Source organism: Schistocerca piceifrons, chromosome 1 (genome assembly GCF_021461385.2).
Source record: "Schistocerca piceifrons isolate TAMUIC-IGC-003096 chromosome 1, iqSchPice1.1, whole genome shotgun sequence".
Lineage (NCBI taxonomy): Eukaryota > Metazoa > Arthropoda > Insecta > Orthoptera > Acrididae > Schistocerca > Schistocerca piceifrons.
Window position 1 is genome coordinate 672751983 of NC_060138.1, and position 143031 is coordinate 672895013.

Here is a 143031-nt window from a genome sequence, read left to right on the forward strand (position 1 = left end):
CTGAGCACATATTTGAATGATGTGCAGCGGTAGTTGAATTTAGTGAAACTAAACTTGTAATTGTTGTTGTTTATAGGTCCCCTAACTCTAACTTCAGAGCATTTCTGCTCAAGCTAGAGATGGTTCTTGATTCACTTTGTAGGAAGTACCAGAAACTAGTTATATGTGGTGACTTCACTATATTTTTTGTATATGATGGTGCAAGAAAAAGGATGCTGGTAGATCGCTTAAATTCATATGATCTGATGCAAACTGTGTTTTTTTCCAACTAGGGTGCAGAGGAACAGTAGCACAGCCATAGACAATATTTTTATTCATTCTTCATTACTAGATGGGCATTCTGTTAGTAAAAGCGTGAATGGCCTTTCAGACCATGATGCACGAATTTTAACACTAAAAGGCTTTTGTACTCAAACCAATGTCATATTTAATTACAAACTACACTCCTGGAAATGGAAAAAAGAACACATTAACACCGCTGTGTCAGACCAACCATACTTGCTCCGGACACTGCGAGAGGGCTGTACAAGTAATGATCACACGCACGGCACAGCGGACACACCAGGAACCGCGGTGTTGGCCGTCGAATGGCGCTAGCTGCGCAGCATTTGTGCACCGCCGCCGTCAGTGTCAGCCAGTTTGCCGTGGCATACGGAGCTCCATCGCAGTCTTTAACACTGGTAGCATGCCGCGACAGCGTGGACGTGAACCGTATGTGCAGTTGACGGACTTTGAGCGAGGGCGTATAGTGGGCATGCGGGAGGCCGGGTGGACGTACCGCCGAATTGCTCAACACGTGGGGCGTGAGGTCTCCACAGTACATCGATGTTGTCGCCAGTGGTCGGCGGAAGGTGCACGTGCCCGTCGACCTGGGACCGGACCGCAGCGACGCACGGATGCACGCCAAGACCGTAGGATCCTACGCAGTGCCGTAGGGGACCGCGCCGCCACTTCCCAGCAAATTAGGGACACTGTTGCTCCTGGGGTATCGGCGAGGACCATTGCAACCGTCTCCATGAAGCTGGGCTACGGTCCCGCACACCGTTAGGCCGTCTTCCGCTCACGCCCCAGCATCGTGCAGCCCGCCTCCAGTGGTGTCGCGACAGGCGTGAATGGAGGAACGAATGGAGACGTGTCGTCTTCAGCGATGAGAGTCGCTTCTGCCTTGGTGCCAATGATGGTCGTATGCGTGTTTGGCGCCGTGCAGGTGAGCGCCACAATCAGGACTGCATACGACCGAGGCACACAGGGCCAACACCCGGCATCATGGTGTGGGGAGCGATCTCCTACACTGGCCGTACACCACTGGTGATCGTCGAGGGGACACTGAATAGTGCACGGTACATCCAAACCGTCATCGAACCCATCGTTCTACCATTCCTAGACCGGCAAGGGAACTTGCTGTTCCAACAGGACAATGCACGTCCGCATGTATCCCGTGCCATCCAACGTGCTCTAGAAGGTGTAAGTCAACTACCCTGGCCAGCAAGATCTCCGGATCTGTCCCCCATTGAGCATGTTTGGGACTGGATGAAGCGTCGTCTCACGCGGTCTGCACGTCCAGCACGAACGCTGGTCCAACTGAGGCGCCAGGTGGAAATGGCATGGCAAGCCGTTCCACAGGACTACATCCAGCATCTCTACGATCGTCTCCATGGGTGAATAGCAGCCTGCATTGCTGCGAAAGGTGGATATACACTGTACTAGTGCCGACATTGTGCATGCTCTGTTGCCTGTGTCTATGTGCCTGTGGTTCTGTCAGTGTGATCATGTGATGTATCTGACCCCAGGAATGTGTCAATAAAGTTTCCCCTTCCTGGGACAATGAATTCACGGTGTTCTTATTTCAATTTCCTGGAGTGTATGTAGGAAAGTTAATCCAACAGCAATAGAGAGATTTTTAAACCTTGTCAAGGAACAAGAGTGGTAGGATGTTTATAGTGCCGATAACATAGATGATAAATGCAATGCTTTCCTTAACACATTTCTCATGCTCTTTGAGAGTTGCATTCCATTAGAACATTCTAAACGGGGTACTAGCAGTAATAGGCGGCCCAGGTGGCTGACTAGTGGGATAAGGATATCATGTAGAACAAAGCGGGTATTATATCAGAATGTTAGAAGTAATCACAATCAAGCTACAGTAGCCCATTACAAACAATATTGTAAGGTGCTTAAAAATGTTATCAGGGAGGCAAAGAGTGTGTGGTATGCCAATAGAATAGCTAATTCACAGGATAAAATTAAAACCATATGGTCAGTTGTGAATGAAGTGTCTGGTCAGCAGCACAAGGTCGACGATATAAAGTCAGTTCGCAGTAAAAATATTTCTGTTATTGATAAATCAGATATATGTACAGTATTTAACAATCTTTTCTGAGCATTGTTGGTGAATTAAATAAAAATTTTGTTTCTACAGAAAACCATATAACTTTCTTGGCAAATGCCTTTACGAGATTGATGTCTGAAATACTCCTCTGTGATACAGACAAGAGGAAGATTGGGTCAATAATTAAATCACTGAAGACTAAGGACTCTCATGGTCATGATGGAGTGTTTAGCGGAATATTGAAGTACTGTGCTGCGCATGTTAGCCCTGTATTTAGCCATATTTGTAATTTTTCCTTTAGGAATGGTCAGTTTCCTGAGCGATTAAAGTACTCAGTAGTAAAGCCACTTTATAAAAAGGGAGAAAGGGATAACGCAGATAATTTTAGACCTATTTCTATGCCATCAGTGTTTGCAAAAGTTATTGAAAAGGCTATGTATGTAAGGATAATTGATCATTTTATATTACATGATTTGCTATCAAATGCACAGTTCGGCTTTAGAAGTCGTTTAACAACTGAAAATGCTATATTCTCTTTTCTCTGTGAGGTACTGGATGGATTAAACAAAAGGTTTCGAACACTTGGCATATTTTTTTATTTAACTGAGGCATTTGATTGTGTTGATCACAAAATATTGCTCCAGAAGTTGGACGATCACGGAATACGGGAAGTAGCTCACAGTTGGCTCACCTCTTACTTTTGCAACAGACAGCAAAATGTCATTATTCACAATGTTAATAGTGGCTGTGATGTGGGATCTGAATGGGGTACAGTGAAATGGGGGGTGCCCCAAGGATCAGTGTTGGGGCCACTCCTGTTCCTTATTTGTTGTTGTGGTCTTCAGTCCTGAGACTGGTTTGATGCAGCTCTCCATGCTACTCTATCCTGTGCTAGCTTCTTCATCTCCCAGTACCTACTGCAACCTACATCCTTCTGAATCTGCTTAGTTTATTCATCTCCTGGCCTCTCTCTACGATTTTTATCCTCCACGCTGCCCTCCAATGCTAAATTTGTGATCCCCTGATGCCTCAGAGCATGTCCTACCAACTGGTCCCTTCTTCTCGTCACGTTTTACCACAAACTCCTCCCCAATTCTATTCAATACCTCCTCATTAGTTATGTGATCTACCCATCTAATCGTCCACATTTCGAAAGCTTCTATTCTCTTCTTGTCCAGACTATTTATCTTCCATGTTTCACTTCCATACATGGCTACACTCCATACAAATACTTCCAGAAACGACTTCCTGACACTTAAATCTACACTCGATGTCAACAAATTTCTCTTCTTCAGAAACGCTTTCCTTGCCATTGTCAGTCTACATTTTATATCTTCTCTACTTCGGCCATCATCAGTTATTTTGCTCCCCAAATAGTAAAACTCCTTTACTTCTTTAAGTGTCTCATTTCCTAATCTAATTCCCTCAGCATCACCCGACTTAATTCGATTACATTCCATTATACTTGTTTTGCTTTTGTTGATGTTCATCTTATATCCTCCTTTCAAGACATTGTCGATTCCGTTCAACTGCTCTTCCAAGTCTTTTGCTGTCTCTGACAGAATTACAATGTCATCGGCGAACCTCAAAGTTTTTATTTCTTCTCCATGGATTTTAATACCTATTCCGAATTTTTCTTTTGTTTCCTTTACTGCTTGCTCAATATACAGATTGAATAACACCGGGGAGAGGCTAAAACCCTGTCTCAATCCCTTCCCAACCACTGCTTCCCTTTCATGCCCCTCGACTCTTGTAACTGCCGTCTGGTTTCTGTACAAATTGTAAATAGCCTTTCGCTCCCTGTATCTTACCCCTGCCACCTTTAGAATTTGAAAGAGAATATTCCAGTCAACATTGTCAACAGCTTTCTCTAAGTCTACAAATGTTAGAAATGTAGGTTTGCCTTTCCTTAATCTTTCTTCTAAGATAAGTCTTAAGGTCAGTATTGCCTCACGTGTTCCAACATTTCTACAGAATCCAAACTGATCTTCCCCGAGGACGGATTCTACCAGTTTCTCCATTCGTCTGTAAAGAATTCGCGTTAGCATTTTGCAGCTGTGACTTATTAAACTGATAGTTCGGTAATTTGCACATCTGTCAACACCTGCTTTTTTGGGATTGGAATTACTATATTCTTCTTGAAGTCTGAGGGTATTTCGCCTGTCTCATACATCTTGCTCACCAGATGGTAGAGTTTTGTCAGGACTGGCTCTCCCAAGGCCGTCCGTAGTTCTAATGGTATGTTGTCTACTCCTGGGGCCTTGTTTCGACTCAGGTCTTTCAGTGCTCTGTCAAACTCTTCACGCAGTATCGTATCTCCCATTTCATCTTCAGCTACCTCCTCTTCCATTTCCATAATATTGTCCTCAAGCACATCGCCCTTGTATAGACCCTCTATATACTCCTTCCACCTTTCTGCTTTCCCTTCTTTGCTTAGAACTGGGTTTCCGTCTGAGCTCTTGATATTCATGCAAGTGGCTCTCTTTTCTCCAAAGGTTTCTTTAATTTTCCTGTAGGCAGTATCTATCTTGCCCCTAGTGAGATAAGCCTCTACATCCTTACATCTGTCCGCTAGCCATCCCTGCTTAGCCATTTTGCACTTCCTGTCCATCTTATTTTTGAGACGTTTGTATTCCTTTTTGCCTGCTTCTTTTACTGCATTTTTATATTTTCTCCTTTCACCAATTAAATTCAATGTTTCTTCTGTTACCCAAGGATTTCTACCAGCCCTCGTCTTTTTACCTACTTGATCCTCTGCTGCCGTCACTACTTCATCCTTCAGAGCTACCCATTCTTCTTCTACTGTATTTCTTTCCCCCATTCCTGTCAATCGTTCCCTTATGCTCTCCCTGAAACTCTCTACAACCTATGGTTTAGTCAGTTTATCCAGGTCCCATCTCCTCAAATTCCCACCTTTATGCAGTTTCCTCAGTTTTAATCTACAGTTCATAACCAATAGATTGTGGTCAGAGACCACATCTGCCCCCGGAAATGTCTTACAGTTTAAAACTTGGTTCCTAAATCTCTGTCTTACCATTATATAATCTATCTGATATCTTCTAGTATCTCCAGGATTCTTCCATGTATACAACATTCTATCATGATTCTTGAACCATGTGTTAGCTATGATTAAGTTATGCTCTGTGCAAAGTTCTACCAGACGGCTTCCTCTTTCATTTCTTTCTCCCAATACATATTCACCTACTATGTTTCCTTCTCTCCCTTTTCCTACTCTCGAATTCCAGTCACCCATGACTATTAAATTTTCATCTCCATTCACTACCTGAATAATTTCTTTTATCTCATCATACATTTCATCAATTTCTTCATCATCTGCAGAGCTACTTGGCATATAGACTTGTACTACTGTAGTAAGTGTGGGCTTCGTATCTATCTTGGCCACAATAATGCGTTCACTATGCTGTTTGTAGTAGCGTACCCGCACTCTTATTTTTTTATTCGTTATTAAACCTACTCCTGCATTACTCCTATTTGATTTTGTATTTATAACCCTGTATTCACCTGACCAAAAGTCTTGTTCCTCCTGCCACCGAACTTCACTATTCCCACTATATCTAACTTTAACCTATCCATTTCCCTTTTTAAATTTTCTAACCTACCAGCCCGATTAAAGGATCTGACATTCCACGCTCCGATCCGTAGAACGCTAGTTTTCTTTCTCCTGATAACGACGTCCTCTTGAGTAGTCCCCGCCCGGAGATCCGAATGGGGGACTATTTTACCTCCGGAATATTTTACCCAAGAGGACGCCATCATCATTTAACCATACAGTAAAGCTGCATGCCCTCGAGATAAATGACGGCTGTAGTTTCCCCTTGCTTTCAGCCGTTCGCAGTACCAGCACAGCAAGGCCGTTTTGATTAGTGTTACAAGACCAGATCAGTCAATCATCCAGACTGTTGCCCCTGCAACTACTGAAAAGGCTGCTGCCCCTCTTCAGGAACCACATATTTGTCTGGCCTCTCAACAGATACCCCTCCGTTGTGGTTGCACCTATGGTACGGCTATCTGTATCGCTGAGGCACGCAAGCCTCCCCACCAACGGCAAGGTCCATGGTTCATGGGGGGGTTCATTTTTTATATAAATGATATGCCCTCTAGTATTACGGGTAACTAAAATATTTCTGTTTGCTGATGACACTATCTTGGTAGTAAAGGATGTTGTGTGCAACATTGGCTCGGTTTCGAATAGTGCAGTACATGACCGCAGTTCATGGCTTGTAGAAAATAAACTAACTCTAAATCACAGTAAGACTCAGTTTTTACATTTTCTAACACACAATTCAACAAAACCTGAATTTTTATTTCACAGAATGGGCATATGATTAGCGAAACTGAACAGTTCTAATTTCTAAGTGTCCAGATAGATAGTAAGCTGTAGTGGAAAGCCCACGTTCAGTATCTGGTTCAAAGACTTAATACTGCCATTTTTACTATTCGAACGGTATCGGAAGTGAGTGATCGTTCGACACGAAAATTAGTGTACTTTGCTTATGTTCATTCGCTATTGTCGTATGGTATTACATTTTGGGGTAACTCTTCCCATTCTAAAATGATATTGTTGGCTCAGAAACGGACGGTTCGGGCAATAAGTGGCGTTCGTTCACGAACCTCTTTTCGACCTCGTGAATAGGCCTCTCAATACGTATATTCCTTATTGTCGTTTCTTGTTACCAATACTAGTTTATTCCAAAGAAAAAGCAGCTTTCACTCGGTTAATACTCGGCAGAAATCAAACCTGCATTTGGATCGGACTTCTTTAACTCTCGCGCAAAATGGTGTGCAGTATACTGCTGCATCCATTTTCAATACGCCGCCACTCGAATTCAAAAATCTTAGCAGTAATCCACGCGCTTTCAAATCTAAACTGAAGAGATTCCTCATGGACCACTCCTTCTATTCTGTCGAGGAGTTCCTTGAAAAATTAAGCTGATTTTTATTGTACTGCTGATAGCGTTTACTTAAACCTATGGACTGACTTTTTTAAGGTTCATGAACATTTACTTTTATCTGTTATTACGTTTATGTTGTAATTTCATGTACTGACACGTTCCATGACCTTGGAGATTTGCTCCTCAATTTGTTCCTATGGAACTTGACGAGTATATAAAATAAATAAATCTTCCCAAACAACGACGAAATGTTTATGGATGACAATGCGCCAGTCCCATGGCCATAATTGTTCGCTTTTGGTTTGAACAACATTCTGGACAATTCGAACTAATCGTCTGGCCACCCAGATCACTCGACATGAATCCCATCGAAAATTTATGAAACATAATCGAGAGGTCAGTTCATGCACAAAATCCTGAACCGGCAACACTTTCGCAAACAAGGACGGCTATAGAAGCAAAATGGCTCAATATTTTGCAGGGGACTTCCAATGACTTGTTGAGTCCATGTCACGTCAAGCTGCGCGAAAGGAGGTCCGACATGACGTTAGGAAGTATCCTACGACTTTTGCCACTTTAGTTTACGGTAGTCTGATTTCTGTACAAGTTGTAAAACGCCTTGTGTCACCTGTATGTTATCCGTGTTAGCTTCAGAATTTTCAAGAGTGCATTCCAGTACACTATCAAAAGCTCTCTCTACATCTAGAAACGCTATAAAAGCAGGTTTACATTTTCTTCAACCTCTTTCCTAAGATTAGTCGTAGGGCCAGTATCGCCTCGCGTGTTGCTATGTTTCTCCGGCATCCAAACTGATCTTCCCCGAGGTCGACTTCTACAAATCTGTCGAATTTATCCCATCAAGAACAATGTGTTGAATTATTCCGGAAGGAAAACTTGAAACTAATCACGAATCTGGTCCGGTATTCTACAAGCTCGTACTTTATCACTAATCTACAGTGTGGAAGTGTGTCGAAGTCCTTCCGGAAGTGCCGGCCGTAGTGGCCGAGCGGTTCTAGGCGCTACAGTCTGGAACCGCGCAACCGTTAAGGTCGCAGGTTCAAATCCTGCCTCGGGCATGGATGTGTGTGATGTCCTTAGTTTAGTTAGGTTTAAGTAATTCTAAATTCTAGGGGACAGATGACCTCAGTAGTTAAGTCCCATAGTGCTCAGAGCCATATGAACCTTCCGGAAGTCAAGAACTGCGTCATCAACATAGATCTCGTGAACGAACTGATCGAGTTTAATTTTACAAGAAGTCTGCGTAATGATCTCATCTTCACTTTTATCAATTTTATGGTGGAAATTTTCGTTCTCCACATCCATCATAATAGTTGAGTATAACACGTTCCATAATTTTACAACAGACTGACGTCAGCGATATAGCTTATAATTATGTGCAGCCGTCTAACGATTGTTCTTGAAAATGGGAATGGCCTGGTTTTTTCCCCCTATTGTTTGGCACTCTTCGTTGCAGCAGCGACCTACGATAAACTAGTGTTAAAAGGGATGCAGGTTCTTCCTCATCGTCGGTGTAGAATGTCATAGCCGTCCCATTCGTTCCAGATCCCTTTCCACTGAAAAGAAATTTTAGTTGGTTTTCTATTCCGCATTCGCCTGTCTCAGTATCTGCCATTATGGCGTATGTGTAAATATAACCTCTGAGCTGTACAACAGAATTCAACAACAAAACTGTCACAGAGAACTGCCGGTCTTGCAAAAACAGCAGCCAATCTCCCGTAAAGCGCTGTCCAACAAGCGCAACTAGTATTCTACTAAGGTTTCAAACGTATCACTTTATCCTCCAGGAGAGAGTGGTTGTATAACAGGTGTACAGTAAGAAAATGTCCCGATCGTACTGAAACCTGCGCAGCGCAATGAAAGTAAAAAAAAGAAGAAATTCTTGCGTCACTTGCTCTGCTTTGGTTACGTTGCAAACTAGTTTCCGCGTGCAGTGACGCTTGTAAACCGTAGGTAGAACCAGTTGCACTAGACGGTGAATGCACACTGTGTCTCTCTGCCCTTCGTTATGGCTTCCCCGCTCCCTCCTTCACTCATTCTTTTCTCTCTCTCTCTCTCTCTCTCTCTCTCTCCCTCCCTCCCTCTCTTTCTCTGCGCGCTAACGAGCAATGCTTTTAACACACACATTTATTGCAGTCGTATGAGTGTGCCGAGTTATTGCAGCACCCACTTTTCGCAGTGCACTTTGTAAGACATACTAGACACATTCGCATGATTATGCCGCCGCCGCAGGAGTAACTGAAACTGTATATTCCTGAATTGACTCAACCTTGTGATCATTCCCTTATCGTTTCAGTACCTGAGAAAAACAGTTACTGGAGATGTGTCTGTTTTCCAAAACATAAAATACGACCGTCTTTTGCCACTTATGATTAGACTGGATATATAATAAAATTTAAAGAAAGTATCCGGCAAAACAATATTTTATACTGCGTTTAATGGCACTAGACCTGACGCTCAAAGATTCATATGCTGAAAGCGGAAAGAATTTTCCGATTATAAAGTTTTGCGTCCCAATGGGTGGCACCCCTACCTATATGCCGCTCAAAAATCAGCATTAAACTTCTCCAGAATGCCCTATAATGCAACGCTAGACTGACAAACGACTAGATTAGAGATAGAAGCCATTTATGAGGTTTCGTTCTTTAGCCGAGCGGTCTAAGGCGCTGCAATCATGGACTGTGCGGCTTGTCCCGGCGGAGGTTCGAGTCCTCCCTCGGGCATGGGTGTGTGTGTTTGTCCTTAGGATAATTTAGGTTAAGTAGTGTGTAAGCTCAGGGACTGATGACCTTAGCAGTTAAGCCCCATAAGATTTCACACCCATTTGAACATTTTTGTTTCGTTCTTGTCACTTTGGTCAGTACGAGGAATTGTTTATCGCGGCGAATGGCCGTAATGTCGATGGATGTCTGAATGTATATACTTGTGTTTATTATTTATTTATTCATTATAGACCAATTTCTCGAACTGACAGTTTAATGAAGTGACTCGATACAACTGTCAGGGATTTGAACAACCGTATGTTGGTTGTCAGCTGTACAAATTTATTATTTATTTTCTACCTTATTTCGGTCGTAGCGACCATCTTCACAGGAAGAAGAAAAGCTGTACGTTAGATGCATACGCAATCCATCAAAGTCATAAAATGTTTTCAGCACCACATATAACATGTCATAGTTTCGATACTGCACAAAATTGACTCACTATTATTAAACAGAATGCTGAGTGTTTAATTGTAGTGAACTCACTATTATTAAACAGAGTGCTGACTGTTTAATTATAGTGAACTCAATTTTGTGAAGTATCGAAAGCATGACATGTTATATGTGGTCCTGAAAACATTTTATGACTCTAATGGTTTTCAATTTACATACGAACTGGGGAAGGATGTGATCAACCGTGCCGCCATCGCCAGGTGCGCTGACGAACTGAGCTCCTGAGGGCGCGTGGCCAACTAATATCCCCTGCCCCCACGAGCCGCTCCGTCGGCGGTCCGCGCCCGCGGCCATTGCGACTCCTCGGGCAGGCCACTCTCGCCTGTGGTCACGAATTTGTGTATGAGGTACTTCGAGCAGGAAGCCCTGGCGTCATCCAAATGGAATGCTTTTTCAGTTACGTAAGTCTCATCCAAATGAAATGTTTTCCCGTTATTTAGATGACGCGTTCGTCATCTGACCGCATGGAATGGACAAACTCCTTGACTTCCTTACACATTTGAACTCCAGAGAACTCAACATCAGATTCACTATAGAGACCGAAGCAGAAGCTGATGGCACCCTGGGCCACAGTGTGTGTCGAAATAAAACAAACACCGACCTGTATTTGCATGCAGAGAGCTCCCACCACTCTTCGCAGGGGAATGGGATAGTAAAAAACACTAATAAACAGGGCGCGCGCCATTTCAGACCCAGAGAGTCTGCCCCAGAAGCTGGAACACCTCAGAACTGTACTTCGAAAAAACAGGCACCCAGTACGGCAAATTAGGTGCGCTCTCAGCCTCACCACGACACAGTCTATGGAGACAGAAGAAGCCACGGAGGAAGAAGTAGCCACTGCCTTTACACCGTACACTGCCGCACTATCGGAAAAAATAGGAGGCATATTGAAGAAGCGCTGAGAAAAACCGTCTTTTGTCCACCCAATATAACACGAGCATTGTAGGAAAGTGTCAACCATGACCCCGGTTTCTGGAATACGGCGTATACCAGATTTCGTGTCCATGTGGGAAGGCATACAGGGTGGCCCATTGATAGTGACCGGGCCAAATATCTCACGAATTAAGCATCAAACGAAAAAGCTACAAAGAACGAATCTCGTCTAGCTTAAAGGGGGGAAACCAGATGGCGCTATGGTTGGCCCGCTAGATGGCGCTACGGTGGATCAAACGGATATCAACTGCATTTTTTAAAAATAGGTTCAAAATCGCTCGGAGCACTATGGGACCTAACATCTGTGGTCATCAGTCCCCTAGAACTTAGAACTGCTTAAACCTAACTAACCTAAGGACATCACACACATCCATGCCCGAGGCAGGATTCGAACCTGCGACCGTAGCAGTCGCGCGGTTCCGGACTGAGCGCCTAGAACCGCATGACCACCGCGGTCGGCTTAGAAATAGGAACCTCCATTTTATATTACATATTCGTGTAGTACGTAAAGAAATATGATTGTTTTAGTTGGACCACTTTTTTCGCTTTGTGATAGATGGCGCTGTAATAGTCACATACGTGTAAGTACGTGGTGTAACGTAACATTCCGCCATTGCGGACGGTATTTGCTTCGTGATACATTACCCGTATTAAAATGGAGCGTTTACCAATTGCGGTAAAGGTCGATATCGTGTTGATGTATGGCTATTAAGATCAGAATGCCCAACGGGCGTGTGCTATGTATGCTGCTCGGTATCCTGGATGATATCATCCAAGTGTCCGGACCCTTCGCCGGATAGGTTATTTAAGGAAACAGGAAGTGTTCAGCCACATGTGAAACGTCAGCCACGACCTGCAACAAATGATGATGCCCAAGTAGGTGTTTTAGCTGCTGGCACGGCCTATCCGCACATCAGTAGCAGACAATTTGCGCGAGAATCGGGAATCTCAAAAACGTTGGTGTTGAGAATGCTATATCAACATCGATTGCACCCGTACCATATTTCTATGCACCAGGAATTGCATGGCGACGACTCTGAACGTCGTGTGCAGTTCTGCCACTGTGCACAAGAGAAATTACGGGACGATGACAGATTTTCTTGCACGCTTTCTATTTAGCGGCGAAGCGTCATTCACCAACAGCGGTAGCGTAAACCGGCATAATATGCACTACTGGGCAACGGAAAATCCACGATGGCTGCGATAAGTGAAACATCAGCGACCTTTGCGGGTTAATGTATGGTGCGGCATTATGGGAGGAAGGATAATTGGCCCCCATTTATCGATGTCAATCTAAATGGTGCAATGTATACTGATTTCCTACGTAATGTTCTCCCGATGTTACTACAAGATGTTTCACTGCATGACAGAACGGCGATGCACTTCCAACATGATGGATGTCCGGCACATAGCTCGCGTGCGGTTGAAGCGGTACTGAATAGCATATTTCATGACAAGTGGATTGGTAGTCGAAGCACCATACAATGGCCCGCACGTTCACCGGATCTGACGTTCTCGGATTTCTTTCTGTGGGGAATGTTGAGGGATATTTGCTATCGTGACCCACCGGCGACGCCTGACAACATGCGTCAGTACATTGTCAATGCACGTGCGAACATTAAGGAAGGCGAACTACTCGCTGTTGAGAGGAATGTTGCTGCACATATTGCCAAATGCATTGAGGTTGACGGACATAATTTTGAGCATTTATTGCATTAATGAAGTATTTACAGGTAATCACGCTGTAACAGCATGCTTTCTCAGAAATGATAAGTTCACAAAGGTACATGTATCACATTGGAACAACCGAAATAAAATGTTCAAACGTACCTACGTTCTGTATTTTAATTTAAGAAATCTACCTGTTACCAACTGTTCGTCTAAAATTGTGAGCCGTATGTTTGTGACTATTACAGTGCCATCTATCACAAAGCGAAAAAAGTGGTCCAACTAAAACACTCATATTTCTTTACGTACTACACGAATATGTAATAAGAAATGGGGGTTCCTATACAAGTTTCGTCTTCGTAGTTTTTTCGTTTGACTTTTATTTCGTGAGATATTTGGCCCGGTCACGATCAGTGGACCACCCTGTATATTGGACAGACGTGCGCACCGTCGAAGATCGTTGCCGATAACAACCGAAGTTGCGCTATAATCTGAGCAAGGCTTGGCAACCAGCACTGAGTTTAATTAAGAAGACTGTCGGCAAACAAATCGATCTAGCGACCATGGCGGACAGAGAACTTACACCAACGTCAGCACAGACGCCGACAGGCCCCGGACCGCGGGCGGAGCTGCTCGTCGGGGCAGGGAATATTAGTCAGCCACGAGCCCTCATGAGCTCAGTTCGTCGGCGCACGTAACGATGTGAGATGTTTGATCGCCGAAATATTGCGCCAGTTCGACATGATGAACGGGTAGTACACCAGTATACTGTTTGATTAAACTTTACTTTCGATTTCTAGACTGTCGTGTCCGTCATTGGGCACTTTGAATATGCCAACGTATCTCTGAACCTGGGAGCGACCTGCGCGCTTTGCGAATTTGATCTTTTATATAAGGGGCGATCAGAAAGTTCCAGTTTGATGGCGTTGCTGCAGCGTATGTACCACGTAGTGCGACTCCGATGAGAGTATATAAGCAGCGACAATGGGCATTCGTGTCTTTCCGACGCGCGTGCGGTAAATGAGGAAACATGAACTATGGCCACGTAATTACCAAACGCGTCCAAACAGGACCAACGTGCCATTATTCTTTTCTTGGCCACCGAAGTACAAACACCGCTACACACCCGTCGGAGAAAGAAGAATGTGTATGGAGCAGCATGTCTGTCGAAAACCATCGTTGTTGAATAGTACACAAAGGGATGCTGCTCCTTCGTGGAAACGCACGTCCCCAACATGCCATTGTCCTAACGCAGAAGTTACGCCAACTCAAGAGGGGACACTCGAAATCCCGCCTTATAGTCCTTTCCTATCACCATCCGATCTCTTAAAAAGGGCACTGAAGGGACGACGATTCCTGTCACACGAGGATATGGTGTAGGCAGTTACTAACCTCTTCACGCAGCAGGACACGATGTTTTATCAAACGGGTGTCTTCAAACCAGTGCTTCAGTGGTGTGATTGCCTCAGTGTTCACGACGATTTTGCCTGATTAGCGTACCGATTCTACCAAAATGAGATTTTCACTCTGCACTGGAGTGTGCGCTGATATGAAACTTCCTGGCAGATTAAAACTGTATGCCGGACCGAGACTCGAACTAGGGAGCAAGTGCTCTACTCGCGAAAGGCAAAGGTCCCGAGTTCGAGTCTCGGTCCGGCATACCGTTTTAATCTGCCAGGAAGTTTCATATCAGCGCACACTCTGCTAGAGTGAAAATCTCATTCTGGAAATATCCCCGAGGCAGTGGCTAAGCCGCAATATCCTTTTTTTCCGCAAGGTTCGCAAGAGAGTTTCTGTGAAGTTGGGAAGGTAGGAAACGAGGTACTGGCAGAAGTAAAGCTGTGAGGACTGGGCGTGGGTCGTGCTTGGGTAGCTCAGATAGTAGAGCACTTGCCCGTGAAAGGCAAAGGTCCCAAGTTCGAGTCTCGGTCCGGCACACAGATTTAATCTGCTAGGAAGTTTCATATCGATTCTAGACTGAACGGCGTTCGAACGGAAACTTTTTGACCACACCTTACACAATTTCCCGGAACAGATCACCATTGATACCATCCCACAGAATGCTCCAGGCGGTACTTTTGCTCGACCTGAATCTTGAACAATTCTTCGTGGGAGGCACTTCATTGCAGAAAGGATCTCTGCACATGTGTCGTCTCTAACATATCTTTCGACTTACATGTTTTGATAATGATTTGGTTGCATCAAGTGACTATCGTGAATCCTTGCTTTCAATAGTGGAGAAATATGTCTTTATCGGCGTGGACAATATTGATTTTGTTTAAATTGCAGTTCCATTCACCTTTGGGGGCGGGCTGTGAATACCTACTTCCGCTTTTCAACTATAACTATATACTTTACTGAGCAGACGTTAGAATATAAGGGAAGTAACAAATGATAATTCTTTAAAGAAGCGTTTGTTATAATGTGTGAATTGGTTCATAAATTTATCTGATAGTCGTTGATTTTGCGATCTGCAAGCGCCGATGAAGAGCTAATGTGTATTCGACGATCCTGATCGCTCTCTGCATAAGCCTACTCTGCTACTCACTATTTTTGGCGACATGCTTCTAATACCACACCAAATGCTTCTTCGTCTGAAAAAGGCAGCACTGAATGAGTAAAATGCGCACATTAATAACCGCGACAGAAATCTTTGACGAAGAAACTGTAACAAGATACTGCTGTAGCAGTGCAAGTTACAATATCTGTTGTTAACATTTCCCTATCGCCTCGCTTGAGCTGCCGTGAGTTGACTTTGTATTGTACGAGGATGATTTGAAAAGTTCTCGGAATCACCACGAGAGGTCAGGGTTAGTGCAACGAGTTGTTCACGTGATATTCATTGGACTGTTGCCTGTAAACACGTGCCACGTCAGTGCTCTTGGAAGAGAGGTGTAGCGGTGACGTGGCTCTGTTGTAGTGATTTGCGAAGATGAAAAAAATCGAGATTCGAGCAGTGATTAAGTACTTCGTAAGGGAACTATGTCAGTGGAAGTTGAAAAAAAAAGTAGAGTTTTCTTGTTTGGGAAAGCAGTGTCATTAATGAATATCTTCATAGTCAGCTCCAAGCATTCACCTCGGGACACAAAGATATTGAGCATCTTTGGTCGGAATTTAAAGGTATTGTCCACCATGTGCTAGAGAAGTATGTGCCTAGCAAAAGTATAGGGGAGGGAAAGGATCCACCTTGGTACAACAAACATATTAGGAAGTTGCTGAGAAAGCAGAGAATTTTGCGCAGTCGTTTTAAACGTAGTCACTGCCACGCTGACAAACAGAAATTATGCGAAATGAAATCAGTTGGCAGAAGGATAATGACAGACTCTTTTAACGAATTTGAAAGCAATATTTTATCTGCAGATTCTAAAAATAACCCCGAAAAACTTTGGTCGTACGTAAAACCTATGACCGCTACAAATAGTTCAATACCTTCTCTTGCTGACAGTTCAGATAATGTAACTGATGATGATAAACAGAAGGCCGAAATTCTACACCTAGCTATCAAAAAGTAGTTTACCATAGAGGACTGCAGCACCTTTCCCCCTTTCAATTATCGAACAAACGAAACGATGGCTGACATAGTGTTTAGTGTATCTGGGATTGTAAAACAGTTAAAATTCTTAGCCACCAGAAAGGCATCTGACCCAGACGGTATCCCCGTAAGATTTTATGTTGATTATGCTACAAATATAACACCATTCTTATCCGTCATCTATCAGAGATCATTGGCACGGGGAAAAGTTCCACGGGACTGGAAGAACGTACAGGTCATAGCAATCTATAAAAAGGGTAGAAAATCGGATGCACATAATTACCGCCCAATTTCACTGACATCTATTTGTTGTAGAATCATGGAACATACACTACTGGCCATTACAATTGCTACTCCAAGAAGAAATGCAGATGATAAACGGGTATTCATTGGACAAATATATTATTCTAGAACTGACATTTCATTACATTTTCACGCAATTTGGGTGTATACATCCTGAGAAGTCAGTACCCAGAACACCCACCTCTGGCAGTAATAACGGCCTTGATACGCCTGGGCATTGAGTCAAACAGAGCTTGGATGGCGTGTACAGGTATAGCTGCCCATGCAGCTTCAACACGATAGCACAGTTCATCAAGAGTAGTGACTGGCGTATTGTGACGAGCCAGTCGCTCGGCCACCATTCACCAGACGTTTTCAATTGGTGAGAGATCTGGAGAATGTGCTGGCCAGGGAAGCAGTCGAACATTTTCTGTACCCAGAAAGGCCCGTACAGGACCTGTAACATGCGGTCGTACATTATCCTGCTGAAATTAAGGGTTTCGCAGGGATCGAATGAAGGGTAGAGCCGCGGGTCAGAACACATCTGAAATGTAACGTCCACTGTTCAAAGTGCCGTCAATGCGAACAAGAGGTGACCGAGACGTGTAACCAATGCTACCCCATACCATCACGCCGGGTGAAACGCCAGTATGGCGATGACGAATACACGCTTCCCATGTGCGTTCACCGCGATGTCACCAAACACGGATGCGACCATCATGATGCTATAAACAGAACCTGGATTCATCCGAAAAAATGACGTTTTGCCATTCGTGCACCCAGGTTCGTCGTTGATTATACCATCGCAGGCGCTCCTGTCTGTGATGCAGCGTCAAGGGTAACCGCAGCCATGGGCTCCGAGCTGATAGTCCATGCAGCTGCAAACGTTGTCGAACTGTTCGTGCAGATGGTTGTTTTCTTGCAAACGTCCCCATATGTTGACTCAGGGATCGAGACGTGGCTGCACGATCCTTTACAGCCACGCGGATAAGATGCCTGTCATCTCGACTGCTTGTGATACGAGGCCGTTGGGATCCAGCACGCGTTCCGTATTGCCCTCCTGAACCCACCGATTCCATATTCTGTTAACAGTCATTGGATCTAGACCAACGCGAGCAGCAATGTCGCGATACGATAAACCGCAGTCGCGATAGGCTACAATCCGACCTTTATCAAAGTCGGAGACGTGATGGTACGCATTTGTTCTCCTTACACGAGGCATCACATCAACGTTCCACCAGGCAATGCCGGTCAACTGCTGTTTGTGTATGAGAAATCGGTTGGAAACTTTCCTCATGTCAGCACGTTGTAGGTGTCACCACCGGCGCCAACCTTGTGTGAATGCTCTGAAAAGCTAATCATTTGCATATCACAGTATCTTCTTCCTGTCGGTTAAATTTCGCTTTTACAAACGAACCTTCATCCGGCAATAGCAAATAGAAGCAAAAAGCTTCATTCGACCAGTTGCCACCACTTGTGACTGGTTGTCATGAGTCGCTCCAGTCACCGCACGATGTCGCAGTAACCGACGAGTATCACCGTGTATCCCAGAACTTAGATATTGTCACTGACAGGAGTTAGGTTTACACCAATGATCAGAACTTTAAGATCAGTGACACGCCTTCTAATCATCACCACCCTAAATCTGAGTATTTGTGCATATTCTTTTAACAAATGATTATTATTTGCTACTTATTGTATTGCCAACATTGTATTTGTTGTAGTTCTAATGTGCCCTGCGACGAGAAAGCTGCTTTACACAAGTACAATATCTCAACACAGCAACTGCTTCCTGTGATAGGGTGTCTCTTCTTTGTACCTTAACGTTGGGCGCCAAGGTCATTTGGTGAATACAAAAGTTTTCTCCATTTCCCTACAGTTTCCTACCAGTGTATAAGGGGTAGTCGAATGAAAACGAGATAGATGAGAAAAAGTAAGTAAACTATTTACTATTTCAAAAAGCAATTGCTAGAACTGTTAAACATTTATCCCACTGTGAGAAATGGCGATCAATGCCTTCAATGAAAAATGTTTGCGGGTGTCTACGGAACCATGATTGTACCCAGGCATGCACCTCTTCGTCCGAAGCAAATCGACGGCCACGAATGCCTTTCTTCAGGGCTCCAAAAGTATGGAAATCGCATGGGAAGAGGTAGAGTTTGCATGGAGGATGTGTAAAGGGTTCATAACGAAACTTCCGCAGCGTAGTCGACACTGTCTTGGCAGAATGTGACCGGGCATTATCCCAACAGAATGATTCCTTCCGTTAAAATTACTGAGCGTTTGGACTTGGTGCGCATCAATTTTTGCAAACTGTCCACGTACCGCTGTGAGTGAACACCTGACTCCGTGTTCCAGAAAGTCAATGGGCAGCGGGCGCTTGCAATCAAACGAAAAAGTCATCACGACTTTCCCAGAGATGGCATGCTACGCTGCACAAGTTTCGCTGGAGAGCCCCTAAAAATCTTCCATACAGTCCCGATCTACACTACTGGCCATTAAAATTGCTACACCACAGAGAAGATTTGCTACAGACGCGAAATTTAACCGACAGGAAAAAGATGCTGTGATATGCAAATGATTAGCTTTTCACAGCATTCACACAAGGTTGGCGCCAGTGGTGAAACATACAACGTGCTGACATGAGGAAAGCTTCCAACCGATTTCTCATACACAAACCTGCCTGGTGAAACGTTGTGAAGCCTCGTGTAAGGAGGAGAAATGCGTACCATTACGTTTCCGACTTTGATAAAGGTCGGATTGTAGCCTATCGCGATTGCGATTTATCGTATCCCGACATTGCTGCTCGCGTTGGTCGAGATCCAATGACTGTTAGCAGAATATGGAATCGCTGGGTTCAGGAGGGTAATACCGAACGCCGTGCTGGATCCCAACGGCCTCGTATCACTAGCAGTCGAGATGACAGGCATCTTGTCCGCATGGCTGCAACGGATCGTGCAGCCACGTCTCGATCCCTGACTCAACAGATAGGGACGTTTGCAAGACAACAACCATCTGCACGAACAGTTCGACGACGTTTGCAGCAGCATGGCCTATCAGCTCGGAGACCATGGCTCAACCACAGATAGGAGCGCCTGCGATGGTATACTCAACGAACCTGGGTGCACGAATGGCAAAACTTCATTTTTTCGGATGAATCCAGGTTCTGTTTATAGCATCATGGTGGTCGCATCCGTGTTTGGCGACATCGCGTTGAACGCACGTTGGAAGCGTGTATTCGTCATCGCCATACTGGCGTTTTATCTGGCGTGATGGTATGGGGTGCCATTGGTTACACGTCTCGGTCACCTCTTGTTCGCATTGACGGCACTTTGAACAGTGGACGTTACATTTCAGATGTGTTGCGACCTGTGCCTCTACCCTTCATTCGATCCCTGCGAAACCCTACATTTCAGCAGGATAATGCACGACCGCATGTTGCAGTTCCTATACGGGCATATCTGGATACAGAAAGTGCTCGACTGCAGCCCTGGCCAGCACATTCTCCAGATCTCTCACCAATTGAAAACGTCTTATCCATGGTGGCCGAGCAACTGGCTCGTCACAATACGCCAGTCACTACTCTTGATAAACTGTGGTATCGTGTTGAAGCTGCATGGGCAGCTGTACCTGTACACGCCATTCAAGCTCTGTTTGACTCAGTGCCCAGGCGTATCAAGACCGTTATTATGGCCAGAGGTGGTTGTTCTGGGTACTGATTTCTCAGGATCTATGCACCCAAATTGCGTGAAAATGTAATCACATGTCAGTTCTACTATAATATATTTGTCCAACGAATACCCGTTTATCATCTGCATTTCTTCTTGGTGTAGCAATTTTAATGGCCGGTAGTGTATTCCCATGAAACTTCCAAATTTCTGTAGCGATAAAGAAAGAAATTCGTGGCCATCGATTTGTTCGGAAGAGGAAGCGCACGCCTGGAAACAACCATTGTTCCTTAGGCAACTGTAAACTTTTTTTCCGTGAAGACATTGACCGTCTTGTAATGTATTAACAGCGGTTAAGTAAGAAATAATAGAGTAAGAAATAATAAACAGTTTACTTATCTTTCTGTCTCGTTTTCATTTGAATGTCCCTTAAACACTGCTTCGAAGCTGCCAGAAGTGGAGAAGTGTTGCCAAGATGTTTAAAAACCCGAGGCTGCAGTCAGTGTGTGTTATCCACCAGATTGCCTTACAGCGGTGAGTCATGGGCTCTTAATAGGAAAGCCGCACAAGAACTCAGAGTTGCTTCGCGACTGTGAAGATACGTATGTTGGAAATTAAACAACTAGAAGACACAGGAATGAAAGTAAATTATTGGAAAACAAGAGCGGGAAAAGTAATTATGTCTGCAATAAAAATGAAATCGACTTGAGCATGACTTGTAACCAGGCGAATGGCGGTGAATTGATATGAAAGTTCTTTGGTTGTTGCCAAGAATCGTGAAATTACAGATTCGACGGTCTGTTGAGAACTGAGTAGGTAACATTACAAAACGTGGAGGAGCAACGTATGGACAGATGAAGACACTAACACTTGGAGAAGCCTGGAGTAGGCCTTTAGTCAGCAGTGTTAGTCATGAGGCTGATGAAGTTAAAAAATAAAACAAAAGAAATCTGATCTACATGAGTTATTGCTTGCCGCGAACCAATATATACATAAAAAATGTAATCAATATGTAGAACACTAAGAAAATTTACGTGCGAAACCATAAATGAAAGACTGAAACACAGTCTTGAAAAAAGAAGTTCTTCGTATGTCCGACTTCAAAGATGTTCCAGACGTCCAAAATAAATGTGTAACTCTAATGAAGATCAACTAGCGTCAGTATGGAGTGCCATTATCAGGACCACAATATGCCACTGACAGTAGTGAGTGATGCGTTTACTGATGCAGTCTGTGAGCTCCTCTGGGATTTAACGCGTCTTCATGCACAGCTATAATATTAAAGTGGTGGTGGCCTGAAGCAGTTGAGAGCTTCCTTCCCAAGCTGAGCTCAAGTCACGAAATCGAGCTGGCGATTCCAATCGGTTTTTGTTGTTGAACGTGCCGTGCGAAGAGCTCTGTGACATTGAACGTCGTCTCGTTGAATAAAATCGTGACCTGTAGCACCGGTGTCAGCACGCACAAGAGTACCAATTGTATCGTCTCTGTCAGACTTCCAGCTGTCAGTTAGAGGTTATAACCACTGCATCTCCCCTCGGACAAATCATTCACTACGACGAGTAACACAGAAAAAAACTTATAATTCAGTTATTAAAAAGTAATAAGAGCAACGCGGAAGTGAACTGAAAATAAAACTTTATTGACTGACTGTCAGCTTGTGACAATATACAAATCTTGCAAAAATAATGATTTCGTGAGAGATTAAAAAACTCCACAATAATAAAAGTAGGCCTACTGAAGAACGAGACTGAAACTTACTGCCAAGCTCACTCACAAAACCGTACAAATTATGTAACAATAGTAGTGGCTCACGTATGTGCATTGTTAGCTCATGTAAGGCCGTCTGTGAATTGCTCAGGAAATACTATAAAGCCGGCCGGTGTGGCCGTGCGGTTCTAGGCGCTTCAGTCTGGAACCGTGTGACCGCTACGGTCGCAGGTTCGAATCCTGCCTCGGGCATGGATGTGTGTGATGTCCTTAGGTTAGTTAGGTTTAAGTAGTTCTAAGTTCTAGGGGACTGATGACCACAGATGTTAAGTCCTATAGTGCTCAGAGCCATTTGAACAATTTTGAAATACTATAAAAATTTGTTCCTGGTTTGATTGAAAATTTACGTACATTCATGAGTCACATCAAGGGATTAATGAACGTTGCAAAGAAGCCATTCCAATCACTTTTGTAATAGCTGTCACCACATATTTGTCGTCCATACGATAGTTCGTATGGGCGATGGGGGGGGGGGGGGGGGGGGGGAGCAGACTTTAGGGTAAGGTGTATTTTTAATATTCTGGATGCTGTATAGATAGTTGTAAATAGCCGCAAGAAAATTCCAGCTCCGACCCCGATAAAACCCTACGAAATACCGACTTTAAATCATTTTCTTGAAAGAAAAACAGTTGCCTACACTAAATTTTTTCGTTTCCCTTTTAATATTCTCGTAAAATCTGCTAGTTGTTCTCGTAACTCACTAGTTGAATTTCACTCCGAAAATCACTACAAAGCTTTTGGTAGCCAAAATTTGAAGAGCCACTCCACAAACAGTTAAGTGTTACATCATAAGTTCTGACTGCGGTCTTTCGATCAGTTTTTTTCTTGCCTGTTCACTTGCTTTGCCTCTGGCATCTCGTCTCTCACCAAAGCTGGAGTTAATGTTCCGTTGGTAGCTATTATTGGATGCAAACAAAAGCTAAATGGACTCAACAAATTCTATTAAGGGAAAAGACCACGAAACACGTCCTTCCAATGCCGGATACAAATGTATTGCATTAATGCTTTCGGAACTGCTGTACTTACTCCTAGCTGGTTACAAGTCATCTTCGCCAACGTAAGAACAGAATTTCCTGTAATAATTTCACTCATTACAAACTGTCTTTACTAAAACATGTTTCACAGAAATGACAGTTTTGCATAAAGTATTTAAAAAATTTCGCAATTATAAATCAATAATACAAATAGTATTAATTTTTAATGAAAAATTGAATCTTTAAAATATATCGCTTAAATACAGACATTTCTTCATTCCTAGGTGGCTCTGTGTGTCTGCTCAAAGTAGCTTACGCTCGGCTTAAAAAAAAGCGGTTCTATAATATAGACACTAAAACAATATAATGACTTTAATAACAATGTTAAGTTTGAGATACCACTCCACAACGACACCTACTCGACGATGATGCGTTCTCGGACCTGCAGCAAGGCCAGATCGTATTCGGGAGGAGAGTCGGTCCTGTTCCTTAGAGACTAGCAGCGAATGTCGGTCGTCTGTGCGCGTCGACACTCTTCGCCGTCTCAACTAATCCGTCTACATGTCGAGGACACAAACTCGGGGACAGAGGACAAAAATCTAGACACCTCACCACATGCATCACAGTTGGAGGTGCCTCCACCCTGCAATTACTTTGTAGGAAATCAAAATTATTTGTCGACGTCATCCATCATAGTTGACTCTCTCAGCTGACATGTTCCCTCTCCTCTCACAGCCCAACGTACCACTTACCTTCAAACATGATGCTGCGTACGGGTGCCGTTAACATGAGTCCATCGCCACTTGTTTACATTTAGCAGTGTTCTGCAGTGGTGCCTTGGTAACAATGTTATTAATCTTTGTGTCAACTGTTTCATTTTTTCCCACGTTATATTGGTCTTGTGATCCTCTAAATTATGAAAAATAACTATGCGTAACAGATTATGAGAAGTCAGATTATGAGTGACTCCCGTAGTTTTTAGTTTGTCCATCATTTGTCAGAAACGTTACACTACTTTCTAATTACTTTCAATGTTATAGAGATTACTATTACCTCACGTATGAGGGAAATAAATGAGTAAATCTGCGTATAGCGTGCAGATATATTTACAGCATCAAAGAAGGAAAAAAGCACTTGTATTAAAGTAGTCTCTCACGCGAAATTCCGTCCGGGGCGACTTATGTTACAGTTTGCTACCGTCAGTTGCGTGCACGTAGGCCACACTAGATCGATCACAAGGAAATTAGGAGAAAGCGGCAGTAACTTTGCTGTCTGGTACTGCTTCCGCGACAAGGACGGGGGACGTGGAAGGACGATATCTCGTGCTCTCCTACTTCAACTTCTGCTGGAGTGCGCAAGTTACAAAAACTCACTTTCAATATGCGGTTCGTGAATCCGAAACTGCCGGTACTTTTGAAACAATTTTTACTTTTAGAAAATTTTCCACGTCCAGGGAGCTCTTTTATTTACAAACACATGCTCTACGGCGATATGTTAACCAGTAAGGCCAAATGAGATATTGAATTTAATTGAAATATTGAAGTTATCTGACGAAATGAGAAAATAAAAAAAGCGTAATAAATGAAGCAGGCGGACGGGAATGCAGACGTCTAGAACATGAGATTGGCAGAAAGTGCAAAATGGCTAAGCAGGAATGGCTAGAGAACAAATGTAAGGCTGTAGAAGCATTAGTGACTAGGAGAAAGATAGGTACCGCCTACAGGAAGGTTAAAGAGACGTCTAGAGAAAAAGGCTGAAACAATATGAATATCAAGAGCTTGGACGGCAAGCAGAGAAGGGAAAGGAGCAAGGTCGAAGAAATATATACAAGGGCACTACAAGGTAAATGAACTTCTAGACAATATTATAAAAGAGGAAGAGGAAGTAGATGAAAATGAAGATGAGTTGTCTGCACGCAATCGCATACAAGCATTACATCAATACTGCATGTATTTGGTTTTTGCACAATGTACTCGGGGTAGATTTCGGCAGCTTCAGCACCAGCAGTGTAAGAAATCTTCATGCTGTCTCCTCCTACTTCCTAACTTTCATCATTACTTTTCTGCACACTTTTCATTATTTCTCCATGTGTTAATTTGATCTATCTCACAGTTTTCTTCATTCAGCTACTTAGAAACATACTCATCATCAATTTCTCCTTCTCCTAAAATATGCAGCATTGTTTAATATTGTAATTAAGTAACAACATTTTTACATATGATACTTCACTGTGGTGCATGTCATTTCTGCTTGACCGTCTAGAGGCTGGATGTGGGCCGGATTACTGAGAGGGCAGACTCTGAGGGCCGGCTTAGAGAGACTTTAGCGTACTTCCAGCAAAGACTTCCAACCTTTTAAATTTCTATGCGATGTTGGCAAATTTGTCTTTTTAGAAATGCTTTTCTTGCTATTATCAGTGTGCACTTTATATCTTCTACTTCGGCCATTGTCACTCATTTTTCTATCCAAATGACAAAATTCATCCACTGCTTTTAGTATTGCATTTCCTAGGGTAATTCCCTCAACATCGCTTGGTTTAATTCGACTACATTACAGTACCTTTTTTTTACCTTCAACTTCTTTATGCACGTTACAAATTCTTTATAAGACACTATCCATTTCGTACACTGCTCTTCCAAGCCCTTTACCGTCTCATACAAAATTATAATGCCATCAACAAAACTCAAAGTCTTTATTTTTGCTCACTGAACTTTAATTTCCTATTCAAATTTCTCCTTGATTTCCTTTGTCTACTGCTCGATGTACAGAGTTAATAACATTGGGGATAGGCTACAAGGCTGTCTCACCCCCTTCTCAAATACTGCTTCCCTTTCATGTTCTTGGGCTTTGTAGAAATTGAACATAATCTTTCGCTTTCTATATTTTCTCTCTGCTTCCTTCAGAATTTCAAAGAAAATATTCCAGTCAACGCCGTCCAAAAATTTCTCTAATCTACAAATTCTATGCGTAGGTTTGGATTTTTCAACCTATCTTCTAAGGTAAGTCATGGGATCACTATTGCCTCGCGTGTTCCTGTATTTCTCCGCGACTCAAACTGATCTTACCCAAGGTCTGGTTCTACCAGACTTTCAACATTCAGTAAATAATTCGTTTCAGTATTTTTCAACCATGACTTACTAATTTGGTTGGAATATTCAATTCTGTAAGCATCTTCCTTCCTTATATTTGTAACTACGTGGTGCCTTCTCTCTCCGAAGATTACTCTTTCCCATTTTTTACTTTGACCTAATCGAAGAGGAACTAGCTCCACAATAATGTCTGATTTTATTCAAAAAGTGAGACTTGCGTTATATCTCTGCAGAATGTAAATCACAAAACACAGAAATAGCCATCTGCAATATCTGTTACGACCAAGCAGAGGAGATACCGACCGAGAGCTCTAACCCAAACAACTGACGTCAAATGTGAGCAGAAAAGAACTGCAAGTAATCTAGACTCTGATCACCGACAAAAAATATTGTTCTTGGCTGCAAGCAAACGTACTGAAACTCCAATCAAGAAGCGCAGAATTTATGAACAGAAAATCAACAACTTGCAGTATCCTTAAACAGGTAGCTTGTTAGGGAGTATAAAAGCTGTTTATTCTCTTTTATTGGAGGGACATTATAAGTAATAAAACAAGGGAACACAGCAGGAACACAGCAGGAACTTCCCACTTGGTATACCAAACGCACCTTAACAAACTGGGGTTTGGTACCTGTCTGTAACGGTGTTTCCTCGACTAGTCAGGTTCTTCGCGCCAAAAATGGTGGTGAAGCGCCTCATTTCGATTGGATGGCCAAAATTTTGGAGCGAAAGCAAATGTCGTTCTCACGCTGGCAAGGCGGTGCAGCAGCGTCGCGGTGTTTGGTGTTCACGCAGAAAACGCAAAAATGTCAAACTCAAAAACAATGTGTGTGAAATCTTACGGGACTTAACTGCTAAGGTCAGCAGTCCCTAAGCTTACACACTACTTAACCTAAATTGTCCTAAGGACAAACACACACACACACACACACACATGCCCGAGGGAGGATTCGAACCTCCGCCGGGACCAGCCACACAGTCCGTGACTGCAGCGCCTCAGACCGCTCGGTGTCATACTCAGTTATTCCCTGGGGAGAGTTGTTGCAGCACGGCACCCACTGGCTGTAGCCAGGCCAGGATGCCGGCTCTGTCCACACTAGCATGAAGCAGGTAACAGCATTACATCCGCAGAAACCTCCTGTCTCCCCGGGGAGGTGCTCCTGTCATAATGAGCTTCATTGACTGTCTTCTGCCGACAATAGGACCCTGGTACCAAACCGGTAGTGCACCGTCCCAGCAAGAATAACGCAATTTTTTTCTCCCAAGCACACAGGTCCAATAAGCACAAAATATCATGAAATAGTGGCAGAGAATGGAACAATCGTATAGCGTATGTGACAGTAATATCACGCAATAATGGGAAACTTGTATGTAGTGAAGCTTGTTCACCAAGGAGTTGCTAAAAAGAGTCCATGCAGATCACAGACGCTATCTTTCCTGAAGATCACAGCATACATAGTATATAACCAGCTGTTTTGTGGTAAATACTGAGTGATATAAACAACAGAGTATCTGTGGGAAGAGGTAGTTCTCAATTTTTCATGCGTGTTATCGCAGTAATTACTGAAGATTCTGCATCCTGAAAATGCGCAGTACGTATGCTATCATGGCGATTAACTGAAATTCCTCAGCTTAACTTTATTCACCTCAGAGTTCTGTTAACTATGACAATTAAGAGCAATTGTCAAAAGAAGGTATAAAAGTTGTAGCACAGTAATTTCTCTAATTACACTTTAAAATTTCATATTGAGAGAAGCAAACCATTAGAAAGTATGCACGATTTAATGTCTAATACGTAACGTACACTACTGGCCATTGAAATTGCTACACCAAGAAGAAATGCAGATGATAAACGGGTATTCATTGAACAAATATATTATACTAGAACTAACATGTGATTACATTTTCACGCAATTTGGGTGCATAGATCCTGAGAAATCAGTACCCAGAACACCCACCTCTGGCCGTAATAACGGCCTTGATACGCCTGGGCATTGAGCCAAACAGAGCTCGGATGGCGTGTACAGGTACAGCTGCCCATGCAGCTTCAACACGATACCATAGTTCATCAAGAGTAGTGACTGGCGTATTGTGACGAGCCAGTTGCTCGGCCACCATTGAACAGACGTTTTCAAGTGGTGAGAGATCTGGAGAATGTGCTGGTCAGGGAAGCAGTCGAACATTTTCTGTATCCAGAAAGGCCCGTACAAGACCTGTAACATGTGGTCGTGCATTATCCTGCTGAAATGTAGGGTTTCGCAGGGATCGAATGATGGGTAGAGTCACGGGTCGTAACACATCTGAAATGTAACGTCCACTGTTCAAAGTGCTGTCAAAGCGAACAAGAGGTGACCGAGACGTGTAACCAATGGCACCCCATACCATCACGCCTTGTGATACGCCAGTATGGCGATGATGAATACACACTTACAATGTGCGTTCACCGCGATGTTGTCAAACACGGATGCGACCATCATGATGCTGTAAACAGAACCTGGATTCATCCGAAAAAATGACGTTTTGCCGTTCGTGCACCCAGGTTCGTCATTGAGTACACCATCGCAGGAGCTCCTGTCTGTGATGCAGCGTCAAGGGTAACCGCAGCCATAGTCTCCGAGCTGATAGGCCATGCTGCTGCAAATGTCGTCGAACTGTTCGTGCAGATGGTTGTTGTCTTGCGAAAGTCCCCATCTGTTGACTCAGGGATCGAGACGTGGCTGTACGATCCGTTATAGCCATGCGGATAAGATGCCTGTCATCTCGACTGCTAATGATACGAGGCCGTTTGGATCCAGCACGGCGTTCCGTATTGCCCTCCTGAACCCACCGATTCCATATTCTGCTGACAGTCATTGGATCTCGACCAACGCGAGCAGCAATGTCGCGATACGATAAACCGCAATCGCGATAGGCTACAATCCGACCTTTATCAAAGTCGGAAACGTGATGGTACCCATTTCTCCTCCTTACACGAGGCATCACAACAACGTTTCACCAGGCAACGCCGGTGAACTGCTGTTTGTGTATGAGAAATCGGTTGGAAACTTTCCTCATGTCAGCACGTTGTAGGTGTCGCCACCGGCACCAACCTTGTGTGAATGAACTGAAAAGCTAATCATTTACATATCACAGCATCTTCTTCCTGTCGGTTAAATTTCGCGTATGCAGCACGTCATCTTCGTGGTGTAGCAATTTTAATGGCCATTAGTGTATATTGTTGGAAGCCGAAGGGAAATAAAGTGTTTTATATTAGGATGTTTCCATAATGCAAGTCATTTAAACACGGTACGCTTACACTGCTGCGGACTATATGAGAACTAGAATAGAAGAAAATTTTAGCTTTTGAGGCGTAGTGTTACAGAATAATACTGACAATTAGGTGGACTGATCACATAAGGAATGTGAAAGTTCTACACGGCTTTGACGAAGAATGGAATATTTGGATAACACTGACCAGAACATAGGCTAGGACGACTGCCATGTAAAGACATCATGAAATAACTTCTATGGTAATAGAGGGAGCTGTAGACGGCAAATGAATAAAAAAAGAGAAAAAAGTTTGGAATATACCTAACAAGAAGTATAACGGATAATGTTGACAAAGCACAATAGCAACAGAAAATGCAGGAAACAAGATCACAGTTTAGGGTTCTATCGCTGATTATGTCATTAGAAATAGCGTGTAAGGTTAGACTGGACAGAGGTAGGACAGACAATCAGTTGTTTCGTTCTCAAAGAAATCGTTGCGTGATGTGTCAGGAAAACCATGTCAAACTTAAGTGTGGATGGGTATTAGAGGCCATCCCGTCCCAAGGTGGGTGAGCGATCTGGAGAACGTGCTGGCCACTGCAACAATTGAACACACTCTGTATCAAAGCAGGTCAGGACAGCAAAGACAGCATTGGGCCTTGCATTATCTTGTTGAAAGATAACGTCAGGGAGACCTCGAATATGGGGAGCATTCACCGGCCTCAATACGGCAGATACGCAACTCCTGCTGCCCATAATAGCGGTTTCGAACAGACAGGACAATCTTTAGACGGCTGTTCACGTTTATATTAGCTGTGCGCTTTTTCTAACATTTAATGTAAGCAACAACAAAGGTAACAGTGAACAACCGTCTGCAGCTGAACCTGTCGGTAATGGATGACCTTCTCACATTGAACGCGATACAATCTTCTCGTAAACAACCAATATTCAAACGCTATTTGTGAATGAGAAACCCGCTGCGTAATCTTCTTTACATAGAGAATGTTGGTGGCTTTGCTGTTATCAGTTTAGTGTGGTTGCACTGAAATGCCGATCATTTGCATGTCCAAACATGTGGAACACACCACGCTATTTGCTGCATACCATCTTCACGGTGTTGCAGTTGTAATTGTCAGCAGTATATGTCACCCTTTCAGTATCTTTTGCCATGTAATAGAGATGACAAGTGCCTCTCTTCAATTAAGTAAAGAAAGTAAATAACTTCCTGGTCAGTCCTGTGCTAGTACTACTTAATACGGTTTTCCGAAATTCCTAAATTCCTTCGTCCAAGAACACGAAATAAATACACTCTACGCAAAAAAAGACGCACCACGAAGGACGATTTACTCAAGAGAAAGAGCTTTAGAAATTGAGTAATTCAATAACTTGTTGGTCCACCTCTCACCCTTATCCAAGCAGTTATTCCACTTAGCACGGAGTGACAGAGTTGTTGGATGTCCTCCTGATGGGTATTGTGCCAAATTCTGTCCAATTGGCGCGTTAGATCGTCAAAATCCCGAGTTTTTTGGAGGTCCCTGCCCATAATGCTCCAAACTTTCTCAACTGGGGAGGGATCCCGTGATCTTGCAAGCCAAGGCAGGGTTTCACAAGAACGAAGACAGGCAGTAGAAACTTCCACTGTGTGCGGGCGGCCATTATCTTGCTGAAATGTTAAGGCCAGGATCGCTTGCAATGAAGGACAACAAAACGGGGCATAGAATATCGTCGACGTACCGCCGTGCTGTAAGGGTGCCTCGGTTGACAACCAAAGGGGTCTTGCTATGAAGGGGACGGCATCCTAGACCGTCACCCGCCATCGGTATTCCATTCCTGTCTGGGGCATCTCCAGACACGTGTTCGCTGTTCATCGGGGCTCAGTTCGAAGTGAGCCTCATCACTGAAAACAATTCTACTCCAATTATTGAGAGTCCAGACCGAAGACGTGTTTGTAGACGCCTCACGTAGCGATGGGTTACCAACCTGACCATCGCCCGCTATACTGTCTGATAATCAGGAGTGATGATCTGAAGCGCCATTTCTTTTCAGAGCACGACCCCTGTGGTTGTCATCCGCGGCACCCTTACAGCACAGCGGTACGTCGACGACATCCTACGCCCCGTTATGGTTGAAATGGCTCTGAGCACTATGCGACTTAACTTCTGACGTCATCAGTCGCCTAGAACTTAGAACTAATTAAACCTAACTAACCTAAGGACATCACACACATCCATGCCCGTGGCAGGATTCGAACCTGCGGTCGCTCGGTTCCAGACTGTAGCGCCTAGAACCGCTCGGCCACTCCGGCCGGCCGCCCAGTTATGTTGCCCTTCGTGGCCAGCTACCCTGGGCTTAAATTTCAGCTATATAATGCCCGCTCACGCACGGCGAGAGTTTCTGCTGCTTGTCTTCGTGCTTGCCATGCCATACGTTGGCCAGCAAAGTCGCCGGATCCCACATCAGTTGCGAACGCTTGGAGCATTATGGGCAGGGCCCTCCAACCAGCTCAGGATTTTGATGATTTAAAGCTCCAGTTGGACAGAATTTGGTATGATATGCGTCAGAACTACATCCAAAAACTCTGTCAATCATTGACAAGCCAGATAACTGGTTGCGTAAGAGCCAGAGGCGGACGCGTTATTGAGTTGCCCAATTTGTGAAGCTGTTTCTCTTCAATAAATCATCCAGTTCTTCTAAAATTGTAATTATTCATTTGCCTGTACATGTACAGCTCATCTACCAGTTTCCGTCCCATTCAGAAATTTCTCGTGATGCTTCGGTTCCTTTTTTTCGTTTTTTGTTTCTTTTTTTAATGTACTCAAGCATTCGAATCAAGAACTGCTGCCAACATGAGCAAATCAGAAATAGATATCCTCGGCGTAGCGAAGCAGTTCAAATCACTTAATAAAGGCAAGTCTCCCAGTCCAGATGGTATACAAATTAGATTCCTCCCAGAGTATGCTGATATAATAGCTCCAGACCTAGCAATCATACACAACCGCTTGAGCAACGAAAGATTGGTAGCTAAATACTGGAAAGTGGCATAGGCCCTACCAATACTCAAGAAAGGAAACAGGAGTAATCCGCTGGATTGCAGACTCATATCAGTGACCTAGATTTGCAATAGTATTCTGGAAAATACAACATGTTCGAACATTATGAATTATCTCGAAGAAAACGATTTATTGAGAAGTAATCAGCACGAATTCAGAAAATATCGTTCCTCTGCGACACAACTAGCACTTCATTCTCATGATGTAATTAGTGTTATCGACAGGTGACCTCAACTTGATTCATACTTCTATATTTCCAAAAGGCTATTGATATCGTTCCTCACAAGTGGCTTATAATTAAATTGCTTGGCTGTGGACTATCGTCACGGTTATGCGACTGGGTGCGTTATTTCCTTTCAGAAAGGTCACTGTTCGTAGTAATTAACAGAAACGCATCGAATAAAACGGAAGTGATTATCTGGCGTTCCACAAGGAAGTGTTATAGACGCTCTGGTGTTGCTACTGTATGTAAACTATTTAGGAGACAGAGCAACCCTCTTAGATTGTTTGCAGATGATACTGTCATTTATCGCCTAATAAAGCAATCAGAAGATCAAAACCAATTGCAAAATGATTTAGACAAGACATCCGTATGATGCGAAAAGAGGACATTGACTCTAAATAGTGAAAAGTATGAGGTCATACACATTAGCTGTAAAATTAATCAAAAATATCGGGTACACAATAAATCATACTAGTCTAAAGGCTGTCTGTTCAACGAAATACCTCTGCATTACAAGCAACTTAAATTGGAACGATCACATAGATAATGTTTTTGGGAAGGCAAACCAAAGTCTGCGTTTCATTTAGTGGAAGATCCACTAAAGAGACTGCCTACACTATGTCTGTCTGTCCTCTGCTAGAGTATTACTGTGCAGTATGGGATCCTTATCAGATACGATCGACGGAGGACATCGAAAACTTTCGAAGAAATGCAGCTCATTTCGTATTGTCAAGAATATGACACGCGAATTTGCTGTGGTAATCCTTAAAACAAATGCGAGATCTTTTCACGAAATTTAAATCTCCAATTTTCTGCTCCGAATGCAAAAATATTTTGCTGTCACCCACCTGCCTAGGGATCAATGACCACCGTAATAAAATAAGAGAAATCAAAACTTTCAGAACTCGCATGGAAGATTTAAGTGTTCGTTTTTCATGTGCGCTGCTTGCGAGTGGGACGGTAGAGAAACAGTGTGAAAGTGTTTCTATGAACCCTCTGTCAGGCACTTAAGCGTGAATTGTAGAGTACTCATGTAGATGCAGATGTAGGTGTTCAAATGGCTCTGAGCACTATGGGACTTAACTTCTGAGGTCATCAGTCCCCTAGAACTTAGAACTACTTAAACCTAACTTAACCTAAGGACATCACACACATCCATGCCCGAGGCAGGATTCGAACCTGCGACAGTAGCGGTCGCGCGGTTCCAGACTGTAACGCCCAGAACCGCTCGGCCATCCCGGCCGGCAGATGTAGATGTACTTCTTTCCTTCACTCCGCACAAAATTGTTTGTTCCACATTGAACATTTGGAAAACAAGTAGCAATCTGACAAGCTGCTTAACATTAAAGTGCGGTAGTGCCTTTAGATGAAGGGAATTCCGTTTACACTGAAGTGACAGATCTCATGGAACAGCGATATGCACATTTACAAATGGCGGTAGTATCGTGTACACAAGGTGTAAGAGGTCAGTGCATTGGCGGAGCTGTCATTTGTACTCAGGTGATCCATGTGAAAAGGATTCCGGCGTCATTATGGTAACGCAACGGGAATTAACACACTATGAACGCCGAATGCTAGTTGTAGCAAGACGCATGGGACATTCCATTTCTGAAATCGTTTGAGAATTCAACATTCAGAGATCCACGGTGTCAAGAGTGTGCCGATAATACCATATTTCAGACATTACGTCTCACCACGGACAACGCAGTGACTGACGGTCTTCACGTAACGACCGACAGCAGCGGTGTTTGTGTAGAGTTGTCAGCGCTAACACTGCGTGAAATAACCACAAAAATTAATGTGGAACGTACGACGAACGTATCCGTTAGACAGGGAAGCAAAATTTGCCCTTAACAGGCTGTGGCAGCAGATGACCGATGCGAGCGCCTTTACTAATAGCACGACATCGCCTGCAGCATCTCTCCTGGACTCGTAGCCATATCGATTAAACCCTAGACGACTGGGAAATCGTGGCCTGGTCAAGTGAGTCCCAGTTTCACTTGGTAAGAGCTGATGGTAGCGTTCGAGTGTGGCTCTGACCCCACGAAGCCATGGACGCAAGATGTTAATAAGGCACTGCGCAAGCTGGTAGTGGCCCCATAATGCTGTGGGCTGTTGAATGGATTCGATCTTCTGGTCCAAGTGAACTGGTCGTGGAGGAAATGGTTATCTTCAGCTTCTTTGAGACCATTTGTAGCCATTCATGGACTTCATGTTTCCAAACACCGATGTCATGTCACCAGCTGACAGGTGTTTGAGATTTGTTTGGAGAACACTCTGGACAGTTCGAGCGAATTATTTGGCCATCCAGATCGCCCAACATGAATCCCATCGAACATTTATGGGATATAATCGAGAGATCTGTTCGTGCCAAACGTTCTGCACCGGCAACACTTTCGCAAAGATGGACGGCTATAGAGGCAGCATGGCTCAATATTTCTGCAGGGGAAATCCAATGACTCGTCGAGTCCATGCCATGGGGAGTTCCTGCACTAAGCTGGGCGAAAGGAGGTACGACACGATATTAGAAGGCATCTTATGATCTGTGTCACCTCATTTATGCGAATTGAAATTCGGCAGCCAGTCGCGCATTTCCAGAATCGATATAAAAAGGGTTTACACGACCAGCTAGTGCCATAATGGGGAAATCGGTCAACAGAAAACCTGATTTGGGGACGCGTGTAAACACAGTGACAGACAACACACACACTCGCGCGCGCGCTCGCTGCTGTAGCAGGTGGTTTTGAAACGTGGTCCGGCCTGTCTGCCGCTCTCACGCATATGCCAGCGTCCCCCTCCACAGAGGTCTGTTGCGCGAATTCTGTGGGCGAGGCACAGCGTCCGGAGGCTCCCGCAGCTGCGGCGCGGAGCCGGACAGCGCGATGGCCAGGATCCCGGCGGGACAGATGGGCGGCCTCGATTACACAAACGCCACGCAACCAGCGTGACACGCGCAGAGTGAAAGTGCGGACCGCACGCACTCACGCACTGCACTACTCCGGCGACGATAAAAGGGAAGAGCCGGTGCCCACTGCTGCCTGCCGATAGACGCACGTAGAAAGCCTGCCTCTTAGGACGGCACGCGCCTGCACCGGGGTTGAATGAAGGAAAGGAGGAACGAACAGTAGTGGTTTCCGTGCTGTCCATTTCAAGACTGGTCGATAGGTCAGCTGAATAAGGATGGGATCGCGGGTCGGCATTGGCCTTGTTTAAACAGCCAGCCGACATTCTAGAAAAATATAACTTGGGAAAATTTCAGATGTCTTAAATCGAAGAGGGTGTGCGACGATTTGAAGCCCGCTCCTGCCGATTGCGAGTGCAGTGATCCCAACAGTGAACCACCTCGCTCGGTCGCGTAAGTTTCCAGTCATGGATGAATACGTCTTGATGCAGATACGTTGGAATACTGTTCTGAACATCTCAGGGAACCATTACTTTTGTCAACATTAGGTATCGTTTCTCCGCCTTTATGAACAAGTAATTAGTTTTAACACTACTCAGGGTGTATCACGATGTTAATAGTGAAAACTGACAAGAGTGAAACAATACGAAAACGGAAGCAACAACCTTCCAGTATAAAAGGATCCACATGCAATCCGAAATGACACAATCCGAAATGTGTGGTTACGGGTCACCACTGATTTGATTCCAGTATGAAATATTCCCCCACTTTAGCAAAAATCTATTTGAAATACAAACTACATAGTCTCCATCTGACGGAGCTCAAATTTCATCTATAGTCCACGTTAACTTCAGCACGTTACCATACCCTCTAAGTTGTTAAAAAAAGGTTGCCCATGTGTCATCCCCGCATTTACATACAATACAGCCTTGTCTCTCCAGTTAAAAATTCTTTCAACAAACCCAGATCGCCGGCCGAGGTGGCCGAGCGGTTCAGGCGCTACAGTCTGGAACCGCGCGACCGCTGCGGTCGCAGGTTCGAATCCTGCCTCGGGCATGGATGTGTGTGATGTCCTTAGGTTAGTTAGGTTTAAGTAGTTCTAAGTTCTAGGCGACTGATAACCTTAGAAGTTAAGTCCCATAGTGCTCAGAGCCAAATCCAGATCACATTGGAAATCCAGACAAGACTGTACACTTAGCTGCTGAAGTTCTTCAACCATACCAATGGGAGTGCTGCCCATTTTACTTGTTAGATGGCTGTAGACTTAAAAAGCCAGAGTACTGACGAGTGAGTTCAGGTGTTGGAGTCCAAGGTAAAGGCTCTGCTCGATCTATCCATCTTGGTCCTTACTGCCGCGTTAGATATCGTCTTACACCACCAGCGAAATGTTTCGGTGTCCCATCTTGTACACACCACATTCCCCAACCATAGATAATGGGTGAAATTAGAGCCCAGTTACATGGGGAATTAACTGAAAAGTTTACACGTCAAATACAGTTGTGCAGAGTAGGACAATACTCCATACTGAAGTCAATTGTGGCTCGTAAGCACACATTTGCATTTGCAGGGCAAGGGGTGGGGGGGGGGGGGCGAGTGGGGAAATATGGGAACTCCACAAACCATTCATTTTACGATGCCTAATACGGTGTAGGGAAAAATGACATACGAGACAGTTTCCAGTCCTCTCGGTATAGATAAATACAGGTCCTGAGGTCCTGTATGGGTTCAAAGGGAATCTCAGATCATTCTTCCTACAACATAAGGCAGGTTCAGGTGACAATGATGGAAATGGATAGCGATCAGCACTCTTCTCTCCAAAGTAGACCATAAAAGACTCAATATTAATGAGATCAGGTGACTTTGGTGGGCAGGGGAGATGCAGCATTTCATCCTCGTGTTTACAAAACATGTGCCTGACGAGGTGAGCTGTGTGAGCAGGAGTCCTGTCGTCTTTGAATGCAGCAAACACAGAGAACAAACACTTCGCCATGGGGTGAATCTGATCAGCGGAAATGGTCACTTAATCCTACGCAGTGATACGATCTTGCAGGGTAACCATAGCACCAGTGGTATACCGCTGTATGACTGCCCAAATCGTCATCGAATCCCAGCGATGTTTCACTCCTGGGACGTGCAATCTGCCAAAAGTTGGAAAGAGTGTGAAACAAGACTCATTCGACCAAATGCATTTCTTCCATTCCTCCATAGACCACGTTCCACGGCTTCGGCGCCACTGTTTGCTGCTACAGGCATTGACAGGGTTCGCAAGTGCGACATTCGCTCTGTAGTGACTTTTACAGCTGTCGTCGTCTTATTTTTCTTCACAGTCCTCTTCAATGATCGGCTGTAATGATCATGCACCACACATTTTCGTTCGTGTTGGGACTTCACGGATGATGTTTTCCAGCTTTCTCTGTAAGCGGTATATACTACTGACCATTAAAAGTGCTACACCACGAAGATGACGTGCTACAGACGCGAAATTTAACCGACAGGAAGAAGATGCTGTTATATGCAAATGATTAGCTTTTCAGAGCATTCACACACACCTACCACGTGCTGACATGAGGAAAGTTTCCAACCGATTTCTCATACACAAACAGCAGTTCACCGGCGTTGCCTGGTGAAACGTTGTTGTGATGCCTCGTGTAAGGAGGAGAAATGCGTACCATCACGTTTCCGACTTTGATCAAGGTCAGATTGTAGCCTATCGCGATTGCGGTTTATCGTATCGCGACATTGCTGCTCGCGATGGTCGAGATCCAATGACTGTTTGCAGAATATGGAATCGTTGGGTTCAGAAGGGTAATACGGAACGCTGTGCTGGATCCCAACGGCCTCGTATCACTAGCAGACGATGTGACAGGCATCTTATCCGCATGGCCGTAACGGATCGTGCAACCACGTCTCTATGCCTGAGTTAACAGATGGGGACTTTAGCAAGACAACAACCATCTGCACGAACAGTTCGACGACGTTTGCAGCGGCATGGACCTTCAGCATGGACCTTCAGCTGCGGTCACCCTTAACGCTGCATCACAGACAGGAGCTCCTGCGATGGTGTACTCAACGACGAACCTGGGTGCACGAATGGCAAAACGTTATTTTTTCGTATGAATCCAGGTTCCGTTTACAGCATCTCGATGGTCGCATCCGTGTTTGCCGACATCGCGGTGAACGCACATGGGAAGCGTGTATTCGTCATCGCCATACTGGCGTATCACCCGGCGTGATGGTATGGGGTGCCATTGGTTACACGTCTCGGTCACCTCTTGTTCGCATTGACGGCACTTTGAACAGTGGCCGTTACATTCCAGATGTGTTACGACCCGTGGCTCTACCCTTCATTGGTAATACGGGACGCTGTGCTGGATCCCAACGGCCTCGTATCCTGATGAACTGTGGTATCGTGTTGAAGCTGCGTGCGCAGCTGTACCTGTACACGCCATCCAAGCTCTGTTTGACTCAATGCCCAGGCGTATCAAGGCCGTTATTACGGCCAGAGGTGGTTGTTCTGGGTACTGATTTCTCAGGATCTATGCACCCAAATTGCGTGAAAATGTAATCTCATGTCAGTTCTAGCATAATTTATTTGTCCAATGAATACCCGTTTATCATCTGCATTTCTTCTTGGTGTAGCAATTTTAATGACCAGTAGTGTATATCTTCGATGCAGTTACTCTTGAGACACCAAAAACTTCAGCTACCTTGGTTACGGAAACACCCACACAATTTTCCCACGTTCAAATGCACTGAGTTCCGACATAATGCGCTCACAACTACACAGAACACTGTTCTGACCGCTACTGAGACTTGCAACGTATTGTCAGCAGTTCACGCCGGCCGCTGTGACCGAGCGATTCTAGTCGCTTCAATCTGGAACCGCGCGACCGCTATGGTCGGAGGTTCGAATCTTGCCTCGTGTATGGATGTGTGTGATGTCCTTAGGTTAGTTAGGTTTAAGTAGTTCTAAGTCTAGGGGACTGATGACCTTAGATGTTAAGTCCCATAATGCTTAGAACCATTTGAACCATTTGAACAGCAGTGCACCAGTGCCGTTCGTGGTCAAACGCAACAGCGCCACCTGCAGGCTTGGGTAGCATCTGCATTTATGTTGAAGCACGCCTTACACAATTTTTCTATCCCGAAATATGTTAGCAACCGTATAGTTTCTCTGGGTCTTAACAGTGCAACATTTCGATAAACTTGATGTATTTTTGCGTATATTATTTAACGTCTCATTTGTCTTTAATATAATACACACAACATTAAATATACATGATAAATACATTACAGGCAAATGATACACTAAACCCTCTAAAGATGTGACGTACAAAGGGGCAATAAAACAGATTAGTAAAAAAAATGATTAATGGCGCTATGCAGTTTACAGAATACGAACCACGTACTGAACATCAAAACAATGAGCCCTTAAGAGCCTTACTGGAATGGCTAAAAAGAGTAGCCTATTGTTCTGTCAACATTTTGGTTCAAATTCAAATGGCTCTGAGCACTATGGGACTTAACATCTCAGGTCATCAGTCCCCTAGAACTTAGAACTACTTAAACCTAACTAACCTAAGGACATCACACACATCCATGGCCGAGGCAGGATTCGAACCTGCGACCGTAGCGGTCGCGCGGTTCCAGACTGAAGCGCTTAGAACCGCTCGGTCACCAGCGGTCGCCTCAACATTTTGAATGAGTTAGTAAATAATATAAATACCAACACAGATCCCCAAGTTAACTGAGTCTCAGTAAGATCATCGGCCTGCAGTAATCCGAATGGACCCACAAGAGAATTGTCCAGCTGGTGGGATTGGGATGTCATCTGTGCTTCAGCAGATACCAGTATCTACATGACTATCTTCCTAGTTCTTGACAGCATTGGTGTGCAGACTGACGCTGGACCAACGCACCAAACGGTAAATTTCTAACAGCTCAGCGGCCAGAAAACGAGTTAGAACCGTTGATGATTTCAGAGTGTCAGATAAGACTGGTCAAAACAGATTGCTGAAGGCGCGGTTACGAACAAGATTATCGCTCGCTGGACTACTTTTCACTGTGTAGTCAGTCACAGATGGAGACCCTGCTTCAGGTAGGAACAGTACAAAAGTTTATTCAGTGCTGACAATAACTTGTGTGTAGATATCGGTGATGAGTGGTGCGAGATCGACTTCGACCATTCAAATATAAGTTAAACATAATAGAGGCAAAGAATTTCATTTATTGATAAGGCTCACTTTTGTTCAAAAATGGCTCTGAGCACTATGGGACTTAACATCTGTGGTCATCAGTCCCCTAGAACTTAGAACTACTTAAACCTAACTAACCTAAGGACATCACACACATCCATGCCCGAGGCAGGATTCGAACCTGCGACCGTAGCAGTCGCGTGGTTCCGGACTGAGCACCTAGAACCGCTAGACCACCGCGGCCGGCTCTCACTTTTGTAATGCCTTATTGGAACATCTTAGTAAGCTAGCTTTTGCTTCAACTTACAGTGTTGTTCACATAGCTAGTTGGGTAATTTTTCAGTATGTTTACCTTTCCTTGCACCCTGAAACAAGCGCTGTCTCTAACAAGACGTGTGGGAGCCATAGGGAACAGAGAATTCTTATTTCAGAACGGCTTTGCAGAATACAAGCAGCTGCAGGTGCAGGCACGCCAAAGTACTGTTCTACATCTTACCGAGCGAGGTGGCGCAGTGGCACCACACTGGACTCGCATCCACGACGACGACGGTTCAAATCCACTTCCGGCCACACGGATGTCGATTATCCTTGATTTCTCTACGTCGCTCCAGGCTAAAGCCGGGATGGTTCCTTTGGAAAGACGGGCGGCCGATTTTTTTATCACCTCCTTTCATAAACCTCTAATGACCTCACTGACAACGGGACGTTAAACTCTTATCTTCCTTTCTTCCTCTATACCGTAGTATGACACACACTTGTGTTTCTCCATATTGCCCATATAGCAGCAATATTCTTTCAATGACAGTAGGAAATTTTGCTCTGAGTGGGAAGTATTCTTCAGGCTGGGTTTACTTCGACAATTTCCCTAGGAGTAGTGATAGGGAACGCATTATCGTAACCAAGTTAGATACAAAGCCAACACCCACTACAGTAGCCGATTAGCTCCACTGATGATGAGAATTGAGAGAATGATGAGATAAAAGAAACTATTCAAATTGTTAGAGAGGAAGAAAATTTAATCGTTACTGGTGACTGGAAAATAGTAGGAGAACATGGACTGAGGAAAAAGGAACGAGAAATGATGCCGCCTCGTACAATTTTGCACAGAGAGCAATTTAATCATTGCTAATACTTGGTTTAAGAATAAGAAAGGGTGGCTGTATAGGTAGAAGAGACCTGGAGACCCGGTAGGTTTAAGATATGTTACATAATAGTACGACAGAGTTACCGAAATCAGATTTCAAACTGCAAAACATTTCCAGTGGCGGATGTGGACTACCATAATAATTTATTTGTTATGAACTGCAAATTAAAACTGACGTAATTGCAAAAAATATGAAATTAAGGAGATCGGAAAAGGATAAATTGAAAAACCACCGGTAGTGGAGAGTTGTAAAGAGGGCTGAAACAGAGGACGGAGACGATCGGGTGTCTTTGAGCGATGAAATAGTGAAAGCTCCAGAAGATCACACAGCCAAATACTAGGCTGAGTAGCAATCCTTGATAAGTAAGCAAAGAAGGAAAAGTTGAAAGACGTAAGGAATATGGAGAGGGTCTACTGAAGGAAACAAGCTTGAAGACAATATTACACTAATAGAAGAGGATACAGATGAAGATGACATAAAAAATATGATGAGGTAAGAATTTACAGAACACTGGAAGACGTAAGTTGAAACGAGGCATTAGTACACGACACTCCCTCAGAATTATTATTGAGACCTTTGCGAGAGCCAATTATGATAAAACTATTCCACCTAGTGTGCAAGATGTCTGAGACTAGCGAAATACTCTCGGACTTCAAGAAGAATGTTGTAATCTCAATTCCAGGGAAAGTAGGTGCTGGCACTTTAATAAGTCATAGTTCCAAAATAGTGAGACAAATCATTTACAGAAAAAAGAAAAAGATGAATAAAGCTGACCTCGGTGAGAATCAATTTGGATTCCCGAGAAATGTAACAAGATGTGAGGTAGATATTGACTCTATGACTTATCTTAAAAGATAGGTTAAAAAAAGGCAAACCTACTTTTATAGCATTTGTAGACTTAGAAAAAGCTTTTAACGATGTTAACTGGAATAGTCTCTTCGAAATTCTGAAGATAGTGGGGGTAAAGTACAGGGAGCGAAAGGCGTGCATAGAAACCAGGCGGCATGAAAGAGAAGCATTCGTTGAGAAAGGAGCTAGATAAGGTTTTAGCCTATCCCCATGTTAAGCGAACTGTACATTGAGCAAGCAGTAAAAGAAACCAAGGACATATTTGCGGAGAGAGTTGAAGTCCAGTAAGGAGAAATATAACTTTGAGTTTTGCTGATGACACAGTAATTCTGTCAGAGACAGCAAAAGGCTTGGAAGTTCAGTTGAACGGAAAAGAGTAATGGAATGGAGTCAAATTAAATTAGGTGATGCTGAAAAAATTTTATTAGGAAATGAGACGCTGAAGGTTGTAGACACGTTTTGCGATTTGGTGGGCAAAAATCTGACAATAGACGAAGTAGAGGATATGAAATGCAAACTGGCAATTTAAAAAAGAGGGAGAGAAAATTAGCCATGTGCTACAACGTCTCGGATGACAAGCAAAGAGGTCTTGCTATGAAAAAAAAAAAAAAAAATAGCATCCCAGACCACCACTCTGGGCTGTCGGGCCGATAGGAGGCGACAGTCAGGTTGCTATCCCACCACAGGGGGCAACAGTCATCTTCGTATCCCACCACTATCTGGGGCGTCTCCAGACACTTCTTCGCTGGTCATTGGGGTTCAGTTCGAAGTGGGACTCATCACTGAATACAGTTCTACCCCAGTCTGAGAGACTCCAGGCCGGAGGCGTGTCTGGATAGACCCCGGACAGAGGTGGAAAACCAATCCGACTGTCGCCCGCCATACGGCTCGACAACCAGTATTGATGGCCTGGAGTGCTGTTTCGTTTCATTTCATTTCATAGCCAGACCCCTTTGGTTGTCATCCGCCGCACCGTTACAGCACGGCGGTATGTCGACGGTATTCTACTCCCCCTTTTGTTACTTTTTGTGGCAAGCCATCCTAGACTTACATTTCAGCAAGACAATGTCCGCTGGCGCACGCTGAAAGATCTATTGATTGTCTAAGGCTACGGCCACACTTGCGTTTTTTGAAGCTGGACGCTCAGCGTCAAAAGACGCCACAGTTACAGACAGGCTGGAGAAGGCCGGTAGTGGCCACACACAGTGTCTTTTGCTGCCAACGTCCGATGGGAAGGCGCATCCTCAAGGTCAGACGCCAGTCGGATGGGCCTGCGGGGTGGAGGGGGGGCATTCCCTGCGTCCAAAGACGCTTCTCACATTGCGTTCCCATGTGAACTTAGTAGTAACTTTGCAGTGTGTCAACACAAAGTAGTGTGTGTAGTCAAGTGTTTCATTACAGTTTTTTCGATGTGTGAGATGGAAACGACTTTCAAAATGCGGATTATAAAAACAGACAAAAAAGAATAGACAGTTGGCTAGCTGTGACATCTAATGCTGTTGATGAAGGTTGGGACAACATGGACAAAGAAACAAAAGAAGTCTTAGGTAAGTGTAGTAAAAACATTTAATTTGGGTAGTATAAAAGATCAAAAATACAATAAAATATTTAAATTTTATAAAAGACATCTGGTGAATTACATTTGTTATATTAAGTAAGTACAACAAGTCACCATATATGCGCTTTATTGTAGAATATTAGAGGTGTCTTGTTATGCCAGAACTTTTTCACTCAGCGATGTTTGCATATCGATTTTGCCAGGGTACCGAACCTGCGGTAGAACAGAAATATTCAGCAAACTGATCTCTTGTGTGTGTGTTCCTTTCACGGTCCCTCTTGTCCCCTCGGCCGGAATGCTGTCCAAAGGATATGATGATGTGTCTTCAAAGTTGTACCCATCGTTTTCCAACACAGAGTTGTGCAGTACACAAGTAGCTTTAACAATGATGCCAACCAAATAGATATTGACGTCAATCGGACGGTGGAATATACGCCATTTATTGGCTAAAATACCCAATGTACATTCCATTTACCGCCTGGCAGTCGATAAACGGTAGTTAAAAATTCTTTTAATGTTAGTCATGTCCTTACCGGGGTCTGGTCTCAGGTTTCCACACAGACCAGATGTATCGTTTGGTAATTAAATTGTTAGAATAGAGTTTCTTGCCAAAATTAGTACTTTTCAGGATGTTTGAATCACCCTCGTGTCCAAAGGCCCCAACGTCTGTATATCTGAAGTAGTAATTTGCATCAGCTACTGCCATTAAAACTACTGAGAAATATTTCTTATAGTTAAAGTGTTCACTACTCCATCCCCATGGATTGATCACGCTAATATGATTACCATCAATACATCCCATGCAATGTGGAAAATTGGCTTTTTTTTTTTTTTAAACTGTAAACTAATATTCAACCGATCTTCAGCAGTTAATTGTTTCATGTATTGGCCTTACATTGTTACCCAGATTGCTGAGCATGTCTCACGAATAATCTTTGAAATTTTTGAACGTCCAAGTAGAAACTGGACGTGTAGAGATCTGATGGAATTGCCAGTTGCTAGATACCTACAATGAAACATTGATAATGGGTTAAAAGTAAAACCAATATTTATATTAAGTGTTTTTTTTATTTTTTTAGGGAAGGATGTCAAAAAAGTGGAAGAGCATTAAGGATTGCTACTACAAAAATGTGAAAATGCACGAAGGAAAAGTGGCGATTCATTAAAATCCAGGAAACATTACATTTATCACAAACAGTGGTCATTTCTCCAATCTTTATGTGTAGAATGAGAGTGAGTATTCCATATTTATAATGTTCGTGCATTTTTAAGTTCCAGACCGAGCAATGCATGGCCACAAATTCTAAAATTTTACTATGGACAATTACAGTTTTCTCTTTTAACCACGGGACATCTGGGAATATGACTGTCGATCTAACAGAAAGTACGCAAAACGCTGGAAACAACACTGCACAACAAGAAGCAAGCACAACACCGGAAATACAACATACTACATCCAAGCCCCTTGCATAGCGCAAAGGGAGAAATAAAGTCCTTTTCCGAAGAAACGAAAACAGGATGAGTTTGAAAAAAAAGTTGTTGGGCGTTTTGGAAACGAGTTTGCAACAATCACATCCAAAGGAACCTAGAACTAATGATCCATATTAAATGTTCTTACTTTCGCAAATGCCCCTTATTAAGAACTTTAGCCCAGCTTACAAGATGGATTTTCAATTGAAATATTGGTTCAGTCCTACACACATGCACAGCCGTCCAGAATTACATCTGAAAGTGACCAACAATCATCTCAGACCATAAGCAGCTCACCTACAATGATCTTCGAGGAAAAATCAGAAGATTCAATCCTGTCCTTTTATGCATTGTAAACAAATAATACAATAAGTAATAAAACTTCACTTACCTCAAAGAGTAATGATAGTTTTTCTTCAGCCCTTATACAATCACGTAGTCGAGTGTTTCTTCCAGCAATAGGATTCGACACATGAGACAGAGTTTCGTATGACTTAATATACATCCTGTAGTACTCAAAAAAACTTTTCAGGGTTTTCTTTAAGTTTGTTGTGTAGCACATTGAATGTTCCACTCTCTGATCTGTCCTCAATTATTTGATGAGTCCAAAAACGTCTTTTTTGTCTACGTCGTCTCCGTCGAATCAGTAACAATGCAGCACATATTATTAGTGCAGATTGTTTACTTAATACATTCATTTCTCAATGCTGCGATGTCACCCAGGCATGGCTTGAAACGCTACTGAGCCATATATGGCTACATTCACGTCTTTGGTCGCTAGGACGCGTTGCGCTGAAAGAAGCTATATACACGGTCGATTGTGGCCACAACTAGGCGACTTTTGAAGCTGCTTCTTTAAACGCTGAGCGTCCAGCTTCAAAAAACGCAAGTGTAGCCGAAGCCTTCGTATTTGCCACACCCTACCTTGGCCAGTAATGTCGCCGGATCTCTCCCCAACTGAGAACGTTTGGAGCATTATGGGCGGAGCCCGACAACCAGCTAGGGATTTTGTCGATCTAACGCGCCAATTGGACAGATTTTGGCACGATATCCCTCAGGAGAGCATCCAACAACTCTTTCAATCAATGTCAAGCCAAATAAATGCTTACACAAGGGCCAGAGGTGGGCCAACGCATTATTGATTTGTTCAATTTTTGAAGCTCTTTCTCTTGAATAAGTAATCGAGTTCGATTCCTTCTGAAGCATTTTCAACCGTTCCGCGCTCAAGCAAGTTGTACCGAGTTCCGTTGCATTGGATGTGTCTCGTTCACAATTCATAGAGTGATTATTATGTACTCTTTCAAATGGTTAAAATGGCTCTGAGCACTATGCGACTTAACTTCTGAGTTCATCAGTCGCCTAGAACTTAGAACTAATTAAACCTAACTAACCTAAGGACATTACACACATCCATGCCCGAGGCAGGATTCGAACCTGCGACCGTAGCGGTCGCTCGGTTCCAGACCGTAGCGCCTAGAACTGCACGGCCACTCCAGCCGGCTGTACTCTTTCGAATAGTCCTGTTCTCGCTTACTATAAAAATGCGGTAGAGTGTAGCAAGGTTAACTATAGTAACTTTACATTCAGGTGTGTGTGTGGGGGGGAGGGGGGGGGGCGGAAGCGGGGGGGGGGGGGGGGTCACCCGGTGGGTTTGTCGTCATCAATGAGTAAATTACTACTTTCCCCTCTTATGGGAACATTTTTTCTTTAAGAGACGAAACTAACAATGTGATAATTTACAAATGATACAGCACAGCAATCAGTTGTCCTTTTTTTGCAGAGAGTTGAAAGAACTGTGACAGACGCCTGAACAACAGGGAACGGACATGCATTGCTACTACGTAGTCACTAACCGAAATCTAGATTTGCCAAATAAAACCTGCAAAAATGGCCGACTGATTAATGTTTTCCATCATTTATATATCGTATCACAGTCGCTGCGTGCACCCACGTTCCTAATGGAAGGTAACCTAATGTCCTAGTTGTTATTAACCAGTATGCTTCAGAACAGCTGTAAAAAACGTGAAAAATATGTGGAGAAAGGACATCCAGTAAATAAAGCATCAATTCACAGATTACATCAAGTGCAGTTAATTCTCTTAAAGTGATGTGTAATAGATTTCCAGCCTTTTCCAATCATCAAATAGCTCAAACTCGTTATTATCTGCAAAACAAACACAGTTTCTGTAGGCACGGATAAAGTATATACCACATGCTGGAAAACTAACTGTAGCTCAGAATGGCCTGGTATTAATAACAACATCGCTCACTGAAGATGCTACAACGAGATGAAACTCCACTTATTACATCCTTCACCGTTTAGAATAACTGCTGGATGCTGTGAACACAACTGTAGCAGTTATAAATGAAGACTTTATAATTTTTTGGGTGCTTCACTTTTTTGTCCGTGTGTATCATCACATACACAACACTAAAACATATAAATAGTCTTTGAATTTTAAAAATAACTAAACCATATATAGAGAATGTACTTTCCGAGCTTCAGTATTCGCATAATCCTTGACAATTTCACCCTAATTTCAATTTAGTTTACAGGAGGGCCCAGTTAAACAAGTGAGTCTGAAGCGCACAGAAGTCTGTCACTCAAGTAAAATGAATCTGTTGCTCATGTTTATATGTGTTGCCCATGTTTATATGTAGCATAAAATTAGTATTACAGTAGCTTCGAATGCAACCATCCAATCCCTAGGTAGGGACACCTCTGTGTTTCATAGGTGTCTTCAAGAAAACAGAAAATGAAATTTCCCTTGTGTGGTCTAGTGTAAACCACTTTGTCTTACTGCATTTGTATATAGCACGTGGAAAAAGGAAATACGTTCTCGTGGTCTGTAAGTGAGACGCGTGATGGAAGTAACAGAATTGTTACTGTCAGATGAGAGCACATGTTCTGCGTTTCCAACTGACATTCTGCTGACGTAGTATCAACAGATGCCTCACAGTGTACGTATTAAATGGTGCGGCAAATGGAAACTTACTCCAAAGTTGAATTATGTGGGACAGTGCAATTCCTGTGGGCAGAAAGTCACAATTGCACACAGATTCACCATGAAATTCTGGTGATACATGCACCAAATGTAATGTTGTGTCCACCCGTGGTGAAATGGTGCCAATCATTTGACCAAGGCCACACAAAGTCCAGGCAATCATAGATCTGATTTGCAGCAATCGCACATTTTCCAGGAATGAGAACATTCCCACAGCTATTCTCAAATAGTTACACGATAAAGGAGAGGATTTCTATCTTCGAGGTACTGAAAGACTGGTAGAACGTTTCGACTGTTTTTTTAAAGAGACTTGGTGATCGTGTTGAAAACCAGTGTCATGTATTGATGTCAGTTCGAGTACAGCATTCAATAAGAGCTACCTGGCCTGCCAAAATAATATGTAACTTACTTTTTGAATTCCTCCTACATTATTCGAAGTGTCAGGATATACTTTTCCAGAGACAACTGTGGCTTCAGCCTAGTGGGAATTGTCTCCCCCTGTCCACCTCGTTGATAAAATAAATTCATATTATCTATGTTCAGTTTGGTACAAAATACTCTATAGATGAACTATAAGAACACATGATTTTGGGTAATGTGTCAAAAGGGATCAAGAAAAAAGTCTTGTGACAAACGTCAAAACCAATGTATCAACAACATAGTTTGAAAGATTGACACACTGTGAGACTCCAGCACAGCTTGTCAAAATTGTTGCCATTGATTTGTGAAGAGAACCGACTAGACATTTATCATCCACATTTTTACAATACATTTCAAGCAAATAATTTACACAAATATTACTTTATTTACATTTATATTACAGTAGGTGACAACATGCTGCTCTTTTTCAGGAACGTTTTTTCCTCCTAAGGCCAGTCACACCATAGAAACACCTGAAGGGTACATGTGCAACTTTTCACCTATTTACACACCAATGATGCTGTTAAGATGATCAAGAAACTAATTCATCACTTGCCTGCCACATGGTCTGCCTATCCACTGTGTCGATCATCATACGCCTGTAGTGTGGGAACAAGGCAGACAGGTGTGGGATGAACTTCTGGACCACACTCACACCATCCATTAAAGCATTGTAACCACTATGGAAGTAGAGGATAATGGATGATTGGTAGAGGGCAAACATATCTGTACCAGCTAGTAATGAGCTGTCACATCCAGCACAGAGGTGGACAGTGTTAACCATCCTGGTACATAAGGTGCACATCCCCTGTGACAAAAGAAAGCCTGCCAGCTCACAACAACACACAAAGGAGGCATTATGAAAAAATGGGTAGTGAGGTACAGATTAGAAGGGTGTTCAAGAAAAGAAAAACTGGGAAGAGGAGGAAGGAGGCAAGAGACTCACTTTCCTTCCTTACTTGGAGCCACTCTTAGCCAAAATTTCGAGGCTGCTCAGAAAATGCAACATCAAAACTGACTTTCATCCACTGCCTAAGATGAGTAACTTTCCTTGATGTGCCCATCAATACAAGGGGCAAATGCAACACTGTTAATTCAAAACACTGCAAGGAACACATTATGTATGTATGACTAGGACACAGCAAAATCAGCAGTGGCAGAGCCTAGTGTAGATGAAGATTGCTCTTTTGATTTTGAGAACACCAAGTTGAAATGCCAAGCAACCAGCTATTAGGACAGCATTATCAAAGAATCCACTGAACTAAGGTTCTGTGAGAATTTTGTCAATAGGTACTTAGTTTGGCATCTAACTGAGAGCCCTGATCTAAGGCTTTTAGGATGTCATTTGAAAAAGTGAAAGTTGGGATATGTTCTAAGATTCTACAATGCATAGAGGTTAACAAAGTCACCCATAGTTCTGTGGATCTCTTTATGTTACCCTTCTTGTAAAACAATGCTGACTTGTGCTCCAAATATTGGCCACAACATTTTGTTTGGGGACCTATGGAAGATTATGGTTAAAAGAGGAGAGAATTAAATCACAGGTTGTGTGACAAACTGGAGCAATACTGCAGAGTCCTCCTTTTTATAGGAACATTTGAAAATGTTCAGCCTTTCTCTATTTGCTTCACTACCATCAATTTCAGTTCCTGTGTCATCCATGAATGTCTGGATACTAACATTAATGTCATGGATGGCCTTTACATATGACCAGAAGGTCTTCACATTTTGTGACAGGTTTCTTGATAAAATTCTACTACGGTAGTCGTGCAAGGCCTGACGCATTTTCCTGTTAGCCCACTATCATTCTTTTGTCACTGCTCTTAACTCTGGCCCTGTCAGTGGTTTATACTTATTGAGCAGTAGTTGCTGCTTCTTTAGAGGTTTCTTTAAGGAGATTTTATACCTTGGAGCATCCACACCATCAGTAACTGTTCTACTGGGTACATATCTATCCAATGCTCGGTCACGCATTCTTCACAACCTGAGCAACAGTCCCTCTACATGTTAATACCTACAGTTAAAAGTTTTGTTTTTCCTTCAGATGTGACATTACAGCCTCTATCAATGCTACTGAACATGTAAATCTTTGTAGTTGTTTTAGCTGCCATTTGCACATCAGAAACCGTTGTTGCCACTGCTTAGTTATGAACACATACTAGTTCAATATGGGCAGCCCAAATAAGAACAGTATGTACAGCCATCTGATATTTCCATAATCAATGGGCTTCCAAGGAGTTTCCATGAAAGACATTTAATATTGTTTTCTAGATCTCTTGTCACACCTATTTCCTTTTTTGAGGCATCAGACTTCTGAACAGTTTGATATGGCACACAATGAATTCCTCCCGTATGCCAGCCTCTTCAACTTATTAAGCACTCACACCCTACATCCTCAATTATTTGTTATATTCTAGTCTTTGCCTTCTCCTAGACTGTAGCCCTCTACATCTGCCTCTAGTATGTTGCCAAGAGAGTTATCCCCCTTATGTCTTAACATGTCCTATCAGCTTGTCAGTGTTTTCTTTATCGTCTTTTCTTCACCGGTTCTGTGGAGAACCTACTCATTCCTTATTAGTTCACCTAAATACCAATGTCCTTCTACAATACCACATCTTGAATGCTTCAGATCTTTTCCAATTTTCCCACAGTCCATGATTCACTATCATACAATGCTGTGCTACAAACATACATTTTCAGATTTCTTCCTCAGATTAAGGCTGAAGTTCAGTCCTGCATAGAAAACTTCTTTTGGTAAGGATGCCCTCTTTTGCCTATGCTAATCTGCTTTTTATAGCCTCCTTGCACCACCTGTCATGCATTATTTTGCTTCCAAGTTAGCTTCATCTGATATTAAATTTATTGCTCATCTCATTTCTACTAATCTTCATTACTTTTGTCTTCTTTTGGTTTACTCTTTATCCACATCTTGTACTCAGACTTTTCATTCCAATCAACAGATCCTGTAATGACAATATATCAGTGAATATTACTGTTGATATCCTTTCACCATGAATTTTACTTCTGCTCTTGAGTATTTTATTTCTGTCAATGCTCTTTCAATGTATATATTCAACAGTAGGGGCAAAAGGCTACAACCCTGTCTTACACTTTTTAATCTGAGCGTGTCGTTCTAGGCCCTCCCTTCTTTTTACGTATTCTTGGTTCTTGTGCATATTGTACATTATATGTCTTTCTCTGTAGCTAACTTCTATTTGTCCCAAAATTTTTAACACCTTGCATCATTTTATATTGTTGAAAATCTTTTCCAGTCTGAAAATTCTGTGTGTCTATTTTTCTTAATTCTTGCTTCTATTATCAATTGTAACTTTAGAACTGACACTCTGTGTGCCTACTTTTCTGAAACCCAAACTGATCATCTAACAGTCCTTTACTTTCTTTTCAATTCTTCTGAATATTACTTTTACCTACAACTTGAAGGCATGAACTGTTCATTTGATTACGCAATAGTTCTTGAACTTATCCACTCTTACTACAATCGCGATTGTGTGGATGATATTCTTCAGAGTCTGACAGTACGTCTCCAGACTCATAGATTCTACCCGTCAACTTGAATAGTCACTTGGTTACCATGCCTTCCACCCTCCCAATTACTTTAGAAATTCTGAAGGAACATTACCTATTCCTATTGCCTTATTTGATCACAAGACTTCCAAAGTGCTACTAAACTGTTAACTCTATTACTTGAACTCCTACGTATCCTACGCATGCAACCATTTCATCTTAGCATCCATGCACTTACTGTTTATTTCTTTCCTAACTGACTTATGGTTCTGTATTCATGAACATTTCTGCACTCCCTTTTTCCAACAATCAGTTGATGTGTTTCTTCTATTACCTATGGTGTTTTCACAGTTACCTTCCTTGTACATATATTTGACTATCCAACTTCCGTTACTGCTGTTTTTAGAGCTGTGAATTCCTCTTCAACTCAACTGCCTACTGTGGTAGTCATTATCACAGTATCCATAGCCCCCGATGACTTAAAATGCAGCTCACAATTCCTCAGTGTTTCTGTATCCCACTGCTTTGCAAATTCTAAAGGTCTGTACCAAAATGATGCTGAAAAACATCACAACTAAGCAGAAAGACAATCAAAGAAACTTGTGCATTGATCATCTTGACAGGAAAGCCAATGACCATGAATTGTTCAGCCTTGTGACCACACATCGAGAACCATGGATTTTTTCGAACGAACCTCAGACAAAGCACCAAAGTGAGGAGTGGCACACTGAGACATCTTCTCAACCAAGAAAAGCTCAAATGAGTAAATCAAAACATTGCCGATTTGCTTTTATGACAGGAGGGGTATCACACATATAGAATTTGTTCCTCTAGGACAAACTTCAAGATGTCCTTGAAAAGCTCATGAAAAGAATCAATTGAGTGAGACCGGATATTGCAGATAAGTGGATGCTGTATCATGAAAAAATGTCACATGGTCACTTCTACCACAGAATTTTTTTACCTCAAAAGGCATTTTGATTGTTGCACAGTCCCTCTATTCACCCAATCCGAGTAGTCGTGACTTTTTTTCTTTTCCTGAAACTGAAAAATGTCATGTTGGGGCTCCAGAAAATATTCAAAGCAATGTGGGTGACATTTTAAAGGTCCTACCAGTTGAAGGCTTTCAGCACTCCTACTGAGACTGGGAACAACAATTATGCTAGTGTACAGCTGCCAAAGGGAACTACTTTGAAGGGGACCAAACTGTTTGAATAATAATAATAATAATAATAATAATAATAATAAAACTTTTGATAGATAAAAAAAATCAGTCTCAATACTTTTCTCACACATCTCGTACTTACGAGCTAACAGAAAGCTACGAATGTGTTTGATGGATTGTACAGGATGTCACGAGAAACAAATTGAGAACAGCACTCCTGGTCTGGAAACAAATTCAGTGACTGGATGAGTGTCACAGTTACATGGACCCATGGTATAAACCTGGCCGCCTCTTCAGCAGCAAATGCGAATTTGTAGCCCGGTGGACAAGTGGAATTTCTTGCTAGGGGTCAAACAGTGTTCAGAGCATTAAATGGTGTTGAACATGCTCGCACCTCTGACAATGCTGTAGAGCCCACTAAGCCCAATGTCAAAACTTAAGTCTGCTACTGAAAAGGTAACCATATAATTTTGACCCTCAACAGTTTCATTTTAAGACTTTTTGGAAATGGGTTGTTCAATATACACTCTACAATTCCTCAAAGTCTGTCAGTATAATTTTGTTACAACGTCTATATGTAAATTATGATGTCTTTCTAGTTTGTTTTGCCACTCTTGCACCAGGATCCTATATGAAGTTCCTTTTAGACTTTATTCTAGCCTTGTTCTTAGACAGAAAGGAATTCATATATATATATATATATATATCTCTCTCTCTCTCTCTCTCTCTCTATCTCTCTCTCTCTCTCTCTCTCTCTCTCTCTCTCTCTCTCTCTCTCTCTGTGTGTGTGTGTGTGTGTGTGTGTGTGTGTGTGTGTGTGTGTGTGTGTGTGTATTTCGTTGAAGTTTGATACTTGATCCTTTTTTTATGGCTGGTGCCTGTAAAGACAAAATACATATAACAACTGGTAAAAAATGCTGCATACTTCCAAAAAATGTTGAATAATTATGAAGAGAGAATAGAGAATTACTTGTGCATTAGCATTTAAGGAGTCAGGTCTCCTTGCAATATTTTCTTAAACAACTCTGCAATGATGTCTTCTATGTTTCTGTTGATATAACAAGCATAAATAAGTTCTTCACTATTTTTTTGCTTTACTACTTTAAGGTAGGCAGTTTCTTTACAGTGAGGGGTAAATTGTAAGAACTAGACAAAGCTCTTGAGAAAATGAATGCAGGAAACCAAAAAGCTTAAAAATATAAATAATTTCATTATTAACAAACACACAATACTTACATAAAAACAATAATTGTTAATACAATAATTATCAAAATTACAGTTTTTATTGTTGGTCTAAACACGAACACAAAAATCATAAAATTTATTTGTATTTCCTGAAACAATACTTGTTCCATTTCTTAAAGGGAAACATGGTAGTATGTTAACTAAATGCATTACAAAGATATTTCCTTCCTGGAGGAATGCCAACTATAAGATTGTTTTTAGGAGTACATGTTTCTGGTATCAACTTTCCTATGTGTGCAGTATAGCCATGTTCTTTGGCATAAAGACAACGGTCAGTATCTATAACATACATGCACATATGTCCCTGAACTGTCTTAGCATTTTCAGATCCATGTGTCTGGTCTGCACAATGGCCTAATACTAAATAATCATGAACATTCAAGCTTGAATTGCGAAATTCTTTACTACGAGGATAACACAAGACATGATTATCTTGGACACCTCCATAACAACACGGACAACATACAAATGCAGCCTTCTGAGTAATACAGCACTGAATTACTAAATCTGTTGCTACACCACATGCATGCAGAGATACACCAATATCAAATGATGCATCAAAGTAATCTAGATTTGTTTGACAAAGGTCAATATTTGACAATCCTAAGAGAGAGACTTTTTCCCAGGCACGATTCAAAGACTCCTCCTTATTTTCTAACAGGACTATGCGGCAACGTGGAAGCATATAAGCAAGTATTATACCCAAATGTCCAGTGCCTGAACAGAAATCAACTATAGTGAATCCAGGTTTTGCAATTTTTAAAACGGCTTTAGCTAAATTTTCCAACTGCTGTTTCTTCCTCAGCATTCTTGATGGTGGGATATTGCCACCTTCAGGCAGTGATCTGTATGGGAGGCATGACCAGTCAAATGGTACTTCATTTCCAAATGGCATCTGTGCTTTACGAGGGAATATTCCCAACTGTGAAACTATTCTCAATGACTCTTCAACTTCCGTTTGATGTGTAAATATCCTGCTCTTTGGTTTGTAACGTTTAGGATCACTTTTGTAAAGGCTGTATTCTTCCACCTGAGGAAGAACGTAACTGATATACGAGTAATCAGACACTCTACTTGTAATGTCTTTAATAACAGAGAGCGCTTCTCTCACACCATTCTGCAGCAGCATATTCTCATACCATTTTATCATTAAGGGAATGTGCTGCTTAAGATAAACCACATTAAGTGCTTGAAATAAAATGTGGATGCATGGCAGCAACATGATGTCTGCAAGTGTCATGTTTGGTCCTTCTGAAAATGTGTGTTCAATCACATTCGCCAGGTTACACTTAAGTGCATCATTTTTTTGCTTCCCAATATTGTGAATACGAACAGGTTGGCTCATGTGAATCTCAAAACGTGCCAAATCAAGAGGAAGCATTACTTCTCCTGACTGCAGTTTGGACCTAAGAATATGCTTAACAGTACCAACCATATCCACTTCACAGAAGCGTGTCCAAAGTGAAGACTCAGCTGAAGCTACAAGGCAGCCCTGACGAAAACCTAATAGCTGTTGTGCTCCAGAACTGGCAGGGCACATCTTAACAAGTTGGCGCAAAACACTGCATAGACCTGCTACACAAATTCTGCCAGAAACAGTTAGTATGAGTGGTAAGCGACACAGCTTAGAGGTAGGTGGAGGCTCACTGACTACACAATACTGTAATTTCGATATGTCAATGAGGAGCAGTTCATGATCATTAGTCTTCTTCACTATAAATGCCACTGACACTTCATTGTGCAACTGCAGGTAATCCACAGCAAACAGGCATACAGCTGTTTCCAGTGGTGCTAGCACATTAGCTGAACTTCCGGGCTCCTCTGCTACTTCTACATACAGTCCATCCATTTCTGTGAAAATAAAATAAAATAAAAATTTACATAGTTCTGAAATTTATGAACATACCTGCTATTGGTATTAGTTTCCAGAAATAAAGAACAGGAAATTTCATAGATTAAAAAAATGATTTAATGTTATTTACATCTGGATAAATTTTACTCTAAGCAAAAATGTTTTATTTTAAAAATGATAGTGAAGTAGAGCAGCACATATTTTACAATTAAACAGCCTAATCTGCAGCCTTTCTACAGTCTTGCTATAATTTTTTATGATATTAGAAATGTTGTTTACAAAACTTCTTAATTATACTTCCATGAGTAAAGATGTTCTCAACTGGAAATTATTCAAATTAACAAATCATTGCCAGAGGTGGAAGAAGTGAAAACCAACAGAAAATGTACTAGTACCAACTGAGGATTAATCTCATAACATACTACCAAGTTCTCTCTCCCTCTCCCTCGATGTAAACTTAAACTTATGAGTATACATGGCAACATAAGAAGAAACCTCTGAAAAAATAAAACCTTGCTTGTCATTACTTATGTCCGTCTCAGTGCTAGAGTGCATCCAGTCCTGCATTTGTATCCTTGCTGTTATGTTTTGAGTTGATGTGGTTGTCAGTAAATATTACCTATTCTATGTGCAGCTTTGGATATATGACAGCAAAATGCGCACTTTCAGCATCTGTCCTGTATTGTTGTTTAAGCAGCGCTTCTAAAAGTGCGTGGCTATAGTGATCCTGCGTTTGAAACTCAGTTTAGCAGATCAGAAAGTGGAGCAGAATGTGATGTTATTTCCATGCAAACTGGTGGTGATGACTGTTCATCAGCTGACACAGTTTGAGATGTGCCCACTAGTGGTATAAAATAAATCACAGCTATAAACATTTGAAGCTATTCTGAAATTCATGGTATGACTTCACATCTATAAAGAAAGTAAAAAAATCAGTCAAAGCCCAGTGCACAAGTATATTTACAATTTTATTTATGGTCACCTTAAAATATTTGTATCTCGTTATTGTAAGCTTTAAGGACTTTTGTTGTCTAGAACGTATTTTGCTAGCTACAGATCCACACATACTGGTATAATAATTCATTTCTTTAAATAAAATGTTACTTTTCTACAGCACTACTCACATCAAAATGACTGTGGAAAGTCTATCAGGGTATATACATGGACAAGAGAGAGAGGGGGAAAAAAAATAATTAAATGACAACATAGTTTCCTTGGAAGCTGTATACATATCAATTCTTCACGTGCTTGCGGTTTTATACACTGGCGTAGAACTTCCTGACATTTTAGCAAATGAAATCCAGCAACAAACGACTCATTTTGGAAATGTCTTTGATGCGCAGCATAATGTACACTTCATATTTTTGCATTATGAAAGTATAAATACAAATTCCACTAAATACAGCACGGTAGCTTCTGAAGTGCAGAAATTGAGATTATGATGTGCTTCAGTCAGCCAGCCGTAGCTCATGTCACGTGATTTCACCTGCCAATGACAGCATATATGATATTCAGAGCAAGAACATGTGATGTAGTTGGCCAATAGCAACATTACTGTTAAGTAGTTTGAACACATAAAAAGAAAAAGTTAATGTTTTAAATGAAATATACGAGGGTTGGAACTTTAATAGTGGCAACTATTGATTTACAGCTCGTAAATAGACACGTGTTTCAATGTTTTACTGATCTTCAAAGTAGTCACCAGCATTGTGTATAACCCACTGCCAGTGATGTGGAAGTCATTGGATACTCTTAGCAGTGCCAGTTATGTTTTCAGTTTAAGCAGCGCGGTCTATTGCCCGACGATTTTGTAGCAGTTCTGAAGCGAATGCCGTGAAGCGTTTCCTTCAGTTTAGAAATTGAGTTGAACTTACGAGGGTTTAAGCACTTTGCAGTCCCATCAGTTAAACAAATCAGTAACAGCTTGCACTGCACATGCTTGAGCACTGTCCTGTAAAATGATGGTCAGGTCCTGCAGAAAGTGTCATCACCTCTGTCTCTAAGCTGGTCATAGGTTTTGTTCCAAATATGAACAGCATAGAGACAGAAGTGACAAGGCTTTCTGCAGGACCTGACCATCATTTTATAGGACAATGCTCAAGCATGTACAGTGCAAGCTGTTACTGATTTGTTTAACTGATGGGACTGCAAAGTGCTTAAACCCTCGTAAGTTCAACTCAATTTCTAAACTGAAGGAAACACTTCACGGCATTCGCTTCAGAACTGCTACAAATTCACTGGGCAATAGACCGTGTCGCTTGAACTGTCAATACAACTGGCACTGCTAAGAGTATCCTACAACTTCCACATCGCCGGCAGTGGGTTATACACAATGCTGGTGACTACTCTGAAGGTCAGTAAAATTTTGAAACACGTATCTATTTTGTACGAGCTGTAAATAATAGCTGCCACTATTAAAGTTCCAACCCTCGTATATAACAGTGTAGCTACAAGAAAGGCTAATATATATTTTCCCTTTAAATATGTGAAACACAAATGTGCAAGTAAAATTTTGAATAATGAAAAAAATGGCTGGTCTTCTGGATAGGAAATTCTTCTATGTGGCTGGTCCTCAAAGTGTTAAGTTTTGAATAAGAGTCAAACGCTCCGTGATTTGAGATCATTGCACATTCTCACATGTAACGTAATTAATTTTACTTAAAACAAAACTTACTTTGAAAGTACCGCTTCTAGAACCATCATTTGCAATATTTTCCTGCAACTTGTTAAGAGCCCAACATACAAGCGACAGCAGTCATCCCTTAAATGCGATATCGCCTATAATCACTCACTTGCCTTGATATTCCACACGAGCAATTTGCCAAGCATTTTCAATCAGTATTATGAACGCCACTGTATCATGAAGTACTGCTATGGAAAATGAAGTGCTATGTTTAATAGCAGTTGCAGCTGATTTCCATATCCCCATTAATACTTCTCAAAGATAAATATTAAATAAATAAACATTATAATTTATTAAACTTGTTTTGAAACACTTTGTCCTCTTAACATTACAGTAGGTACATATGTCACTCTGTTTACAAGTTAGAAACTTTAATAATGCGTGTAATTATTTCATAAAATAAATTAGAATCGTGAAAGGGAGCCCACTATATCATATCTGTGAACTTCTCACCAATTCTATTTCTATAGTATAAGCTTTACAATGCTAATTTTTGCAAAATTAGAGGGTGTATTTTGTGTTACTTCTTAATGTAAATGGTAACATCGGCTTCCACTTCACTTCCTAGAGCAGTTCGTGGCCCACAGGTAACTTTAAATTCCAACATAAATTCCTTACTCAATGTGTGCAAAGTGAAACGAAACAAATCCGCACAACCATGCTTCATAAACAGATAAATGAGTCACTGCAATATTGCCACGTACCACTGCTAACCAGCCAGGTAGAAATAGCGCATACATGAATTGATCCATCAGCTTGCCTGGGATTTTCACCTGACCAGCTATCAGCAACTTATTGGTGTGATTTGCCCACTTACACGCAATCTACGAATCGATTCGTCACCCATGCAATGGACTGTTGCAAAAGGGTTGCTTGTGTGTGGGGCCCTTCACAAATGTAAATAGTTGTGACATCAAAAAAAAGTTTATTGTTGCAAAGTTTGCATAGTCTTTGTCCTAAAGTCTTCGATGCATTTTGCTGTCAGCAAACACTTGTGTGTGCACTGTGTTTTGTTGTTGTAAACTGCACATTTTCTTTGCAACCAAAGTTTTATTTTCATGTTAATTCTATTGTTTGTATTTTATAGCTGCAGTAGTGGGCAAAAGCAAAATTCTTTGTTAAAGTATTAGTTCTTACCAGTCAAAATTACAAAAATTTATCCCAAAACTAAAACAATGAAAAATTCCTGTGGTTTTCCCAGATGAAAAAATTTGCGTATTTACCCTGGTTCCCTCAGGGCATATACACCCTGCTCTAAGTTTACATTTGGTATGGTATAAACGTTTCATCTGTATTCCAATGCACATTTCCAACCAGCAGCTGAGTCTGGTTCATATTCTATGAAAAATCTCTGTCCTTAATTGTCATCAAAGCAGCACCGATGCATTCAATGCTCTACTAGTATTCGTACATGTGGAAGTTCACAAACAATCTCTCTGGCATATCCCCAAATGAAAAAATCTCTGAAATCAGATCACCTTGGATGATATGTAAACAAAGCTAATTCATGCATCTAACTTAACCAAATCTGTTTTTACATGTAAGTCCCCCAAAGTTAAAATTGTTTTATTTTTTTCTATAAATGCCTGGTGTGTAACAAAGTGATTTTCAAAACCATTTTAGAAAGTAAACCACTCTCGACTTGACAAAAATTGATATTTTACTGCCTGCTGCAGGTTCTTTTCATTTCAAAATTGAGAACAAAACAATATTTCCTGTGAATCTTAATGGTAGCCCAATTCATTCATTTCACACTTGATAGAACCACCAGAATAAAAAGCCTCCATACATCTGGAAAAAGAAGATTGAGTGTTTATGGAAAAAGTTCAAGGCAATCGTAAAATGCGTTTTAGACAGGTACGTGCCGAGTAAAACTGTGAGGGACGGGAAAAACCCACCGTGGTACAACAACAAAGTTAGGAAACTACTGCGAAAGCAAAGAGAGCTCCACTCCAAGTTTAAACGCAGCCAAAACCTCTCAGACAAACTGAAGCTAAACGATGTCAAAGTTAGCATAAGGAGGACTATGCGTGAAGCGTTCATTGAATTCGAAAGTAAAATTCTATGTACCGACTTGACAGAAAATCCTAGGAAGTTCTGGTCTTACGTTAAATCAGTAAGTGGCTCGAAACAGCATATCCAGACACTACGCGATGATGATGGCATTGAAACAGAGGATGACACGCGTAAAGCTGAAATACTAAACACCTTTTTCCAAAGCTGTTTCACAGAGGAAGACCGCACTGCAGTTCCTTCTCTAAATCCTCGCACACACGAAAAAATGGCTGACATCGAAATAAGTGTCCAAGGAATAGAAAAGCAACTGGAATCACTCAATAGAGGAAAGTCCACTGGACCTGACGGGATACCAGTTCGATTCTACACAGAGTGCGCGAAGGAACTTGCCCCCCTTCTAACAGCCGTGTACCGCAAGTCTCTAGAGGAACGGAGGGTTCCAAATGATTGGAAAAGAGCACAGATAGTCCCAGTCTTCAAGAAGGGTCGTCGAGCAGATGCGCAAAACTATAGACCTATATCTCTTACGTCGATCTCTTGTAGAATTTTAGAACATGTTTTTTGCTCGCGTATCATGTCATTTCTGGAAACCCAGAATCTACTATGTAGGAATCAACATGGATTCCGGAAACAGCGATCGTGTGAGACCCAACTCGCCTTATTTGTTCATGAGACCCAGAAAATATTAGATACAGGCTCCCAAGTAGATGCTATTTTTCTTGACTTCCGGAAGGCGTTCGATACAGTTCCGCACTGTCGCCTGATAAACAAAGTAAGAGCCTACGGAATATCAGACCAGCTGTGTGGCTGGATTGAAGAGTTTTTAGCAAACAGAACACAGCATGTTGTTATCAATGGAGAGACGTCTACAGACGTTAAAGTAACCTCTGGCGTCCCACAGGGGAGTGTTATGGGACCATTGCTTTTCACAATATATATAAATGACTTAGTAGATAGTGTCGGAAGTTCCATGCGGCTTTTCGCGGATGATGCTGTAGTATACAGAGAAATTGCTGCATTAGAAAATTGTAGCGAAATACAGGAAGATCTGCAGCGGATAGGCACTTGGTGCAGGGAGTGGCAACTGACCCTTAACATAGACAAATGTAATGTATTGCGAATACATAGAAAGAAGGATCCTTTATTGTATGATTATATGATAGCGGAACAAACACTGGTAGCAGTTACTTCTGTAAAATATCTGGGAGTATGCGTGCGGAACGATTTGAAGTGGAATGATCATATAAAATTAATTGTTGGTAAGGCGGGTGCCAGGTTGAGATTCATTGGGAGAGTCCTTAGAAAATGTAGTCCATCAACAAAGGAGGTGGCTTACAAAACACTCGTTCGACCTATACTTGAGTATTGCTCATCAGTGTGGGATCCGTACCAGGTCGGGTTGACGGAGGAGATAGAGAAGATCCAAAGAAGAGCGGCGCGTTTCGTCACTGGGTTATTTGGTAACCGTGATAGCGTTACGGAGATGTTTAATAAACTCAAGTGGCAGACTCTGCAAGAGAGGCGCTCTGCATCGCGGTGTAGCTTGCTCGCCAGGTTTCGAGAGGGTGCATTTCTGGATGAGGTATCGAATATATTGCTTCCCCCTACTTATACTTCCCGAGGAGATCACGAATGTAAAATTAGAGAGATTAGAGCGCGCACGGAGGCTTTCAGACAGTCGTTCTTCCCGCGAACCATACGCGGCTGGAACAGGAAAGGGAGGTAATGACAGTGGCACGTAAAGTGCCCTCCGCCACACACCGTTGGGTGGCTTGCGGATTATCAATGTAGATGTAGATGTAGGTAGATGCAAATCAGCAAACTATAATTCGACACTGCAAATATTTGATGGAGTACAATTCTTTGAAACACCTTTCATGCAAAGAATTCTTCCAAAAACAATATACTACACAGCTGGATGGGGGTTATTCACCAGCCCCATGTGGAGAACTACTTCAATGTACTGGAAGCACTCAGCAAAATGGCTATTAGGAATGTTGTTAAAATATTCAGACATAAAAGAGGTTCAAACAGTCTCACTTTTGTCCACCCAAGCATACAGAATGTAAATCTGTTAACTGACGTTTAAAACCAAATTTCAGGAATGTGAGGGTGAATGGTCACAAACAAAAATTTATGACCCAGCCATCCAGATAATTCATTATGAACTCTGTCCTATAATTTCTGTAGGGAGCTGGACATCTCATAACATTTAAAAATCTGAACCTCAGTCACCTCCACACCATCCAAGTGGGCAGTTAAACAAGTTATTCCGTCTTTCATGAATATAAAATGTAATCAGTTAAAATTTGGATCGGTAAAATTTGTATTCTGTAATTATTATACACTGGAGCATCGTACTGCAGGTGCGGGAAGCCATTGATCATTACTATGCCGTATCTGCACTTAACGGCCAGAACATTTTGACCATCTACATAATAGCTGACATGTCCAGCTTTGGCACAGATAACAGTGGTGACACGTCATGGCATGGAAGAAATGAAGCCTTGGTAAGTCACAGGAGGAAGCCGGCACAAGATCTGCACACACAAGACACCTAATACCCATAAATTCCGGGGGAGCGGGTGATGAGCTCTGGCACCACATTCAATCAAATCCCAGATGTGTCTGATCGGGTAGCTGAGTCGTCAGCGTGGCAGAATGTCAATCCTAAGGGCCCGGGTTCGATTCCAGGCTGGGTCGGAGATTTTCTCCGCTCAGGGACTGGGTGTTGTTTTGTCCTAATCATCATCATTTCATCCCCATCAACGTGCAAGTCGCCGAAGTGGCGTCAAATCTAAAGACTTGCACCAGGCGAACGGTCTACCCGACGGGAGGCCCTAGCCACATGACATTATTATTATTACCTTTAGGAAACAAGGTCATCATGAAGGGATGTACAAGGTCTGCAATCTGTGTACAGTACTCGTTAACCAATTCTTTCCATGCTTACTAGTGTTATAGGAATGGATAATGTGCTTTTGGGTCTTCTTGATCTTTAGTTTATTTTTTACTTTGTTTTCAAAACATTCTGAAAACGTTGAAGAGGACTTTATTTTTTTTTTTTCATGTGAGTGTTCTCCCACAAGAAAGACAAAATATCTGGCAGCAAAATGGTACTACAGTTTTACATAATGTGGACAAAGAAAAAGCGTACATTGTACATTATTATGTTGCAAATGTTTGTTTAATTAAACTGTTTCAACAGTGTGAAGTCAACTCTATTGGAGGAGAAAGAGTTCTGATGTTATTTGACACTAAGAGAGCACAAGAATACACAAAGAATAAAGTAAACAGGCATATGTACTGCCTTCTAAATATTGTTCAATGTGTTTGTAAGTAAATATTTTCTCAATCAAATAAAAGTTGATGTTTTGAAGTGTTTGGACAACTCTTTTGCCATTCTTTCTGTTCTCAGCTGTATGAAGAATTTATCACAAGACCTTTGTGAAAAATATCCACTAGGAAAATTGTTAATGAACTAGTATTATTGCTAGATCCTTAATTCTATTATTCTGGTCTTACATTTTGTAAGGATGTCTACCTTTTAACCAAACTTTCACTACTTATGTGCCAAACTGTACAACACTCAGAACTCCTATTCAATTTTCACAACAAAGCATAAACAAAAGAGCACACTTGTCAAATGAATGAATGTTGGAGATTGATTGAACTTAACTATTAGTCAAAATTTTTGAGGTGTTGACAATTTATGATAGATATGTTTTCTGAATTTATGTACTACACATTTCAATTCAAAGACTGTTATCATTTACATTATGCCAATAACAGAAAGTTACAAAAACAAAATCAATTTAACTTCGTTAATTTGCAGTTACTGAATTTAAAAATGACATTGAAATTCAAATATTAGTCCTTTTTTTGCAGCAATTATGTATAACTACAATTTTCTGATAAATATTGGACTCCACATCTAAGCAGCTTGCCAGTAATGTCTGAGTGTGTCTAATATCATCGCACAACAAGGTACATGCTCTGCATGCGTTTAGAACATGATCAGTAGTGTTGTTGTGTTAAATTACATCTTTTGTTTTAAAAAAGGGCTTTAGTCTAGTGTTCTGGCCTTAAGATAGGCGACCAGGGCAAAAAATGTACACTACATGTATGCTGTACTACAAATTAATCCAACCTCAATGTGTAGATGTCATTGTGATGGATGCCATTTGGCCGGCTGATGACACTTACTGACCACACTAATGAATTACTTATATCCACAAAGGAATACCTATAAAGAAGAACAAGACTTGTATATCCTAATATACACACTGTCACCCACCTTGCACCTCATTACAAAGAATGTCCAATCTGAATCTTCAGAAAAGGTTCTTCTCAGCCCTAATAAATGCTAAACAGAAAATTTAGTCCTCCTACAGTCATAAATGACAAAAGGGGAGCTCAATTACCTCATCAGGCAGCTGATAATTTTTCATGTATTTTCATGTTTTCTCGTATGATACATACAACACGAACCACACTCTCAAAAATGAGAGCCAATCAAGAAATTTAAGCTTCAATTTCAGATTATGTGACTCAAAAAATTACAGAAATCATATTCTATTCAGCATTCCAAAATTCTAAAACAGTAATTTGTTGTTAGCTTACACCTCTCACACAATACATAGCTTGCTGCCTTTGAAGTGTTTACAACTAGCAGAGTACGTACCAAATTAATCTGTCTATTCAAACTCCACTTGCCAATTGCCTTTGAATTCGGCGTAGCATTCGATGATCTAGTATTTTCTGCCTTACATACACAACAGTTGTAGAGACAAATCCAGTAGCAAATGCCAATCCTTCAAATATCCAGAAGTTTCTTTCCTCAAGCCAAGTTACCTTGTCACAACTGAAACAAGATTCCAGGAAAAATACAAAACAATTAGCACAAATCATAAAAGTAAACACTGTTTAACTTCTCATGGCTGGGGTTCAAATCATGTAGAATTTTTTAAAGAACATCATAGTTCACCAATGACTGTATAAATTAATTTCAATATCAGCCTTAAGGTCAAAACTGCAACTATGAAATAAATACCTCCTGCAGTCAACAGTGAATATAACAAGTGCACCTGTAGTATAGGAGCAGTGTAGTCAAATGTCAAAGTTAATAGTCAACTGAAGTGGGCAAATAGTTTGGTGACACTACTAAAGTTACTAATGCTACTAGAATACTAACGCATGAAGTTCAACAAATAAACACAAAAGGTTTCTGGGTATAGTGACATGCCCCATCACACAATAACAATATTTCTCGATTTTCAAAAAGCATTTGACTCAGTGTCACACCTACGCTTATTATCAAAAGTTCGATCACATGGGGTACCAAGTGAAATTTGTAACTGCAATGAGGGCTTTTTGATAGGGAGGATGCAACAGTTTATTTTGCATGGAGAGTCATCGTCAGATGTAGAAATAACTTCAGATGTGCCCCAGGGAAATGTGTTTGAACCCTTGAAGTTCATGTTGTTTATTAAAGACCTTGCAGACAAATATAATAGTAACCTCACACTTTTTGCAGATGCTGCAGTTATTTATAACAAACTACTATCTGAAAGAAGCTGCATAAATATTCAGTCAGATCCTGATAAGATTTCAAAGAGGTACAAAGATTGGCAACTTGTTTTAAATATCCAGAAATGTAAAATAGTGCTCTTCATGAAAATCCTACGACTATAATATCAATGAGTCATTGCTGAAACCTGCAAACTCATACAAATACCTGGGTGTGACACTTTTTAGGGATATGAAATGGAACGATCACATAGGCTCAGTCATGGGTAAAGCAGGTAGTGGATTTTCGTTTCTTGGTAGAATACTGGGGAAGAGCAATGAGCCTACAAAGTAGACTGCTTATAAATGACTTGTGCAACCAGTTCTAGAATACTGCTCAAGTGTGTAGGGCCCCAACCAAATACGACCAACAGGGAATATTGAACATATACCGAAAAGGGCAGCATCAATGGTCACAGGTCAGTGTGATCAGGGGGACAGAGTTAATGAGATAGTGAAGAAACTGAACTGGCAAACTGTTGAAGACAAACATAAACTATCACGAGAAAGTCTATTAGCGAATTTTTAAGAACCAGCTTCAAATGATCATTCTACAAAAATACTACAATCTCCTAAGTATTGCTCACATGTGGATTGTAAGGATAACATTACAATAATTACTGCTTGCATAGAGGCATTCAAAAAATGCTCCACACGGTAATGGAACAGGCAGAAACCCTAATAACTGGTACAGTGGGATGTACCCTTTGCCACGTACATCACAGTAGTTTGCAGAGTATAGACGCAGATGTAGAACAGTCACTGAATAAAACAAACATTTTGACCACAGCTGCGTGGTGTTCCTCTCAGTCTGGTCGTAATTTCGTTGCCCGGAGGCCATTATATTTCTTCATGACTCTTCCATTGAGCACATTACATTGCAGGGGATGTAGAAGCACAAGATTTTGAGCGGTCATTTAAAAATTAAAACATCCTAAAAACATGAACAGAGAGGGGATTGCTTTAGCTTGCACCATCCTGGCTGACACCCATCAGAACCCAACCAGGTGCATAAGCAACTTGAGACATGAGTTTTACCAAGAAAAAACAGCAATTGCACAACCTATTTCTCGCATGAGGAAAATGTTTATCTACAAACCATTTGGTGATGACTGCCAGTTGTGGCATCTACTGTATGGGCAAAAACACTATAACCCACTCTCTCCGTCAAAACAGTAACAATTTCATGCTCCGTGCACAGTGGACAATGTGGATGGGACAAGATGTTTGAAACCTTGTGTTCAGGCTTGTAAGCATAGGTCAAGGTCTAAAACTTAACATGACAGAATTATTTCCATATAGATTAACTATCTTATTACAAAACTTCTTGCTGAACTGAAATGCTAATGCATTTCAGAAATAAACACAAATATCAAAAGCAAATATTCAAAAACTACTCCCAAGCTCAGACGATGTTCTGAATACAACTTACCTTCTAATGACATTTGAGCCAGAGTTTGTGCACCTTAAAACTTCCTTATAATGTGTAGGCAGGCATGCAGCTATCATCCTGCTGCGTATTTCAAATGCTGAAATGCACAATACACATCCATTTCACAGTTAATTGACTTCCTTAATTAAAAATTACACTGTTGCATAAGTTATAATAGTTAAAACACTATGACGAATTCTAACACTTCACTTCAGCCTGACAACATTAAGAAAATATCACAAGAAATTATGTACAAGCAAGGAAGAGTCATGTATTATCAACGAATACATAAATTGTGAATGTCTAAAATGTTCATTTCAGTTGTGGGCTAGTTTTTGGTTTACAAGAGGACTGTTAGGTTATTGTCTGACAATAGCGTCTTCAAGATAAAAACCAGTATTCATTGATAAATATGAAATTGTTACGGCAAGAAGAGAGAAGAAACCACCAAATCTGTTATCATGTGATTGGAGATGACTGGTTATAGATGTCCAAATGTCTAATCCACTCTATACTGTTACTTTTAAAATAATTTAAATTTTAATGCAGTAATATCAGTTCTTAATGCTATCATGTTAATTCAGTATCTGCCTAAAAAAGTTTACATTACTACAAACAAGCATTACACACATTAAATTTACATAAAATGTGAAGTTGATGAAATAAAATCTGTGAATTGTCCTTAACTGTTATTTAATTTCCATGGTAGAAGTATGCTTATAATTCACTGAAGAGTTCAGTTATCCTCATGGTTGCAGGTTTAGAAGAAAAAGGGAAAGAGACCATCCTTTGCTGAGGTCCTACTTAAATTTATGTAAAAAACGTAAGCTGTAGTAAGCTGTAAACTTTTTTCTTTCATTATTTTGTTGGGAGTCTCGGCAACAAAACTTTCAAAAAGGTTTGACTTTAAGTGTAAAATTTGTTTTGGAAGTCGAAAAGTGCTCTCTTTTGCAAATACTGGATGAATGAAGTTCATGTATTTGTGTGCCATCGGATACACTGCCTCAAGACAACACACGACTGCTAACTGTAATATTTGACTTACTATGTTACGCTTTTAACATAAGATTATTCCTCTCGATGAGTAGATTATGACAGATTTTAAATTTGGTCAATAATCATGTGAAATACAGAAAATTGAAATTTTGTTGCCCTTGCACTGCAACTGGTATCTTACTCTGAGACAGCATTTTAGTAACATAGATATGAATTCCACATTTTCTCTAATGACTAAACAATATAAAAATCCACATGAAAATTTTATATCTCCAAGTTCTCTCCAGCCAAATATGTTGAACCAAAATCAATTTTTACACCCTTACATAATTATAAAAAATTTAACTGTTGCAACAATGCCTGTTACACAGCATGGTAACTGCAGAGATTGGTTGGTTGGTCTAAAAGAGGGGGAAAGGGACCAAACTGCTAGGTCATCAGTCCCTTGTTCCGAATAAAACAATGCCACAAGGGTGAGAATAAAACAAGCAAGACTGACAGCACAAAACAGAGGGAAAGAAAAAACCACAAGAACAACGGAAGGGTAACAAACACTTACATGGACAAAAGGGGAGAAGAAAAACACATAAACGCAACAGGTAGAAAGAGATTAAAATGATAAAACAGATTACCATAGCTGGCTCACCATGAAAATAAAAAGGAGAAGCCAGCTACTCTGCAACACATTAAAACCTCCACCCTAAAAACACTAGGGTGGAGGACACAGAGGGACAAAGGACATGCGCTAAAACTTAGGTCAAATGACAAAACCCACCCTCACAAATAAAACATAAAACTAAATCAGCTGATGAGGTGTTGTCAGATACAATTAGCGGCAATGAGTCCGGTAACCAAAGATTTTGTCGCAGGGCAGTCAAAACGGGACAGTGCACCAGAATATTGGCCACAGTCAACCGAGCGCCACATCGACACTGAGGCACGTCTTCACGGCACAGGACGTAGCCATGGGTCGACCAAGCATGGCCGACGCAGAGCTGGCAGAGACCCTGTAAGACGCCCGCATAGAGGACTGCCACACATTCGTAGCCTCCTTAACGGCATGCAGTTTGTTGTGTGTACTGAAACTATGCTATTCCATCTCCCAAATCCGAAAACCTGGCAGTGTAAAAACGAATGCAGATCAGTTATTGGAATGCAAATCTCCATAAGTGGTTTCCGTGTAGCCTGTTGGGACAGCCTGTCACCAAGTTCGCTGCCTGGGATTCCGGCATTTCCCGGGATCCACACAAACACCACTGAACTACCGGACCGTTCCAGGGCATAGATGGACTCCTGGATGCTCACTACCAAAGGATGACGAGGGTAGCATTGGTCAATAGCTTGTAGGCTGCTCAAGGAGTCAGTACGCAGAAGAAACGACTGCCCAGAGCATGAATGGATGTGCTCAAGATCGCGAGATTAGCCACCAGCTCTGCAGTGAAAACACTGCAGCCATTGGGCAAGGAATGCTGTTCAATATGTCCTCCATGGACATATGCAAAGCCGATGTGACCATCAGCCATCGAGGCATCAGTGTAAACCACTTAATGGCCTCAGTACATTTCAATAATTGAGAGGAAGTGACGACGGAGAGCCGCGGGGTGTATTGAGCCCTTTGGACCATGTGAGGGATCCAGGCGAAGCTGCAGCCTAGGTGTACACCATGGAGGTGTATGAGAATGAACCTCGAGTTTAGGTAGTAAACGCAAGCACTCCAGTTCAGACAGAAGAGATTGGACGTGACCTGCAATTGGAAGCCCTGACCTGGGCCGCCGATGTGGGAGACGAACCACCGTGGGTGGGAAAAGGAGACGGTAATTCAGATGCGCAGGAGAACTACGAACATGTGCAACATAACTGGGGAGCAGTTGTGCACGCCTGACCTGCAGTGGAGGGACTCCAGCCTCTGCCAGGACGCTGGTCACCGGACTCATCCTAAAAGCTCAAGTAACTAGTCGAATGTCACAGTGGTGAACCGGGTCGAGTAAACGCAGCACTGAGGGTAACGCAGAACCATAAACCAGACTCCCATATTCAAGGTGTGAATGAACAAGGGCTCTGTATAGCTGCAGCAGTGTAGAGTGATCTGCACCCCAGTTGGTTGAAAACAAGTCCTAAGAATCGATATGTCTCCACTACAGTGCGGGGAACATCAACGAGATAAAGTTCTGGTTCCGGATTAATGGTACGATGCCAATAGAAGCGCATAACACACGACTCTGCGGCCGAAAACTGGAAGCTGTAGGCTAGAGCCCATGACTGCACCTTGTGGATGGCTCCCTGTAGGTGCCGCTCAGCAACACCAGTACTGGTGGAGCAGTACAAAATGCAGAAGTCATTTTCATACAGAGAGGGTGAGACAGACAGCTCTACAGCTGCTGCTAGACCATTAATGGCCACTAAAAATAGAGATACACTCAATACAGAGCCCTGCAGGAACCCATTCTCCTGGATATGGAGGGAACTATGGGAGGCACCAACTTGGACACGGAAAGTACAAAGTGACAGGAAATTCTGGATACAAATCAGGAGCTGGCCTCAGAAACTCCACTCGTATAATGTGGCAAGGATATGATGCCGCCAGGTGGTATCATATGCTTTACGTAAATCAAAAAAGGCAGCAACAAGGTGTTGGCATCTGGAAAAGGCTGTTCGGATGGCAGACTCGAGGGACACAAGATTATCAGTGGTAGAGCGACCCAGGTGTAAACCGCCTTGGCATGGAGCCAGTAGGTCACATGACTCCAGGACCCAGCCCAACCACCATCACACCATATGTTCCACCAGCTTACAAAGAAAGTTGGTGAGGCTGATGGGCCGATAGCTATCCACACAATCAGTTTTTGCCAGGTTTGAGCACTGGTATGATGGTGTGCTCCCGCCAGTGGGATGGAAAGGAGCCACCACACCAGATCCGGTTGAAGATTACTAGGAGATGTCACTTGTAGTCAGACGAGAGATGTTTAATCATCTGACTGTGGATCCGATCTCGCCCAGGAGCTGTGTCAGGGCAATGAGGAGCTCCCACTTTGTAAATGGGGCATTATAGGGTCCACTGTGGCATGTAGTGAATGAGAGGACTTTCCCTTCCATCCGTCGTTTGAGACTACAGAGGTGCGAGCATAGTGCTCAGCAAAGTGCTCGGTAATCGCGTTTGTGTCGGTGGATAACATGACATATATGTTAACACCAGGAACACCTGTTGGGGTCTGGTACCCAAAAACTCATTTGATCTTTGCCCAGACTTGGGAAGTTGATGTATGGCACCCAATGGTCGACACATACCTCTCCCAACATTCTTGTTTTCATCGTTTGATAAGCTGGCGAACGCGGAGCTGTTTAAAGGGTATGAGGTGCTCCAGGGAAGGGTGCCGCTTATGCCGCTGCATAGCTCGCCGACACTCTTGAATTGGCTCAGTGACTTTTGGTGACCACCAAGGGACTGTCTTTTGCCGGGGGCACCCTAAAGAACGAGTGATCGCATTGTAAGCCGCATAAACGATAATTGTAGCTGCTCAGCCACCAAATCAATGTTACCATGTGGGGGAGATTCAACAGCAAGTCCATGGGCCTGATGCCGGGGAAGTGACAGGAAGATGGGAAAGTGGCCACTACCACACAGGTCGTCATATGCTCTCCAGTGGATAGATGGGAGAAGGCCAGGACTGCAAACCAAGAGATCAGTGGACGAATATGTGCCATGTGCCACACTGAAATGTGTGGGGCCACCTGTATTTAAGAGGCAGAGGTCGAGTTGTGACTCGAAATTTTCAACATTTCTGCCTCGGCCAGTAAAAACTCTGCCACCCCACAAGGGTTATGACCGTTAAAATCTCCCAAAAGCAGAAGAGGTTTAGGGAGTTGCTCAATCAGTGCAGGCAATGAGTTCAGGGGTACTGCACCGTCTGGAGGAAGATATACGTTGCACACAGCTATTTCCTGTGTCGTCCTTATCCTGACAGCCACAGTTTCAAGAGAGGTTTGAAGGGGCACAGGTTCAGTGCATACTGAGTTCAGGACACACATGTGAACTCCACCTGACACTCTGTTATAGTCACTACGATTTTTGTAATATCCCCTATAGCTGTGGAGGGCAGAGGTTCTCATTTCCGGGAACCAGGTTTCCTGAAGGGCGATGCAGAAAGCAGGTGTAAAACTTAACAGTTGCCGTAGCACAGCCAGGTGGTGGAAAAAACCGCTGCAATTCCACTGGAGGATAACGTTACCATGAGGCTGGGAAGGCATGACGTGTGCAAGGAGGCAGGTTATGCCTCAGGATCACCTGCTGCCACAGATTGAGTAACTGTAGCCATTTCTATGGTGGACGAGGCATCAGTGAGAAGCAGGTCCACAGGGGACGCTAAGATCTCCACCACATCCTCAGATGCAGAATTGATAGGAAGTGGTGGTGTTGGGGCCACCAGAGGGTCCTGTTTCTTAGCAGACTTCTTATTAGTTTGCTTGCTCTCTCTCTCTTCTCTTTACAGGCTTTCTGTGAAGACTTCTCCAAAGCAGCTCCAAGGCATGGAGGAAGACCATGGAGCTCTTTTTCCAGCAGCCTTTGGCTCCTTGAGTCTCTGATGAGTGTCTGCCATGGCATGTGGCACAGAGTGATGAACCACTGGCACTTGGGACGGCAATGGTGACGTAGCTGCAGCATATGTCAACGTCAACCAAATGGGGTGTAATCTTTCGAATTTACGTTTAGCCTCTGTGAAAGTCAACCGGTCCAGGGTCTTGTACTCCATGATTTTCCACTCCTTTTGGAGTACTGGGCAGTCTGGCGAGCAGAAGTAGTGGTGCTCTCCACAGCTGATACAAGTGGGAAGAGGCACACATGGAGTATCTGGATGCAGTGGATGTCCGCAGTTTCGACATGTGGCACTGGAAGTGCAGTGGGAAGACATGTTCCCGAACTTCCAGCACTTAAAGCACCACACAGGGGGAGGGACATATGGTTTAACATCACAGCAGTAAACCATCACCTTGACTTTTTCAGGCAATGAATCACCCTCAAAGGCCAAGATGAAGACACCGGTAGCAACCCTGTTGTCTTTGGGTCCCCTGTAAATGTGCCGGATGAAATGAACACTGTGGGGAGGTTACAGCTCAGGCATCAGCAGTGCGATCCCTGTGTTGTCAGGGGGTTACCACCAAATAGGTACATGATGGCCCCACCACAATGGAACGGCTACCCTGCCGGATATGGGTGCAGAGAAATCCAATATTGGCATCGGGGCGAAAGAAGGCAGAAGATAACGGAAGAAGATGACATACCCCAGAAAGTGTCTTCACCCAAATTGTTGAATCGCAGGTGGAGATGCAAAGCCATGGCAAGAGATTCAGGAGATCGAATCTAAGTACATTATGGATAACTCGTGCACCACGTAAGGCGTCCTTCCCCACATGACCCACACTTGTGTAGAATTTTGAAAGTGGCAGGTCAAACCATAGAATGGGACCTGAACCCATAGGGCCGAAAAGCCTGAGACTCCTTTTAGTCACCTCTTACGACAGGCATGAATACCTTGGGCCTATTCTAACCCCCAGACCTGCAGGGGGCTAACTGCTGAGACATTGCTGCTGGGATGTAACGTATTATCACCTAATCAGATGATCTAAGCCAAGGGCTTTAGGTTGGTGGTGCTGAAAGGTGCTGAGGGTCACACAAGTTGCTTCCACTGAGCTGAATATTTCACAGTGACTGTAACTCATTCAGACAGTTCATTTCTGACCAAGTTTTTATATAATGAGCAACTGTATTGGCAAACACATACAAGTTAAATTGCTTTCTTAACTAAGAACTGCACCTTCATTTCAATATTTCTTGTTTTGGAGACGATGGTCAGGAATTTTTTTTTTCTGTGGCACATCTCAGAACACAGTACAATACAGAATGGTATACTGTACATTTTGTTTTCACATGGGTTTTCATGGCGCACTTCATATTTCAAGCGAATACAGACATCTTTGTTGGAATTGTCCCTTACAAAACATTTTCAAAATGTCTCCCAGTAGGAAGTAGAATATTCTCATTATCAAAGCCTCCTCCACTGCCACACTTTTCCCAGTCTTTATCAGTTCTCATACCAGAGACAGACTAAACACTAAACATTGTCCTGTTATTATCCAACATAGGTTATGAGAAATAAAAATTCACAGTTTGAGGATGTTAAAAATGAACTATCAGTGCTGTTATTCCAATATGATTAAGGTCAGAGGGAGCACCTGCCCCATACTCAAGTTGTAATCAATAGAAAATTGCAGTCTATTGATACTTACTTCCAGCTCATCCTTTCTAGTTCAAGCATATTCGAGATACAATAGGTGTCACCATCCAGGTTTTTCTTCTGTCACTCAGCTTGATTTCTAAGTGCAGTATCAGTTGACAAACTGAATTTCTTCTGAGTTCAGCTTTTTCCCAGTTATTCTGACATGTAGTGCCCATTTCTTCCAATAGTTTCACATGCAGTTGTTCTATGGCTATGAATCTAAAGAAGTTTGTCTAGGCTTGATACTTCTTGGCAGATTAAGACTGTGTGCCAAATAGGGACTCTAAGCTGGAACTTTGTCTTTTACAAGCAATGCCTTTACTGACTGAGCTGTTGGTATCTGCCCTTAAAGTTTCAATTCCGCCAGTACCCTTCATTTACTACTTTTTTTGCTCTGCTGGACTAGCACTCCCTGAAGGGCAGATACAGCAGAGAAAGGCTTACCCTTAGCTTAGAAGTGGTTACGGGCAGAATTCACGCTGCTTCAATATCGCAGTTAATAAGAACATCGTCCTCAAAAGGAACAGTTCTGGGTTTGAGTTCCTGTCTAGCACACAGTTTTAATCTGCTTGAAAGTTCAAACCAGCCTGTACTCCACTGCAGAGTGAAAGATTCATTCAAGTCTAGGTTTGAATACTACTGGCTTCCCCCATCAAATGTGTCACTAAAACATGAGCAACAAATGTGGGCAATTTTTGTGCCACTCCTGTGTTTGATTTTATGCCTGTGGTGTAATTTGTCATTCATCACATTGGATTCTGTGAAGGAGTGCCCCCGTGAATGAGCAACATGTCAAGTTACACAAACAATACTGACCCTCTGCTTTTTGTCATGAAAGTATGAACTTATCTCTACATCTACACATCTACATATAAGTAATTACTCTGCTATTCACAATAAAGTGCCTGGCAGAGGGTTCAATGAACCACCTTCAAGCTGTCTCTCTACTGTTCCACTCTCGAACGGCGTGCAGGAAAAACGAGCACTTAAATTTTTCTGTGCAAGCCCTAATTTCCCTTATTTTATTGTGATGATTATTTCTCCCCATGTAGGTGCATGCCAACACAATATTTTTGCAATCGGAGGAGAAAACTGGTGATTGAAATTTCATGAGAAGATCCCGTCACAACAAAAAATGCCTTTGTTTTAATGATTGCCACTCCAATTCATATATCATGTATGTAGCACTATCTCCCCTACTTCACGATAATAAAAAACGAGCTGCACTTCTTTCTATTTTTTCGATGTCATCCGTCAGTCCCATCTGATGTGGATCCTACACCACACAGCAATACTCCAGAATATGGTGGACAAGCGTGGTATAAGCAGTCTCTTTAGTAGACCTGTTACACCTTCTAAGTGTTCTGCCAATGAATCGCAGACTTTGGTTGGCTCTACCCACAACACTATCTATGTGATCGTTCCAATTTAGGGTATTTGTAATTGTAATTCCTAAGTATTAGTTGAATTTACAGCCTTCAGATTTGTGTGACTTATTGTGTAATTGAAATTTAGCAGATTTATTTAGTATTCGTATGATTAACTTCACACTTTTCTTTATTCAGGGCCAACTGCCACTTTTTGCACCATACAGATATCTTATCTACATCACTTTGCAATTCATTTTGGTCATCTGATGACTTTACAAGATGGTAAATGACAGCATCATCTGCAAACAATTTAGGAGGGCTACTCAGATTGTCTCCTATGTCGTTAATGTAGATCAGGAACAATAGAGTGCCTATAACACTTCCTTGGGGAATGCCAGATATTATTTCTGTTTTATTCGATGACTTTCCATCTATTACTACGAACTGTGACCTTTCTGACAGGAAATCACGAATCCAGTCACACTAATGAGGCGATATTCCACAGGCACATAGTTTGGTTAGAAGACGCTTGTGAGGAACAGTGTCGAAAGCCTTCTGGAAATCTAAAAATATGGAATCAATTTGACATCCCCTGTTGATAGCACTCATTATTTCATGAGTATAAAGAGCTAGTTGTGTTTCGCAACAGCGATATTTTCTGAATCCCTGCTGACTACATGTCAATAAATTGTTTTCTTCGAGGTACTTCATAAAGTTCGAATACAGTATATGTTCCAAAACCCTACTGCAAATCGACGTTAGTGATATAGGCCTGCAATTCAGCGGATTACTCCTACTTCCTTTTTTGGGTATTGGTGTGACCTAAGCAATTTTCCAGTCTTTAGGAACGGATCTTTCTGTGAGCGAATGGTTGTATATAATTGCTAAATATGGAGCTATTTTATGAGCATACTCTTGAGAGGAACCTGGCTGGTATACAATCTGGTCCGGAGGCCTTGCCTTTATTAAGTGATTTAAGCTGCTTTGCGACACTGAGGATATCTATTTCTATGTTTCTCATATTGGAGTTGTTCTTGATTGGAATTCCAGAATATTTACTTTGTCTTCTTTGGTGAAGGAGTTTTGAAAAATCATGTTTAATAACTCTGCTTTAGTGGCACTGTAATCAGTGACTTCACCATTGTTATTGCACAGTGCAGGTACTGACTGCATCTCACCACTGATGTGCTTCATGTATGGCCAGAATCTCTTTGGGTTTTCTGACAGATTTCGAGACACAGTTTCATTGTGGAAATTATTGAAAGCATCTTGCATTGAAGTACGCACTATATTTCGAACTTCTGCAAAACTTTGCCAGTCTTGGGGATTTTGCATTCTTTTAAATTTGGCATGCTTTTTTCACTGCTTCTGCAACAGTGATCTGACCCGTTTTGTGTATTGTGGGGGATCAGTAGCATCACTTATTAATTTATATGGTACATATCTTTTAATTGCTGTCGATACTATCTCTTTGAAATCATTCCACAACTTTTCTACGTTTACATGATGAGATTGGAAGGAGTGCAGACCGTCTCTTAAATAGACGTTAAGAGCATTTTTATCAGCTTTTATAAATAGATATACTTTGTGATTCTTTTTTATGGTTGTAGGAGCTACGGTATTCAGCCTTTTGGTCGCTGATCCCTGTATTTGTCCGACACTCACTATTTGTCCAGAATTATTTGTCGCTAAGAGGTCAAGTATGCTTTCGCAACCATTTATGCTTCGAGTGGGCTAATGAACTAATTGTTCAAAATATTTTTCTGAGAAAGCATTCAGTACAATTTCGGATGAGGTATTATGCCTGCTGCCGGCTTTAAACATATAAGTTTTCTAGCATATCGAGGGTAGATTAAAGTCACCACTGACTATAATTGTACGAGTGAGGTACCTATTTGAAATGAGACTCAAGTTTTCTTTGAACCGTTCAGCAACTATATCTTCTGAGTCGGGAGGGGGGGGGAGGTCTCGGTAAAATGACCCAATTAATTGTTAGGTCCGATTGTCAAGTATAACCTCTACTCACACTATTTCGCAGGAACAATCTACTTCAATTTCACTACAAGGCAAACTACTTCTGACAGCAATAAATACTCCATCACCAAATGTATTTAATCTATCCTTTCTGAACACTATTAGATCATTAGAAAAAGTTTCTGCTGAGCTTATTTCTGACTTTAGCCAGCTTTCTGTATCTATACCTATTTCAGCTTCAGTGCTTTCAATTAGGGCTTGGAGCTCTGGTTCTTTCCCAACACAGCTACGACAATTTACAACTATAATACCAATGGTTTCTACAACTAACTTACTGTGTTTTACCTGCCCCCCTTTAGACAGACACCCTTTTTGTGGTTCCCTGAGGCCCTCTAACCTAAAAAACCACCCAGTCCCTTCCACACAGCCCCGCTACCAGTGTAGCCACTAGCCACTTCCTGTGTGCAGTGGACTCCTGACCTATTAAGTGGAACCCGGAAACCCACCACCCGATGGCGCAAGTCAAGGAATCTGCAGCCTACATGGTCACAGAACTGCCTGAGCCTCTGATTCAGACCCTCCACTCGGCTCTGCACCAAAGGACCACAGCCGGTTCTATCGATGATGCTGCAGATGGTGAGCTCCGCCTTAATCTCACAAGCAAGACTGGCAGTCTTTACCATTTCCACTAGCCGCCCAAAACCAGAGAGAATCTCCTCCGATCCAAAGCGGCATACGTTATTGGTACCGACATGAGCCACCACCTGCAATTGGATGCACCCTGTAATTTTCATGTCATCCGGAAGCAGCCTTTCCACATCCGAAATGACTCCCTCTAGTATGCACACGGAGTGCCATTGGCTTCCTCCCTCCCCCCCCCCTCCCCCCCGTGATTCCCCTTGGCAGCAGCCTCAAGCTGTGTGACAGAAGCCAACTATTCAGCATAAAAAAACTTCTAAATACAGAATGAAACATATTTTTAATAAAAGAGAAGCTAATCTTAAAATTAGTGTGAGAACCGAAGCATAATAAAGCTTCACAACATAAACAAACTGCCAGGAGTAAAACGCAGTTAGCTAATGTAACATCACACTCACACACAGAGAAGAAATTCAGGTCACTTGCTATGTTTCAGATTCTTAAAACATTCTAATGATCAACCATCAGTAAAATTACTGTATTATGACTTATCAAATAAACGATTACACACAAACTTATAATGAAGTTCTAATTTCTTTGAACAGCAGGCAACAGTACAGACTAACTCATTTCCACAAGAAATAAGTAGGAATTGGTTGTTCTTATGAGTGTGAAAATCGTAACATACCTGTACAGGGATGGCATGATTCAACAATTTCATAGTCTTCTTTTAACCAGCAATCATTTGTAGAATTTCTTGTAACAGGATTTGAATGGTTTGCACCTGAGCTCGATGTAAGATGGCTTTCTATTATTAGTACAAACAAAGTCAGCCTGAAACAAATCCTTCAGTGATCAAAATGTTCTCTGAAACTGATGGTGAAACAGTATTTCTAATTAAAAACTTTCGTTCTGGTTGATGACAAGAATCACAACGAAGTCCACCATATAAACACCAATCCATGGAGCAGTAAATGAAATGTCTACAGTGATCACCATGTTTTTCTGCAAATTAGCAACTTTCATGAAGCAATGTTCACGCTGTTCTGTATCTGACAGAAGGAAATAATTGAAAAATAAATTTTGAAAATTTTGTAAACAATGGTTTATAAGTACTTTAATTGGAAGTATTGCCTCCCAAAGCCAATGAAACTATCGAATGTTAGTTTACTTTCATATTTGTATTCATTAATGCCATATACCATTTTTTATCTAAAGCTATGACTGCTATGTTTCACCTACAGGTTCAAATAGTCTCGGACATCATCTATGGGATTAAGACTGGATGAGATAGCAGACCAGTCAAGGTGCAAATGGTGCCTGAGTGTTCTCAAACCAGAAAGGTGTGCATGCAACCTCGTGATGATGTCCGTTGCATTGTAAAATAGAAGTGTCAACTGCATATTCATCATGAAGATGTAGAAAACGGGCAACACTTGTTGAAATAAATACCCTGTCTCACGTTCATGGTAACATGAATGAGAGGGCCCCAAATCATGGTACAAAAAACACTCCAAAAACAGCACAAAATCACACTCCCAAAACAGCACAAAATCACTTTCAGCCTGAACTACACCCACCATGCACTGTGGTGCTTCACTGGGCTACTGATGCATTCTATGCCTAGCATCATTTGAAAAGAGGCAAAATTATGTCTCATCTGAGTACATTACAAGCCTCCAGTCAGTTACAGTCCCAATGTCTGCGTCATTTGGTCCACTGCCCCCCCCCCACACACACACACACACACACACACACACACACACACACACACACACACACACACACACACAGAGAGAGAGAGAGAGAGAGAGAGAGAGAGAGAGAGAGAGAGTCAACAAGCATTTGACGAAAGCAGCAATCCAGAATGGGGGAGGGATAACAGGATACAGGTGGGGAGAGAGAAGAGCACACTCTGGAGCAGAGTGTGCAGGACAAAGCTGCCAGATGCAGCATCAAGAAGCTTTGAGAGGTGAGGACGGGGAGGGGGAGGCAGAAATGGAGAGGAGCAGAGAGGGGAAAAAACTGGTGGGTGTGTTGCCAGAAACACACAGACAATGAAGGTGAAGGGATGTGAATTGGGAGGAGGTGATAGGAGAGGGGGTGCAGAAACTGTTGGGTGGAGGGTGTGGAGACCTGGTGTAAGGTGGTAGGATTGAGGCTGTGTGGGGATATGGCATGGGAAATCTGTCTGTGGACTAGATCTGGAGAATACTGCCTGCCTATGAAGGCTTTTGTGAGACCTTTAGCATACTTGGCAAGGGGGTTCTTGTCCTTGTAGACACATCGGCTCCTGGTGGAAAGTCTGTATGGGTGGGATTTTCCGGTGTGGAAGGGATGGTAGCTGTCAAAATGCAGGTGCCACTGCTGGTTGTCAGTTTAATGTTGACAGAGGTATGCATGGAGCCATCAGAGAGGAAGAGGCCAACATCTAGGAAGGTAGCACGCTGTGTCGAGCAAGACGAGGTGAAGAGGCTGAGGGAAAAGGTGTTAAGGCTCAGACAGAATTAGGGTTGGGTGTCTTTGCCCCGAGTCCAGATCATGAAAACAGCATCAATGAATTTGAGCCACACCAGAGGCACCAGCATGGCACCTTCCTAGCCTCCAAAAACCCCAAAACCCTGGTCTTGTTCAGGTTCATTGATGATACCAACATGATTTAAATTCAGGATCAAGGCGCCCTATCTTATTCTTTCACAATCTCGACACCTTCCCTCCCATCCATTTCACCTGGTTCTCCTTAACCCAGTGTACTATCTTCCTTGACGTTGACCGCCTCCTCTGTTATGGTTCCATCCACATCTCCGTCCACTTTAAACCGCCCAACAAGCAACAGTACCTGCATTTCGACAGCTGCCTTCCCTTCCAAACCAAAATAAACCCTCCCATACATCCTGGTCACCCAGGGACAGAATATATACAGTGACAAGAACTCTCTTTCCCAGATACTGAAGATCTCACAAAGGTCTTCACAGGCAGGCAGTATCCCTCTGACCTAGTCCACAAACAGACTTACTGTGCCCTAATCCCAAACACCTCCAATTCTCCCACCACCCACGAGAACAGGAACAGAGGAGCACCCCCTTAGTTACCCAATATCACCCCAGACTGGAACAACTGAACGACATCCTTCGTCAGACCTTTTATTATTTACCTTCACACCCTGAAATGAGGGATATCCTGATCAACATCTTTCCCATACTTTCTAAAGTGGTGTTCCATTGCCCACCCAACCTCCACAACACCCTAGTCCATCCCTATGCCATTCCCAGTCTTAGCCCTTGCCAGAGGGATCATATCCATATGGAAGACCAAGGTGCATGACCTGACCAGTCCAACCACCCACCAGTTTCTATTCCTGTCCAGTCATAGGCTTATCCTACTCCATTATAGGCCAGGCCAACTACAAAAGCAGCCATCATAATGTGTAGGCCATGCCGGCTGTTAATGAAACATCATTAGTTAAAACTTCAGGGCTGAGAGACCATAGCCAATCTGTAAAACTACTGCTTCTTGACGTTTCGTTGCCAACTGCGGGGAACATCTTCCGAGGTGAGTCAATGACTGGCTGTCAGGCTATGGAGGACCCGTTTATATTGAGCACAATGAGGGCACCACCATATGTCACATGGGGCCAACTGCTAGTCTGTCTCTGACTAACGTCATTATTCTCAATTGTCACATCGGTGCAAAGTCGACCACCATATCTTGTCTAAGCCTTCCTCTTTCGTATTAATTTTATTGTAGAGTTTCTGAATCTCTATAGCTTCCCTATACATACATGCACAATAATGCAATGTCCTGGCTACCACGCTCGTCTCACTAAATTTTATTTCATGATCACCATCTTTAAAAACATGTTCCACTACAGCTGATTTGTCAGTATGTCCTACTTGACAGCTCCTTTTGTGTTCGGTCAAGTGTGGTTGGTTGGTTTGGGGTATAAAGGGACCCAACTACAGGGTCATCAGTCCCTTTTCCCTAAAGCAAGCAAGACTCAAGGTACAAAAACACCCAAAGTACGTTTGAGAAAGTGAAAAGAGGGGAAAGAAATGAGGAACCACACCTAAAAAGAAAATGAATGGAACAAACAAAAAATGGGGAAAACATACACCACAAGGAAAAGTAAACGAAGGTATTAAAACCAGAGAGCAGATGGTCTGGGCTGGCTGATCACAATAATAAAAGAGGATGAGCCAGCCACTTTGCAACACATTAAAATGTCCACCCCAAAAAGACAAGGTGAGATGAACACATGTGGGGAAAAGACGACCATCAAGACAAATGCAAAGAAAGTGTGACAGAGTTAAAATGGAGGGAGGGTGGCAGCCTCTGAGAGAATGCTAAATGCCCACTGTTAGATGGTACGATTAAAACCACCCGCACAAATAAAACATAAAACTAAATCTGCTGTTGAGGCATTGTCGTCCAACATCGAAGGCAGGGTGCTGGGAAGGTTAAAAGCCCACCGCAGAGAGGCTAAAAGTGGCCAGTCCAGCAAGATGTGGACGACAGTCATATGTGAGCCAAAGTGACATCGAGGCGGGCGATGGAGGGGGTAGCCATGTGTTAGCCACACATGGTCAATGAAGAGCCGGCAGAGAACCATAGAGTTCCTGCAAGAGGCCCACATGGAGGTCTTCCACACATTCGTAGTCTACTTAATGGCACACAGTGTGTTGTGCATACTGAGATTATGTCATTCCATCTTCCAAAGCTGAAAAACCTTGCGGTGTAATAATAATCTCTAGAATCAGTTTGCGTGTACCCTGTTTGTCAAGCCTGTCGGCAAGTTCATTTCCTGGGATTCCAATGTAGCCTGTGGTCCACACAAACACCACGGAACGAGTGGACCATTCCAGAGCATAGATGCACTCCTGGATGGTTGCTACCAAAAGATGGCAGGGGTAGCAGTGGTTGAGAGCTTGTATGCTGCTCAAGGAGTCAGTACAGAGAAGAAACAACTCGACAGGGCATGAGCAGATGCGCTAAAGAGCATGAGAAATGGCCGCCAGCTCTGCAGTGAAAACACTGCAGCCATCTGGCAATGAGCACTGTTCAATATGTCCTCCATGAACATATGCGAAGCCAATGTGACCACCAGTCATCGAGCTGTCAGTGTAAACCACTTCATGGTCCTGGTACATATCAAGAATCGAGAGGACGTGACAGCGGAGAGCCGCGGGTTTAACTGAGTCCTTAGGACCATGTGAAAGGTCCGGACAAAGCTTCGGCCTAGGCGTGCACCATGGAGGTGCATGTGAATGGACCTCGAATGCAAGTGGTAAAGGCAAGGACACCACTTCAGACAGAAGAGATTGGACACAAATCTCAATTGTAAGCCCTGACCTGGGCCTCCGATGCGGGAGATGAATCGCTGTGGATGGGAAAAGGAGATGGTAATTCAAGTGCTCAGAAGAACTACGAATGTGTGCAGCGTAACTGGCGAGCAGTTATGCACGCCAAACCTTCAATGGAGGAACTCCGGTCTCCACCAGGATGCTGGTCACTGTGCTCATCCTAAAAGCTCCCGCTGCCAGTCAAACGCTACAGTGGTGCACTGGGTTGAGTAAATGCAACCCTGAGGGCACTGCCGAACCATAAACCAGACTCCTGTAGTCAAGGTGGGGTTTAACAAGGGCTCTGTAGAGTTGCTGCAGTGTAGAACAATCTGCACCCCAGTTGGTGTTCTTCAGGCAGAGGAGGGCAACGAGGTGCTGCCAGCACTTCCACTTCAGCTGACAAGCATGAGGAAACCAGTCCTAAGAATTGATGTGCTCACTACAGTGAGTGGATCGTCATTAAGGTAAAGTTCTGGTTCTGGATGAACGGTACGACGCCGACAGAAGAGCATGACACACAACTTCACGGCTGAAAACTGGAAGCCATGCGCTAGAGCCCATGACTGCGCCTTGTGGATGCCCTGTAGGTGCTGCTCAAACAGCTGCTGCTAGATTGTTAATAACCACTAAAAATAGAGATACACTCAATACAGAGTCTTGTGGCGACCCATTCTCCTGGATATGGGGGGGGGGGAACTATGGGAGGCACCAACTTGGACTCGGAAAGTACGGAGAGATAGGAAATTTTGGGTAAAAATCGGGAGCAGGCCCCAAAGACCCCACTCATAGAATGTGGCAAGATATCTACATCTACATACATACTCCGCAATCCACCATACGGTGCGTGGCGGAGGGTACCTCATACCACAAGTAGCATCTTCTGTCCCTGTCCACTCCCAAACAGAATGAGGGAAAAATGACTGCCTATATGCCTCTGTACGAGCCCTAATCTCTCTTATCTTATCTTTGTGGTCTTTCGCGAAATGTAAGTTGGCGGCAGTAAAATTGTACTGCAGTCAGCCTCAAATGCTGGTTCTCTAAATTTCCTCAGTAGCGATTCCACGAAAAGAACACCTCCATTCCTCTAGAGACTCCCACCCGAGTTCCTGAAGCATTTCCGTAACACTCATGTGATAATCAAACCTACCAGTACCAAATCTAGCAGCCCGTCTCTGAATTGCTTCTATGTCCTCCCACAATCCGACCTGATTGGGATCCCAAACGCTCGAGCAGTACTAAAGAATAGGTCGTATTAGTGTTTTATAAGCAGTCTCCTTTACAGATGAACCACATCTTCCCAAAATTCTACCAATGAACTGAAGACGACTATCCGCCTATGATGTCACCAGGTCGTGTCATAAGCTTTTCGTGAAACAAAAAAGCCAGCAACCAGGTGTTGACATCTGGAAAAGGCTGTTGGATGGCAGACTCGAGGGAAACCAGATTATCAGTGATAGAACGACCCTGGCAGAAACCGCCCTGGCATGGAGCCAGTAGGCCATGTGACTCCAGGACCCAACACAACCATCAACTTTTGATACGTTCTAACACCTTACAAAGAATGTTGGTGAGGCTGATGGGCCAATAGCTATCCATATCAAGCAGTTTTTTTCCACATCAAGCGGGTTTTTACCGGGTTAAGCACTGGAATGATGGTGCTCTCCTGCCATTGCGATGGAGAAAAGCCATCGCACCAGATCCAGTTGAAGATGACGAGGAGACGTCGCTTGTAGTCGGACAAAAGACGTTTGATCATCTGACTGTGGATCCGATCTGGCCCAGGAGCTGTGTCAGGACAATGTGGAAGAACACTGAGGAGCTCCCGCTCTGTAAACGGAGCATTATAGGGTTCACTGTGATGTTCAGTGAACGAGAGCGCTTTCCTTTCCATCTGTCATTTGAGGGTGTGAAATGCTGGGGGATAATTCTCCGATGCGGAGACTCGAGCACAGTGCTCAGCATTTGCGTTTGCATTGGTAGATAACACACCATTGATGTTTATGCCAGTAACACCTGTCAGGATCTGGTACCCACAAACACGTCTGATCTTCGTCCAGATTTGGCAAGGTGACGTATGGTACCCAATGGTCGAGACATACCTCTCACAACACTCCTGTTTCACTCTTTTTATAAGCTGGCGAACGCAGGCACAGAGCCATTTAAAAGCTATTAGGTGCTCTAGGGAAGGGTGCCCCTTATGTCACCGTAGAGCTTGCTGACACTATTTAATGGCCTCCGTGATTTCCGGTGACACCAAGGTACTGACTTTCGCTGGGGGCACCCTAAAGAGCAAGAGATCGTGTTTTCCGCCGCAGAAATGATCGCTAAAGTGACCTGCTCAACTATCACGTTGGTGGTACCATGCGGGGGAGATTCAACAGCGACAGCAGAGGTGAAAGCTTCCCAGTCTGCATTGTTCAAAGCCCTCTTAGTACACGTTTGGGGAAATGACGCTGGGGGAGTGACAGGAAGATGGGAAATGGTCACTACCACACAAGCCATTGTGGGCTCTCCAGTGGACAGATGGGAGAAGTCCTACACTGCAAAGTGATAAGTCAATGGCTGAGTAAGTGCCATGAGCCACACTGAAATGTGTGGGAGCCTCAGTATTTAAGAGGAGAGGTAGAGTTGAGATAGGAAAGTTTCGACATCTCTACCTCGGCTAGCAAGCACAGTGCCACTCCACAAGGGTTTATGAGCATCAAAAAAAATCTCCCAAAAGTAGGAAAGGTTTAGAGAGTTGATGAATCAGTGCAGCCAATGCGTTCAGGGGTACTGCACCAGCTGGAGGAAGATGTATGTTGCACACAGTTGTTTCCTGTGTCGTCCTTATCCTGACAGCCGCAGCTTCAAGAGCTGTTTGAAGGGGCATAGGTTCACTCCATACTGAGTTCAGGACATAGATACAAACTCCCCCTGACACTCTGTTATAGTCGCTAAGGTTCTTGTAATATCCCCTATAGCCGCAGAGGGCAGAGGTCTGCATTGCTGGGAACCAGGTTTCCTGGAGGTCAATGCAGAAAGCAGGTGTAAAACTTAACAGTTGCCGTAGCTCAGCCAGGTGGTGGAAAAAACCGCAGCAATTCCACTGGAGAATGACATTATTGTGAGGCTGGGAAGGCATGAAGTGCGCAAGGAGGCAGGTAACGCCTCAGGGTCACCTGCTGCCACCGATTGAGTATTTGTATCCATTCCTATTGTGGATGAGGCATCACTGAGAACCAGGTCCTCAGGGGACGCTAAGATCTCCACCTCATCTGCAGGTACAGAACTGGTATGGAGTGATGGTGTTGGGGCCACCAGAGGGTCTCTTTTCTTAGCAAACTTCTTTGTTTGGTTGCCCTCTCGCTTCTCTTTAGGGGCTTGCTGGGAGGACTCCTCTGAAGTAGCTTCAGGCACAGAGGAAGCCCGTGAAGCTCTTCGTCTAGCAGCTTTTGGCTCCTTCAGCCACTGGCGAGTGTCCGCCGTGGCGCCTCGGAGAGAGGGACCCCTTCTGCATGAGAGGCTGTTGCTTCTCCAGCTCCCTGCATTTGGAGGGGGGGGGGGGGTGCTTGCTCCAGAAGCACGTACTTTGGTATCACGGAAGATTTTCCCCCTACCACCAAGGGAGCAGATGTATTCGGGAGGCCCGAAGGGCACAATGTTCGTGGCATAGTGTGTGGTGTGACTGGTGCTTGAGACAGCAATGGTAATGTAGTTGCAGCCTATGTGGATGTAAACAGAATGGGGTGTAACTGTTCAAATTTAGGTTTAACCTCTTGGTAAGTCAACTGGTCGAGGGTCTTGTACTCCATGATTTTCCACCCCTTTTTGAGTACTGTGCAGTCTGGCCAGCAGCAGGAATGCTGCTCTCCGCAGTTGATACAAATGGGAGGAGGCACACATGGAGTATCTGGATGCAGTGGATGTCCGCAGTCTCGACATGTGGCTCTGGAAGTGCAGCGGGAAGACGTGCCAGAACTTCCAGCACTCAAAGCACCGCACATGGGGAGGGACATATGGTTTCACATCACAGCGGTAAACCATCACCTTGACCTTTTCAGGCAATGAATCACCCTCAAAGGCCAAGATGAAGGCACCGGTAGCAACCCTGTTGTCTTTGGGTCCCCTGTTAACGCGCCAGTTGAAATGAACACCCCGTTGTTCTAGGTTGACGCGGAGCTCGTCGCCAGACTGCAAGAGGAGGTCGCGATGGAAAATAATCCCCTGGACCATGATGAGGCTTTTATGGGAAGTGATGGAAACAGGAATATCACCCAGCTTGTCACAAGCGAGTAATGCTTGGGATTGGGCTGGGGATTCTGTCTGAATCAAGACTGCACCACTTCTCATCTTTGACAGTGCTGTCACTTCTCCAAACTTATCTTCAAGATGTTCAACAAAAAAACTGAGGCTTCATAGGTAGAAAGAAGTCCCCGTCCATTCTACTACAGCATTACTCATTAACAGCTCAGGAATCAGCAGTGCGATCCCTGTGTTGTCAGGGGGGGGGGGGGGGGGGGCTACCACCAAATGGGTACATGGTGGCCCCACCACAACAGACTGGCTACCGTGCTGGATATTGGATGCAGAGAAATCCAATATTGTCTTGGGTGTGAAAGAGGACAGGAGACGACGGAAGAAGATAACATACTCCGGAAAGTGTCCTCACCCAGATAGTTGAATTGCAGGTGGAGATGAAAAGCCATGACAAGAGGTTCAAGAGACTGAATCTAGGGGCTCTATGGATAACTAATGCACCACGTAAGGCGTCCTTCCCCATATGGCCTGCACTTCTGTAGAATTTGGAAAGTGGTGGGTCAAACCATAAAATGGGCCAAAGATTGTGAGACTCCTTTTAGTCGCCTCTTACAATGGGCAGTGATATCTCGGGCCGATTCTAACCTCCAGACCTGCAGGGGGCAGGGGTTAAGTGTGTATTGACACTTCTTTTCATTGTTCCTTTATAAACCTTCCCACAGCTATAAAGAATTTTATACACCCCAGGAGTTGCTAAGGGGTGACGTGTGTCTTTCGCTGATCTAAAAGTCACTGATCTTCTTGGTGGGTCTAAATATTGTTTCAACTTGAAACTTGGCTGTAACTTTCCCAATATGGTCCACAATATTGCAAATAAATGGAAGAAAAACTTTTCCAGCTGACAATTGTTGTTACTGAATGTTGTCAGACACTTTCCTTCTGGGATGAAGTGCTCGATCTATCTCGTTTTCAGTGAATCCATTTTTCTTAAAAGCCATCCGCAAATGATTTACTTCATCTTGTAAATAAACTGGCTCACAGATCTTATTAGCTCTGTCCACCAATGTTTTAATGACACCTCTCTTCTGCTTGGGATGATGGTTCGAATCGTTATGGTCGTAATGGTTGGTGTGTGTGTCTTTTCTATAGACTTTTCTTAGGGCATAAAGACTCCCGTCTGCCCGTCTAATTCACAATATTACGGACCGTATTGGGAAAGTTCTGGCCAAATTTCAAGTTGAAACAATCAAGAAGATTAGTGAGTGTTTAAGATTGGCGGAAGATGCACAACACCCCTTAGCAACTCATGGGAGTGTATAAAATTCCATGTAGCTGTTGGAAGGTTTATATTCGAACAATAAAAAGAAGTGTCAACATCCACTTAACGGAACACAAAAGGAACTGTCAAAGGGGACATACCGACAAATCAGTTGTAGCGGAACATGTTTTTAAAGACTGTGATCATGAAATAAAATTTAGTGAGATAAGTGTGGTAGCCACGACGTCGCATTATTATGCACGCATGTATAGTGAAGCTATAGAGATTCAGAAACACCACAATAATTTTAATAGAAAAGAGGAAGGCTTAAAGTTAGACAAAATATGGTGGTCGACTTTGCACCAACGATGTGACAATCGATTACCTTCAATTGAGAATAAAGACATTAGACAGAGAGAGACTTACAGTCAGCCCCACGTGACGTATGACGGTTACCTCAATGTGCTCTATATAAACGGGACCTCCGCGGCCTGGCAGCCAGTCGTTGACTCACCTCGGAAGATGTTGCCCGCAGTTGACAACTAAACGTCAGGAAGATGAAGTTTTACAGACCGACCATGGCCTCCCAGCCCAGAAGTTTTAACTAATGTAAAGCAGCCATGTTATGTACTGTCTCTGCTGCAACCATTGTACAGCTTTTTATATTGCTAGGACTACGAACCAGCTGCCCCTGAGTAGGAATGGCCTCTGCCAAATGGGGGCCAAAAGCAGCAAAGTGGACACCCTTCGGCATATCATGCAGCTGAACTTCAATGCCTGACTTCAATGAGTGCTCCACAACCTGAACATTTTCTGCTACCGAAACTATCCCAGCCTCAACCTACAATAACCCAAGTTCTCCACACCTTCCACCTAATAGTATCTGGCCCCTCTTTCCTATCACCTCCCCCCATTGTGTACCGCTCTCTAACAATGTACCCACCAGCCCTTTCTCCTCTCTGCTATTCTCCTTTCCTGCTCCTCGCCCCCTCCCCTACAGCATCCTGACACTGTAATTGGCAACCTTGTCCTGCCGCCGTCTAGTCCCTGCATGCTCTGCCAGAGAGCACACTTATCCCCCCCACTTGTACTCTGTTACCGCCCCTCCCCTTCCCCGCCCCATTACACACAACAGTTGCAGTCTGGTCAGAGTGGATGGAGGTATCGGTCATGTGCCCGTAAGGTGCGCCTGCTTGTGTGAATGTGTGTGTGCGTATGTTTTCTTTCCTTTCTGAAGAAGATTTTGATCGAAAGATCAGTGTGTAACAGTGTATTCATTAAGCCTGTCTGCATCTAAGTGTGTAATCTTTAATGTGAGTAGCAGTCTATCCTTTCCATAATTGCTGAAATTACACATCATATCAGCTCCAAAACTTGGAATAAACAAACAGAGGAAGGAATTAATGCTGGAAGCAGCCATAGCCACTCTAAAACACACTAAAATTTCCAGTTTCAAAGTTTAGGCTGGAGCCAAGACACTACACAAAATTTTAAAGGTTTTCCACGCTCCTTTTGACGTCAGCTACAACAGAGGTCAGATTCCTACCCAATTCGCTTCAGACCTCTCATCGCAATGTAAAATTCACTCACTGAAAATGTCAGATATAGTGAATTGTACGTCATACACGTCACAGATGGAGGTTCTCTTGCATGAGTATGAAGCCAGATGTTATGAGACAGTGCCCTACTCAGAGGCACATCAGTGTTACTTCATCTTGCCACAATAACTGGTGTGACGTACACCACAACTGGCTGTTGAATTCACTGTCTGCAGCTTATAGTCTCTCACAGCAAGCCTCTCCTTCCCCCACAGTTGTATGACTGTCTCAACAACAAAATGAAAGCATGCCAGGGAAGCAGCATATTCTGTCACCTCACGGATTCAGCAGGTCTCCTTGACTGTTTGCACGTTTCCCTTGTTTGCCACATTCTGTGATACTCAGCAGAATGATACGTATTTTTCTTGTAGTTCAGGGACGAAAAAGGATATCAACAATATTTTGCATCAATTTCTCTACTATGTACATTTGCTTCAATGCCAACAGAGCATAAAGGAATATCAACAAATGGACTTTTTGCTGTGAAGACCCTGTATCTGCTCCAGTGTCTTCAGGACTGCATAGAGGTCTGCAGTAATGACGACATATTCATTAGAAAGGTGAATCCAGAAGATTTAATTAGGAAACATGACTGAACAGTCAAGGAATCCCCTTGCTTACAGCCATCTGTGTAACTATTTTAAAACCACACTGACTATCTAAAATATTATAAAAAAAGATTTAAAAGTTAATCTGAAGTGTCACCTTTATTAATTTTTTTATAACATAAATCGAAAATAATTTTAGAATCTGCCACACCTATCTCCAAAAGGCAATTCCTCGTGCAATCTCACAGGGCCTCGTTCCCACATGGTCTTGTTGCTTGATGTCAGTTATTAAAGAGTCTTTCCATTTGTAAGTGAGCAACGGCACAGTATGCAAGCACCTGCAGTGTGGTAAGTTCTCTTATAAGCCTGTTCACTATGAGGAGCTGCCACGTAATGTTAAGTGGTGGCTCCTCAGCCTCAGCCCAGAGGCTTGTTATGATGATTGGTAGGTTGGATTGAGGCAGGCGACCAAACTACGCAGTCATCAGTCCCCCCAACCTTGGAATAACTAAAACCGATAAAACCTCACACTATAAGAGGTAACTACAATGGCCATAAAATTACAAACTATTGACAGAGGAGGGAAAGAAAGTGACTAATGACAGGTGCACGAAGGAAGAAGCACAGGTGAACAAGATAGACACTCAAGATAAAACAGACCCCATAAGGAAAGGAGTGGGAAGGCAGAGGGCGGAGGTAAACCACCAAGCCAGTCCAATCGGAGGGGAAGGGGGGAGCGAGACAGAGGCTTGGTATGAGGCTAGTTGTAATGGCCTTAATGGTCATCCTATTCCCTCAGGGTGTGCCACATCCAACATTTATAAATACCAGGTAATCAAAAAGTCAGTATAAATTTGAAAACTGAATAAATCACAGAATAATGTAGATAGAGAGGTACAAATTGACACACATGCTTGGAAGGACATGGGGTTTTATTAGAACCAAAAAAATACAAAAGTTCAAAAAATGTCCGACAGATGGCGCTTCATCTGACCAGAATAGCAATAATTAGCATAGCAAAGTAAGACAAAGCTGTAGTCGAGGAATAATGTTGTGAACAGCACTGTAAAGTATGTCCGGAGTTATGGTGAGGCATTGGCGTCAGAAGCTCCCTTTCAGCATCCCTAGAGATGTTGGTCGATCACGATACACTTGTGACTTCAGGTAACCCCAAAGCCAATAATCGCGCGGACTGAGGTCTGGGGATCTGGGAGGCCAAACATGATGAAAGTGGCAGCTGAGCACACGACCATCACCAAACGACGCACGCAAGAGATCTTTCACGCGTCTAGCAATAATTCCTTTTTTTGTTCTAATAAAACCCCGTGGCATTCCAAGCATGTGTGTCAATTTTTACCTTTCTATCTACAGTATTCCATGATTTACTAAGTTTTCAAATTTATACTGACTTTTTGATCACCCGGTACATTGTTAGCCCCTTAATCAAACTGAGATCACATTAAGTCTCTATAAAACTGGAACAGACAAGTTTGGTCTACTTCCCATTAAGTATGGCTAGTAGATTTTAAAATATTTAGTGTTTTAGAACTTGTGCCTTTATGTCCTTAAGGTGTAGCACCCGCCACACTTAAAATAGAGTATGAAGCCCAGAAACCTTGTTGTTTTCTTAAAATTAAGACCGGTGTCATATGTACTCAATTTAGAAAAGTTAAAAACAGAACATTAGCATTTAAAAAAGACAAAAACAGGCTTCTCAACTGAGAAATTAAAACCTATCTCCTTCATCGATATCTCCAACATTAAAATAGTCAGCTGAAATTGAATGGTTATCTTTGCAAGGCTGGAATAGGAACACAAGATGGAGAAGTCATGCATAAACACTGGACAGGACTTTCTGCTGCGATGTTATACTGCTGATTACTGTGGCAAAAATAGTCACACTTACAACAATACCTTGAGGACACAAAATGGCGGAAGAGGGCATCACTGACTAGATAAAAAGTGGTGAGATGAAGTACCATATAAAGACTGGAAGACATCCCTGGAAGCCCCGTTCATGGAGCTGTCCCAGGATAGTGGCACATATACTACAAGAAGGGACATACTAACAAAGACAGAGTGATACCAGACTGTCTGAATTCTAAGAAGATCCAGATACGGCAGCAGCTGTCCAGACACTCTGTGACCAAAATGGTACTGAAACAGAGGATGACAGACTAAAGGCCGAAATACTAAATGACTTTTTCCAAAGCTGCTTCACAGAGGAAGACTGCATTGTAGTTCCTTCTCTAGATTGTCGCACAGATTGCAAAATGGTAGATATCGAAATAGACGACAGAGGGATAGAGAAACAATTAAAATCACTCAAAAGAGGAAAGGCCGATGGACCTGGTGGGATACCAGTTCGATTTTACACAGAGTATGCGAAGAAACTTGCCCCCCTTCTTGCAGCGGTGTACCGTAGGTCTCTAGAAGAGCCTGGCGTTCCAAACGCTTGGAAAAGGGCACAGGTCATCCCCGTTTTCAAGAAGGGACGTCGAACAGATGTGCAGAACTATAGACCTATATCTCTAACGTCGGTCAGTTGTAGAATTTTGGAACACGTATTATGTTCGAGTATAATGACTTTTCTGGACACTAGAAATCTACTCTGTAGGAATCAGCATGGGTTTCGAAAAAGACAGTCGTGTGAAACCCACCTCGCGCTATTCGTCCACGAGACTCAGAGGGCCATAGATACGGGTTCACAGGTAGATGCCGTGTTTCTTGACTTCCTCAAGGCGTTCGATACAGTTCCTCACAGTCGTTTAATGAACGAAGTAAGAGCATATGGACCATCAAACCAATTGTGTGATTGGATTGAAGAGTTCCTAGATAACAGAACGCAGCATGTCATTCTCAATGGAGAGAAGTCTTCCAAAGTAAGAGTGATTCCAGGTGTGCCGCAGGGGAGTGTCGTAGGACCGTTGCTATTCATGATACACATAAATGACTTTGTGGATAACATCGGAAGTTCACTGAGGCCTTTGCAGATGCTGTAGTATATCGAGAGGTTGTAACAATGGAAAATTGTACTGAAATGCAGGAGGATCTGCAGCGACTTGATGCATCGTGCAGGGAATGGCAACTGAATCTCAATGTAGACAAGTGTAATGTGCTGCGAATACAGAGAAAGATAGATCCCTTATCATTTAGCTACAAAATAGCAGGCCAGCAACTGGGAGCAGTTAATTCCATAAATTATCTGGGAGTACGCATTAGTAGTGATTTAAAATGGAATGATAATATAAAGTTGATTGTTGGTAAAGCAGATGCCAGACTGAGATTCATTGGAAGAATCCTAAGGAAACGCAATCCAAAAACAAAGGAAGTAGGTTACAGTACACTTGTTCGCCCACTGCTTGAATACTGCTCAGCAGTGTGGGATCCGTACCAGATAGGGTTGATTGAAGAGATAGAGAAGATCCAACGGAGAGCAGCGCACTTCGTTACAGGATCATTTAGTAACTGCGAATGCGTTACGGAGATGATAGATAAGCTCCAGTGGAAGACTCTGCAGGAGAGACGCTCAGTAGCTCAGTACGAGCTTTTGTTGAAGTTTCGAGAACATACCTTCACCGAAGAGTCAAGCAGTATATTGCTCCCTCCTACGTATATCTCGTGAAGAGACCATGAGGATAAAATCAGAGAGATTAGAGCCCACACAGAAGCATACCGACAATCCTTCTTTCCACGAACAATACGAGATTGAAATAGAAGGGAGAACCGATAGAGGTACTCAAGGTACCCTCCGTCACACACCGTCAGGTGGCTTGCGGAGTATGGATGTAGATGTAGACCATCTGCTCTGCTCTGAACACCCCCCCCCCTCCCCCCTTGCAGCTGGTGAGGACAACTCTACAAAAAATCTACTCAGGCATGTACGGTCCTTAGTAGATTTTAAAAATGTTATTAAAATGGCTTCTCTCAACAACTTGGAAAGATGTCCTGAAGCCCAAATGAAGTTAAAAAGGACAAGATGGATTTCTTTGCATGCTCTGTGAGGTGGTTGTGGTATACTGTAATCCTACCATGAGCAGACGAAGCATCATGAGGCGTAAATAATGCAGAATGCATCTCCAACATAGAAAAGTGGAAGTTGTATCGTTCATCATTGGCCACCAGCAACCACTCTGTAATGCTGGAAAGCTGGATACTGCCTGCAGTGGGAGTAACTCTGTCAAAATATTCTACCATTATCTGAGTGATGTCTTTTGAGTTTGGAGATTCCCATTCCACATTACAATAGCCAATGGGCACCTCCAGAAATCCTCTTCATGAACTCTCATCTGATTGAACTTCTAGTGGAATGGTTTACATTGGCCAGAAAATGTTGCCATGGTATCTTCCTGTTCTCTATAATAATTTACGAGAATTTCATTCTTGCTACCACCAAAGCTGAGAGGTTTTCTGCAGTTGGCTGGCACTTGAACTCGTTCACAACAACCCACCTCCCCCTGATTGTGGAATGGCTTCCACTGTTCCAACAAGGGACAATTTGCCTCTTAAGCAGGTCCATGGATTGGTATGAATGTTTCAGCAGAATGGTGGATAAATTTGCTAATACAGTACACCCACTGCTGGGCTTTATCACAATGTTCAAACTCAGAATGTTGTCTGTATGGTGCCACTTGTCTTATTCAGCATCTATTGTGGTGGTTTTCTCTCTGGCACTCCACCTGGAAGGTGAATCCAGAGTAGGAAGAGATCTGTTGAGTGCATGTCTTCGCCCACTTCCCATTGAGCAAAGTGTGTGGGAGCTGAAGACCATACTGACAGATCGGTAACTGTGAACAACCCTGTGGCTATGTTCATAAGTATGTGCTCTGCTTCCTGTCCAAGAGATGTGTATGGCAACATTAAGGTATTCTCAATAACTCTACATCTGGGGCACATGACTGGACAGCCGCAAACACACTGTGTGCATTAAAAGTTCCTTATAGGAGGAAGGGTTGAGTAAGCTGTGTAACAAGTTCTCTGCCTATAGCCTCATGCGGAGAAATTCCTGTTTGAAACACTGTCATTCACAAGATGTGATAGTGGTCTCCAGTCCTGTCCATTAGGATCTTTTAACAATCACTGTTCTCACTCTGTGTTACATTGCCGCAGGTGGTACACCAAAGAATCACATACTTTTATTCATAGTGTAGTCATGGGCAGTCCAAATACGATAGCTCCTTTCAGCCATCCTGTCACCTCTCCATGTTGAGCCATCTTAAGACACTGATTTCATATAGCAGACTTGGACATACCACATCCTTTCACTCTGATGACTTACATCAGCAGCTGAGGGTCATATGACTGCTTGATACTAGTTCTATGTCATCTACAGCATTTAAAAGTAACCAGTGTGGCTTTTTAAGAGGGAGACCAATATTACGCCCACTGAGGTTTAGTTTACCCTCGTACCAATTTCATCACCTCTGATCTACTAGGTTTCAAAAAAGCAGGTTTTATATAAATCAAACAACAATAAAAACGGCCTCCAAAACATATGGTGGAATTTAACTGAGACTTACAAAAAGGGGGAAAAATACTGCAACCATAACAATTTTACTGTGTTAATGCCAGGCATCAGTAAACTCTATGTAACTACCTGCTACTTGAAAGTGGTTTACTGACAAACCTCCCATGGTGTCATTTGAAAACATCATGGTTTGTATACTACCCTCCGCATAGTTAAAGTTGGCTCTCAGTTGTCCTCCATATACTGTAGAAAACTCACGAGCTCAGGACAATTTGCACCAAATGTTAATCCCCGGTGAAGTAGTCAGACATGGCTCAGAGGAGGACACTAACAGACCACAAAAGTAACATTTTAAAAAACTGATTATTTATGATCTTCAGTCACTACTTTACAGACTTATAGGTCTATTTATATAGAAACAATCTGCATGTTTCACATTTTTAGCAAGTAGAGTGTAAACCTGGCCAGATTGTGAAGCTGTTTGTGAGAGTGAAGAACAGATTTTTTCCAGAGTTGTGGAAAACTTGGACTTTTCAAGTAAACAGTTTTATATGCATAAATCAAGGACTCCAAAAAGACTCAGCAAATTCTTCGAGACATTGTAGGAACTTCTACTGTCCATTAAATTACACTGATGTACTGAGACTCTTTTCTTATTCACTGCTTGAAATTCTGCCTTTGAGGCCAGTCAGTAGCAGAGTCTTCACGAAAGAGAAGGCATGTAGTACACAACATTAGCTGCTCGGTTGGGTCTGTGTCTGGCATACTTATTGAAATAAACACAGCAACCAAGTAGTCTGATAGTGCTTCTGAAACTGCTAATATAGTAACCTCAACTTCTGCAAATTGTTGTATGCATCAAGCTATCGGTGGGAAATAAAATGATTAAAGCACAAACATCCCTCCTCCAAAAGCTACTCGTCAGAATAGTGAGACACAGCTTCCAGGTGTAAAATGGGAAGCAAAATATTCCAAAATGGTGCAAGATTTCAGGAAATTATTTTGTCCAGACAGTGCAACTGATCATATTGTAAAATACACAAACTACAAACTATGCAGAATGGCAGCAGCATATTCATGTATGTCCGAGACTGCTCACAGACAGACTATGAACAATTATTTGCTTTCTTTGCTGTTTTATACCTCACAACTGAGTGAAAAAGTAAAAAAACATCAATACCAATTAACTATGAGCCTCCGGCGGGGCTACAGTCAATGACCACTACAGTCAATGACCAAATGGAGGTTCTATGCTCTTCTCCAATTTGATGACAAGTGTATCAGGGTACAGAAGAAGGCAACACACAACCTGGCACCAGTTAAAGAAATATATGAGATGTTACAGTGTAGAAGCAGTGACAAAATTAGACAAGATACTGGAAGCATTCTGTGGATGTTGCAAATTCAGACAATATATCCAAATAAGCCATCAACATATGGTAGAAAAGTACATGCACCATGTGATTTTAGAATTTTTATGCCACAAATATGGAAGCAGATGCAGGCAAAAACCCTACTGATCCTTATAAAGTACCCAAGATGCAAGGAATATGGTGTTACAACTAATTCAACCATTGACAATACAGGCTGAAACTCAACAATGGGCAACTATTTTGCAGCTATAACATTCACTAACAAACTGTACACTAATCATCAACTCACAGTACTTAGTAGCTATCCTACAGATGATTTAGAGGATAGTCCCACCACCAGAACTGAGATCAATAAAGGTTTTGCCAGTAAATAACAGCACTTTCACATTTAGAGAGAAACTTTGTAATAATGGCCTCCTTTGCTCATATGTTCCAAAAAAGAACAAGAATGTAATAATGGTATTACCATACATAGTGATGACAGAACAGATACTGACATTGCTGAAGCAAATAAACATAACATGATTACATTTTACAATCTCAAAAATGGAGGCACAGATGCTATCAACCCTTTAAAATTGGGAGCAATACATTTCAACTAATATACAAGATGAACACTAATTACTTAATGCCAAGGAGAAGATTCCTTACAGAACCAAGTATGGTACTTAAAAAAGCACATGTGTCAATGCCTAGAGTATGTAAATAAAACTTACTGTCGGTATCAAAAAACTAACTACAGCATGAATCAAGAGAAAAGCCAAGATATCACTATTGCCCTAAAAGATAAACAGATTCACACAACATCGCTAACATCTTTGTTCCAGAACTATTTATAAAGAACATACAGCAACAAATGTTCTTAGTTGCTATGTGTGTATGCCATAAGAAGTTGGACTTCACTCTGATTAGTAACACAGGAATAAAGTTAACCTTGGCCCCTCTCTTACCATAATTACTTCGAAGCACTCTTGGAAGAGTGGTGTGAATTTAATGATGAACTGTGTATCCCTATTGCATAGTGAAATATCTTTCAAAGTTTAAGAAAGATAAGATAGATATTTGTTCATTTTATGGTTCTAAGTATTTATAATGTGTTGGTAATAATAAACAAGTAATTTACTCAGTAAATGTATATTTCAATGGATCCTGTTGCCAAAAAACTGCAAAGTTACTTTAATTTGTATAAAACTAATATGGGAGCCATCACATCACAACAGATGCGAGTGTTGGGTGGGGCTATGCTTTACGGTAACACTTTCCAAGGAAAGAGAAAACATACAATGAAGACATTATTGACTAATACCTGCAAACATCTGTATATATCACTAGCGTTGAAGACCAATAGCCTAACTGCTGTTATGGGTTACAAGAGAAAATGTGAATGACGCAGAAGGTGTCAAACGTAACCTCTTTTATAAGACTTCTAGAGTAGTTCCTAATACGGAAACTAAGCACATCTACAAAATTAAAAGGTGTAATAAACCATCATTACTGATGGTCAAATAACAACGCAGTTCATTAAGATAGATAAATTTCTCAGAAATACGAACAAAGCACGCGTACATCAAAGCCTAAACAGCAATATTAATTCCACCCGAATAGCTATCATGACGAACTGAAAACGAATGAACGTTTACTTTTCATCCGTTATCTACAATAAAATATGGCTAAAAAGATCCACACGTCTACAGTCATCACAGTTGATTGTTCCATATATTGATGATACAGAATCAGCTACATACGCTCCACATAAACGCAAGGGGCAAAACTGCAATAGACACAATGATGAATACCCTCTTTTAAATGATGAAAGGAGCGAAGTAAGTCCGTACACAGGCAGGAAATTCAGTAAACATTTAGTATCGAAACTCAGATTTCACTACAGATAATGTGGCAGACTCACTGTCATGTATCAGAAGAAAACCCACCCGCCGAGACATGTAACAGCAAAAACCATACGTTTTTTAGTGCAAGATTCGATCATTCTCCTTTCCACACGTACTTCCACCGTAAACACAACACATAAACACACATTGCCAATGAGCAGAAATCACGTCTTTTCTTTTTTCAGTATTGCCAATGCATCCGCAATTGATGATTTGTAGGTCGCTGCTTACTTACAAAACAATACACAGAAAATCGCTATAACAACGCCAGATTATACACAGGTGACTTTGATTATATAGTAAAGGACCGAATTAAAGCCAAAATAATATCAATCTACAAAATGCATAAACACAAGCATTTACAACTGGCGCCAAATATAACGTGCGATAAGCGATTGCACTTTACATACCAAGCCGTGTTCCCACACTTTTAAAAGAGCTTCAGACTTTCATACTTTGTAGCAATGCTTTCGCAGCTGTTCACTAGGATATTAACAGCTACATCAATTGGGGCATTTCTTAGTATCATACAATAATATGCTATAGCTGGCATTATCGAGACTGGATGCAGCATCGTCCAAAGGCGCGTTTACACCGAATTCGAAACACGTTCTGCAACATTGTCCGCGGCTATATAGTACTGATCTGCGGACTACCGATGTTCGCAATATGTTGGTAACACAATAGAGGTGTTACACGGCTGGATCTGCACCATGGTCGGCACAAATCAGAGGAACCTGTTCCTGGCCTGCTACCACTAAATGCTGTTTCGCAACGTTAGTGTTAACCCGTGTCCTGTATGTAGTATTGCATGTTGTCTGTTGCCTCTCTGTCTGCATCTACATCTATAGTGTGCAGACCATCGTGACGTGCATGGCAGAGGGTACATCCCTTGTTGCCAGTTATTACGTTATTTTCCCATGCCATTTACATACGCAATGCGGGAAAACTGCATCCACGCGCGCTCTAATTAATCTAGTCTTGTTCTTATGATGCCTGTGGGAGCGATATGTAGGTGGGTTGCATTATATTCCCGAAATCATGATTTAAAGACAGTTCTTGAACCTTTGTAAGTAGGCTCACAAACCTGTGAGCATTTGTGCTGCCCTTCTCAGTATATGACCAATAACCCCTGTTAGTCTTGTTTGACGTGGGTCCCACATCTTTGAGCAATACTGTAGGATGAGTTCACTGGTGATTTGTAAGCAATCTTCTTTATAGAATGACTGTGTTTCCCCAGTACTCTACCAATAAACCGAAGTCTACCACCTGCTTCACTCATGACTGAGCCTATGTGCTCTTTTCATTTCGTATCCCTACAAAGCGTTACACTGCGGTATTAATTCCAACTGTGACTCACTGATTACACAGTCATAGCACACCGTTTAGTATTTTGTGACATGCACAAATTTACATTTTTGAAATTTGAAGCAAGTTGCCAAACTTTACAGCACTTTGACCCCTTACCAAGATCTAACTGAATATTTATGCAGCTCCTTACAGACTGTACTTCATTATAGATAAATGCATCATCTGCAAAATGTCTGAGGTTACTATTAATATTGTCTGCAAGGTCATCAATATGCAACATGAACAGCAATGGTCCCAACACGCTTCTGTGTGTCGCACCCATCCAAGATAACTTTTTGCAGCCTCCCAACCAAAAATCTCTCAATTCAGTCACAAATTCCACTTGATACCACCCACATACATCTTACTTTCTATAATAAATGTGGATGTAGTACTGAGTCAAATGTTTTTCAGAAATCAAAATGCTACCTCTACTTGACTGCCTTGTGTGAGAAAGGAGCGAGTGGCGTTTCACGATTGATATTTTCGGGCTACATCATGGCTGCCATGGAGGAAGGTATTCTGATCGAGATAACTCATTATGTTTGAGTCCAGACTATGTTCCAAGTGTCTGCAGTAAATCGATGGCAAGGCTATTGGACAGTAGTTTTGTGGATCCCTTCTACTACCCTCCTTGTAAATGGGAGTGATCTGTGTCTCCTCGCAACAAATGGAGCTTGTTTTTCATTTGAGGGATCTACGATAGATTATAGTTAACAGATGGGTAACTTATACGCAAATGCAGTATAGACACTAATAGGGATTCCATTTGGGCATGGAGATTTGTTCAGTTTAAGTGATTTCCGCTGCTTCTCGACGCCACTGACACTAACAGTTACTTCACTCTTATTTTCAGAAGTAGAAAGATGAAATTGGGATTATTCTCCCAGGTTTTCCTTTGTAAAGGAATATTTGAAAACGGAGTTAAGCATTTCTGCTTCTTCTTTGTTATCCTTGATTGAGTGGACACTAACCTTAGTACCACTAACAGCCTTTACACATGACCTGAATTTCTTTGAGTCTTGTGAAAGATCAGCTGATAATATTCTGCTGTAGTAGTCATCGAATGCTTCACACTTTGCTCTCTTAACTGCCAGACATGTTTCATTTAGTATCTCTCTGCCTACTCTGCCTATAACTCTATATGCCGGCCGGGTTGGCCGAGCCGTTTTAGGCACTACAGTCTGGAACCGCGCGACCGCTACGTCCGCAGGTTCGAATCCTGCCTCGGGCATGGATGTGTGTGATGTCCTTAGATTAGTTAGGTTTAAGTAGTTCTAAGTTCTAGGGGACTGATGACCTCAGAAGTTAAGTCCCATAGTGCTCAGAGCCATTTGAACCATTTTTTATAGCTCTATCCTTTGTTTTGCTCCTATTATGCAGTGGTCTCTGTTTCTTCAGCAGTTTCTTTACAGGGACTGTATACCATCGTAGGTCCTTCCCATTACGAACTGTTCTGCTGGATACATCTACATCTACATAATTACTTTACAATTCACAATCAAGTGCCTGGTAGAGAGCTCATCGAATCACCTGTAAGCTATTTCAACATACTTTCACTCTTAAACAGTGTGCAGGAAAAGCGAACACTGAAATCTTTCAACTCAAGTTCTGATTTCTCTTATTTTATTATGATGATCACATCTCCCAATCTTGTTGGGCACCAACAAAATATCATCGCATTCAGAAGAGACAGTTGGTGATTGAAATTTCATGAGAAGATCCTATTGCAACTAAAAACGCCTTTGTTTTAATGATTACCATTCCATTTCGCGTATCATAACTGTGGAACTCTCTCCCCTACTTTGGCTGTCCTTCGTTGAACTTTATCGATGTCCCCCATCAATCATATCTGATGCTTATCCCATACCTCATAGCAATACTTCAGAAGATTACAGACAAGCATATTGCAAGTATCTCTTTACTACACTTGCATTTTCTAAGTTTTCTGTACATATCTGCACAGTGCATAGTCAATTATACTTTTAAACTTGATCCATAGTTCCTCTACATACTTCTCTTCTATGCTAAAAGTTTCCAGTTCTTTATTGAGCTATGACACTACTGCTTTTTTATCTAATTTGTTGAACATATATATATATATATATATATATATATATATATATATATATATATATATATATATATATATATATTTCTACTTGTTGTTTTAGTTGCCCTTTGTACTTTGCTGATCATTGTTGACACAACTGCCTCATGGTCACTGATACCAGTTTTAATGTGGACACCTACAAAGAGGTGAGCTCCATTTGCTGCCATTTGTCTAATGGGAACCATTATTCGTTGTATGTCTGAAGTGCCAGTGGTTAATTGACCCACACCTTTTTGCATTTGCCTTGTCTCTACACGGGAGAAAACTGGTTTCCCAACAGATGATGCGAGTCCCGCTGGTTCACTTTCAGTGGAAGACAGCACATTGAACATGTTGATTAAGGGGGACATCCTGAGTCCTCTCTAGTCCCTGTCTGACCTGTACAGAACGCCTATACCTACCACTGACACGTTACTTGCAGTCAAATGGATAAATGGTGAAAGATCCCATACTTCCTAGAGGATCCAACATTCACAGGAGAGGATAGGACTTTTAACTCTGGCAAACGACTCTTAGGACCTCTCCCAATAAACTGATTCACAGCAGCTGCCGATCGTTTGACAGTAGTCTCTCATTTCTCAATGCCTATGTGAGAAACTAATGTTGGAATAGTGCGGATTTTTTGTGTATCAGTCCAAGTGTTTTGGTTTCAGTTGTCCATAGTTCCTGTAAGAATCTGAAACAACAAATACAATGAATAAAGAGGTAAACAAGGATATGCTTGCTTATGTTTATTTGTTACCTGTACTATACCACAATATTCAGCAGAGATTATTTTGCCATGGAACAACTCTTTGTGGACTTAACAAGTAGTTTGCAAATTCGTCATGAATTTCTTTTCATATGTTTGGAATTCTTCATGGTATATTTGGGAGTTCAGTAATAGGTGATGCAGCAGCATCTCGTCTATCTCATCTCCACACTACTGGGATAACTTCACCTGTCTTTAGGCAATAGGAATCGAAGCTTCCTTGTGTGCTGTAATAGCTCCTTGACTTGGCGTTTCTCCTAAACAAGTTACAGAATACATTGCTGTTATGGTGACACTTAATGCCTTCTCAGGTTGTAACAACGTTGTTTCTGGAAGACACAAAACACTGAGACCATAATACCAAAAGCACTTTATACAGCCATTCTTTCCATAGACAATTGGTAGGTAAATATCTTTGCTTGTGAACCTTGGTTGTTCCTTTCTGGATATGGCTTCATGATGTTTTCCTGTAATGGAAAAGCAGAACCTGCCCTGAATACATATGGTAGTGGCTTGTAAATATTCAAGAGGTGGCAAGTTCAATTTTTTTAAAGAATAGTTTACTTATAGATTTATTTTTAAAAAATCCTCTGCCTGAAATCCTTCCTTGACAGCCAACATGAGCATAAAAAGTTACAATCGGCATCAGCAACAGTAAGCAACACAAAGCTAAACGACCCTTTATAATTGTAAAACTCTGTCCCAGTAACAACAAGGCACTAGGATAATATGCTTGCCAACAACTGCTTCCATGCAATGGGGAAAATGGAGTACCTGACTGAACACACTTTCTTTTTCAAGGCTTTCATCTGCAGTCGCTGGCATCTAAAACAAGTAATTTGATGTCAGCTTCCACAAGAGTTACCTACAGAAAAAATGGTAGAAACTGTGGGTATGGAAAACCAGGAACTACGCCTCCTTCACGAAAATGGGTGAAGAGAGGAGGTGGAAAAAGCGGATCTTTGAACACAGCAAAAGAAAAGTTACAGAGTACGCTGCAGGAACTACAATGAAGACAACAAGATTGGATAAATGACTTTGGAAAATATGTCTTAAGTAAATTACATGAACTGCCACCTACGAAAGAACTGTGAGGAAAAAATAAGTGAATGTGTGCAAGAGAGAGCAGGCGGTAGGAGTAAATGTGGATATTGCACAGGGATCATGAAATGAAGATTACCCCGTCACATTCAGTGGAAGAGTGAGTGACACTGAGGCTGATAGAATTTTGTTATTGAAAATGATAATTTCGAATAATTTTGATTAATTTTAAAATGCAAATAAAAACAAATATATGAACAATAAAATTACTGTGTTTCAGTGCTATTAAAATAAATGAATTACCTTTACATACCAGCAATCTTCAACCAAAGCTTCACAAACTGCAGGACGTATATGAGATAAGCCTGGCTTTGAAATGTAGAATAAATGTGTAAGGCATTGATAGTGATCTCCCACCGCCAAAAAAACGAAGAGTAACACCAAGTCTCTACTTCACAGAAACTGCTCTTTCTGATTTTTGTATCTTTCTTCGAAACAGCTGGCCTTCCAGTATTCATCAGAATTTTTAAATCAGACGATGACATCCTACTAACGTTACGAAAACCACAACTACCTTCCAAATTCAGCTTACACAGTGTGCCATTCCCACCATGTCTTCTTTGGTATACTTGTCATAGCATAGTTCTTGATACGAATACAAAATGTAAAATGTTTTTGCCAGTTCAGTGTAGTAAATGATGCGAATACATATGAAGACATATTTGTCGCTAATGTGGAGGGTGACGTGAACAACAAACAATGTTGCCAACATGTTGCTGACTTTGGTGGAACAATGTTGCAAAAAGAAACATGTTTTTAAATTCAGTGTAAGTGCAGTTTAATACAAAAACAAAAATCCACCTGTGTGTCTGTACCCCTCACACTGTAATATTGTTGAGCACTAATCCACAGCCCTGGTTCCACATGCGATAGAAACTTCCACAGGCATCTCACACCACCACTCTGGCCAGTAAACTGGCCTGTGGAAACACCATACCACCTGGCCTGAACCTGGGCTTGCACTCGAGTGGTATCACAGAAGTTACATGGAAACACCCATATTCGTACAGCGCCAATCTAGTGACGCCTGTTTTTGCGATGCTACGAAAATTAAAGTCGCTTTAACATCCTCCACGATCGATTAATGTCTTTCGACTGCCATCTCATGGGTGAATTTCGAATCACCATCACAGTACGTTGGTTTTCATGTCAACAATTTAGCAGTGTGTGTGTTTCACAGTACTTAAAATGTACAAAGTGTGTGTGTACAGTTTACTGAACTGTACAAGGAGCGAGTTTATTTATGGAAATACAAAAAGTGTGCTACAAATGCATTGCTTGACATTATGGATTGTATGAAGGAACACAGCCCCAATTGTGATTTACGAGGGTAATCCCAAAAGTAAGGTCTCCTATATTTTTATAAGTACAGAACTTTATTTTGTGGCAGTTGGTCACACTGTTATGAATATTGCTTTACGCGCTGTGTGTAGACATGCGCACGCCGCCCTGAGGCGCTCAGTTTGGCTTGACAGCCGTTGAGAATGGAGGTCCCGTTAGATGTTACCGCCAAGTGCGAACTGCAATCAGTTATTCGGTTTTTGAACGCAAAGGGCACTGCGCCGATTGAAATCCATCGCCAATTGGCGGAAGTGATGGTGAGTCGTGCATGGATGTCAAAAATGTTCGTAAGTGGTGTAGAGAGTTTGCAGCTGGTCGGACCGAAATTCATGACGAACAAAGAAGCGGAAGACCGTCAATTTCTGAGGAGACAGTGTTCAAGGTTGAGCAAAGCATGCGTGAAGATAGGCAGATCACCCTGGATAATCTCTGCACGTTAGTTTCTGAAGTTTCCCGAAGCACCGCTCACAGAATTGAAGTACCGGAAGGTGTGCGCAGGATGGGTGCCACGCATGCTGACTGAGGACCACATGCGGCAACGAGTTGATACTTCCCGCGCATTTCTTCACCGCCTTGCAGCCGAACAGGACAACTTTCTGGACTCAATTGTCACGGGTGACGAAACCTGGGCATACCACTTTACACCTGAGAAAAAGCAACAATTACTCTAGTGGCGGCGTCCTTCTTCGCCGAAGCCGCGGAAATTCAAACAAACATAGTCTGACGGTAAAGTGATGACAACAGTTTTTTGGGATCGGAAAGGGCTATTTTTGTCGACTTTATGCCCACTGGGACCACAATTAATGCTGACAGGTACTGTGAGACTCTGAAAAAACTCAAACGGGCAATTCAGAACCGGAATGTTGAGCAAGAGTGTACACATTCTCCATGACAACGCTCGCCCACACATCACTCGGCAAACCGTTACTTTCCTGCAAAAGTTCCAGTGGAACATAATCACCCACCCACCCTAGAGTCCTGACTTGGCGCCCAGTGACTATCATCTGTTCTCCAGGTTAAAAGATCATTTGGCCGGAAAGCGATTCAGCTACGACGACGAGGTGAAAGAAGAAGTTCATAACTTTCTGAACAGCATGGCGGCGAGCTGGTATGACATGGGCATACAAAAACTGCAACAAGCATCTAGAAAAATGCATCGACAGAAATGGTGATTATGTCGAAAAATAGCTAAATGTTCCAGCTGTAAACTGATGTAAACCAATTTACAAATAAACAGGTCTATGTACCTATAAAAAAATAAGAGACCTTACTTTTGGGATTACCCTCGCATTTATAGAAAAAGCTAAAAAAAGCATTCACAATGCTTTCATCAGTGAACACAGCAAAGCGTTAAAATCTTATAAGAGTAATGTGTCTGCACGTCCATCTGCAACAGAAAAAGTTTTTTGAAAAGTATGTAGCAAGTGTATACCGCTAGTTGCAAACAATATAAATTATGCCAAAAGATTTGTCACTTTCTATCAAGTGAGTGTATAAAAAATTTACGACGGTTAATTTAAAATACAAGTGAGGTAATTTGTGATAGTTAGATGAAAATAGTTTTATTACTATACATCGTCAATATAAAAATTGATCATTTTTTGCTGTAGGCCCTATTGTAACCTTACAGCTACAATGACAAGAAAATGATATGGCACAAGATTTCATTCTACACTCCTGGAAATTGAAATAAGAACACCGTGAATTCATTGTCCCAGGAAGGGGAAACTTTATTGACACATTCCTGGGATCAGATACATCACATGATCACACTGACGGAACCACAGGCACATAGACACAGGCAACAGAGCATGCACAATGTCGGCACTAGTACAGTGTATATCCACCTTTCGCAGCAATGCAGGCTGCTATTCTCCCATGGAGACGATCGTAGAGATGCTGGATGTAGTCCTGTGGAACGGCTTGCCATGCCATTTCCACCTGGCGCCTCAGTTGGACCAGCGTTCGTGCTGGACGTGCAGACCGCGTGAGACGACGCTTCATCCAGTGCCAAACATGCTCAATGGGGGACAGATCCGGAGATCTTGCTGGCCAGGGTAGTTGACTTACACCTTCTAGAGCACGTTGGGTGGCACGAGATACATGCGGACGTGCATTGTCCTGTTGGAACAGCAAGTTCCCTTGCCGGTCTAGGAATGGTAGAACGATGGGTTCGATGACGGTTTGGCTGTACCGTGCACTATTCAGCGTCCCCTCGACGATCATCAGTGGTGTACGGCCAGTGTAGGAGATCGCTCCCCACACCATGATGCCGGGTGTTGGCCCTCTGTGCCTCGGTCGTATGCAGTCCTGATTGTGGCGCTCACCTGCACGGCGCCAAACACGCATACGACCATCATTGGCACCAAGGCAGAAGCGACTCCCATCGCTGAAGACGACACGTCTCCATTCGTCCCTCCATTCACGCCTGTCGCGACACCACTGGAGGCGGGCTGCACGATGTTGGGGCGTGAGCGGAAGACGGCCTAACGGTGTGCGGGACTGCAGCCCAGCTTCATGGAGACGGTTGCGAATGGTCCTCGCCGATACCCCAGGAGCAACAGTGTCCCTAATTTGCTGGGAAGTGGCGGTGCGGTCCCCTACGGCACTGCGTAGGATCCTACGGTCTTGGCGTGCATCCGTGCGTCGCTGCGGTCCGGTCCCAGGTCGACGGGCACGTGGACCTTCCGCCGACCACTGGCGACAACATCGATGTACTGTGGAGACCTCACGCCCCACGTGTTGAGCAATTCGGCGGTACGTCCACCCGGCCTCCCGCATGCCCACTATACGCCCTCGCTCAAAGTCCGTCAACTGCACATACGGTTCACGTCCACGCTGTCACGGCATGCTACCAGTGTTAAAGACTGCGATGGAGCTCCGTATGCCTCGGCAAACTGGCTGACACTGACGGCGGCGGTGCACAAATGCTGCGCAGCTAGCGCCATTCGACGGCCAACACCGCGGTTCCTGGTGTGCCCGCTGTGCCGTGCGTGTGATCATTGCTTGTACAGCCCTCTCGCAGTGTCCGGAGCAAGTATGGTGGGTCTGACACACCGGTGTCAATGTGTTCTTTTTTCCATTTCCAGGAGTGTATGAGTGAGGATCGGATAGTAAAGCACAATAATTTTTTTCTCCTCTAGTATTGCAGCTGGAATGTTGATATTTCACGACGATATAGTTTGAAGTTTGCGCTACATAGGTTATTTTGTTTACATGTGCAGCTCTAGTGAGAGAAGCTTGTAACACGAAACAAACATTGCGGGCATTAGGATTCTGAACAGAAGTGGTTACGTGATATCGTAGCTAGTGGGTATTAAACACAATTTTCCATTATTACTGTGCTTTCTCCAGACAGCGAAGAAGTTCGAAATAACTACAAGTGGCACTGCATAGCAGGACCACAACTTCAAGAAGCGAGACGAGTGCAGAAAGATACGAACATACGTCTGGCAGATCACATTCATGGAATTGGTATGAGGGGTAAGTACTCTCCAACAGCGAAAACCAGTAATAACATTCCACTGATCACTGACTCATCATCGCCCAGACCAAACCACTAAGGACAGAAACTTGAAATTTTGCGAGTTTGTGGATCTTATATTGTATGATCGTTTAAGAATGGGTTGTTCGGAATTCCACTCCTAAGGAATTGAAATAGGCGATGAAAGTTTTTTGAAACTATGTCGTTATTAAGGCAATTTTGAACCTAGAACTACGAAAATTGGTACCTGGTTTCTCAGTCAGAAATAAAAAATACATCAAATGTTTTTTTATTCCAGTCTTTGATTGCAATATCAATTCTTTTGACGATGATTGGTTTCAATCTGTAATACCCATCCTCTGATCTACAATACAAAAATAAATACACCTAGTGGGCAGTGTGTCTTTCAACACAATACATCATAACGTATCACAATATACTATTATACAACCAGGGAAATGTACTGTGGGCTTAGATATAGTCATCATTTACGTAAGAAACATAATCTGATAAAAACATATTAGTTAAAATACATGTAGCAAAATTTTAAATATTGATAACTCTTATAGAAACCAATTGTGATACAGTAAAAGACGATTACAGTTACCCATATAATATTATAAAGTGTCTGCAGGTCTGTTCCATATACACAACCTTCTTTCAAGATTCTCATCAAGTGTTAACATAGGTTAAATCATTTTCTGTGCAAAATCCTACCAAACTGGTTTCTCTTTCATTTTCCCCATGGTCTGTATTCTTCTACTACTTTTCCTTCTCTTTCTTTTCCTATTACCGAATTAAAGTCTTCCATCACAATTAAATTTTCCTCTCCATAACTGTCTGAATAATTTCTCTTATCTCATCATACATTATTTCAGTCTCTTCTTAATCTGCTGAGATAGTTGGCACACAAACTTGTACTGCTGTGCCAGTTGTTGGCTTTGCGTCTATCTGGACTATGATAATGCATTCACTATGCTCCGCACAGAAACTTACCTGCTTTCCTGTTTTCTTATTCATTATTACAGGCATTTGGTTTCGCGATAACTTCAGCAGCCATATCATGGTATTCAATAGGCTCATAGTCACTCTGCAAGACTGAATTACTGTCAAGTATTATGTGACCATTTTGACTGATCATGTCCATCCCATAGTACAATGTTTGTTCCCCAATGGTGAAGCAATGTTCCACAAAGACAGGACCCCTGCTCACACATCTGTGATCGTCCAGTACTAGTATTGTGAGAACAAGAATGAACTATCACACCTCTCCTGGCCACTACAGTCACCAGATCTCAATATTATTGTGTCATAGTGATCTACTTTGGAAAGAAGGACACGTGATCGCTATCCACTTCCATCGTCGTCAGCTGAATTTGCTACTATTTTGCAGGAATAGTGGTATAAGATTCCTTCGAAAACCACACAGGATCTGTACTTGTCTGTTGCGAGACGACTGGATGCTGTTTCCAATGACAACGGGTTTCATACACCATATTAGGCATGGTAATGTGTTGTGTTTTCAATATTTTTATCTACCCCCTGTAGACCAGCTTCTGCATTACCTCTATTTGATTTTGAATTTTTAATCCTATGCTCACTGATCAGAAATTCTGTTCACACTGCCATCGCACTTCGTTAATTCCCATTATATATGTCTTCAACGTATCCCGTTCCATTTTTAAATTTTCTAACCTCTCTTTCTTGATTTATGAAACCTTAAAGTTTGTATTGCTTCTTTTCGAACTCTAATTCCTTTTTTAAACTTCTCCTTGGTTTCCTTTACTCTTTGCCCTGTGTACACACTGAATAGAATGTGGGACATACTACACCTCTGCCTCGTTACCTTCTTACTTTTTGCCTCCCTCTAATATTCTCCAACTCTTCTTTCATTTGCAAATTTCAGATCTAAATTGAATTGTCCTGTACTATTTATCAGTGACATACGAAAATTTATGGCAGACTGGGACTCGAGTACAGATTTACCACTTTACGTGAGCGGCCGCCTTACCCACTCTGGCTATGTTAGAGTGCCTCCAGGTCTGACCCATGCCACACCTGTCCATATCTCCTTATGCTCGCGTACACGAACTATGTGAATCCCTCCAGAGAGAGACATTCCATATAATGGTCGTTCTAACCTGTCGAGGCACGTGCAATAGTGTGTTACGAATTACATGCCTTGATGGGTTAAAACTACAATCACATCGAAAGAGCCTCTTTGGTGGAATCACATAACATATGCGTGAACATTAGGAGATGTGAACAAGTGTGGCACATGAAAGGTTGGGTCGGTTCTGGAGGCGTGCTGAGGTGGCCAACCTGCTTAAGGCGACATTTCGTGCAAAGTGGGAAATGCAATTTCGATTCTCGGTCTGGCACAAATTTTCATATGTCACCGATAAACAGGACAGCTGAACTCACTTTAGATGTGCAATTTACGAATTACATTTTTTTAATATTTCAGAAGCAGCTGTGAACTGTAGTGCACTATAAAATAAATTGCATAATGTGAAATGTCACCATGGACATTGCACAATAATATAACAACTCTCTTCACTGTACTAAAGTTTTTGTACGGGTTGTAGATAACACGCAACTTTCTCTATTTTAGCCTGATGATGCAGAATATTAAAGAATTACTCTGTGTGTGTGTGTGTGTGTGTGCACTTTATACTTCACAACTGTGAGTTGCTAGCTAAAGGAATTTACCAGTGTGTTAGCTGCGCAACGGAATTACTTTAAAACCAGATCTTGAGTGGTAGCCCTGTCACTGTTAAATACCCTGGCGAGGTGTATCAGAGCACCATTATTTGAAAATGTTCACTGTTCTGCAAGATCACAACTATGCTGATACAGATTACTTACTTTCTTCAACAGTATATAATAATCTCAAAACACATACAAACTCAAATGATGAATGGTGAACTACACTTCTACGTAAAGGGTAAAATTCTCTGTTTCGACTATACAATTTATTTCAATCCAACCATTCAATCAAAGTGAACAAATAACAACTAACAAAATGTCCATTTGATGCATAATAAACATGAATTGACTGAAATAAACTAATAATGGCTATCTTATGCCTAATTCTGCCCATTTGTGGGTAATGCGATCTGAAAATCTCTTATACAAAATGGCTGACTTCGCTTTCAAACTAGAAGAATCTACTTCAATTGAATGAGTGACGTAAACCCCAGTGGAGATGCATTTACAAGTGATTCCAGCAATTTACGTTATCTACCTTGATGCTAGAGTGGGTGGCTATTTCGCCATTGTAAACAGCATGCTTAAGGAGTGCAGTGGCGACTCTCGTAGTATCATGTGCTGATACCAAGGCTACAGCCCCGTAATGTGCAGTGCACTGAACTCTAAACCTTTAAACAGCAGACTACTGTCCCGAAACTGCTGATTAACAACTCTGTCTACCATTTCACCGCTAACAATTAACGTCAGATGTGAACTTCCCACCGACGGCAGAATTCAGTAACGTCTTCAACGAAAGTGTAGAATAGAGGAAGATCTCCCCCTGATAACTGTTTGCCAGGCACAAGACGAGAACTCTCAGCCAAAAGGCGAAGTTCATATTCGTCTTAAACGAATGACAAAATGGAGCGCAGTACCTAGCACCTGAAACAGAAGTTCTGTCGGACGAAGAGACTCAAACGGAGGCCCAACGAGAGTTCCTCTCTAAAGAATGCTGGCTCTCAGCTCCCGTCTGTTTCCTCTGTCCCAAAAAAGGCGAATGAATCATATTCTCAGTACACTCAGATCACACTCACACTCTCCTTCTCTTAAAGGCTGTGGCAACCACGGCAAACACAAGTGTGCCTTCTGCCGTAGAACTTGCTGGAACAAATTCCCTCTCCAATCACTTCATATGAATAGACCATTCAGAAACCTCTACATTTAAAAATCGCAGGAAACTGGGTGGCGCCGGCCGAAGTGGCCGTGCGGTTAAAGGCGCTGCAGTCTGGAACCGCAAGACCGCTACGGTCGCAGGTTCGAATCCTGCCTCGGGCATGGATGTTTGTGATGTCCTTAGGTTAGTTAGGTTTAACTAGTTCTAAGTTCTAGGGGACTAATGACCTCAGCAGTTGAGTCCCATAGTGCTCAGAGCCATTTGAACCATTTTTTGAAACTGGGTGGCGTACGTGTAGGCAAACCAACGACTGCTGGCGCCGTGGTGCTGCCTGACACGTTCCAATCTGCTGCTACATTGATGTATCCGCAGTCTGCAAGTCGTCTGGGGTTGCCTTTCCTCCACTGAGCCCCCTTTGAGCGCTGTGCTGCCACTCGCCTTGGAATCTCCTGGTGTCTGCACGACTGTTCACCCAGCACTGATGAAACCAGTTTTCGTTCTCTCCTCTGTGTATTACACATCCACGTTTCATTAAATCTGATTACCCAACGTACAAATGAAATTTAATTATTAGTACCAAGGTGTACCTCACGATGTCAGTCGTACTCCATTTCCATAACAAATGACTCTACTACTATCAAATGATTTCAAAATATATCTAAATAAATGTCATTGTGCGTGTTGAAAACATTGTAAGGTACAAAAATCTTACCACCTTACAAATTCAACATTACAAAATCTTCTTTTAAGTCTAGAAAAGTTATAAATGTGTGCTTACCTTTCTTCAACTTAAGGTATCTTCTAAGATAAATCATATAGTTAGTACTGCTTCACTGTTTCTGCATTTCTCTGGTATCCGAACTGTTAATACTTAAATTTGACTTCTATCTATCATCCTTTCTTCTTTAGATAATTTGTGTCGAAATATTCAATCCACTCTTCTGAAAATGTTTCATTGTGCAAGTTCGTAATATGTTCCCTCCTTTCAGTCAGCGCATAAATACGAGAGTGCCAGATGTCCAGATAAATAGATGTAGATAACAGAAAGGCAACAACAATCGCTTAGTAGTGGAAAGGCATCTGGACCAAATGAGATACCTGTAAGATTCTGCAGAGATTATACGAAATAATTTGCTCCTCTTCTTACTCTCCAGCACTCCCATTTAGTCTTTTTAATTAAAAAATACCTCGCTTACTTGGTGTTCGACCAGGTTTTTGACTCGATTCAAGGTTTCTTCGCAGAAAGTACTCAAAACGTCGCTCTTAACGGGACAAAATGAGGAGATGTAGAAGTAATTTCATGAGAGCCCCAAGTAAGTGTGGTAGGGCCATTACCATTAGAAATGATCTAGTAAATAACGTTGGAAGCTCCAGAAGGCTGTTCTTAGTTGATGTGGTTGTCTATAAGAAGGTAAAAATGTGAGCAAATTGTAGCAATTTGCAGGAAGATCTGCAGAGGATGGATGAATTGCGCAGAGTCTTGCAGTTGACCCTGAACGTAAATTAATATAACGTAACGCGCATACATAGGAGAAGAAATCCAGTACTGTACAGTTACGCTATTACAACAAATTACTGGACTCCTATAGTAAAACATGTAGGACTATCCATCCAGAGAAACCCTAGTCGAATGAGTGCATAAAACAAATGGCAGGAAAAGCAAATCCCAACCTGAGAATCATGGGCAGAATCTTAAGGAAATATAATTCACCAACGAAAGCAGTAGCTTACAAAACGTTTGTGTGAGACCCATTCTTGATTATTACTCACCAGTCTGGGACTCTTATCAGATTAGATTAATAGAAGGTATACAAGAGATCCGATTTAGAGCTACGTGTTCGTCAGAGTATAGCTTAGTCGGCGAGATAGGGTACAGAGATACTCTAACAACCTCCAGTGGTACTCGCTACAAGACATTGTGCATCTCGGAGAGGTTTGCTATTGAATTTCTAGGAGAATACGTTGGTGGAAGAGTTGGAGAACACATTACTTCCTCCTACATATGTCTCGCGAAATGATTACTTGAGAAAATTAGAGAAATTAGAGCTAAACAGAGGCTTACCGCCAAACATGCACCATTCGCCTATGGAACAGGAAGGTGGGTGGAGATCAGTTAGTGGTACCAGAAGTAATCTCTGCCATACACTGTCAGGTGCCTTGCGGAGTGTAAGTTCTGCAATCATTACTTATGAAACTGGTGGTTTGGTAAGAATGACACCAATCAGCTCCTGTCTTCTTTGGAAATGGAATGGATGCATTCTTTTTGAACAGCGAGGTCTTTTCACCTGTCTCATATACACTCCTGGAAATGGAAAAAAGAACACATTGACACCGGTGTGTCAGACCCACCATACTTGCTCCGGACACTGCGAGAGGGCTGTACAAGCAATGATCACACGCACGGCACAGCGGACACACCAGGAACCGCGGTGTTGGCCGTCGAATGGCGCTAGCTGCGCAGCATTTGTGCACCGCCGCCGTCATTGTCAGCCAGTTTGCCGAGGCATACGGAGCTCCATCGCAGTCTTTAACACTGGTAGCATGCCGCGACAGCGTGGACGTGAACCGTATGTGCAGTTGACGGACTTTGAGCGAGGGCGTATAGTGGGCATGCGGGAGGCCGGGTGGACGTACCGCCGAATTGCTCAACATGTGGGGCGTGAGGTCTCCACAGTACATCGATGTTGTCGCCAGTGGTCGGCGGAAGGTGCACGTGGCCGACGACCTGGGACCGGACCGCAGCGACGCACGGATGCACGCCAAGACCGTAGGATCCTACGCAGTGCCGTAGGGGACCGCACCGCCACTTCCCAGCAAATTAGGGACACTGTTGCTCCTGGGGAATCGGCGAGGACCATTCGCAACCGTCTCCATGAAGCTGGGCTACGGTCCCGCACACCGTTAGGCCGTCTTCCGCTCACGCCCCAACATCGTGCAGCCCGCCTCCAGTGGTGTCGCGACAGGCGTGAATGGAGGGACGAATGGAGACGTGTCGTCTTCAGCGATGAGAGTCGCTTCTGCCTTGGTGCCAATGATGGTCGTATGCGTGTTTGGCGCCGTGCAGGTGAGCGCCACAATCAGGACTGCATACGACCGAGGCACAGAGGGCCAACACCTGGCATCATGGTGTGGGGAGCGATCTCCTACACTGGCCGTACACCACTGGTGATCGTCGAGGGGACACTGAATAGTGCACGGTACATCCAAACCGTCATCGAACCCATCGTTCTACCATTCCTAGACCGGCAAGGGAACTTGCTGTTCCAACAGGACAATGCACGTCCGCATGTACCCCGTACCACCCAACGTGCTCTAGAAGGTGTAAGTCAACTACCCTGGCCAGCAAGATCTCCGGATCTGTCCCCCATTGAGCATGTTTGGGACTGGATGAAGCGTCGTCTCACGCGGTCTGCACGTCCAGCACGAACGCTGGTCCAACTGAGGCGCCAGGTGGAAATGGCATGGCAAGCCGTTCCACAGGACTACATCCAGCATCTCTACGATCGTCTCCATGGGAGAATAGCAGCCTGCATTGCTGCGAAAGGTGGATATACACTGTACTAGTGCCGACATTGAGCATGCTCTGTTGCCTGTGTCTATGTGCCTGTGGTTCTGTCAGTGTGATCATGTGATGTATCTGACCCCAGGAATGTGTCAATAAAGTTTCCCCTTCCTGGGACAATGAATTCACGGTGTTCTTATTTCAATTTCCAGGAGTGTATCTCACATATCAGGGACAGCTTTTTTGAACGTGCTGCCCCACAGCTTTTAAGTACACTGAAGGAAAAAAATCGCAACACCAAGAAGGAGATGTGCGACATAAACGGAAGTTGGCAGGCGTGTTTCGACACCAGAAAGATGATGTCTACTCAAATTTCGCGCCAGTCACATAAGAGTGGTGCTAGTAGCGCAACTAAGAGGATGCAAGTTAGGTTTGCTTCAAATACACGCTGTAACGGTTGTGAGAGCGTTAGATGCCTTTGAGAGTGAGTAGATTTCAGTCCAAAATGCCTTTAAGCTGACAAAAAGACCATTATCAACACCCCATTGGGTTTGAAAGAGGGCGTTTAGTATGGATACAAGAAGCTGGATGATCCTTCTGCGATATTACAGAAAGACTTGGTTGGAATGCAGTCACTGTCCATGATTACTAGCAGCGGAGGTCACGAGAATATACGATCTCAAGAAGACCGGGCTCCAGATGGCCACGTGACACTACCAGGCTGGAAGACCATCGTGTTCGACGTACAACTCTGGCGCATCCTACTGCATCAGCAGCAGCAATTTGAGCAGCAGTTGGTACCACAGTGACACAATAAACTGTTACAATTCGATTGCTTCAAGGAGAGCTCCGAGACAGGCATCCTGTAGCATGCATTCTACTGACCACAAACCACCGCCATTTGCGACTTCAGTGGTGTCAAGCGAAAGCCCTCTGGAGGGCAGGATGGAGGTCTGTTGTGTTTTCCAATGAAAGCTTTTCTGCCTCGGTGCCAGCGGTGTCCGTATATAGAAGGAGGGCAGTTGAGGACATCCAACCAACCTGTTTGAGTTAGGCACATTGAACCTTCACCTGGAGTTATGGCCTGGGGAGCGGTTTCATATGACAGCAGGAGCACTGTCGTGGTTATACCACTCGAGCTGACTGCAAATTTGCACGTCAGTCTAGTGATTCGACCTATTGTGCTGCCATTCATGAACAGCATTCCAGGAGGTGTTTTCCAAAATAACGCTCGCGCACATACCGTTGTGGTAACCTAGCATGCTCTACAGAGTGTCGACATGTTGCCTTGGGCTGCTCGATCACCAGATCTGTCTTCAGTCGAGCGCGTATGGGGTATCATCGATATCATCGAATGATAACTCCAGTGTCAGTCACAAGTAGCATTAACCGTCCCTGTATTGACCGATCAGATACTACAGACATAGAACTCCATACCATAAACTGACATTCCGTACATGTAAAATTCAATGCACGCACGTTTGCATGCTGGCATTCAACATTCTGACGTGTACACCGGTTATTAAGGTACCAGCATTTCACATCTGCAATGATTTATCTAGCACTTACATTAACCTGCGATTAGACAATGCTAATCAGTTACATATATTACCTAGGCAAATGTATTCCGAAAATTTCATTATTCTACATTAATTATTTATTGTTGCTGGAATTTTTGAGCCTGTGTATTTAAGAAGTCGTAGTTCATCACCAAGAGCCGATAATGTATATTTCTTTATTACAGCCGTTTCAGTCCTTGAGACATCATCAGGTATCATAAGAACAGCTTACATAGCGATATAGAGTCTATGGCGTAAATTAGCAAAGTATCCAGCGTAAGTCATTATTGTCAAGTATGTATTAGCCGCCAAATGTTTTCTGTCGCCATGTAAGTTGTTTGAAATGTTTTATTGTACCTGATGATAGTCTGAGAACTGAAACCTGTTGTAATAAAGACATACTTATTATCAGCTCTCAGTGATGAACCATAACTATTTTTTGAAACAATTTTGTCGTGGTGATGCCCCCTATGAGCTCAGTTATTCTAATAGAATTTCATCTACTCCATATGTCGTGTTATAAGAAATTATTCTTATGCAATCATATCTTCTATCTCGTTTTTACCTGTTCATATTCCCTTTGCACAATATTAACTTCGATTTGCTTTCTTTGTATAGCCCTCTCATATACTCCTTCCAGCTTTTAACTGCCTCAACTTTGATTAATTCCGGTTTGTCATCTGCATCATTAATGCTCCTAAGTTGCTTCTGTTTTCTGTAAAGTTTTCTTTAATTTTCCTATAGATGGCATCTTTCTCCCAGTTGCACATGCTTCTATAGCTTTGCATTTATCTTCTAAGCATTCTTTCTGATTTTTTGGACATTTGCACACCTTTTGCTTGATTCATTAACCGTTTTTTAATATTTTACTCTTTCATCAAATTAATATCTTAGGTGTGAGCCAAGTATTTCTGCCGTGATGTTGAGTTTTTACTTAATTTTTCCTGTGCCACCCTCACTAGTTATTTTCCCAAAGCTTCCTTTCAATTTTTATTCCTTTCGCCTATTCAGATACTCAATGCCTAACGCCTAACTCTCAACAGCCTTATGTTTTCTCAGCTTATCCAGGCCCAATCTCTTTAATTCCTTGACGTTCTGCAAATTTCTCTGCAGTAGTCTGGTTTCCATAACTAAGAAATAATTGTCAGAGACCACAATTAAAAGCAGATATTTTGCAATTTAAGAACTCGTGTTTAAATTTTTGTCTTTCTATTATATCCTTTAAGCCATTGGTCTTGCCACACTGGTAACACCAGTTCCTGTCAATTCACTTAAGTTAAGCACTGTTGGGCTTGGCTTGCACATGGAAGGGTGACGCTCCGGGCCTGCCAAGTGCTGTTGGCAAGTGGAGTGTACTCAGCCCTTGTGAGGCCAATTGAGCCAATTGAGTAGCTACTGCATCCAGCGATGACTCTCAGCTGAGGATGACACGAAGGTCAGTTGGTACCAGTGGGGCTTCTGAGGGATTTTCAGATGGAGTATTATATCCTCTACCTGAAATTTAGTGGAATGCGTATCTAACTTTGGTTCAAGTGTTTTCAATCCTTAATTTGTGCTCTGTGCGACCTTTTACCTTCTCATTTGTTTCCTCTCCCTCAGTCCACATTCCCTTTTTATTTCTTTCCCTATTAAGGAATTCCAGTCCCACAACACAATTAAATTTTCGTCTCCCTTATTGTACTGAATAATTATCTCACTATATATTTTTCTCAATCTCTCTCACCATATGTGGAGCTGCTAACCAAGTGCCCATGTACAGTGTTAGTGAGTTGTGGATCTGTGTCTATCTTTAAAACTACAAGCCAGTCACTATTATCGTTCACAGTGGTTAACCTGCTTTCTTACTTCATTGTTAATTATTAGAAGAACTACTGAATTACCCTTTTTTATTTTGTTTTGCGAGACCTGTACTCAAGTGACAATAAACAATTTCTTTCTGGCTAATTGTTTTAGAGATTGAAATATATTCACATCAAAAAAGTTTCGCTTCACCCCGGTTCCCAGAACTCCTACAGATAGAAGTTGACTGTGGACTGTGGACTGTCGCAAACACAGTCCCTTTGACTGTTCAGAGATGTCACTAAACCTGCCCAAAGATGTAAACAACCATGCATGGGCAGCGCCCATTAGACGGAGGGGGTCCGACAGCCGATCAGTTCCAGTCATTCCCCCAGGAAGGAGGTACACGGCTCGTGTTGTCTGTAGTTGAACCATGCCTAGACGGTCAATAACGCCATTCGATCGCGTCCGCATTGTTACTCTGTGCCAGGAAGGGCCTTCAACGAGGAAAGTGTCCATACGTCTCGGAGTGAACCAAAGTGATGTTGTTCGGTCATGGAGGAGATACAGAGAGACAGGAACTGTCGATACCATGCCTCGCTCGGGCCGTCAAAGGGCTATACTGCAGTGAATAACCGCTACCTACGGATTGGCTAGGTGGAACCCTGACAGCAACGCCATCATGCTGAATAATGCTTTTCGTACAGCCACAGGACGTCGTGTTTCGACTCAAACTGTGCAAAATAGGCTGCATGATGCGCAACTTCACTCCCGACGTCCATGGCGAGGTCCATCTTCGCAACCACGACACCATGCAGCGCGTTAAAGATGGGCCCAACAACATGCCGAATGGACCGCTCAGGACTGGCATCACATTTTCTTCACCGATGAGTTTCGCATATGCCTTCAACCAGACAATCGTCGGAGAGCTGTTTGGAGGCAACCCGGTAAGGCTGAACGCTTTAGACACACTGTCCAGCGAGTGCAGGAAGGTGGAGGTTTCCTGCTGTTTTGGGGTGGCATTATGTGGGGCCTACACACGCCGCTGGTGGCCATGGAATGCGCTGTAACGGTTGCACGATACGTGAATGCCATCCTCTGACCAATAGTGCAACCATATCGTGAATGACTTCCTTCAGAATATCGACATCGCTCGACTGTGGTGGCCATCATGTTCTCCAGACATGAGCCCCATCGAACATGCCTGGAATAGACTGAAAACGGCCATTTATGGACGACAGGACCCACCAACCACTCTGAGGGATTTACGCCGAATCGCCATTGAGGAGTGGGGCAATCTGGACCAACAGTGCCTTGATGAACTTGTGGGTGGTATGCCACGACGAATACTGGTATGCATCAATGCAACAGGATGTGCTAATAGGTATTAGAGGTACCGGTGTTTACAGCAATCTGGACTACCACCTCTGCACGTCTCGCTGTATGGTGGTACAAAATGCAATGTGTGGTTTTCATGAGCAATGAAAAGGGCGGATATGATGTTTCTGTTGATCTGTATTCCAATTTTCTGTATAGGTTCCGGAACTCTCGGAGCCGTGGTGATGCAAAACTTTTTTTGATGTGTGTAGTTACTCAAACTTTGAATTTAATTTCAATAAATGTAACGGATTCTTTCCAGAATGAAGGCTTCACACTTGAAGTGAAGTGGGTACTGTTATGAAACTTTCTGGTACGTAGATTGAACCTGCGTACTGGACTGGGACTTAAACTTAGAAACTTGCCCTCTTACCAAGTGACCCATCACAGGTTCGACTTGCATCCTCACCCTTCCCCCCTCTCTTACAGCTCTAGCTGAACTATTTCTCTACAATATCCTTTCTTCCAAGGGTATCTCACGAAAGGCTCAGCGCGACTGAAGGAAAATATATTTTCCTTGTCTTTTTGAATATGCTCTTCTGCAGCGTCATTCAGCTAGCATCGATATAAAATAATTGAACAGGTCGATAATTAATGCAATGATTAGTTGCCAGGAGATTTAAGAGGTAAAATCTAATATGTATTCTCCAGTTAAGAATTCAGACAGGCAAAGCCTAGAGTCGGTGAACAAACCACCAGCCAATCATAAGGGCCATGGTGACCAATCGCTGAAAGAGTCCGGAAAACAGTGTGAGAGAGAGAAGGAAGAGGGAGGGAGAGCACCTCATGTTACGCAGGGAGCCGAGGCACGTCTCTGCAGGGAGCTCGTGATTCGCTCCTGCCGCTCCCTCCTGACCAGTTAGATGTGGCTTGGGGGAAAGCTTTGTCTGTCAGCGACCTTAACTAGAATAAACTGCACTTTTGCTGAGGTGGTGGTTAGATACAGCACATAGGCCATCAGAGGTGGTACCGGAGTGGATGTGAATTTCAGTGTGAAGAAAATTTTTTGAACTGACTATAAAATATTCCCGGTACCCCATAGACTGGTGGTGGCGTGCATGGTAGTCCACGCCGTCTGTTTTTTTTTTTTTTTTTTTTTTTTACTCAGCACATATTTCGCAAAATCTGTTAAAAGGAAAAAGAAAAAGCCAAGAGCGTTCCTCTCTCTACATCCATTCAGTTCAACATCCACCAGTAGAAGACAAATTAGGTCTGTCCCTCTTCATTCATTTTGAGACACTGAAATCGAGACGGCAACAGCAATAAAACTGCGGAAATAGTACAAGATACGTGACGAGAAAAGTAACGATGAAGCGCTACATAAAACCACGAAACTAAAACGAAAGAGTTAATTACATATTGGAACGATTCTTTTATCATAACGATATGGAATGAGTCGGTCTGAGGGATATGTATACATTTTTGGTGTTAACATTAATGAAAACTTTATTTTTTAGTCCTCTTCATGCAACTACACTTAAAGGCTATCAGTTTTTAAATAGAGATTTGACCATGGAATAGAACAAGTTGTCCAGTAGAAATGATTGTGCGCTATATTTACGACTTGCTACCTGTCAAATATTTTATGTGATGGGAAAATTATAAAAATATTATGTTGCTGCATATTCATCTCCTTTCAGAGCCACTGACAGCTTTAGTAATTGGTAAAAATGTTAGTTTTGCCTCTAGAATCGTAGGTGTGGAAATCAATATCCTTTTCAAATTAAGATAGATTATTTATGATGAAATTCGTTAGTGAGTGTATGTGTTGCGATGGTGCTCTTAAAATGGCTAACTCCCTAAAGAGGTGCCTACATGACGACTGCAGATGGACATCGCCTATTATTTTTACTGATCGCTTTTGTGCAATCAGTACTTTCTGTGTAATGAGTTACCCAAGAAAATTATTCCACAGACATCATTCATTGGAAGTATGCAAAACTTATCAGGAAGTTGATTCGTTTCTTTCCAAGACTAGCAATTATACGAAGAGTAAAACTAGCTGAATTTAACTGTTTGTGAAGCTCAGTAACATTCTTCTTTCAATTAAAGTTTTCATCAGTATGTATACTCAAAAATTTGGAGCGTTCTACCCTGTTTACTGACTCCTGTTCATGTGCTGTATCAAATTACTCTGTGTGTTGGACGGAACTGAATATATTGTGTTTTTCCTAAATTTATGGAGAGTATATTTTCAAATAACAACTTAATAATTCTTAGAAAAATATCATTAGCTATTTAGTTAGTTACTTCAGTTCCATGAATCACTTGCATGATAAACATAGTGATGTCATTTTAAATTCATATCACAAATTAATTTTCAATTATGTCACAGCCAGCAGAGGTGGGATAAATGGCAACTGCTGACCCCGCAAGGTATGCAGCAGTACTTCTATGAACTTTGGAAGGTAGGACAGAAGCCTGGGGAGGGGTGTGGGGGAAGCAAACCATTGATGCAGGTTCATAGCTGATTTGCTCAGTCAGTAAGATCATTACCGCAAAAAGCACGGTTGTGAGTACAAGTCCCGGTCCGGCACAAAGTTTTAATCTGCGAGGAGATTTCAACGAAACGGATATTTACCAATGTAAATAGTGAAGAATTAGAACATTCTCTGTTTCTGTTGTCAGGCAGGTGGAACAAAGAACTCGACAAGGATGGCGCTATAATGCACATGCTTTGACTACGAATCGATAATTCTTTGTAACAGGATACAGAACACGAGTTGTATTCCAAATCCCGTTATTGCTATGTTAGCAAGCAACCTGCTTCATGGAGCTGCAATTTCTCAATAGCCTGACAGAGAGTAAAGTGTTACAGATTTCTTTACCTTCAACGGAGACGAAGATAATAAGGTTTATATTCCAGAATATTCTTACATCTGCATCTATACTGTACAAATCACAGTGAAGTGCACTGCAGTGGGTGCGTCCCACTGTACCAGTTATTAGGGTTTTCCTGTTCCATTCACGTAACCAGATATACGAACAGTGGGAACAGTTTCAAGGTAAATCATTAACTAACAAAATGAAAATGAAGTGAATTTTTAACTCTTCTCCAGTAATCAAAACTGATAACTGCTGCATGGATCTATCTACGATCTTATCATTTCCTCTTCAGTTATGGCCACTGATAATCGTTGGATAACGTTGTGGGGTTATCATTTCTTTGTCTTGCTGTATTTAATTACAGCAATGACATCACAGACAAAGTTCCTGCCAGCACTTCACGAATACTGGACGGAAATTGGTTCCAGAGCTATTCAGCTTTATGTTCTACTGTTCGTCCAGCCAAGTGATGAAGAATGTATCATGTTGTAGCTTCACTCCCACTCCATCAGGGATTCGATGCTTACATCCTGCAGTGTATCGTTTGTAATGACGTCAGGAGAGGTCCGGATAACAATGTTCTCTCTAAAAAGCATTATCACCAAGCACACTGCATTGGTACCTCATGAAGGCATATTAATGCCTCTTTTCTGTGTGACAAACGTTTGTTCTTACTGCAGTACTGGATAATAGTGTGACGTCACCACCTTATTTATTTTTATATCCCTACCCTGTCAGTGAGGATGAAATGTCATTGGCATTCTAACTAATAAGCCAACGAACCCTTTGTATGTGACACTACTATCAGCCTTTTCGACCATTTATCATGCCTACACCTTCTTACCCACATCCCACTCTGATGGAAAGGTGCTAGGCAAGCCTTACCACTTGAATTTTAGTAAAATGACATGGGAACCAAGTCCGTTTGAAACTGCTCCACACTTATTGCACAACCATTAGGCTCCACGCGTTACATGGTTTGACAAGAGGCAAAATTATTACTTGTCGGGCCACAATACATGCCACTAGTCAGCTATGAATCCTGTGCCAAACACTTAAGTGTGAATTGCACAATAACCATCTAATCTAATGATCAGCCCCAGACCCACCCCTACGAGCCAATTGTCACAGGGATTATTACCATTCAGCTCCCCGATCCTTAGTATTATAGATTCTACAGTAACATCGACAATAACATTACGACACGTCACACCTTTTCCGAAGCTACCATCACCAAACCATTTTCGTTGCATTATACATTTCTGTAGCGAAATGGCCACTATTGCAGACGACGCATTTAACATAAATTTGATAGTTCATAGTCGCCTTAACCGCTTCGGCCATCCGGACACGGCCCATAACCAACACAAATTTTCAACTTACCACATGCTGCAATGCATCGTTCCTTGTCATTAACATCCTACGGGTAAATTACTGATTCCCATAGTAACTCCCATGGAGACAAACTAATGCCTTTCAGCGAGTGCCATTTTCCTCCACTACCGACAGCACCAGTAAAATCACTAACTTATTACAGACAAGCTCTGCAGAACGATAATTTGAGGATCGCGGGGGTCGAGTCCTTACGCATAAACATTCTTTGTTTTTTATTTTCAATTTTTACCTTACTTACGTTGCAAATAAACTGAAATAATGTTCAGTATATTGCCTTATCAATATTTTCATGACAGGCAAGAAAGGAAAGGCAAAGGAAAATTTGGGATTGCAATTCAGTTTACAGGAAGGGGTTGTAAAGTGGAAAGGAGAACTTTGTGTGTAAAATTGGATACTTTTATTAATTTTCAAGACGAAGATGGATTACCATTGTACGGTATTACACTCCACTTGTACAAGTCTGCAATATCTCTTATTAACATTAATGGTCAAAAAGCTTCTAAAATGCTCTTATCTCATCAAAAGAGAAAAAGAAATTGCATCCTGAGAAAATTGCATCAAAGTATATTCCATTGTGTATCACCAGCAATCCTCGCCAATTTTTAGTGAAATGATGTGTTAAACGTGGTATACTGTCAAACTGTGCTTTGAGAGAGAACCTTTTATGAATGTAAACCAAGTGCGCTTTTTATATAAACTTAAAAAATCATTTAATTATAAAAAATGCTGCGTTTATAACATGTTCAAGACGCTACAACAATTACTGCTTCCCCTGTTTCTCTGATGAATATCACTCCAGCACATACAAACCATCAACTGTAAAATAATAAAAGTATCTAATTTTAAATATGAGGTTCTTATGTGCGCCTTAAAATCCCTTTGCATTTCCTTTCCATGCCTTTTATGAAAAAATTATTGAATATAACATATTGGGCCTTATTTCGATGTATTTGCAGCATGAGCTTCGTAAAAATTGAAAATTAAAAACGTTGGCACATGGGAACTCGACACACACCCTCGGATAACCATTCCGTGTTCATTCCACTGTACCAAACACCGCCTAGAAAGTCCGCTAGTAGTTACGCAGTGAGAGTTCTGGCTGAAACATCGATATTATCATGTGGACACTACTAAGCACTTCCAGTATCAGGTTACACCTGAGGCAATTGGGTGAGGTATATATAAGTTACCATCCTTGCCCTTCCCCCCAAGGCATGCCCACACACTTAAGGCACTGCTGGTTCTAGATGACTTTGACCTCCAGAATGAGATTTTCACTCTGCAGCGGAGTGTGCGCTGATATGAAACTTCCTGGCAGATTAAAACTGTGTGCCCGACCGAGACTCGAACTCGGGACCTTTGCCTTTCGCGGGCAAGTGCTCTACCGTCTGAGCTTCCGAAGCACGACTCACGCCCGGTCTCACAGCTTTACTTCTGCCAGTATCTCGTCTCCTACCTTCCAAACTGTACAGAAGCTCTCCTGCGAACCTTGCAGAACTAGCACTCCTGAAAGAAAGGATATTGCGGAGACATGGCTTAGCCACAGCCTGGGGGATGTTTCCAGAATGAGATTTTCACTCTGCAGCGGAGTGTGCGCTGATATGAATCTTCCTGGCAGATTTAAACTGTGTGCCCGACCGAGACTCGAACTCGGGACCTTTGCCTTTCGCGGTCAAGTGCTCTACCATCTGAGCTTCTGAAGCACGACTCACACCCGGTCTCACAGCTTTACTTCTGCCAGTATCTCGTCTCCTACCTTCCAAACTGTACAGAAGCTCTCCTGCGAACCTTGCAGAACTAGCACTCCTGAAAGAAAGGATATTGCGGAGACATGGCTTAGCCACAGCCTGGGGGATGTTTCCAGAATGAGATTTTCACTCTGCAGCGGAGTGTGCGCTGATATGAAACTTCCTGGCAGGTTAAAACTGTGTGCCCGACGGAGACTCAAACTCGGGACCTTTGCCTTTCGCGGTCAAGTGCTCTACCATCTGAGCTACCGAAGCATGACTCAGGTAGCTCAGATGGTAGAGCACTTTCCCGCGAAAGGCAAAGGTCCCGAGTTCGAGTCTCGGTCGGGCACACAGTTTAAATCTGCCAGGAAGTTTCGACTTTGACCTCGATTGTCAGGTGCATACTGCCAATACACCCTTCCCCAACCCTCCCACTGGACAACTAAGGTTCAAGCCCCAATCCCCATTCTTTATGATTAGAGTGATTATATGGGTAGCATTATTCTTATGCTGTGCCCCATAGCCAGAGAATCAGGTTTGTTATAAGGAAATTATTATTAACAATAATTTTTCTAATCTTATAGTTCAACTGCACTTTCTGCAGGAGAGTCAGGAAATAATAACAATGATATAAAAAATTATCTTTAAGTTTATTATTAAGAAATTATCTCTTTGTAGTACAAAAGTTGTTGCTTATTAAAATTTATTTTCTTTTATGTTTTTATTTACATTGGTATTTTACACTAAAATTTCTTTATGATGACTTATATTCATTCCCAATACTATCAGGTATATAATGTATGTATAAATTTTACACCCTGAAAAATAGTAGACAGAGGAACTTTAATAATATGTTTCCCATTTTTTGTTAGTTTATGTATACACTATTCACTCATTTTTAAACAATGTTCACACTTAAATAATTCCTTACTGGTCGTTCCTATATAGAGTGTATGGGATACAGAGACTAGAAGAAGCAGTTGAAGAAATGTCACACATGCTTGCAAATATGTACAGTATGTACATGCACACATAGTGTGAAGTTGTGTTCGTAGTACACACAATTTTCACACACACACACACAAGTACACATATTGTCCTGTCAGGCACATATACTCATACACAAACCTATGATAATTAGTTCATCCAACTGCTCTGCATACACACAAATCCTCTATTTACAAATAAATAACTGTCCACATGCTCAATCATTCTGAAGTGAATAGTGTGGCTACTGGAGGCTCCCAGTCCCATCCCCACAGATAAACTGCTTGTTGTCATGATGCAGCATCAGCATGACAGAAAGGCTATTTGGCACACCATATGATTATAGGCTCCAACGCCCTCACGTAGGCACCTCATGCAATCGTCTATCGTGAGACCCTATGAGGCCACATAAAGCTCACCCTTAGCACACATTTGAGTGGTTCCTGCATCTATGCAGTAAGCATGCACTTTTGATCTGAGCTCCACAAACTCTACAATCTGCAAACCAATTGCCTAGTCTTTCATGAGGCTGATAAGAGATATTATTGCAAAATAATTATGGGCTGCATATCTAGACATGATGAATGCTTTGGGACTGCACCTGATTACTTCATATGGATCACAGCTTTTCATTCAGTGAATGAAACTGTTTGTATCCATATAAATTAATTTGGGATCAGTGTAGTTTGACTTCTTAAACTCATAGCGAAATCCATACACATGGAGATTGGAGAGGTTCAGAGCACACATATCAACATATACATGCTTCATGAAATGTACTGAAACATTAGCCATTTCCACAACGGCAAGTACTTGACTGAAGGTGTTGGCCTACTTAAAATTTGGGCTGGCAGTGTAATCTCTTCCGCCATAAAGCCCCTCCCAACAGTAAACTAAATTAATTTGGCGCTATTCTCTAGCATTATCCCCGGCTTTTCTTAAAACTGAATTATTCATTAATTTACAAAAACTTTTTCAAAGTCACTCATAATGACAGCTGTATGTGCAAAGCAGCTTGAAGGACATCCCATGGGACATTATAACAAGTTCCATACCCAGACTGAGACACTGCTGGAGATATCTGCAGTGCAGAATATATTTCTGCTTATTCTCCAGATTTGTCATCAGCTTAGCGATGGAACCATTGCGTGGGACTAGGCACTCCAGATACAGTGGCAAGTCGCTGTGTGCACCATACAAATGAGTAGAATATGTCAGTTCTGCCTCCAAGATATATCCTTCAACAGAATCAGCAGCCACATTATAGATCTTTTCCTGCAGTCTGGCGATTTTTCTCTTTTTGGACATCTATTGAAACCCTCCAGATGGCAGAGATTGGTACATGATAAGCCTATAAAGGTTGTTTACATCCAAGTAAAGGATGCAGTTTAAAATGTCAGATGGCCTGTGCTCCTCCACACCCATTTGTGGGTTATTTGCTTTTGTGTACTTGTGGACACACTGACAAAGTCCCCCTACAAACACTGCTTTTAAGGAAGAGCAGAATGTCAACATTGGTCAACAGTTCGATGCTGACTCATATTATACTTACCACTGTGTCACATGATATCCCTGGCGCAATGTATTAGAAGGCATGATCCAGAAAGTATGCGCTTAGGCAGACACTTTGGAATTTCTCAGAAATGTTTGCGAGCAGGTGTACATCAGTGTTCATGTAGAACAGAGGTGGCCATAATTTGGCTCACAGACCATGCCCTGGCATGAGTGCCGCAGTCCTTAGCGTGGTTAGCACGTTTACCCCTACGCCACACCATGCTTTCTAAGTGTGAGGAGGGAAAACAGCACATGCGCCTCATTTCAAGAGCAATGCAGTGGCACTTTGTATAACATGGTTTTATATTTCACTTTTCCCAATAACATAGATAAACAAACAAATTTTCAGTATTGTTTAATTACTTTTATCACGCTGGAGATACGCATATATATAGTTCTTATCTGGTACAGACTGTCTGCATGCATACAGATGTGGACAACTCACATATTTTCGCACTCAAGTTCCCACGTAATCGTGACTTATTTAGTTTCAAACATGTATGTTGATCGAAATATAGTAGCACTTTTACAACTGTATTATGGAGACGTGGAAACTCTACCTGAGGAAAGCAATGTAGATGTCCTGGACAGTTTCATCGTTAAATAATTTTATCTTTACAAAGGAATTACCTCGGAGATCGGTCAGTTACATCAACACACGTACAGGTGCAATTTCAACTGAAATGGCAAACGCTCTCGAAAACAGCTCGAAAACAGACATGAGACTGGCAGTGCCGTAAAAACGTTTAGGAAACTGTCCTTATAATTCTTTCAAAGCATCAGTGAATTCTTCAGACCTTGCCAGTGAGCTTAGGGAACTGCACTGTGTGTCAGAAAGTGTTCCTTATACAATGTGCTTTTCTTTAATGCATCCCCATCAAATTATAAATAAGTTGTATCTCTCCTTCCAGTATCTTATTGTGGGCAGTGTGCAGTCAATTCCACATAATACGCATGGTCATTCTGGATGTTCTAATTTCCGTTCCTGCTCTCCTTTTTCCTTCATAAATTCAGCATTAGCGAGTTTTAAATCGAAAAATCGTTCCAGGCAGACCCCTTGACCTTACCAACGTACTTTGCAGTAATGTACAAAGTCTCGATACTCTTCATTCAGTTGCATGAAAAACAGTTGCAACTGTCAATTTCTTCACATGCTGCATGCCTGCAAATTTAGCACAAAATGATTTTTGATGTAAAGAGCGACGAATTCCATCTGCCTATCATTGTAAGTTTTTGCTCTTTCATTGCCAACTCCATCCTTAAATTCTTTGTGCATGGTATTGTAATGTTCTTTCATAGAGAATTTGCAGTGCCCTCCACTTATTCGATAGCGTAATATATATTGAAAATTATCATATCTCTCTTCCGTTATTCCCATTTATTTTTAAAGGCCTGTGGTTATAAGAGTCCTTGACTGCTTCTTTTGTGCAAACAGCCACTGTAGTTGTGTATGTTCTCCGTATCATTAAGAAATATCGAAGGATAAACAGCTTTGACACTACGATTCTGCCGAACTCAAGAGAGTTGTGCCAACTGAAAAATACCACAACGCAGTAATAAATTATGAGTCGCATTGTAACGGGTACTTCGAGAGCCCGCCTGCTTAGCTGGTGATAACGTGCTTGCCGTCCATGCAGTGGGCGGGGTTCGATCGCCGGCCGGGTTGGAGATTTTCTCCGCTCAATGACTAGGTGTTGTGTTGTCTCATCATCACACAAATGTGAAGCTTCTGCTTAACTATCCAACGGTTGCCAACAAGTATGACAATCAACTGCATGTGCATAAAAGCCATCATTCTCCTATGAGTTTATCACGGGACTGTGTTGACTTGATAAATGCAGACAGCTTCTGACACAAGTCTGTCTAGGTTAAAGAGCATGCAATGGTACAAAAATGTTAATTGGTGATATAATTAAAATCGGGGGTAAAGAGTTGTACCCTGAGTGACAAACTCAAATTGCTTTGGTTGAATGTTATTACTTCGACGTCACTTTCTTCTACAATGTAAGAGAAGTTTACTTACTTTCAAAAAGATTCAAATGGCTCTAAGCACTATGGTACTTTAACATCTGAGGTCATCAGTCACCCAGGCTTAGAACTACTTAAACCTAACTAACCTAAAGACATCACACACATCCATGCCCGAGGCAGGATTCGAACTTGTGACCGTAGCAGCAGCGCGGTTCCGGACTGAAGGGCCTAGAACCGCTCGGTCACAGTGGCCGACTTTTATAAACTGAACAACATTAAAACTGAGAAGTGGCAGTCTATTATATCTTCCACAAAACAATTATTGAACTAATTAAAATATTTAGCACATCAACATTGTGACATGAAATACATCTTATATTTTTCATGATTTCTACTGGTGTGAGCATATGGAGAGTATAAAAAATTTCCTACCCTGCCACATATTACGAAAAATTTAGTACCCAAAACCAGGTTACATTACAAGCAACCATCTCTCAGAATTATCCCCGATGTATGATTAGAATTTGCTGAGGGTGGAGTCATACGAGCATATAACTCAATATGCTGCTGCGTAAGGTAGGTAACATTAGAAGCATTGGTATTAGACATTCTTAAACTTTAAGAACTTTTTAGCTTTGGTAGACATTTGCACATGTACCAGGTCCTGTTTCTAGTGATCAATGAGATGCCTTTCTAGATATTCACACTTGGAAAATGAGTTGAGGCACCTACACCAAGAACACTAAGCACCATGAGATTTTGATAACTTGGGGGGGGGGGGGTGAGTAGGTGGGACATGTTCTTGACCCACATGTAGTGTTGCTTCTCGGGCTTGGAGAATAGCAACCAACCTATGTGTTTGGGATGCTAATTGGCAAATTTTAAAAAATAGAGGGATTAAACTACTTTACACTTTATTTATTTCTGGACAGTGTGCTCCTCGTCACCTTTGTGCTCGTTTTTATCTACATCCAAGCTGTAAAGTGAATTGAATAGTCCGAATATTGTTCCCGAATTTTGCAAGTCCTAGAGTTTTATGGGAAATGAGATGGCTTTGAGATAATAATGACGACAGATATTAGATGTTTCGTATGTTTTCTTATGCACTACTTCTTTCAGGTGATGTCTCTCACAAGCCAGAAGCAACCATACAAAGCAAAATTCATCCCCCCACGTCTAAATACTGGCCATTAATAAATGCTTTATAGCTGCAATGTCTCTTGGAAAAGGGATGAAACTGGGCTCACATTATGGGGACCAAAAGCATGCGAGCACACATCGAGGAAGAGTATGCATCTGAGTACTTTACCAGACCCTCTTTCCTGCATTTCATCATAGCAGCCTAGTACGGCACTCTGGGTAAAAGTTCTGAATCACTTTGTGACTGACATACCCCGCAATGTCACGGCATTTCTCCCCAAAATGTAGATCATGCTCTTTTCTTCAACAGCATCAATTCTCGTTCGGTAAGATGTGAGTTCCAGGGACAGAAATACATTGCACTTAAAGGCAGAATACTGCAGAACGTTGACTGTTCCTAGGAGAGCCCTTTCCAACATGGCTTGATGACCATTAAAGAAAGTATCAAGAACTTCGAAGCCCCTGTGATCCATAGCAGACTGGGTTGAGTAGATACTGCTTCTAGCCCAGGCTGTTGTCGAGTTGATAGCCAGTGCTAGGAAGGTCCATGATGATTGTGTGATCGTCCAGGACGTGGGAAGCAGTGTCTATACCATGGTAAAAAAGATGGAGTTGTAAGGTCATGGCGTGATATTGACGGATTGTGCTGCGCCGTTTGCTGACGTGGCGAAAGCATCACTGACAGACGGGCTGGTTCGATGAATCCATCATAGTTCAGTCAGATGCTGAGGTAATGAGAGTGCATTCCTGTATCTGCACACGTCCGTCACATCGGCAAAGAAAGAATATCAATACTGATAATTATCATTCATGTGCGACAAAATAATAATTTTGTATATTTTTAATTTATACTCAAAATTATGGGTGCCTGGATCAGACTACTGGACACTCACCACATCATTATTTATCACAATGTTTTGTAATACTTTATCTATTTCATTCTGAGGATCAATATTCATCTGACTCCTTGCAATATTACCATCCTGTGGACCTTGAAATAAAACCTCATGTCAGTAATGCTTTCAGTTGTGAGGGCAATAAAATTACGTCTATAGAAGAGAGAAAAAATTGAAGTACCACTGCTCACGAATTTGCTCCTTGATGATTGGCTTCATCCTCCATGAGATAATACTAGAAAGTGAAGTCATTGCCTCAGTTAATTCGTTCAAGTGGATATCCACAATTGCATGACTCCATTCAAGCCTATTATTATCATCACTGAGAGCACCTAAAAACAAATGAGACGTCACATAAGCAATGCTTGCAAGTGGGCATGTGTAACAATAATATTACTGTAGAATGAAAATAATAGTAAGCTCCTTACATATTTGCTCCTCAGTGACTAGTGTCATCCCCCAACAGCTGACACTGGAGAAAGGCGCCCTCCTCCATGGTAGGCATATCAGTTTCAATGACGAACTCCAGTATAGAGTTAATAGTTATTGGGCTTATCTGTATATCTTACATGCCCATTGACACAATGTCATAGAAAAATTGTACAACAAACAGAAAAAAAGAAATCATTACGTTAGATAACTGCATTTTTCACACACACACACACACACACACAGAAAGAGAGAGAGAGAGAGAGAGAGAGAGAGAGAGAGAATGAGAGAGAGAGAGACAAAGAAAGGAAACGAGCATGTATGTTCACAAAATTTGCCTGTTGGTCATGCACCATACTTTGGAGTGTCATAAGGTCCACTGGATTCTCCAGTGCATCATGCATCAGAGAGGCTACATGTCACTTCCATTTACAACAAAATAAATTCATCATACGATTTGTAACTAAAATACGCACAATAAGAATATGGAAAGAGATCATAATAAAATATACATATCTTCAGAATGTGAGGTACTTTACACTTACTTGTATCAGAAGAAGAGTGTCTGAAATTTCTACATGTATTGAATTCTGGAGTTCAGCTGCCATTTAGTTTCCTTTCATGGGGGCTCTGTGAATATACAGTTCCTGTGACAAAATTGAGACCGGCGCACGCGATAAAGACATCACTGCAACTAGAAACCATCCGATTCATTATTCTGGTGCCGTAAATAGAAAGGAGAGAGAATGTGAAGAAGGATTTCAGCGTTTTCGAGAAGTGTAAATGAACCACTGCAGGATTGTACGTGAATTCAGTTCTATTACCCGTATGGTAATCTGCAGTTTTATTGGAACAATAAAAATATCAGTCTACTGAGCAATATGTACACGAGGTTTCACTCTTCGTACTATGCGGGAGATGAATTTGGAAATCTGCTCAAACCACAGAAGTTTAAGCAATTAGTGCCAGGTGTGTCATCGACAACTTGAAGCAAAACAAAAGTATAAAAACAGAATTTATGCACACTGAAAGTTTACCGTCTAACCTCCTTGCCTAGGGACGCCAGATGAAAGTTGATGTCGTCAAGCCCTGAATGAAAAATTGCGCAACGGAAAACTGGGGAGGGGAGCTTGAGAGCGCTACCTAGAGAGTGTGCCCTTTCTGTACGATACTAGGCAAAGGGCTGGAGGGCTCACACGCTGATGTGTGGGTCCCTGCATTCTATATCTCCTATTTTTAAATGAATTACTTTAACTGGACTCCTATGTGATTTTTAAGGTATGTTAAAGATTGATGACAATTGATTACGTATTTATTTTAAATATTATCACTCGATTTTACAGCGATTGCAGCAATTGTTCCAGTTTACAGATATTACAATTTTACAACTTATAGCTTGGGTATATTATATACTAATCTGCGCGCACATTTCTACGGGCATGACGGAATTGCGTTGGCCAAATGTATACCACCAAAGCCTCCCAGTATTTTACATAGGACATCCACTACGTGAGGAGGATAACAGGCAAACTGGGGACCAGATACGTTAACACAGGGGGTCAAATTTCCTAAATTAAAAAGCTCATTCATTTCCTTACACAATCCGAAGCTGTAAATAAAAGAATTTGTACAAATATTCAAATACCTCTCTTCCATGTGTGAACCTTGAGACAGACGCACTGAGGGCACGTCTGCTCACTTACCCAACTTCTGTAACACTCCCTAGAATATGGTGGGCACCTGGAGGTCTTCCTGGGCCCCGGTGAAGGGGGTGGTCGAACCATTTGGCCGTGACCAACCTCTCCACCCCACTCTTGTGACATTGGAAAGTCTTTGACTTTTACCTGCCTGTGCTGACTCTCTGATCCCCCACCCAGGAGTAAGGTTGGCACTACTATACTACAGAACTACTTCCCAACAAAGATTTGGCTACGTTTAACGAAAGGTGTGACTAGGATTAGGAAAGTTCATGTGCAGATTCACATTCACATACAAGAAATGCATAATACACGACACATGCAAATATGTATTATGAAGCCTGACACATTTCTTTCCACCCGTCCACATGAGTTCTGTTGCACCTGCGGCCGGCCGCGACGTGTAATAAAATTGGCTGCGGAGCCGCCTCAGTATCTGTTTCCCGGTGCGAGCGAGCAGCAAAACCTGCTGTTTATTGAGCGGGAACTACTGTACCGTTTCATCACCCCATGCGTGGATGGAAAGAAATGATCCGGAATGTTCTTCTCATGGGAGGACAATTCTGGTTCATTTCTTTTACCAATGTTATGTTCTATGCTTACGTAACAGAAAAATGGAAACAATTGCAAACAGTAGTTTGTGCTATAGAAAAGGATAAAAAAAATTGTAACGTCCTGCTCTCTGGCATGAATGAATATTCCCGCTATGAGCTGATCAAATATGCGGCCACTTGACATAAGGCGATGGCATTTAAAAGACATAGCAAGTGAATAACATAGAAAATGTCTAAATTAACCTCCTTTCGTGATGAAAATTTAAATTAAAATTAACCACAGAAATGTCATTTGTAAAGTCAGATGGTGCTGCCAAGCACATGTAAAATTCTAAGTGAAAAGTGCAAGATCAACAAACAAATCCAATAATGCTAAAATAATTAATGAAAGAATTTACGTTAAGATGAGCCAAAGAAATGTCATTTGCAAAATCAAATGATGCTGACATACACTTAAAAATCTGAGTGAAAAGTGCAAAATTAACAAATAAATTAGGCATAAAATTCAGTGGGCGCCCGTTTTACACTAAGGGCAAAACAAAACAAAATATTGTTATGGAACGACACAATACTATACCACATCAAGACGTCTGTGTCTTAGCAGTCAATTATCAAAGGATTTCTCAAACACACCTTAAAGACAATTAATTTTACTTATCTATCTATGATGTAAGTGCAAAACTAAAAAATTCATGTGAAATATCAAGTTATTCGTGAAAATTGTACTTCTATAATGGAGACAAAAGTTTTTTTCCAGTTAATATCACAAACATCACGAAATAGAAGAACACCTTTCAATAACGTTATGTTCATTAAATCCTTACCAACATGGACGTGTGCAAACACACATCAACAAATTACAATAGAACTATTCTAATTCACATAAAGGAACATCAAGAAACGATGACAATTATAAGAACCCAAGTTATTTGATACTAAAATTAAATGTTACCTTATTCCACAAACAAAGACAAAAGCCTCTAAACTATATGGGACAACGCCCACATTGTGCACATCACAACTAAGTTCATAACCTAGATACCAAAGAAAATAACACTAAAGTTATCTGCAATGGTAAAAACATTGTGCATAGTACAGAACCAACAACAAAAGACATATACTTCAGCTACATAATAAAATTAAAGACCCACTAACCTAACCTGTTGACAGATTCCAAATGAACATGATAAGAAACGTCAACAAAAACTTCAAGTGAACTATCATAAAGATAAATTATCCAAACACAACACTGTGCCACATAGCACTAAAACAAACGTACAAAATAGTGGCAAACATTAGAACAGAGAAAAGTTGTTACAAAAATCGATGGACCTGAAAATAAGCAAACACAAAATGCACTTTGCCTACTTTCATATCGTCACAGGCCAATCGGCAATGTACCACAGCCTAGGGGCGATGGGGAGGGCATTCTTCCAAAGATACTTGGAGGACAACCTAACTTCACATCCAAGTTCAAATGGTTCAAATGGCTCTGAGCACTATGGGACTTAACTGCTGAGGTCATCAGTCCCCTAGAACTTAGAACTACTTAAACCTAAATAACCTAAGGACAGCACACACATCCATGCCCGAGGCAGGATTAGAACCTACGACCGTAGCGGTCACACGATTCCAGACTGTAGTGCCTAGAACCGCACGGCCACCCAGGCCGGCCACATCCAAGTGCCCGTGACTCCGTATGCCGTCTGTTTATGTGATCATGTACCTCGCGAAACACGACGTAACAGCATAGCCCACTCCTCTTACATCTGTTCATCAGCTCCGCCACCTGTGCCTATTACCAACCAGATTATCTCTGAACAAAACTCCTCAGTTAACCTTTTTCAGTAAACTTTCAATATTACTATGACCTGAACTGTGGATCACCGATAAACTAGGCGAGTTCATCATGCTCTACTTTTTCACTTGGTCGTCACAATCGTATTGCCTGAGAGTTCATTTCTTCCTTTGTCGAACCATTCACAATGGCGCCTGTCTCAGTCCTTCTTTACTTTATGCCTACTCAGTGATCCACAGAGTAAATAATTGTTCGTAGGTACCTTAGTCTTGGCAGCAATCATATCTCGTAAACAGTTCCTTTCTCTCCTTCTTCACGTCACAGCAGTTTGAAACACATCATCATTCATCAGTCCCATAATGTCTCGACGACAACAATAATGATGACAGCGAGAGTACCGGAGACCAGGGTGACAGTCATCCGGTCGTCATTCCCCACTGCATATAGGTGCTTCAGCGCCATAGTCCGCTGCTTCACCCCAGGGATTACCCAACTTAAGGCAAGCAGTGTCTGCCGATGCTTGCCGTGGGGGTGTGTCAGATGACACAGCTGTTGACTGGCGCGCCGTGGCTACGGAGGTGGCCAGCCCGCTCATCTGGGGTGAGTGACGTCAGCAGCGGCTACCACTGTGATGCCTGCTGTGGCCCAGCCACTCTCCGTCCGCTTCACCACTCGGAGCGACTTGCACGCAGACAAACACATTTTTGTAAATAAGATTTTACAAAGTACAACTTTCTCATTGTTCATCACAACTTATCCACAGGGTTTTATTTACAGTAAAGTTAAAAGTATTCCTATTACAAAAATTATATCGACCCTGATTTTATAGAATTGGAGGTGACAAAAACAATAATATACAGATAAAAAAAATCAAACTGTTACGAACTACAATTGCAGTACTGTGGACCACCTCATAAGTTTATAATAAAATTGTGGTACCAGTTAGAGCCTAAACAGATATTAAATCTAAACCTATTTACAACAATTTGACATACACCGGCTTACCTCACAGGTTTTACAATTAAATTGAAGCGCCATTTAGACTTAAGTTATCTAGGCCTATTTTCTGAACACACGTTCGCCTGTTCAGGGTTGAAGACTGACTCATCAACCAATGAAGGTATTGAGGCTTCATAGGATGGAATGGGTTTGTGGTTGTCCCTCATCCTACACCGCAACCGCAAATCACTACATTGATACCGTTTCCACAACTTCGTTTACAATCATGAAAGAAATTAGGGTGCTTGGTTAAATTATTCCACTAACTACTTCCAGTCCTTACACCAAAATTTACAACAAGAGTAAACCTCTACCAATGAAATCAAATTACAAAACATGAGAAATCTGTTCTAACCCCTCAGAACACAATACACCACAAAAAGGACAACATTACATCCATTGCTAATGGCAACACAACTGTCAGTCATTAAATACTTCTCCTTCCCCCCCCTTTTTTTTTCGAACTGCGTCTAGATCATTCTTTCACTGCTTCTTGCCATTCGATCTGCAAACACGACTTCCTTCCACCTTACCAAACATTGCCTGGTTGTCATTCTTTAATCTGTCTTTACTTGTACTAAATTGGTACCACCTACAAAATGACGTGAGAACCTGCTAACAAAAGAAATTCACTTACATCAACATGTACACCACATGGTTTCAAATTTCAGGACACACCAAAGAATCTATATTAATAAAACATTACAGGTAACATCATCTTAAGTACTCCCTGTTCATCTTGGAATGACGTACAAATCTCTGCTGCCTCCTCACTGCTTTTCATCGACTGAGTCACGCATCCATTTGCATTCATGGCTTCTCCTAGTCCTTGCGGGTACTACCTCTGATACTCACTCTCTCTCACTCTGGAAACTTCAAGAATTAAACGCCAGGCCCCCAAGGCCCACAAATCAGCGATCTTTCTGTCGC

The 143031-nt window shown here is 42.3% G+C and overlaps 1 protein-coding gene and 1 long non-coding RNA gene across 3 annotated transcripts; one reads left to right on the forward strand and one right to left on the reverse strand.

Annotated features, from left to right (window-relative positions):
- The first annotated feature begins 44343 nt into the window (after nucleotides 1-44343).
- On the forward strand, nucleotides 44344-46056 carry LOC124783589. The gene is made up of 3 exons (XR_007015960.1): nucleotides 44344-44546; nucleotides 45637-45790; nucleotides 45888-46056. It is a non-coding gene; the product is annotated as an uncharacterized LOC124783589 (long non-coding RNA).
- A 9276-nt stretch (nucleotides 46057-55332) lies between these two features.
- On the reverse strand, nucleotides 55333-102090 carry LOC124786745 (glutathione S-transferase C-terminal domain-containing protein homolog). 2 transcript variants are annotated; one of them, XM_047254288.1, is made up of 5 exons: nucleotides 101946-102090; nucleotides 80878-81023; nucleotides 68939-69035; nucleotides 66623-66802; nucleotides 57101-57238 (listed from the first exon to the last, which is right to left on the reverse strand). In XM_047254288.1, exons 1-4 carry the CDS (start codon nucleotides 101999-102001, stop codon nucleotides 66640-66642), a joined length of 462 nt encoding a protein of 153 aa, XP_047110244.1. In that variant the 5' UTR covers nucleotides 102002-102090; the 3' UTR covers nucleotides 57101-57238; nucleotides 66623-66639. The 2 variants fall into 2 exon arrangements, with proteins under 2 accessions (XP_047110243.1, XP_047110244.1); XM_047254287.1 differs by lacking the exons at nucleotides 68939-69035; nucleotides 80878-81023; nucleotides 101946-102090 and having other exon boundaries at nucleotides 55333-57238; nucleotides 66623-66761.
- Between the last annotated feature and the right edge of the window lie 40941 nt (nucleotides 102091-143031).

Coding starts and splice junctions, on each gene's coding strand:
- LOC124786745 (XM_047254287.1), bottom strand. CDS start 57,236: ATGGATGGACTGTATGTAGAAGTAGCAGAGGAGCCCGGAAGTTCAGCT.